Source organism: Balaenoptera acutorostrata, chromosome 11, assembly GCF_949987535.1.
Source record: "Balaenoptera acutorostrata chromosome 11, mBalAcu1.1, whole genome shotgun sequence".
NCBI classification, from domain to species: domain Eukaryota; kingdom Metazoa; phylum Chordata; class Mammalia; order Artiodactyla; family Balaenopteridae; genus Balaenoptera; species Balaenoptera acutorostrata.
Genome location: NC_080074.1, coordinates 89,772,814 through 89,916,992, shown reverse-complemented (window position 1 = coordinate 89,916,992; position 144,179 = coordinate 89,772,814). Strand labels below are relative to the sequence as shown.

At 36.6% G+C, this 144,179-nt stretch overlaps 2 protein-coding genes across 7 annotated transcripts in view; both read left to right on the top strand.

Moving 5' to 3' along the window:
• Nucleotides 1–31,374, top strand: part of PDE3A (phosphodiesterase 3A) — a 300,529-nt gene extending 269,155 nt beyond the window's left edge. The window contains exons 7-16 of the mRNA XM_007198637.2: nt 565–650; nt 3,609–3,763; nt 5,151–5,288; nt 11,111–11,222; nt 17,484–17,597; nt 17,734–17,933; nt 19,750–19,953; nt 20,653–20,808; nt 21,915–22,164; nt 27,242–31,374. Of these exons, the coding sequence (XP_007198699.2) occupies nt 565–650; nt 3,609–3,763; nt 5,151–5,288; nt 11,111–11,222; nt 17,484–17,597; nt 17,734–17,933; nt 19,750–19,953; nt 20,653–20,808; nt 21,915–22,164; nt 27,242–27,483 (1,657 nt within the window). The 3' untranslated portion in view covers nt 27,484–31,374. The remainder of the gene's footprint in view (nt 1–564; nt 651–3,608; nt 3,764–5,150; nt 5,289–11,110; nt 11,223–17,483; nt 17,598–17,733; nt 17,934–19,749; nt 19,954–20,652; nt 20,809–21,914; nt 22,165–27,241) is intronic.
• Nucleotides 31,375–86,702: 55,328 nt separating this feature from the next.
• On the top strand, nt 86,703–143,724 carry SLCO1C1 (solute carrier organic anion transporter family member 1C1). 6 transcript variants are annotated; one of them, XM_057556806.1, is made up of 15 exons: nt 86,703–86,937; nt 96,761–96,909; nt 98,041–98,182; nt 109,123–109,255; nt 113,862–113,986; nt 117,324–117,470; nt 119,033–119,131; nt 120,994–121,239; nt 122,254–122,418; nt 127,746–127,941; nt 131,235–131,400; nt 133,652–133,836; nt 135,403–135,467; nt 141,090–141,204; nt 142,735–143,724. In XM_057556806.1, exons 2-15 carry the CDS (start codon nt 96,781–96,783, stop codon nt 142,955–142,957), a joined length of 2,136 nt encoding a protein of 711 aa, XP_057412789.1. In that variant the 5' UTR covers nt 86,703–86,937; nt 96,761–96,780; the 3' UTR covers nt 142,958–143,724. The 6 variants fall into 6 exon arrangements, with proteins under 6 accessions (XP_057412789.1, XP_007194878.2, XP_057412790.1 ...); XM_007194816.2 differs by having other exon boundaries at nt 141,087–141,204; XM_057556807.1 differs by having other exon boundaries at nt 141,087–141,251; nt 142,735–142,834.
• The last annotated feature ends 455 nt before the right edge of the window (nt 143,725–144,179 follow it).

Below are 144,179 nucleotides of genomic sequence, written 5' to 3'. Positions count from 1 at the left end.
AAAAAATAATTTTTATTTTGTGGCAAAAATAAAATTAATCTACCATTATTCTATTTTCATGTATGCAATCTATTCTTAAAGGGCTCTTTGGACATAAAATCTCATAACCCATAGAAATAAATCTAATAATGAGGCTTTTAAGCAGACACAAAGGGATTCCATTGGGAAAGATATATTTTGATCAAATACACATCGGCACCTCCAAAGTCACTACTGTAAATAGGTAGCAGACTATTCCAGGATTCTCTAAATAATGTAAAAAAGAAAAATTGCCAGTAGTTTCACCTCAGGTATGGTCTAGACCATGGAGGAGCATGAGAGTTGAACAGAGTTTTTGATCCTTTGTATTGACACAGCACTCTCTCCTCCCCCCACACACACAAAAAAGCATCCTACATATCAACATCCATGTATAAAACAAAATGATTTCTTTCCATCAAATGAATAAGTAGAATGTAGAAATATTTGATTATCATTACATATCTAAACGTATGTGCACATGGTGTGTGTCTATGATTTTCTGAAAAGAAAGGACCTACTTACAGCTGTTCCATTATTTCTCAGCTGTGGCAGACCATATTCCCAAGGGACTCCTGCTGATGGGCCCCTGGAGAGAAGTGGGGCAGCCATTCGGACACCCAGCAGAACCGGTAATTCTTTATTGGATTCTGTTCCTCAAAGTGGAAATTGCTTTACTTGATTTTTTTTTCTGATCAAAAAGTTAACCTATGTTTTTGATTTTTTAGATTACAAATTTAAAAAGACAATGAAGGAAATCAAAATCGTCCATAATCCTACTACCTAGAGTTAATCATAGGTTAAATTTTGATGCAAAGCTGTCCAAAATGTTTCTATACACCTATACACAAATGAATATATTTTTGAAATGAGAGGCCATTTTATATAATGTATAGAACTCTACAGAAATGTTATTTTATCTTGGACATTGGAGGGTCATCTATTTTAGGGTACTCTGTGGAGATCTCCATTGCACACCCTGAGAAATGACCCTGCTTAGATCACTGTGAACTTAGGGAAGAAAACATACTTTTTCCTTGAGGCAGTATTACAGAGAGGTTCAGAAAAATAGTCATTGGAGCCTGGTTTATATCTTGATTCAACTTCTGACTCACCTGTAATCTCTGTGTCTCGGTTCCTTCATCTGTAGAATGGAGATAAAGACGGTACCTACCAAACAGGATTATTGTGAGAATTAAATTACTAAAGCACATAAAGCACTTATTATAGTATCGGGGTCACTGTAAGTAGTGTTTGCTGCCATAATTACTGTAATAATTATTATTTTATTTTTATTGATGCAATCCTAGGGACTTGCTAACAAAACCAAGTTTGCTGAAAGTTTGCAAGGTAGAAAAAAATGGCTTTCATGAACTTTAGACTTTAGGATAATAGAGTGACTTAAGAATGTTTCTTAATTATCTGCTCCAGCATTTCTTGACAGATACTCAATAAATATTGATTATTTGCCCACGAGAATGGTGTGCTGTGGCAATGGACAAAGGTCCAGGGACATAGACAAGGAAAAATCAAAAAGAGAGTTCTGTGTTCTGAGAGTTATCTGATATTGTAGAGTTATCTGATATTGTAGGCTCTCTGAAGTGAGAATATTCCCTTCTCTATGTCCCTCATCTCTCACTCCATTGAGGCTGATAGAATAAGGGGAGTATTTCCTTATCACCTTTGGTCTCCTGCAGAGCTATGGCCTTTGAGTGTGCTTCTTCATTTTTCTGCAAATTCTGGGATTGAAACTTGTCAGTTACACTTTCAGACTGTGTCTGATTCTAACCTAGAAAGCTGTTGCGTGAGAAAGATGGGAGAAAGATGGGTCCTTGGAAATGTCCTACAAAATACTCCTGATTGGAATAGGCTACATAACAAAAGCCATTATTCACCAGCGACATGAGGACATATGACAAACCTAGACTATCCAAAGCAATCTTGAAGAAGGAGAACAAAGTTAGAGGATATATGTCTCCTGACTTCAAGACTTAAACCACAGTAATGGAGAAAGTGTAGTGCTGGCATAAGGATTGGCAAATAGAATCAAATGGAATAGAGTAGAAAGCCCCACATTAGACCCACACCTATACAGTCATTGAACTTTCAACAAAGATCCAATTTTCCAATCTAGTAGGGCTGGAAAAAAATGAATCTCACTCCCTACTTCACACCATATGAAACATTATTCTGAGATAGAGCACAGACCTAACTGTAAAAGCTACAGCAATAAAGCTTCTGAAAAAAAACACAGGCAGATATCTTTGTGATTTAGGGAAAGGCAAAGATTTTGCAGGCCATGGAAAGCAATAAACAGGAGAGAAAAAAAAACTAGGCTTCATCAGGAGTATAGGAACTCAAGTTAGACTTCATGAGTTCAATTCTGGTGACAGAATTTACCAGCTGTATGCTCCTGGGCAATTTACTTAGCCTTTCTGTGCCTCAGTTTCCTATCTGCAGAGTGAGGATAATAGTAACACAATAAAGCCTGCCTCATAGGATTGTTAAGAGGATTCAATGTGTTAGTACAAATAAAGTGCTTTCCGTAGTATCTGGCACATAGCAAGCACTCCATAAACTTCATTCAGGCACTTTATTCAGTTAAGAGAAGCTTCCTGAGGTCTTTACCCCAGAAGCATGTTCTTCAGACACTTGATATTACCTGACTGATCCTTTGGTTAGCACAGTTTAGTGCTGACTGCAGTGGAAGATACGTGGAGAGGGGCAGAGACGGAAGAAAGCACAGATCCCTAGGAATTGAGATTGGATACATAGGACCTGCCATGCTCTTTAGCACATGCTATGGCTGGTATGTTCTACAGACCACTTTGTTCTTGGGTGTCAACTCAATTTCTCCCACCCATGTGCCCATTCTAGAGGTAAGGTTCTAGTCAGCTACTAGGTGGTTTAATGTGTTGGGGCATGGATAAAGGAAAAAGAAATATAAAGTCATAGGATTTTATATGATACACATGAAGTCATTTACAAAACAGAAGCAGACTCACAGATATAGAAAACAAACTTATGGTTACCAAAGGGGGAACCATAAGTTACCAAAGCTGGGAGGGATAAATTAGGAGTTTGGGATTAGCAGATATAAACTACTATATATAAGATGGATAAACAACAAGGTTCTACTGTATAGCACAGGGAACTATATTCAATATCCTGTAATAAACCATAATGGAAAAGAATTTGGAAAAGAATATGTCTACACGTCTAACCAAATCACTTTGCTGTACACCAGAAACGAACACAGCATTGTAAATCAACCATACTTCAATTAAAAAAAAGGTGTAACTTGAAAGTCATAGGATTTTTAAAAGGTCAGAACTACTGATCTGAGCATTCTTATTGAGGAATTATTGAATGTCCTATAAATCACAGATCATAACTCCATCTATTTTACTGCGTTTAAAAAATGTGTGCTTTTTCCCACCCTATAATCCTATATTCCTGGTGTGTAAGCTCATGAAAGCAGTATTTCCATAAACACTATATCTACCATGTGCATTTTAGGAATATTCGCTTAAATGGGACCCCTTTTTCCTTCGCAAGTTTCATAATAGGCTGTTCTCTTTTAATTGCAGATGACACCACTCAAGTTACCTCTGATTATGAAACCAATAACAATAGTGATAGCAGTGATATTGTACAGAACGAAGATGAGACTGAGTGCCCCAGCGAGCCTCTAAGGAAGACATCAGCTTGCAGCACCTACACTCCCGAGGCCATGATATTCCTGGTAGCCCCCCATCACTTAACTCATTCATTTACTTGAGAAATTGGTTTCTATGACAGGAATTGGCTTAGAAATAGATCCCTGAATCATTAGGTTTGAAGATCTGTGTCACTTGGGTTATACATGTATTATAGCCCTCCCTATATGTATCAACGTAATTTTTCTCTATCCAAGTCTTACTGGTATCTTAACGGTCCTATTATTTAGTGATTAAAAACAGAAGTATTCATCTCCACAACTGATTGCAGATATTTCCTAACCCAATCTAAAAATGTAACTATGCATAGGAAAATGAATTATTTCAATCAGTGAAATAATATTTTATAAATATCAAGCAATCAAAATGAAATATATTAGTTATCGTAGGGCTTCCGTTGGTTCTTCTCTAGTACCTCCTTGATTTAGAAAGTGAGCCAATATTTATTTTCCTTGTTAAATTAAACCAGGTTTACATTGACACTTGCTACCCATTAAAACATCTTTTAATGATGACGTATTTTGTGTGTTTAAAAAGATCCACTTAAAGAGGATAAAAGCATACATTTGAGTCTGGCTAGTTTGGGGGAGGCAGCAATGGTAGAAATTAGTTGACTGTCATGTGATTATCAATTGCTGCTCTTATCATTTTTCTTTTACCTGATTTACCATTTACACTTTTAAATCAAAGAGATTGTCAGATAAAATAACATATATCTCCTTATCCTCATTATCTTTATTTTCTATTTTTTTGGTAAATAAACTCTTAAGAATGTCTTCATTTGGGACCAGTTATAAAAATGTTTTCTCATATATACGGTGTGTGGTTTTTGGAAACCATGGATCACGTGAATTAAATTAAAATCCCTGAAAATTGTAGTAATTGTAACTCTACAGGATTAATGCTGATTCTGAAGCAGGAATATAAATTGGACCAATCAGAGTAGGGATGATTTACTCCCCCTCCCCACTCGTGTTTCTTTTGAGAGTTCAATATAAGCCAGGAATCCTCATCTCAGAAAAATTTACATAAAAATATAGAGCTAAGTTTGCATACAATTTCAGTGTTCTGAAGTACTTGAATCTTTATTTAAGAACTCCACAGAAGACTAAAAAGCAGTTATGTTAATTTATGAAAGAAACATCTAATTTTTCTATAGCGTGTATGAACCAGGAATAGGCAGGCACTTAATAATGTAAAATTCATGGTCTGAAACAGCATTAAGACCTTTTCTCCTTACCTTGGGGGTCGATGTTTTGTTCATTTTGATTTTTTGTTTTTGAAGATCACTCATTCACCCTAAAGTCATTTATTTCAGGTAACCTCCATTGTTGAACTGAATTTACCACAGAAAGAGCAAATTGCTTTGTAGAAAAACTGCACGCTGTTAAAATATTTTTATCTTCATTACAGGACAAACCAATTCTTGCTCCTGAACCTCTTGTCATGGATAACTTGGACTCAATTATGGAGCAGCTAAATACTTGGAATTTTCCAATTTTTGATTTGGTGGAGAAAATAGGAAGAAAAAGTGGCCGTATTCTTAGTCAGGTAAGAAATGCATTCATACATATGACTTTAAATGTAAAAAAAAAAATTCCTTGTTTGTTTAAATCTCTGTACATACTTAACATCAATGGTGAATATTAGGTGGAGAAAGGAAAGTTCAGTACCCAACATTCTGTAGGTTCCTTGCTGGTGGGATAACAAAAAAAATTAGAACTTCAAGTGAGTAGAATATCATATTCTGCAATTAAAATATTATGTATTTTCTAAGACAAAATGGAGGGGTCAGGGATACACAAGCAAGGTAGAGAAGTGATCTAAATTCATAGAATTCAGCAAAAGAAAAGCTGACCCAAGCCCTCACAAGAAGATAGCTGCCAATTTATAAACACTAATTTATTGTCTGTGATTATTTCCAATGACTATTTTTTTTTAACTTTTGAATAGTATAGTGCTTACGCCTTATCAAAAATAAGATATTATGCAGTAGTATGTTTCCTCCAGTGCTGTGAGAAACACATTAGAGTTCTTTGTATTTTAATATGGAAAACACCTTTAGGTATCACAAGAAATACAGAATACGAACTATTACTGCATAACGAGCCTTTTTTTTCCTTAAGTATTTTTTCCTTAAGCTCAACTACTTTCAAGGTTTCCCAAATAAAGAAACGTTTTGTTTCTCTGAAGGAGAAAGAAAACATACAAAAATTAAGGATTTGAACATGTTTGTTCTCAATAAATAAAACGAAACAAAATGGATTTGCTCTATTATCGAGCCCCTATCAAAACTCTTAATTAATGGGGATGATGGAATAATATTTATCAGCTTATCTTAAAATATTTTAGGTGAGTTCTTATAGATTGAAGAAATATCACAGCAAAGATACTAAAAACTACCAGATTTGTTAATATCAGATTTAGGTGAGAATTCAGGACCCACATTTACTGGAGCCACTAACCCTTCCCTGCAAAACACTAGAAAAGAAATCACTTGTTGGACTGATTTCTACTCCATGCAATGAAGACAGGCTTTCTTCAGACCACGGAGCAATTATGAGTGCAGAACTTTGGGGTGAGGGTTCCTGATCCGTGAAGGTTTGAAGGAAGAAGTTAGAGGGGCCTTTTCACTTGCTCTCCAGTTCCTCAAACATAAAGTGCTAGGCTAGTCTCCAAGAAGAAAAATGTGTCCCTGCCTTAAAGGAACTCCCATTCCAATAGGGAAATTAGATACGTGTCAAAATAATGACTTGCTACCTACAGAAGTAGTATGCTCAAATGACAGATGGCTTGTGAAGCTCAAAATAATTACAGAGTTTCCATAACATGCAGTTGTTGCCTCTACTGGCCTCTGTTCTCACCATGAACACGTTGAGAACCAGAGTAGCAGCCTTTGCACTTTGACTAAGAGATACTACCCCTTTCTTTTTTTTTGCTAAAAACATTTTTTTATTAATGTAACATTGGTTTATGATATTATACAAGTTTCACGTGCACATTGTATTGCTTCTTCGGTAGGTCCTACCATGTGCTCACCACCAAAAATGTAGCTTCCATCTGTCACCGTAGTTGACCCCCTTTACCTTTTTGCCCTCTCCCATCACTACTCTGTTCTCAATGTCTACATGTTTGTTTTTTTGTGGTTTGCTCATTAATTTTGTTTGTCTGTGATATTCCACATATAAGTAAAATCATTTTATGGTATTTGTCTTTCTCTTTCTGACTTAATTTCACTTGGCAAAATATCCTCAAGGTCCATGCATGTTTTTGAAAATTAATAGTCCCATTCTTCTTCTCTTTCTTTCTCCTCAATGCTGACCAGCATCTTTTATGCTCGCTGATCTTGAGGGCATGTTTAAGGGTAGCTGTTTTATCCGGTCCACCTCTGCCTCATGCCTTGGGGCTTTTCCAGGGAGGTTTTGTATCCTACTCTCTGAAACTCATTGCATACCAGAACTCTGAGGGAGTGATTTTACCTGTAAATATGCCTGTAATGGTGCCACAAGAAGATGTGGCAGTGGGTCAGGAAGTCTTCTTTCTCTTCTACTGGAGAGTGTGTTCCCTGGGATGGAGAGAAAAATCTCACATTGTTTTGTATTTGATATATGTGTCACAGACTTCCCACAACTCTACAACTTAATCTTCAGAGTAACTTGGATGCAGGTATTTCTTTAAATCTCTAGTTGATAGAAGAAGAAACTGAGACTTAAAATATACTGTTCATCTAAAGTCAGACTGGACACAGGATTTGATATATCTGTATATCGGAAGTCCAGGCTTTTCACCTTCATTTGAAATCCTTTTCAGCCCCTCATAAAATTCATTTATTTATTATATTTTCAAACTCTCAGAATGGAGAGTCTGAGAAGGTAGAAAGTGGTTATTATAGCAGTTGGTTTTACAGCACAAGTGACTGTACCAAATAACATTGCAGGTACCTAACCCCCTTGGAGTTCTGTGAACGGGGGTGGTGGGGCAGGAGGGTGCAACTTAACCAGTTTTGCCACAAAATGTTTTCTAAAAGTTGTGAATACAAGTAGACAATAGAAAGATTAGATATAATTAACAATTCGATTTTTGTATCTTTTTTTCCAGTTATCTTTCAAAACTAAATACAAAACTGTATGGTCCTTACTGTGTCACTGTATATTTTTCCAAAATACAAAACACTGAACTTTGAGAAAAGACAACTTTATTTGCCTTGCTGTGGGTTTTTTTCCCTTTTTTTTTTTTTTTTTTTTTTGGTTTTTTTCCCTTTGATTTGAGTTTATAAGCACAAAAAACATGAAATTTTCACTGTGTAAAGGCATATTTTTTTGCACTTTAGTGAGACTTTAGGACAGCTGAAATGAATTAACTTGAACATTCCAAGAAATCACCTTTTGGCTGAGACTACACAGAAAAAGTCTCACTTCAAAAGACTTTTAAAGAGACATATGTGCAATGGAAATGATTTCTCAGCCTTAACATACTGCCTACCTTTTTGATGATTATCATGTTTATTTTAACAAATTTAAAAGGACATCATTCAGATTTTGGAAGAGTATTTACCTTTTTTGGTTACCAGTATTTACCCAGTTAACAGTGACTTTTCTTTATTCACGAGTTTGGATCATTGGCCGTTGATTTTTAACAGCTTCTTGGTGAAAATTCTCCTATTTTAAAATCATACTCTAAAATATCTTGTCTTAATTTTTCAATTCATCTTTCAAATGTTTTAAGAGAATAATAGGAAATTTTAGTCATTTGCAATCCTAACAGTATTGCTTTTCAAATAATGGTGGTAGGATTTGGAGCAGTTAAGAGCACACTGCTTGAATTCTGGTCTGATAATGTGTCAACTGTGTGATCTTCTACAAGTCATTCAACTTCTTTGTGCCTTAGTGTCTTCTGCTTTCAAATGTTAGTAATTAACTGTATCTATTGCATAAGATGCTATTTGGATTAATTAATATAAATAATATATGTAAACTACTTAGAGCAGGCATCACACATATTAAATGCCATATATATATACACACACATATATATGTCAACAGTTGCAGCTGCTGTTATTGTTATAAATAATTTTTATTGAAGTAACATGCATAGTTAAATCCACTGGGTATTTATAAACAAGAACTCAAATATAGTTTAAAGCAATAGTATGGAGAAAATAACTAAAAGAAGAACTAGCTTGAAATATGACAGAAACCACAAACTTAACTTTCTGTTACATTTTTAAAGAGAGGAGGTGGAGATTTTATGTAACACAGAAAAAGGGGAAAAATTAAATATACTTGCCATTCAGAGTGAAAAAAGCACGTATAATATACGCACTCTGTTCCCAATGCGCAGCCACTGTGCTCCTTTTAAAACGTAAGTTAAATAAGGACACTTCCCTGCTCCAATGTCTTCAAAGCCTCCGTACTTCACTCAGTGTAAAAGTCCTCATAATGATCAATCTGGCTGTCGAACAGCAAGATTGCAACCCACACAGTACCGCTCTGCAGTTACTAACTTAAATTTTACTCCTGTCCTCGTTCACTCTGTTTTAGCCATGTTGGCGTTCTTGCTGTTTCTTGAGTATAGCAAACATACCTTGGGGCTTTTGCTCTGTCTTTTTCCTCTGCTTAGAAAACTCTTTCCTGGGACTTCCCTGCTGGCGCAGTGATTAAGAATCCGCCTGCCAATGCAGGGGACATGGGTTCAATCCCTGGTGCAGGAAGATCCCACATGCTGTGGAGCAACTAAGCCCGTGAGCCACAACTACTGAACCTGTGTGCCACAACTACTGAGCCCGTGTGCCTAGTGTTCCACAAGAAGAGAAGCCACCACAATGAGAAGCCTGCACACCACAACGAAGAGTAGCCCCCTCTCGCCACAACTAGAGAAAGCCCACACGCAACAACGAAGACCCAATGCAGCCATAAATCAATAAATCAATAAATCAATTTATAAAAAAAAAAGAAAACTCTTTCCTCAGATATCCCTGTACCTCACTCTGCATCTCCTTCAATTATTTGCTCAAAGTCACCTGAATGTGCCTCTTCTAACCACCATATTTAAAACAGCAATTGCCATGTCCTCCCTTGCACTCCGAACCTCCATCCCTGCTTCCCTTTTTCTCTTTTCATGTAACATCACTTTCAGTCATAGTATATACCTTACTAATTACGTCTATGGTTCACTGCCCTACCCTGCTAGACCATAAGCTCTTTTAAGGAAAACTTCTTTGTTTTGTTCATCTATATATATGCCTTGTAGATGGAAAATTGTCTTAAACAGAGTAGGCACTCAATAGACATATGCTGAATGAATAAATCACTTTTTTAGTTATATATACCTGTGTATATATGTACACAAATACATACATAATATATGTAACTGATGAACATTAAATATCTAATTTAAAAATATTAGTGAATTTGAACAGATTTAAAGTCAATAACAAAAAATAGAAAAGTAACTGTGAAGTATTATATCAAAGATTAAGAAGAAATATTTCAAGAGAATTTTAAGAAGGAATGCAAATAACAAAAAGGATGAATAATTCTTTCTTAGAGTCTCCTGAATTATAACGAGTACTGTGCCTTTGTGACATAAAGTGAGGCCACTTTAAATGGTGCTGTACTCCATTCTGCCATGTGAATAACCGTTTCTCTCCCCATTACCTTCTTCTGTGCCTTTTTCATGTTTTTCTTTTTCCCTCATTTGCATATCAAATATGCCAGTTACATCCAGAGCTATTTACTTGATTTGAGTCTCTAGAGCTATGAAAGTAATTGGAAGGAGAATAGGTATTCAAAGGAGAAAGAAGACAATTGAGGAAAAATAGTTTAAACATTTTTATTCATACTGGATTAGAACAAATCTTTCTTCTCTATGTATTTCAACCAAGGCAACCTTTTCTCTCTCATAATTCTGTCCTCTTATTCTTCACTAAGGCACAACTCTGAATCCTTTATCCTCTAGAAAGCTTTTTCTTTTTTAATTTATAAGATTAGTCTGAATTAAAGCTTTCTCTCATTCTTTATTTAGCACTTATATATTATACAATTAGCAGTTTACTGAGTATTATTCTCTTATTACTGATATCACATGCAATTTAGTACCTTGATATGTTTCTATAGTGTATACTGGATTTTTTGGTTGGCTGTTTCTTGGGTTTTATGTCTCTACCTTTAAAAATAGATTATATACCCCTTATCAGGAACTACAAGGGCTAGGACATGGAGGCCTTCAATATCTATTTATTGTTGCCAGTAAGTGTCTGTATGGGCAGTACATTAATATGGTTGATGGAATGTATACTTTTTTCCCCATTTTTCTCTTTATGTCTAATGCACGTTGAGGGATGTTTTGTAAGGCTTTGTCTTTTTCTTTCACAGGTATCATACAGACTTTTTGAAGACATGGGCCTCTTTGAAGCTTTTAAAATTCCAGTTAGGGAATTTATGAATTATTTTCATGCTTTGGAGATTGGCTACAGGGAAATTCCTTGTAAGTATAAGAATTCATACTTTTAAAATCCATTGAATTTGTTATGGGTAATGGGGTATTGAATTATTAGCTACTAGCACAGAATTACGAATTGAAAATACCCTGGATGGCCACATGGTATAGTGATTAGGAGATAACAGTTTATGTTAGAATTCTGGTCCCTTTACAGATCAGCTGTTGGAGACCCTGGGTCTTACTTAATCTCAATGTGCCTCATTTCTTAATCTGTAAAATGGGGATCATAATGGCTGCTTCATAGGATTGTTATGAGGATAAAATGATGTAATAATTCTAAAGGGGTTATAATAGTACCTTGCCCATAGTAACTCCAATTTAATTGTGTGCTAAATAAATAATTAAATGTTAAATTTATTGCTCATTTTATAATATACCTCCCTCACTGGGTGAATTCTCAACCTTTATTCTGGCATCCACAGAGTTAAATCACTAACTATTAAAGTTTTTCAGTATAAGATAAACCTGGCTGGGAGTAGAGGGGCAGGAGGATGATGGTCTAATTAATAAAATAGGAGAGACATCTGGAAGTGGTTGTAGAGAAATTACTAGGAACATTTTAAAAATCAAGATAAATGTGAAGACCAAAGGAAAGGACACAACCAAGGGTTCAAACTTCTGAACTTTGAATATTGTGAGAATAAGTTTGTCATTTGTTATCATGAGGAATTGGAACACAGAAGAGATATTAAATTTTCAATATGTAGCATTTCAGATTATCATCAGAACATGTAAGTAGCATTGTCCTACATGCTACAAAATAAATGAACTGGAGAAAATGTCTGTAAATCCAATAAAAAATGTACCGAAATCATGTAGCTCTTTTAGGAAATAAATGCACAGAAAGAAAACTAGTCAAAATAGTATCAATATATTGGCTGGAGTGTGTGTTACTTAAATTGTGTTTTAACCTTTAAGTTTAAAATTTGCTTTTATATACCTTGGACTTTAGAATCCCATGTCTGTTTGTAGTTGCAAGGAGCTGAAGTTAAATAAAAATTATACGGAGACTAGAACACAAGTGTTTTCAGAAAGGGGTAGGGTAGTGCATTAACCAAGTGATCCATTATTAAGATGTTGGTTTTCAAAATGCCATCCACATGCTACATTAAGATGAAAATGCACAGTTGATGTTGTGTGATAGGAATGAGTTATGAATGAGGAGTTAGAAATGAGGAATGAGTTATTGAATCTACAAATTGTGTGATAGAAAAGGAGAATGAAGAATTAAATCTACAAGTGAGATTTGTTGGAGAATATGGAACCAAATGCAGACAAAATAGGACAGCGGGAGTAGAGAGAGGAACTTAAGAGCGCTGGGTGCTGTGGGAAAGTCTGGCCGATGGGGCCATGGAAGTGGGGAAAGAAATATGAAAAAGGGGTAGTTTGAAAGGATTTCAAGATAAGCCTTGCTTTCTTAATACCACATTCCCAGGGCCCACCCTGGTTGGATGCCAGGGATTGACCTAAGTGTTAGTGATTTCTCAAAGGTTAAGGAATTGCATAAATAAGCTTTTACAAGAAAGGAAGCCACTGCAAACACTAAAGAACAGCTAGTATCAGAATAAATTTACAAATTAATATTATATTTCCAAATATATTTTAGTGATATAATCAGCTATCGCCAAGTTCCATTGAGTTCAAATTGATATAACTACTAACTTTTCTCTAGATAGTATACCATTAACTCAGAGAGAAAGTTGACCAGTATTTATTTAAGTGTAAAAAGAAGTTTTCAGGTTCCAAGTTTTATTATTCATTTTTATATTGTCTTATTACATATTATATGTTACAAGTAAACAGATATTTTTCCTGAAATATCAGGTTCTTCATTCCAGGTGAAAATAATTGTTATAATAACTTTACTTGTTCTGTTAGAAGTCCCAGACACCTCCCATAAAGAGAATTTATTTATATCTTCTCAGAGAAAAGTTTTAACTTAATTGATGATCACTTTTAAATAATAATACCTTGCATGTTGTAGGGTTGTAAATTTAGACTAGTATGGACATTTATTAAGAGCTTTGTTTATCATTATTTGAAATTAGCATGTGCAAAAATTTGTGGTATGTCTACTAATTTAACATCTACTCCTAGAGAACTATATTTCTAATATCTCTGTATAAACCCACACAACTAAATCAAAAAAGCCAAAGGGTAACCAAAATGGGGTTAGATTAGCTTTACTATGATAGTGAGCTAAAATATTAGAAACTAAATTTTTATTACAGTTCCAAGTACACCTTTAACAGTTTCCAAGAGAAGAGGGAAGGTATGGAAGCTTTTAAGTTTGTACCCAGAACCCTTACTAAAATTTGAAAAATCTATTAGTAGATTTTAAATGAGATAGATTAGATAGATAGATAGATAAATAGATAATTTCATGGAGCAGCAGGGGGTAAAATTATAAATATAGACAACTCACTGATAGAAATGTGATACCAAAAATATATTTGTTCAAAAAAGATTAGGATAAATTATAGTTTATATTCAATCACACAGAGAGAAAATAATGTTTGATATTGTTTGTAGTCCCTTTCAGTTGGGCATTTTTGGCTAGTAAAGGTGATAAATTGTTAGGTCATATTCATTCATGGATTCAAAGTTACTCTTAAGAGAGCATTTTCTATTTACAAAGACTTTCATCTCTAAAATATATTCTTCCTAGCACCTCTCATTCTCATTAGTCAAGTTTGAGAAGTGGAGATAATGCTTCAGAAATACCTACGATCATGTACTATTTATTTATTTTTTTTGAATTTTTACATTTTATTTAATTTTTTCTTTATACAGCAGGTTCTTATTAGTTATCCATTTTATACATATTAGTGTATGTATGTCAGTCCCAGTCTCCCAGTTCACCCCACCACCATGTACCATTTAATGGCAGCCATGAGAATCGTCTCACTCAACTTAGTTTAGTTCAGTTCGATTAAGCTATATGTGATGTGCCCACCAGTTTTAAAGCTAGATACTGAGTTGACGTGGAACAAGCTAGAAGGGCAGAACTATCACAGTGTTAGCTACATTCCAAAGAAAAAAAATATTTCAAGTCTCATTTCTGTTCTTTAGTATTAATACTTTCCCTCACCCTTTGGTGAATAGGAGCATAGAGAATTTTCAATGGAAAATCTATAAATTTAGGTCTAAAAAATCTATACGTTTTACATACAACCCCAGCCTTCCATACCAGCTCGCTTCAACCCGCTGCTTGAGGTATAAGGAAAAACTGAGAAAACAAGTGTATCAAGACAGCAGAGGGGAATGGGCAGGCTCTGGGAAAGCATAGGGCGGGTGATGTGTTAGTGCATGCACGTGTGTTTATGTGTTGTCAAAAAGGCAGGGGAGGTTGCCTGGTGGGCGAGAGAATTATTAAGGGATTTGTCCAAAATGCAGAGATGAAGGAAGAGGATGAGAATAATAATGATAAAATAAGAAGAGCTCTGATATCATTCCTTAGCCCTGTCAGTTGCCTTCCAGGGCCAGAAAAAGAAGAGCATTCTGAGCATATTCGTATGTCCTACACAAACTTGTCAATCCCCTGTGTTGACCTAGCTAGCATCTTTCCTGGGTGTCTTTGCTCCCGAGCTGGTCCCCAGAGAATTAACGGCAAGAGCAACAGTGATACCAGCACTTGACACAGTATTTGCCCATAGTACGTGCAAAGTAAATATTTGTTTAACAAACATGTTAATGACTACTTAAAGGCAGATGGTTTTTCCATCCTGCTTAAGTGATAGTGACAACTTAATTCTTTTAGAGCTATACCTGCCAAACTATATCTCTATCTATCTATCTATAAATATATATATGTATTTAAATGGAGTTAGGCTTCGTTAGCTATTGTTTTATTTAGTACTTTTGAACCTATACTCAAAAGTAAAAGGAGGAATTTTTCTTTCCTGTATACTGTCTTTACCTAGTTTTTAAATCAAGATTATACTAATCTCTAAAAAACAAAAAATGTATAAAGAAAAAAGTTTTTTAAGACGATACTAGACTTATAAAATGTGTTTGGCCGCTTTCTTCTTTGTACATTTTCAGCACTAAATCATTTCGATTGTTCATTGAAAGTTTATAAAACTTACCTATCAAACCTTCTGGACCTGGACCTTGGGGTGAGGAACAGGGCAGGAAGCAGGATAACTCAAGAGCAACAAGTTCACCTGTACATGGTATTGTCTATTTCTCACCCCAAAGAGGCTCGGCCAGCACCCTGATACTGACACCCACCCACCCTTGTAATACTGGGCACAAGCGCACGTTTCCCTGACTTGCAATGGTAATGGTAATTACATCCACACAGTAATCTTCCCAGCTTGCCACAAGGGAAAAGAACTTAACCCAGAAGCTCCCTCCCAACATAGCCCCAGACACTCTCTGACCAGGCTGCATATTCTTCCTCTACTACCAGGTCATCACTGCCTTCTCCCTCCCCCAGGGCTTAGCATAGTTTTTATTTTAGCTCTTCAATTCTATTCTTACAAACCCAGCATTGATTTTGAAAGAAAACAGGTCATCTGTGCTAATCTGTCATCTTGTTTTAAGAGCAATCATGTATTTTATGTGAATGATACTTACATCAATCTCAAGCTTACTATATACCAGCCACTTTAAAATAGGTTCCCTTCTGTAATTCTCACAACTGGACTATGAAATAGGCACTACTATTGTCTCCCTATTTTTAAGATAAGGAAATGAGACTTAAATTTTAAGTCACTCACTCAGTAACACGGGTAATAAATGTCAGAGCACAGATCTGTCGTAGATCGAGAAACTTCTACCGTGATCAACTTCGTACATGGCACAGGTATAGACATAAAATGTAATCGTCTTAAATCACTTGAGGTAGTCCATATACAGAAATAGAGACTCCAATTTGAATAAAATTGTTCTTTGGAAACTAGGTAATATCCGTATTCACCTCTGGCAATGACTGTGAACAGGTTTTGCTGTTGACCCCTTGGAAGCCTAGGAGGTCTGCTTCTCAAAGTTCTTCTGAAGACATCCTCTAAAGACCTCATAGCCCCTCAATGAGTTCCTGGAGTGTTCACCCAAGATTTAGCTTAAAGACTGACTCCTAATAGTTGCCACAAATGTAGGAACATAGGCATCATATCCCTACGTTCTCCTGTGTGCCACCAACACCACAGATGTCATAGTTTCTTCATTCTTCCCCGACCAGGGAACAGGTGTTTCTCTCAAACTCCCACCATCGTTCTGCTTGTTCTGTTTTTGCTTCTCATCTGTTGAGTATTATTCAGAGATGTAATCTATTACATTAGAGAAGGAAATTGTATCATGGTTGGTCATTAGGAATAAAATGTGTAAAGATAGCATATTTAAGATAAAGCATACCAATCAATGAAGTATTTTGAAAGGCCAGAGAAACAAGAGAAAAACATGGGAAAATTGCACAGAGAAAGAAGGTGAGCCAAGAGCACAGTGGGCCTTTGGTCATGGTTCCCTAGAAGCTGGACTGCACATGTAGAAACAGGAACCCCTTCCCATGGTAATGACATTATAACTAGGAGATTTGGTTCCCCCTTAGCTTTTACTCTTCGGAATGGCTCAACTCCCTATGCTATTATACAAAGAGGTTTTAATTTTTTCTCTTTAGGTATTTCCTAGGACTTTATTCCCAAGTTAGAATTTCTAGATCAGAGAACATTATCGGTTTTGATTTTGCTTTTGCTTTGTGGATCTAGTATACATATAAAAGATGTGTTATTCATTTTATTACAGTGTTTTACATTTGATACAGAAGAAAAATACTATGTTCAGTTCACAAATTATATTTGGATGCTATTTATCAGAGATGAAATACTGGGTGGTATAGACCATTGGTCTGATCTAGGTTAAGTATATCATGGGTCTTTTATTCCAGTCCTCTGTGTAGTTTTACACAGGAACATGTGAATAAGAACAAGGGTAAACATCACAGTGGATTCAGAGAGTGAGTTTCCTACATACGTTAGGTTTCTGGTGGACTCTAGACAGATTTTTTTCATTTCAGACATCTGCATGTGTAATGAATGTTATTTCTGGACGTTTTTCTTGTTACTCTGGATGTTACCGAGGAATGGAAGAGTAATCACAGAGTATTTGTCCTAGAATATTTGGCTGTCTTTCACTGGGGTATTAAAATGAGAGGACTAAACTCTTTATCCAGTAGGTGGCACTCTTGGTCCTCGGACCCACCCCAGCGTTCACAGATGAATGACTGTTCCTTTGCATTGGTTACAGACCATAACAGAATCCATGCCACCGATGTCTTACACGCTGTTTGGTATCTCACGACACAACCTATTCCCGGCCTCTCAACTGTGATTAATGATCACGGATCAGCAAGCGATTCAGGTACGTATGAAGTCCCTCTGTGCTCCCTTGTAACTTACGGGAACAGAAGAGTGGTTTTTTAAAAAGGAAATCAAGACAGATGATATCAGTTTCATACTTTCTTAAAAGCTCTATTATCTTCATTGTCTCTTCTCAGATTCTGACAGTGGGTTTACACATGGACATATGGGATATGTATTCTCAAAAATGTGTAGTGTGCCAGATGATAAATACGGATGTTTGTCTGGAAATATCCCTGCCTTGGAGTTGATGGCCCTGTATGTGGCTGCAGCCATGCATGATTTTGACCACCCGGGAAGGACTAATGCTTTCCTGGTTGCAACTAGTGCCCCTCAGGTAAATCTGTCCATTTTGATCAGGGGAAATAATTCAATTTTGAGATTTCTCTGAAGAAAATTAATTTTATAAATTTGACTTTCACTTTAGCTCATATTCACTTGGTGCCTGTTTATAATTAGCCCTGAGATAAAATTCTTAGAGACCATGCTCATTTTGAAAAGATATCATGGTTTGTTCTAAGTCATCAATGGTGCATATGCAACTTTATCACCCATGGGGATCGCCTTCTCAATTTTCTTAGGAAGAAAAACCGCTTGAATTCATGTTAATGAACTTCCCCAACAAAGAAAATCTGACCTATACAAAAGTTTCTTTCTGAAAAGATTAGAGAACCAAATCTTTCTTGGTTCTCTAATTTAAGAATTAAAGGTTTCTTTCTTTGGATATAAATTTAAGACTATTAAGAATGTAAGGCTCCTTTGGATATAAATCCAATTCCTTTGAGATATATTCATTATAACAATTACTATTCTTATGGCATTTTTATTGGTTAGGAAGAATTAAAAATCAATTTATTTCATTCACTTAAGGGAAATTTTTTACCTGAACATAGTACTCCAAAAACAGTAACTTTAAAGAAGTTCATCTTGGCATGTACTTAAATTTAAGTCCAATATTAATCACTAAGTATTTAGGCATCTCCATCTATATAATTAAACTTAATAAGCTTCTCCTTGATTTAATCAGCTGGACCCATGTTACTAAAGATCCCAAGATCTTGTTTTTCTTTCTAGAGGATCTAGAGGCCAATCTGGTCCAGTACTCTTTTTTTTTTTTGTCACGTTTGCTTTTTGTCTTTTTCCCCATTCTCATCCATTTCCACACCCTCTCTTATAGACTAGTCTAGAATTTTCTTCCAATCTATCTGTATACAATACAAATATCCTGATTTTTTTTCTCACTGCTTACTTTAATTTCTTTCACTGTGCCATTCATACACCAGAGTATATTTTCCCTAAAGATAAGCAAATCCTTTTGCCAACACCATATACCATTCAATTTTCCTACACATGCATGCATTTTCACTTGCCTCACTTGGTATCTCACAACACAACCTATTCCCAGCCTCTCAACTGTGATTAATGATTACGGATCAGCAAGCAATGATAAATTAATATTTATTAATATTCATAAAATATCAATTTTCATGTCCTTGGTCTTTCTTTTTTGTCCTTATACCCTTTTCCCCCTCCATCGTCAATCTACCACACTAGTCTCCAAGCATTTTTTAGGCAACTTCCTTTTCCTTTGCAGCTTCCCTCAGCATTATTAGAGAATTCCAAACAAGTAGATATTTACTATATACTTTCAATTAGTAGACAGGGGGTGATATTTCCTATGGCTGATTGTGGGGTAAGAATCTTTTGAATTATGGGCTTCTCAGGCATTCCATTCCTCTGTATTAGTTATACGTATTTAACTAAAAGGAAGTCACTCTTATTCTAGATGTGGGAAGTAACTGAGTTACTTCTTAGGAATATTAGTATATTTGCACATTTTAATGGTTAAATTCCTGTGCCCTGCAAAATAATAATAATAATCTGATAAACGCTAACTCTAAGCCCTTCAATTGCAAGAATTTGAAATAAAGTTTCAAGGAAATGAACTTTATCTTACAAAAAAGGAAATTTAACCAAGAAAAGTAAACAGTCAATGTACAGCAATAAGTGATTCTTAATAACTAGCTGTCACAAGATTACATTCCTGTGTTCCATGATAAAAGCGGATTCCAAAAGCTTTGCATATTCTCATTTATTTTTGTTTTTGTTTTTTAATTTAAAAAGTTGAACTCTTCACTCTCGTCTTTGCCTAGGCGGTGCTCTATAATGATCGTTCAGTTTTGGAGAATCATCATGCAGCTGCTGCGTGGAATCTTTTCATGTCCCGGCCGGAATATAACTTCTTAGTTAACCTTGACCATGTGGAATTTAAGCATTTCCGTTTCCTTGTCATTGAAGCAATTTTGGCCACTGACCTGAAGAAACACTTTGACTTCGTAGCCAAATTTAATGCCAAGGTAACTAGATTTGTACCAGTCTTCATTTTCTGACCACATTGAAAGAAGTCATGGAATCAAAGTGTTGAACAAAACTCATTCATTGCTGTCACCTCATATATGTCAAATGTGAAAATGAGAGGCAATGAAATGTTGTTTAACCAGAAGTGGATATTTAGGCATTGCTCCCAACCTGGAAACCTGATACGTTGAGGTGCTGTCTGTATAGATTATACTGTGCACTGCAGAGAAATAATAGAATTCTAACTATCATTGTGTTTTTGTTTGATTTAATTTGCTCTCATCTCTGTGGAATGCTAACAGAAATTACCTGGCAGTAGTAAAGGTCAAAAACCTGAAGCAGAATTTCATACATCAAATATAAATGCCCAAATGTTAACTCAAAATTTCTTATTATTTGTAGCCACATTATTTTAATAGTAATTTAAAACCTATGTTAATATTAAATAGCATTTCTTTTCAATTCCATAATTAATAATTATCCATCATTTGTTATTTTACTTTTTTTGGTGAGCTATTTTACTATTAATTTATGCAAGCCAATAACATTATTTGAAACAGCTGAGATGTTTCTCATTACTTGGCATTCTAATCTCCACATGGTAGGAAGACAGACAAGCAATATTCTGTTGTTTATTCTCCTGTTCAACTTTTGCTTTCATTGAGTCAGAACCCATTTTAACTTTGTCTCTCAAACAGGTGAATGATGAAGCTGGAATAGATTGGACCAATGAAAATGATCGTCTACTGGTTTGTCAAATGTGTATAAAGTTGGCTGATATCAATGGGCCAGCTAAGTTTAAAGAGCTCCATCTTCAGTGGACAGAGGGTATTGTCAATGAATTTTATGAACAGGTAACTAACTTAACTATTTCTCTTAATCCATATTGAGGCTGCTCATAAATTCCCTAAAGCTTCCAAAAGCTGTAAAAGCATGATCAGTCTATTTCATATTCATGCTACCATCAGAAAAGGCACTGGCCAATTTTAATCAGAGGATTAAAAAATGACAAAAATTGGACTAAACTGTAAAGCATAAAAACCCTAAGATAAAGTTAGTTATTTGCAAGTATTAAGTAATAAATCACCTTTCCCTGGACATTTTTAAAGAAAGAAAGAACTTTTTTGAGCATTATAGATAGGACTTATATATAAAATAAATGTTTGTGCTTTCTAGAAAATAATGTATTGCCTTTCCTCAGAATAAATTCATAATCAATCCTGAAATATTGAATATAGAAAAAATGTAAAGGAAAGAGAAAATCCAGTTATAATAATTCCACTACATAGGCATAACCATTGTTGATATTTTGGTATAATTCCTTCATTAATGTTGCTAGATAACTTATGGTTTACAATCTGATATTTTTTTTCCAGAAATGAATAAGTTCAAAGTAAACACTTATACAGTAGTGCTGTTAAACATAAATAAATAAGAATATCAGAAACTATATAATCACAGAAGACATAATTCAACCCAAAGCCAAGTTAAGGTAGCAACTTTAATTGAGGAATAAATTACTTTAAAATTTCTGGCAGCCAAGGCAAAAAAAAAGGAAAACATGATAGATTATCTATTTGTTGGATATTTATATCCAGCATTGCCTTTTAAGATGCATTTATATTCTAACTTATACTCTAATATAAGGAACAATGACTAGTGATAAGAAAGGTCATCCACTTAGACATTAAACCATTTCTTGTATTTCCCCTTGATCAAAAACCAAACCCTCAAGATTACCGCAGTGGTAAATGGCAACAAAGCAGTCCGATAGGAATCTTAGTAATGTGGGGGAAATCTCTTAGCAGTCCAGGAAAGAAAAAGAGTTCACACATATGCCTGGGTTCTTGCATATTTGCAAATTTTAGATGCCAAGGGAATGGTGACTTTATTTGTATTTTACACTTTCCTTGTCGTTTGCCTTTCTAGTTAACTGTTCCTGCTACATTCCTATTTCTAGGGTGATGAAGAGGCCAGCCTCGGGTTACCAATAAGCCCTTTCATGGACCGTTCTGCTCCTCAGTTGGCCAACCTTCAGGAATCCTTCATCTCGCACATCGTGGGTCCTCTCTGCAACTCCTATGATTCAGCAGGACTGATGCCAGGGAAATGGGTGGAAGACAGTGATGAGTCAGGAGACACCGATGACCCAGAAGAGGAGGAGGAAGCACCAAACGAAGAGGAAACCTGTAAAAATAGTGAATCTCCAAGTAAGTTATAGAATCTCTCTCGAATGTGCTTCTCCTAGGATTGTTTTCTTACTTAGGTTCACAATAAATTTGATGCTCCTCGTGAATTTCATAGCTGAGTCCAAATATCACCTGCTGCAGTGATTATGGATACTCCCCCTTCCCCAATGTCATGATAATGGGAATTACAGGCTGCGGAGTCTATTATAATACCATGTTCATAAAGAGGTATGTTCTCTGTTATGAAGTAAGACAATTAAGTAATCAAAGCCTATTTTTCAGAGTATCTGAATGATTTAGGAATCTCAGGTACTATCTAGACCAGCCATAGGCTTTTCCTGGCTTGCTTCCGGGGAGGTGCTAAAGTGGTAAGAGGTAGTAGTCACTCATTCATTCATCAAGTATTTATTAAGCACCTACTCTGTGCCAGGCATTCTTCTAGGTTCTAAAGACAGAGCCATGAACAAATCAGACAAAAAAAAAAAAAAAAAATCGATCAATCCTTGCCCTTTTAGACTTATATTCCAGTGGGGTCAGCAGACACTAAGAAAGACAAATCAGTAAATCTGTAATATGTTAGGTACTGATAAATGCTAGAGTATAAAAATAAAAATGAAAAATAAGAAGGATATGAAATATTGTGCAGAAAGATTAAAATCTTAGATAAGATAGCCACGGATGGTCTAAATAAGAGATTTTTTTTTTTTTTTAACCTGAAAGAAGCAAGGGAAGGAGGGATCCGTGGAAATAGATGTGGACAAAGCATTTCAAGGAGAGGGGAAAGCAAACCGTGGAAAGGTCCTGACGTGGACACTGGCTGCGTGTTCAAGGAGCATCGGGAGAGCTGGGAGGCTGAAGCAGAGGAAGGGGGGTGGGGAGCGGGGACCGAGGTGATGGAGGGTCAGAAGGTAGGGCTCTGCAGGTCACAGTATGGAGTCTGGCTTTTACTCTGAGTAAGATGGGAAGCCATCATCAGAGGTTTTGAGCAGAAGACTTAGTTGATTCAACTTATGTTTTAACTGGATTGCTTCAGCTGCTGCATTGAGAATATTCTCGAGTTTGGGGTAAGAGCAAGGGTGTAAGCAGGGCAGTGTGTTAAGAGGCTGTTGAAATTATCCAAGTGAGAGATGACTGTGGCTTTGGACCAGGTTAGTGGCAATAGTGACAGTGAGAAGTGGTCACATCTCGTCATTGATTTGGAGTGCATCATGTAGCCGTTCTAATCTGTTCAACTTACTTAAGTGTCTATAAAATCAAGATTATTTTTCTTCATGTCTTGAGATATTCTCCACTGTTTCTCCTGCCATAGGGAGGAGGCCCTAATAGCATAATTAGGAAAACCAATAACCCTTACAGTAATATTGCACAAATACTGTTCCTATGTTCATGGGAGTATAGTATGTGGTTTCTATCCACCTTCATAAAGGAAGTTCAGTCTTGATATTTTTCAAGGCCCTTACCAAAAATATTACCAATGAAAGACATTATGATCATTTTTTCTTTCTTTTTTTTTTTTTTTTTTTTTAGCACAGTCAGGGAAATGCATGACAGTTCATTTGGCCATCTAGGTAAAAAGATATTCTACCTTGTGTATTAACCTATTTTGCCCTCATATAAGTGCCCTGTCATAAGCTCACATAAGCAGAGATAAAGAACTCATTATTAACCATAGACTGGTGAGACGGGGCAAGTTTGGCTTTAGGTCAGACTTTTGCTTAAGGTCTAACCCATATATTAACTTTTATACAGAATGGGAGGAAAATCAAAAGTTTGTTTTCCTTCAATATTCTATTATCAAAGTAATTTTATTTTATTCCTCTGATGCTTATCAAAAGATGTCTATTAAAAATTTTGTGCTGATCTTGGGATTCAGAGGTAGGAGCCAAGACAGGATTCATGGATTATTTATTCATTTTCTCATTTAATAAACATGCATGAATTTTATATTTTTACTTCTTTTTCATTCAAAGAGCCAGGTAATTTGCTGTCTGACTACGGACTGGACAGTTCTTCCACTGAATGTTATTGGAAAGCGTGGTCAGCTTAGCCTCTGGAAAAGCTTTGTTCCCGTGGGCCCTACTTGATTGCTATTTGAACTCAAATACATTGAAGCAACACATACATAATCTAGGCATCAAGAATTGAAGAACCTAGGTTAGGAGATTTAACAGGCTCAACTCGTCAGCATTGGCTTTAGCAGCAAATACAACAAACAACCAAATATTCGATTTGTCTCTGTTCTGTAGGGTTGGGTGGCCATACTGACTCTGAGATTCTGATGTGTTACTCTACTGACCTTCCCATTTTTAATCAAGCTCACTAAAGCAGGAATGAGAATTCTGTGGATTCTGTTTACTAATGGCTTCTAAAAGTCAACTGGTCACCTTTATGTTAAAATTTAAAACATCATCAACAATGATTTGATAACCATAGCTTTTGAAAAATTATATTTGAACTATCCCTTTATAGCCAAGAAAATGATAAATATTGGGCAGTGTTAGTATCTAGTAAAAATTGGCCACATGGAATAATAGAATTCTAGAAATGGAAGGGGAATCAGTGATCATCCAGTTCAGCTGCCTCATTTTACAAAAGTCAAAACTGAGGCTCAGAAGTTTGACAACCCAAGGTGTAGATGGATTCTGCAGAACCAGAAAGGAAACCCAGGTCTCCTCGTTTTAACTCCATTGTTATTGACTCAGTAATTTTAATTTCAGGATTCATATTGACTGAGATGGTTAACTTGATTTAACCAGAAACTTAGATTTCAGAAAAAATGTAAATTAAATATGCACTGATAATTTCAGCAATTTGCAAAACTTGGAGATCTCTCAGGAAACACAGAATAAAATATTTCAATATGGTATCCTGGGTAAAGAAGGCTTTTTTCCCCACCTCATAATTAAATTTGAAAGATTCCTACAGCAAACTAAGAGGTTTCTAATGAAGTACTAAGCTGCATTTAGAGTTTGAGCAATGAAAGGATCTTTGTTCTCATTTCAAAAGGTTCCAGTGCTGAACAATTTGGCTCTCAATACAGGCATGTTTTAGACCACCTGCAGACTAATCTACGCAAATTTATTTGGTACAAACTTTCTTCTACGTCACCTTATTCAGTTTAATTCCAGAGAGATTTATTGCTAATGTTTAGCAGCATTAATAAGAGAACAGCTGCTCTCATGGGGGCTGCCCTGAAAGGAAAAAGAGAAAAGTTGAGCTTTTGTTAGCTTCTTCCCTGTGAATGCACTACCGTGAATGTGTATAACTTTTGGATGGAATAATCACTTTGAGCAATAGAGCATGTGCTATGACTGAGTCAAGTCCATCCTTCACCCAGTGATCATCTGTAACTCTCCTGACTCAAAGGATTAGGTTAAAAAGTATATTAACATGTGAAGATTTCTCAATTGAACTTAACTACAATAAAAACAATGTAGAAATAGACAAGGAGATAGCTTTGATAGAAAAGTCATTTTAAAGGTTTGCTCTTAAAAATTGAATGGATTAATATATTTTATTGATTTCTATAGAAAGAATTCAGATTTTTTTTTCCAATTTTATTTTATGTATATATTGCCCTTGTTAAGAATCTTATAATTGAAGAAATTGGTGTTATGCTCCAGGGCCCCATGGCTTCTGCCTGTACACATGCCCCTCACATACCTAGAATGCTGCCAGCCCCTCCTTCACCCAGTATATTTAATTCTCATAATTTACATCTCAGCTCAAGTGTCATGTCCTTTGGGAAAAGTCTTATCTACTCCCTCACAGGTTGAATACCTGATGTTGCCATACTTTGATGTGTCAGAGAGAAATTGCACTGCATACTTGTTAAAAATGGTAAGGAAGACTTTCTTCAAGACTATTGCAATAGGAGAGAGACATTGGACTCAACTCCATTGAAAACAAAGGCAGGAGAGTTTTTACACATTGGGATGAGCTAAGGAAAAAGTACTGAGGACCTTAAAGGGGAGTTGGTCAATGTGATTAGGCCATTTTTGTTTGCTAATTGGTGCTTATTGAAGTTGTTAGGCTCCTTCCTACCCACGGAGATCGGTGATAGGGACCCTATCTATCTTTCTTAATAATTGCATTTCAAAGGGCTGGCTCCCAGGTCCTTGAGAAAGATGATGTTTCCTGGGTTGTCAAACTGGCTAGAGGCTGGGAGAAGATTTATCTACATTACCAAGGGGCAGAGAAAGAATTTGCAATTACAAGTTTTAGATCAGGGTCATAGAGTCTGGAAGAAACCTATCTAAAGTTTAGTGACGATGAGGGGAACATCATGTTCAACATACGCCTCAAGTCTGCTCATCTAATGTGCCCTTTCTCAGTACATCTTGCCACTCAGCTGTTCACATCAGAAAGCTCAGGGTTGTCTTTGATTCCTCCCTTCTTTTTTCCTTACATGTAATCAGTTGCCAAGTCCTGTTGATGATACCTCACAAATGTATCTCACATTTATCTACTCATCTTCGTCTCCATTGTCCCATCCTAGTCCAAAGCACCATCATCATGCCGCATCCTCGCAGCTAAGTCATTTCCCTCTCTTTCTGCCACCTTTCAAAGACTTTGTACAACTCAGTGTAATTGTCCTTACTTGTTTACTCTCTATTTTCCCACTAGAGTCAAAGCTCCCTGCTAGAGGAGTTTGAAATTAATTTTTTAGTCCACAGGAAACAGAACAGTACTATCAAAACTGTCTTTTTTAAAAAAACAATATTGTAGACTTTTGTGAGTTGAATTGGTTGACAAAGCAGAGGAACACGTAACAAGGAATTATTCCAATAATCTAGGTGGAAAATCTTGAGAGTCTGAATGGAGTGAGAGTAATAACTCCAAGACACAAACAAAAACCTTGTATTGGAAGTTACGTTACCAGATATTAAATACCGTTCACGGTACGTCTCAATGATATGTTAATGGTTCATGCCATCTTCCTCTTATTTATTTCCCCACTCTCAAAAATGATTATTACAATATACACATCAAGTGATAGATATATGTATCCATTTGGTACTTGACCCCTATGAATAAGGGGAAAAGACTGTCATGTACTCAACACACAAATAAGTAGTCTAATTTGGTGTTTTCTCAGGAAAGAAAACTTTCAAAAGGAGAAAAGTCTACTGCCAAATAACTCAGCATCTTCTGCAGAACCACAAGATGTGGAAGAAAGTCATTGAGGAGGAAGAGCGGTTGGTGGGCACAGGGGATCAGTCCCTGGACCAGTCCCCCCATCAGCATCCCTCAGAACAGATCCAGGCCATCAAGGAAGAAGATGAAGAAAAGGGGAAGCCGAGAGGAGAGGAGACCCCAACCCCAAAGCCAAACCAGTGACAATGGATAGAATGAGCTATGTTTCCAAACAGAGTGACTTGTCACAGACTCTTTTCAAGCCAGCACAACACTTAGACACAACACTGTAGAAATATAAGATGGGCAAACGGCTATGGCATTTTGGGATTCTTTGCATTTCATGTGTTTATTTTTACAGTGAGGTACATGGTTTAAAAAACTCTCACTCAGAGAAGCTTTCACAGTATAACAACAACACCAGCTTCTAAGGATTTTCTTAAAGGAAGAGGTATATATGTGTGTGTGTATATAAGCTCTCACATAGATCCATGTAAAACATATTCACAGACACACACGCAGACACACCGAAAAGCCAGGATTCCTGGCTCCACGATTTAGTAACATTCATGTTAAGATATATAGTGGTCACTGTGATATAATAAATCATAAAGGAAAAACTAAAGGAAAACAAATCCCAAAGGAGATGGTGCAGCTTTAGCCGGGAAGCAGTGTAGCAAATGTAGGTTACGACTAAGAAGCTTTTGCTCTTAGTACTGAGGGATGAAAGTTCCAGAGCATTGTTTGAATTCTTATACATCCTGCCAACATTGTGTGTGTGTGTGTGTGTGTGTGTGTGTGTGTGTGTGTGTGTGTGTGTATGAGAGACAGAGAGAGAGATGGAAAGGATGCTCATGTGTATGTACATTTGTGTGTATGTAAAGAGAGATTTTTGTGGTTTTAGTTGGTCATAGCATTGCTGCAGCAGACGACTCAGCACATGTGAACAAACAGGATGAAGTTCGCTCTGGAGAGTCTTTAAGAGGCAGCCATCCCAAACACCTGCCTCTACTTGGCTTCAGTAAAAGTCCCTCTGCAGAAGGAGGGGATTGGCAGGCTGGGGGACAGGGCCACGGGCCTGTGCATCCCTTTGAGGCTCTCTGTCACCAGCCTTAAACCGGGAAGACTGAGGCATTTTCCAGTCTAGTCGCTGAATGAATGTATAGGAGCTGTTTGTCTGTATGTCTGTCTGTCACTCACCTAAAATCAAATCACCATGGAAGGGGATGGCATTCTTTAAACAGAAACACCTCAGAAGGAGCTGAAGTCAGGTCTTTTCATCAGCTTACAGTTCTAAAAGGTTGCCAGAGAAGGCCTGGGAAATGGCTCTTAACGGGGATCACCCATGTCTTAATTTGCTGCAAAATGTGCAGTAGAAAAAGAAAAAAAAGAAAGGAAGGTAAACAGAAACCCACTCTGGGATAGACAGTGAGAGGTGAAGGGGAACATTTCAACCTAGGGTTTGGTGTCTGTTGACATAGTGAAAGCCTGATTCTTGGCAACTGGTGAAGATTGGCTTTTGGGTGGCAAAGGTCGCACGGACAACCCTGTTGTACTGTTGCATGCACGGTGTGATGGAGCGGCTTCTAGCTGTAATCTGGCCCGTTGTCATGTTTCTTTTGGCAGGGAAGACTCGAGGGATTTGGGGAGACTGGGCCTATCATTGACAGTCTTTTTTTTTTTTTTTTTTTGGTTTGTTTATCTACACTTGTTTATGCTGTGAGCCAAACCTCTATTTAAAAAGTTGATACTCACTTTCAATATTTTATTTCATATTATTATATTTGTCATGAATAGTTATCTTGATGTAAATATAAAGATTTGTTTTTGTTTCTGTAGATAGTCAACTCTTTTTTTTTTTTTTTAAAGGGAAAAGGGAAACATTTTTATAAAGTTCTATTTTAATCACCATTTTTATACATTGTAGCTCTCTCTCCAAGCCCAGTAAGAGATGGATGGTTCATCTGTATGGAGGTCTGTGAACACCCACTCATCTACCTGTTCTAATTTAAATGATAATCTGATACAGTTATTTTATGCCAATTAAATGAGGATGGTGCAAAGAATGTTTTTTCACTAGCAACTCCGGCTAACTTTTGGGTAACTTCTGGATCCACATCTACCAAGCGAAAGACTTTCTTAAACAATGAGGAATGTTTATAATTGGTGTACCTTTCTTCCCAATACTTTTTGCTTCTAACATTTCCTTTGATACTATATCCTGGCTCATCATCTAAACAACCTTAGCTTCAAGTAAATCTTGCTTGTGATTTCTACTTTTTATTTCCTCTCAAATCATAGAAAAGAGTGTTTACATTAAAAATGCCTTCATTTCTCATAAATGGATATTCTTCCCTTCCAAAGCAATGATTGATTATACAATAATCCATGGCATTTTTTAAATAAGGCAAAGATAATACAATCCAAAATAAACATAGTTTCAAGGCAAATTTCCCAAAAAGTAGGAAAATATGAAAAGGATCAAATAGATGCAGATTCTACCTAAATAATGAGAATAATTTTTTTTTTTGAGTTAACATCAGGTCTTCATTATTTAGGACTTACTGAGTTGTTTTCCATTTTTTTAGTATTGCCTGTGTGTCTCTATGTTTGCAAAACTTACTGTGAGTCAAATACATTTCCCCAGTGAATTTATTTTCCTTCCATGGTAAATAACAGAAGGGGGGGAAAAAAAGCATTTATACTCACATACCTCTTGTATCTAATTACTTAACAGAACTAATCTTTCCCCCTGCTCCAAATGCCATATGTCTCTAAAATAAATATAAATCCAGAAAAAATCTAGGTATGGAGCAAGTTAAATGGCGACAGAGTAGTTATACATTCATAAGCGTATATTGGTGGCTTCCTCAACGCTCCATGACCCCAAGTAGGGGCCCGCCTGGCTGCCAGAGTAGAGGTCTAAGCACACTACCTGGTTTTTGTTTTGTTCTGTTTTCAAGTACATGAAATAATCATGGCCATAAGAACCTCTTCATTCCAGAATTGTGCTCACGAGTCTAGGCAGATTAATCATTTTTTTTCTTCAAAGAAAGATAAATTGGCAGTGTGTTAAAGCTAAAGTCAGTTCAAGAAAAGGAATGGTGATTCTTCAAGTGCTTGACTTTCATACACACCCAGTACATCCCACAGGATGCCGAGGGACATGAAAAGATATTTTCTGCTAGTGATGGGCTCCCCGTCCTTGGTGACAGCAATATTACTGTGTTCACTTCCAACTCCGGAGCTTGCTTCTTGTGGTGCCAGTGTATTTGTTGCAATTTACTACATTTTTTTATGAGCCTAATTATAGGTGCCATTAGATAAACTCAGGTCTTTCAAATGAAGGAATGTCTAGCCCATTTAGGGAAAAGAATTGTATGGACAGCCATGAAACTAATGGTAGGAAAAGTTGGAATTTGGTGGCCTTGATGCTAGTGGTTGCTTTCTGTTAAGGAAAAGACCAGGTATACTAAGAATGTCATCGATGTCATTTCCAGCATGCTGATAGAATGTCTTTCTGGTTATCGATCTAAGCCAACCTTGAGAATATTGCTTCCTTGGTGAAAACACCACTTTAGCATATTTTAAAACTATAAGTTATTTTTGTCATTTATATAAGACCTGGTTTTGCTCTTAGTCAAAGATGAAGACAGTAGCTCTGTACAAGGATTTATCTACATCGGTCTTCATCTGAGAAGTGAAGGAATTTCCTCATATTATGTTTAAGAAAATATCCACTTTCTAAACACAGAACACGAAATTATGTCTGTTCCGTTTTGATGGAATTCCAGAACAAATCCTAACCATTGCAATCTCAGTAAAACTAAAGACAATGGATGGTATGTCAAGCGGACTTCATATTACAGGTATAATACGTATTGCAATTTCCTCACACCCCTGCCTCTCTTGATTTGCAATGTCCTGATGTCCCCTGTCACTTTCCCAGAGGACTTTCTTTGAAGGTAAAAGCTGTGCAAAAGGCATGAGACTCAGGCCTATTTTTTGTTTAAATGATGGAAAAACATAAATTATTTTCTAAGTAATAAAGATATGAAAATTATCATTGTAAATAAAGTCTAAAGTTTGAAACGACTGCTTTACAAAAGTGAACTATTTGTGTGGTGAACAACTCCTAACTAATGAGAAGTAAAGAATCAAAATATCATTTCTGTTCTGCTTTAGGAGGTATTTTTGGTGCTTCCATATCAGCATGGGGATCTCCACTGTCCCTGTCATTTAGTTTTTCTAAAATAATAGTGAAAACCACAGTAAGGGTCTTACTGTCCTTCTCTTCCATCCTAAGTCTGATTCCCACTTAATACTTTTCCTGGTTTATATGCAATTTTGGAAATAAACTGCCTTTTCAAACGGGCAGAAGGCTCCAGTAAAACAGAGTTCTGTAAACTTTCATAATCTACAGTAAATCAAATTCTCCATATAATTATCAGCTAATGGGTGTGGAAAAAATCAACAAATTTTCAATTGCTAATAGCTCAACTCCAGGTATTCAAGCACTAAAATATCTATATACTCTGGAACCAAACTGAGTTCCTTTCATTTGCCCTCTCTCCTATCAAGCAGCAAAATACTTTATAACCAGCTCTAAGTCATTCATTTCTCTTGTGATTTCTCTATGAAGTAAAACTATGACCTTGCTGATACTGTCTGTCAGTCCATTTTTCTAATCTGTCCAACAAAATGGAACTTGAAGATTAGGAGACCAATTCACCATTTTAGGTGAAGAGCGTTCCAGAATTAAACTATGCTTAGCATTTCTAATCAGAGGGAAATGTACCAGTTTTAGGTACTATGATCTTTATGTTCACACTATAAAATCATTCTAATAGCAAGTTAACAAGAGTGACAAAAAATAATTGAGCATTTTGTTGCTAAATATGTTTGAAGATACAAAACTGAAGATTAAGCCATTATTTAGTTGGTGGAACTCAATATCCGGATTCAAAAATACTGATCTGGTATAGATTGTTTTAGTACAGGTAAGACTATAAACTATATGGAATGGTGTATAGATGGAAAACAAAACTGGCTTTTGGCATGTGCTTAAGGCTCTTATGAATCCAAATTCCCCATCTAAAGGCAGCTAGTTTTTCTCCATATCATACTTTTAAGGTTGATTACATTGACAGGCATTGGTATCATAGATTTCTGCTTCCTTGAGGAGTTGTGGAGCAAAGAAAAAAAGGCAAGCCTGCTTCTTATTGATAAGAAATACTGAACATGTTCATGTTCAGACAGATTTCCTCATTGTTTTACACCAAGAAGCGATTCTTTAATCATGCAAAAAATTCAAACAAAAATGCTTCAAAAAGAATAATATTAAATCATCATATGTAAGTACTACCAAGAATATTAAATTTGATTATTTGAAGCAAAGCTGTTAACATTTTTTAATCAATTGAAACCCACAAAATGATGTTTCGTGGTATAGAGATGCTAAACATTTTGATATAATCAGAACTATTATGTAACAGAAAACTGGAAAAAGTTATATTTAATTATTTATCTAATTCTCTGCATGCCTCAGGGAGGAAAATATTTTATGAAGAGTCCAATAGTACATGAAATAAAAATAAATTTAGTCCCCATAATTTAATTAGATTTAGGGTATAAATTATAGTCTGAATTATCCCAAGAAAGAGGAATGACAAATCCAGCAATTTGTCATGGTTTAGGTTGTTTTAAGATAAATGGTTTACTATTGAAGATTATATTTTACTAAATTCTAACACAGTTAGGAACCCAAATACTTACCTTCATTACTAAGAAAAATTAAGTCTTATTAATCTTGACTTTCACAAAGGAAGCACTGACCGATCAATAAACCCCATGCACTACATTCGTCTGCCAAGACTGATCAAATGGTAGGTTGGAATTTGAAATTCACAAATAGAAAAGTAATTTTAAAAATGTTTTTAAAGCTTAAATGCTTTAAATTTTCTGTGTCAGTAGAAATACCTATCTCAAGTGAAACAGACACTATAGCAGGGAATTCTTTCCTCTTTAAAACAAAACAAAAAGAAAACAAAGTCAAACTTACAGGAGAAAAGTATGACTTATCTCCAATTTTCCTTCTCTAACTCAAAATTAGTAAAGGAAAAATCATCACAAATTCTCTTCTGCTATAATAAGGAGAAAGATGCCTTTCACCTCAAGTTTTAACTCACCACACCTAGTTTCATTGTGCAGCCCATGGTACTAAAAAGCAAAAAAAAAAAAAAAAAAAAAAAAAAGAAAAGAAAAAAAAAGCAGAGCTGTGGATTGGGAGTGAACACTACATAAAACTTAAAGGATCATCCCAGGACACCTCTTCATCTTTCCTGTGGCAAACCAATTTAGTTCTCAGTTACTCTGGAGTAAAGGGACTTAATGGATCCATATTCAATCTTGACTTCCTTTATTACAATCAGCACTTACACATTTTGGAATGTGAACTATCCCCTAGCGCTTGGAAACTGCTGCTTGAATACTTTTTGAAGGGAAAGATTTTTTTTTTATTCTAGTAATTTTACTTTCTATATACTAGCAAATTATTCAGGTGGTTTAATGTGAAATTAAACGTAATTGTTTAAAGATGTTTTCTTTGTGTATATCAGCTGTTGGTTGATAGAATTTCCCTCACTTTTCTTTTAAAAATTAACTGATTATTTTTATGACTCAAAAACCCATATTATACCAGATATTTCATTTTAGCTATGTATAAGCATAATCCAGTACTATAGTATTGCTATCTTTAAATAACAACCCTGACATATCTATATATCACCTGTCAGTGTGTTTCAATGGCTTGACTTTAAGTATAAATTTGTTCATTAGTTTTAAAAAAAAAAAAATCACTATTTAATACTCTGTAAAACATGTGCATAGGATTTTTGCCATATTATATTTGCTTAAATGGTGGGGTTTTTTTCCATTTGTGAATATCAGTTCATTTCCTAATACACTCTCACAGAAGAACACATACCATTTTTGTTTCAACAAGAACAGTTTGTTAGTTGACAGGCACTGGAAATAAATATCACTGAATCCAACTACCCCCTGATTTTCTTCCTACAGATTTTTTATCATACGAATCACAAAATGAAAATTGGTGCTTTTATAGATATTCTGAAACTCTCAATGCAAAATAATGAAAACGAGACTCTCCCTGGCTTTCTATAATAATATTAGGATATGCAACTGAAAGAACTTTAATTTGAATTCAGAGTGTTTGAGGTTTTGGCTGGTTTGGTTAATTTGATTTGGTTTTTGGTGTTAAAATGTGTTCTGATTCCTGATGGGGCAGTTGTTCTGATCAGTCATTACCTCCTCCTGACAAAAACTTTCATTGGAAAGTTCAAATTAGCATGTCCCAAATATTTGTCTCTGTATTATTTGTAAACCAGAGAGTATTGGATTAATTTAGTATTCCTATAAAGCAATATTTTCAAATAACTGCCAACCAAAGTAACAGCGTAAGGGATGTCATTTGTACATGGTAATTTTTAACAATGTAATTCTCATCACTCTCAACAAACCTGAATATGTTTGTTAATAACTTTCCGAATTTATCAACTTTTAGAAACAAAAGAGTGAGGCGTTGGACTTAAGTGATCATTTCGCAGTTGAAATCAATCTTGTCCTCTCACCTGTATCTTGCACTTAATATATGTAGCAATACTTTGTATCATCCTATCACAAGTATTTGTTGTGACTCAGTTAGTGGCTGATAAATGTTTTGTATAAAGTAGAATCTGTACAGAAAAAGTATTAGATAAATTGTATTTATTTTTATTATTTTTTAGCTTAGACAATATAATGATGCTCATTTTTGGCCAGAATTACTGGAAGTGCCTCTTGGTTTTATATACATATATATATATATATATATACACACATATATATATATATAAATGTTATAGTAAATATATACTCAAAGTTATTAGAATTGTGTCACAGATGATCAACGTGGATGTTACAATGTGAAGACAATGTATAATATAAATATAATTCTGTGGTATCATGTTTGATGTAGTCATTTGTACAACCCAAGTCCTCCATCCACTTTTGAAGGCATCCTTTCTTCTCATACCCAAATGCAGTAGCCTGTACCCAGCCTACACTGTAATGACACATCCATTGGCCCTCCTACAATTTCCAAGGACTCCTGGATACTTCTATTCCCATGGTCACATCCCTCTCCCTATCTCTGATGAATTCTTAGCTGCATTAATCTTCATCTAACTTTCTGCAGCTAAGCTGTGCCCTTTCTCTAATAGAATAGTTAGCACCAAAACCAAGATAACCAGATTTCTAATAGTCAGCTTCAGGGTCCTGTGAAATACACAGTGCTGCCATTTATACTATGAATGCTACAATTTATCCTATCAAGATTGTCTATGAATGCCCAATATACAGGATATTTGGTTGTACAGACTCAGAATTGTTTTTGGTCTGCATATATAAAAAGCTTTACAAAATTTTGAATGGTTTGAAAACACTCAAATACAGTTCTCTGAAACAAACAAAAGCAAAATGCAATTTCTACCCAAAGTTCCCAAGGAGTCAATTCTTCAGTCTACACACATTGATTTCCCGATTACCTATGAAACAAAATTCTAATGTCTAAGCCTGTTATATTCAAAGTTCCCTTCACTCTGGCTTCAAACCATGTCCCCATCAAAGGAACCAGCCATTAATCATTTATATTTCTATATCTTAGGCAAATCAAATTAGTAGGGGATTTTCACACTCTGTATAAATACATTTTCTTTCTCCCTTTTTGCGTACACAAATTCTTCCAACTACACGCAGCACAACAGGGCAAGATTGACTATGTCTTTTTGAGTTCTGGATTCTATCCCTCTCCCAGGGCTTTCCTCTTATGGTGATGCTCTGGTCCTCAGTGGAAGGGAGACCATAACTAGGTCCAGTCTGAACTTTCATCTCCTTCCTGTGTTTAGGTACTGTCAAAATGGCCTTAGGTAAGGAAAAGTTAATTTACATGATGGGGTAAGAGAGGTGATGATTGGTAAGTTCTAATGGAGCCTGAGATCCAGGCCAGAGGAAAGGGATGGCCAAGTCCATTGTCTGAAATAGCCTCAGAGATCAGATTAGTGTGTCCTTGGTCACACTAATCCATACTTGGTCCAACTCTACAGATCACCCCTTCACCCACTGAACCACATGAGGTGGAGCTTAGGAAATGAGTACCACACCCTGACCAATGAAAAGAAAAAATGTAATCAGTTCTTAAATGATTAGAAAACTTCCTGCCTGTTTGGATAGTTTTAAGCAACAGTCTTGCTTCTTTTAGTCCTGGAACCACTCCATGTCCAGATCATTCTTTCTTACATCATTGCTGGCTTAAGAGAGGAAACCCAGGTCCACTTCTGCGGAAATCTGACAGATGTGAAGAGTTGTTGAGTGGCCCGTGCTGTCTGGGATCCTCTGGGATACTGGGACCAGACAGAACTGGATGGGGGAGGGGCGTATTGCTTCATACTTTGTAGTTATACTCAGGAAATGGGATTGTTCCTTCCTCCACAGTCAAATTGACTGGCTTTTCCCCACCAGGTGCCAAAGGTGAATTCATGGAAGGCTTGGGCTCTGGTCTTCAGGAACTTCAAAGCAGATAAAGATTATGCATTAGTTTTCTATTTCTGCCAGAATAAGTTACCACAAACTTGGTAACTTAAAACAAGACAAATTTATTAGCTTGCAACTCTTGTCAGTCAGAAGTCCAGATGGGCTTGGCTGGACTCTGCTTTGGGTCTCTCACAAGACTGAAATCAAGTGTTTGCCAGCCTGGCCTCTTTTCTGAAGTCTCTAGAATCATTCAGCTTGTTGGCAGAATACAGTTCCTTCCAATTGCAGAGCTAACGTCCCATTCCTTTGCTGACTGTCCTCTGGGAACCTCTCTCAGCTTCCTAAGGTCACCTCAGTCCTCCAGGCATTTCTCCTCTCACCAAGCCCCCACCCCATCTTCAAACCAGCGATGGCGTGTGATTCATTCTTACACCCTGAGACTTTCTAACTTCAGCTGCTGCTGCATCCTTTCTGTCTCCAGCTTTTGAAAGTTCTCTGCTTTTAAGGACTTATGTGATTATACTGGACCCAAATGATCCAAGATTCTCTCCCTATATTAAGGTCTTTAACATGAATTACATCTGAAAAGTCTCTTTTGCCATGTAATTTAACATATTTACAGTTTCTTGGGGATTAGGGGGTAGACAACTTTGGTGGCTATAATTTAATCTTCCACAAATCATGAAACGAATGAGGAACATAGTAAAGATAATGAAGGCATATGGACTACACAGCTGTTCCACATCAAGAAAGCTCATGTCCATAATGAAACAGGCAGGTCAGTTTTAAAAGTCAGCAGGGGCAATGGGGAAAGCAGGAAAGGCCCAGTCTTGAGAATGTTGGAACAGCCTATTGAAAATAAGCTATTGGGCGCTCCAATCAAGATGGTGGGATAGAAGGGCCTGGAGCTGACCTCCTCACACAAATACATCAAAAATACATCTACATGTGGGACAATTCTCACAGAATACCTACTGAAGGCTGGCAGAAGATCTCAGATGCCTAAAAGTGCAAGAAAGATCTCCACGTAACTGGGTAGGATGAAAGGGGAAAAAAAAGGAAGCAGGACCTGCACCCCTGGAAGGGAGCTGTGAAAGAGGAAGGGTTCCTGCACTCTTAGAAGCCCCCTCACAGGTGTGGAGATCAGCTGGGAAAGAAAGGGAGCTTCACAGGCTAGGAGGAGAACACATCAACTGGTTTGTGGCAGGCAGAACAGAGAGACACCTGCACAGACAGTCCGTGTCACCACCCTGCACTCCCAAGCCAGTGCATCCACTGGTGTGGGCAGGGGCTGGATGCTGAAACTCAGGCCTTAGAGGACAGACCCAGGGACAGAACTGGGGTTGGCTGTGCAGAGACAGCCTGAAGGGGCTAGAGTGTAGCACCACCGCAACCAGGGGGTGTACACAGAAGAAGTCTGAGCCTGCCATAGAAGCTAAGCGCCATTGTTAAGGAGTGTGCAAAGGGAGGGGTAGGGCCCAGCATTGCAGTCTAACTCTTTGCATCCTCATAGTGGGCATGGTGCCGCCACTGAAACCCCATTATTAATGCACACGCATGCAAAAGGAAGGGCAGGGCCTGCCGCAGCAGCCTCTTTTGCCAAGCACTCTCATCTGGCTCAGCACCACTTCTACGAGTTCTGAGAGTGCACAAGCGCCAGTGGGTTGACCACATGCAGAGGCAGGGCTGAAATCAGAGCTGATCACCAGGGGCCAAGCAACTGAGGAAGCAGGGCTGAAATCTCAGCCCTCTCCCTGTGGCTGTGAGATATGTGGATTTATGCCACCATCAATGGCTTTGTAAACTCAGCACCTGCAGGACATCCAAGTGAACAATGGGTGCTCCCTGGCTGGGATGGGTCTGACCTTAGAAGCTGTGGGCTTTGTGGGTATGTGCACATGGAGGCTGGGCTGGGCCAGGGTCTAGGCTGCCTCCATTGCTCCCACAGCAGGTCCAGGTGCATGACTACTGTGGTCCTGGTAGCTGACTTCAGTGGATCTGAGCCTATGAATGTATGCTGGTGGCTGTGTGGAAAAAATGATGCAGGGATATTAGGGCCGATTGTCAGCCTTCCCATGGTTGAGGCGGGGCTGAAGGTGGTGCCCCAAACAGTAAACTTTGTGAGCCCACACAACGGGTGAAAGCGAGACACCACAGAGCTCATATCCTGCTGGACAGCTCTGGTGGAGGGATACTCAGTGGCTCCTCTCCCAGTGGGAGTGTTCCAACATCCCGCCTACCTCACACCGCAGTTCAGAAATGGATCTGGAGACTTCTACTCCAGCAACTAAGGAGGAGACCTGCCCTCAAAAGGGCTGTGACAACTACAGAGCAAAGAGACGTTCTTGCGCAACAGCCAGTGCAGGCTCTGATCACAACACAAGTCACACCCCCTATCAGGAGGATAATGGCCAGCACACATGGAGGAGAGAGGTGGAAGGCATCCGCACTAAAAACAGCCCTTGCACCAAAAATATTAAACACACACAGTCTACACAGGGATGCTTCCACATAAAAATAGCCCTCCAAGAACACAGTAGATAATTTTTTTCTCCTAAATATATAGAGTAAGAGAAATATAAGTAAAATGAAGAAGCAGAGAAACCACTCCAAATTTAAAGATCAAGTGAATTCCCCTGAAAGAACAAACAATAAAATAGAACACTTCAGTCTAATAGACACCAGGTTCAAAAAAGAGATAATGAAAATACTGAAGGAATTAAGAAAGGATATCGATTAAAATGCAGATTACTGTAAATAGGAACTAGAAACTATAAAGAGAGGCCAAGAAAAATTAGAAAATTCATTTACTGAGATGAAAGCTCAGCTAAAGGTAATAAAAAGCAGACTGAATAAGGCAGAAAAATGAATAAGTGATCTGGAAGATAGAATAATGGAAATCACCCAAGAAGAACAGCAGACAGAAAGCCAAATGGAAAAAATGAAAGCAATATAAGAGACCTATGGGATAATATAAAGCATGCCAATCTGAGCATAATAGGGGTTCCCAAAGGACAAGAAAGAGAAAAGGGGATCAAAAATGTATTTAAAGAAATTATTGCTGAAACAAAATCTAAAGAAGGAAAGAGATATCCAGGTACAGGAAGCACAGAGGGTCCCAAACAAGATGAACCCAAACAGACCTACACCAAGACATATTATAATTAAAATGGCAAAAGTTAAAGACAAAGTGAGGATTCAAAGGCAGCAAGAGAAAAACAAAGAGTTAATTACGAGTGAACCGCTATAAGGCTATCAGCTGATTCCTCTACAGAAACATTGCAGGCTAGAAGGGAGTAGCAAGATATATTCAAAGTTCTGAAAGGGAAAAATTTGCAACCCAGGATATTCTACCCAACAATATTATCACTTAGATAGAAAGAGAGATAAAGAGTTACTCAGACAAGCAAAAACTAAAAGAATACAGCAATACTAAACTTATCCTAATAGAAATATTGAAAGGACTTTTCTAAATAGAAAAGAAGCAAAAATCTATAGGAATGAGTAATGACAATTGGGAAGTAAATCATCTAAATAAGCGAGTATACAGGGCCCTGAACCAAGATGGCGGAGTAGAAGGACGTGTTCTCACTCCCTCTTGTGAGAACACCAGAATCACAACTAGCTGCTGGACATTCATTGACAGGAAGACACTGCAACTCACCAAAAAAGATACCCCACATCCAAAGACAAAGGAGAAGCCACAATGAGATGGTAGGAGTGGTGCAATCACAGTAAAATCAAATCCCATAACTGCTGGGTGGGTGACTCACAGACTGGAGAACACTTGTACCACAGAAGTCCACCAACTGGAGTGAAGGTTCTGAGCCCCACGTCAGGCCTCCCAACCTGGGGGTCTGGCAACAGGAGGAGCAATTCCTAGAGAATCAGACTTTGAAGGCTAGCGGGATTCGATTGCAGGACTTCGACAGGACTGGGGGAAACAGAGACTCCACTCTTGGAGGGCACACACAAAGTAGTGTGCGCATTGGGACCCAAGGGAAGGAGCAGTGACCCCGGGGGAGACTGAACCAGACCTACATGCTAGTGTTGGAGGGTCTCCTGCAGAGGTGGGGGGTGGCTGTGGCTCACCATGGGGACAGGGATGCTGGCAGCGGAGGTTCTGGGAAGTACTCCTTGGCATGAGCCATCCCAGAGTCTGCAATTAGTGCCATCAAAGAGCCTAGGTAGGCTCCAGTGTTGGGTTACCTCAGGCCAAACAACCAACAGGGAGGGAACCCAGCCCCACCCATCAGCAGTCAAGCAGAATAAAGTTTTACTGAGCTCTGCCCGGCAGGGAAACAGTCAGCTCTACACTCCACCAGTCCCTCCCATCAGGAAACTTGCACAAGCCTCTTAGATAGCCTCATCCACCAGAGGGCAGACAGCAGAAGCAAGAAGAACTACAATCCTGCAGCCTGTGGAACAAAAACCACATTCACAGAAAGATAGACAAGATGAAAAGGCAGAGGGCTATGTACCAGATGAAGGAACAAGATAACACCCCAGAAAAACAACTAAATGAAGTGGAGATAGGCAACCTTCCAGAAAAAGAATTCAGAATAATGACAGTGAAGATGATCCAGGATCTCAGAAAAAGAATGGAGGCAAAGATTGAGAAGATGCAAGAAATGATTAACAAAGACCTAGAAGAATTAAAGAACAAACAAACAAAAATGAACAATACAATAACTGAAATGAAAACCACACTAGAAGGAATCTAGGAATAGCAGAATAACTGAGGCAGAAGAACGGATAAGTGACCTGGAAGACAGAATGGTGGAATTCACTGCTGCAGAACAGAATAAAGAAAAAAGAATGAAAAGAAATGAAGACAGCCTAAGAGACCTCTGGGACAACATTAAACGCAACAACATTCGCATTATAGGGGTCCCAGAAGGAGAAGAGAGAGAGAAAGGACCAGAGAAAATATTTGAAGAGATTATAGTCGAAAACTTCCCTAACATGGGAAAGGAAATAGCCATCCAAGTCCAGGAAGCGCAGAGAGTCCCATACAGGATAAACCCAAGGAGAAACACACCGAGACACATGGTAATCAAATGGGCAAAAATTAAAGACAAAGAAATATTATTGAAAGCAGCAAGGGAAAAACGACAAATAATATACAAGGAAACTCCCATAAGGGTAACAGCTGATTTCTCAGTAGAAACTCTACAAGCCAGAAGGGAGTGGCATGATATACTTAAAGTGATGAAAGGGAAGAACCTACAATCAAGATTACTCTACCTGGCAAGTATCTCATTCAGATTCAATGGAGAAATCAAAATCTTTACAGACAAGCAAAAGCTAAAAGAATTCAGCACCACAAAACCAGCTCTACAACAAATGCTAAAGGAATTTCTCTAAGTGGGAAACACAAGAGAAGAAAAGGACCTACAAAAACAAACCCAAAACAATTAAGAAAATGGTCACAGGAACATACATATTGATATTAACCTTAAACGTGAATGGATTAAATGCTCCAACCAAAAGACACAGGCTTGGTGAATGGATACAAAAACAAGACGCATATATACGCTGTCTACAACACAGCCACTTCAGACCTAGGGACACACACAGACTGAAAGACAGGTGATGGAAAAAGATATTCCATGCAAATGGAAATCAAAAGAAAGCTGGAGTAGCAATACTCATATCAGATAAAATAGACTTTAAAATAAAGAATGTTACAAGAGACAAGGAAGGACACTACATAATGATCAAGGGATCAATCCAAGAAGGTATAACAATTATAAATATATACGCACCCAACATAGGAGCAGCTCAATACATAAGGCAACTGCTAAAAGCTATAAAAGAGGAAATCGACAGTAACACAATAATAGTGGGGGACTTCAACACCTCAAACCAATGGACAGATCGTCCAAAATGAAAATAAATAAGGAAACAAGCTTTAAATGACACAATAGACCAGATAGATTTAATTGATATTTATAGGACATTCCATCCAAAAAGAGTAGATTACACTTTCTTCTCAAGTGCGCACGGAATATTCTGCAGGATACAGATCACATATTGGGTCACAAATCAAGCCTCAGTAAATTTAAGAAAATTGAAATCATATCAAGCATCTTTTGTGACTACAACGCTATGAGATTAGAAAAGAATTACAGGGAAAAAAACGTAAAAAACACAAACACATGGAGGCTAAACAATACGTTACTAAATAACCCAGAGATCACTAAAGAAATCAAAGAGGAAATCAAAAAATACCTAGAGACAAATGACAACAAAAACAAGACGATCCAAAACCTATGGGATGCAGCAAAAGCAGTTCTAAGAGGGAAGTTTATAGCAATACAATCGTACCTCAAGAAACAAGAAAAATCTCAAATAAACAATCTAACCTTACACCTAAAGGAACTAGAGAAAGAAGAACAAACAAAACCCAAAGTTAGCAGAAGGAAAGATATCATAAAGATAAGAGCAGATATAAATGAAATAGAAACAAAGAAAACAATAGCAGAGATCAATAAAACTAAAAGCTGGTTCTTTGAGAACATAAACAAAATTGATAAACCATTATTCAGACTTATCAAGAAAAAGAGGGAGAGGACTCAAATCAATAAAATTAGAAATGAAAAAGGAGAAGTTACAACAGACACCGCAGAAATACAAAGCACCCTAAGAGACTACTACAAGCAACTCTATGCCAATAAAATGGACAACCTGGAAGAAATGGACAAATTCTTAGAAAGGTATAACCTTCCAAGACTGAATCAGGAAGAAACAGAAAACATGAACAGACCAATCACAAGTAATGAAATTGAAACTGTGATTAAAAATCTTCCAACAAACAAAAGTCCAGGACCAGATGGCTTCACAGGTGAATTCTATCAAACATTTAGAGAAGAGCTAACACACATCCTTCTCAAACTCTTCCAAAATACTGCAGAGGAAGGAACACTCCCAAACTCATTCTATAAGGCCACCATCACCCTGATACCAAAACCAGACAGAGATACTACAAGAAAAGAAAATTACAGACCAATATCACTGATGAATATAGATGCAAAAATCCTCAAAAAGTACTAGCAAACAGAATCCAACAACATATTAAAAGGATCATACACCATGATCAAGTGGGGTTTATCCCAGGGATGCAAGGATTCTTCAATATACGCAAATCAATCAATGTGATACACCGTATTAACAAATTGAAGAAGAAAAACCATATGATCATCTCAATAGATGCAGAAAAAGCTTTTGACAAAATTCAACACTCATTTATGATTTATGATAAAAACTCTCCAGAAAGTGGGCATAGAGGGAACCTACCTCAACATAATAAAGGCCATATACGACAAACCCACAGCAAACATCATTCTCAATGGAGAAAAACTGAAAGCATTTCCTCTAAGATCAGGTACAAGACAAAGATGTCCACTCTCACCACTATTATTCGACATAGTTTTGGAAGTTTTAGCCACAGCAATCAGAGAAGAAAAAGAAATAAAAGGAATACAAATTGGAAAAGAAGAAGTAAAACTGTCACTGTTTGCAGATGACATGACACTATACATAGAGAATCCTAAAGATGCCACCAGAAAACTACTAGAGCTAATCAATGAATTTGGTAAAGTGGCAGGATACAAAAGTAATGCACAGAAATCTCTTGCATTCCTATACACTAATGATGAAAAATCTGGAAGAGAAATTAAGGAAACACTCCCATTTACCATTGCAACAAAAAGAATAAAATACCTAGGAATAAACCTACCTACAGAGACAAAAGACCTGTATGCAGAAAACTATAAGACACTGTTGAAAGAAATTAAAGATGATACCAACAGATGGAGAGATATACCATGTTCTTGGATTGGAAGAGTCAATATTGTGAAAATGACTATACTACCCAAAGCAATCTACAGATTCAATGCAATCCCTACCAAATTACCAATGGCATTTTTTACGGAACTAGAACAAAAATTCTTAAAATTTGTATGGAGACACAAAAGACCCCGAATAGCCAAAGCAGTCTTGAGGGAAGAAAACGGAGCTGGAGGAATCAGACTCCCTGACTTCAGACTATACTACAAAGCTACAGTAATCAAGACAATATGGTACTGGCACAAAAACAGAAACATAGATCAATGGAACAAGATAGAAAGCCCAGAGATAAACCCACACACCTATGGTCAACTAATCTATGACAAAGGAGGCAAAGATATACAATGGAGAAAAGACAGTCTCTTCAATAAGTGGTGCTGGGAAAACTGGACAGCTACATGTAAAAGAATGAAATTAGAACACTCCCTAACACCATACACAAAAATAAACTCAAAATGGATTAGAGACCTAAATGTAAGACTGGACACTATAAAACTCTTAGAGGAAAGCACAGGAAGAACACTCTTTGACATAAATCACAGCAAGATCTTTTTTGATCCACTTCCTAGAGTAATGGAAGTAAAAACAAAAATAAACGAAAGGGACCTAATGAAACTTCAAAGCTTTTGCACAGCAAAGGAAACCATAAAGAAGACAAAAAGACAACCCTCAGAATGGGAGAAAATATTTGCAAATGAAGCAACTGTCAAAAGATTAATCTCCAAAATATATAAACAGCTCATTCAGCTCAATATTAAAAAAACAAACAACCCAATCCAAAAATGGGCAGAAGACCTAAATAGACATTTCTCCAAAGAAGACATACAGACGGCCACGAAGCACATGAAAAGATGCTCAACATCACTAATTATTAGAGAAATGCAAATCAAAACTACAATGAGGTATCACCTCACTCCTGTTAGAATGGGCATCATCAGAAAATCTACAAACAACAAATGCTGGAGAGGGTGTGGAGAAAAGGGAACCCTCTTGCACTGTTGGTGGGAATGTAAATTGATACAGCCACTATGGAGAACAATATGGAGGTTCCTTAAAAAACTAAAAATAGAATTACCATATGACCCAGCAATCCCACTACTGGGCATATACCCAGAGAAAACCGTAATTCAAAAAGACACGTGCACCCGAATGTTCATTGCAGCACTATTTACAATAGCCAGGTCATGGAAGCAACCTAAATGCCCATCAACAGACGAATGGATAAAGAAGTTGTGGTACATATATACGATGGAATATTATTCAGCCATAAAAAGGAACGAAATTGAGTCATTTGTTGAGAAGTGGATGGATCTAGAGACTGTCATACAGAGTGAAGTAAGTCAGAAAGAGAAAAACAAATATCGTATGTTAATGCATGTATGTGGAACGTAGAAAAATGGTACAGATGAGCCAGTTTGCAGGGCAGAAGTTGAGACACAGATGTAGAGAATGGACATATGGACACCAAGGGGGGAAAACTGCGATGAGGTGGGGATGGTGATGTGCTGAATTGGGCGATTGGGATTGACATGTATACACTGATGTGTATAAAACTGATGCCTAATAAGAACCTGCAGTATAAAAAAACAAACAAAACAACTAATACTAAACTTTCATTGGGTTATTTGTATGGAAATATGTTAATATAAATGTTTCAGACATTACATGAAATTTCTAAAAATCTTATATTTGTATTTGTATGGAAATATGTATGGAAATATGTTAATATAAATGTTTCAGACAGTACATGAAATTTCTAAAAATCTTATATTTGTATTTGTATGGAAATATGTATGGAAATATGTTAATATAAATGTTTCAGACATTACATGAAATTTCTAAAAATCTTATATTTGTATTTGTATGGAAATATGTATGGAAATATGTTAATATAAATGTTTCAGACATTACATGAAATTTCTAAAAATCTTATATTTGTATTTGTATGGAAATATGTATGGAGATATGTTAATATAAATGTTTCAGACATTACATGAAATTTCTAAAAATCTTATATTTGTATTTGTATGGAAATATGTATGGAAATATGTTAATATAAATGTTTCAGACATTACATGAAATTTCTAAAAATCTTATATTTGTATTTGTATGGAAATATGTATGGAAATATGTTAATATAAATGTTTCAGACATTACATGAAATTTCTAAAAATCTTATATTTGTATTTGTATGGAAATATGTATGGAAATATGTTAATATAAATGTTTCAGACATTACAGGAAACGTCTAAAAATCTTATATGTTCTGGTATAATGTTATAAGTAATAATCCTAGTTATTACTTTAAAATGTATATCTCAGAAATAACTAATTTTCTTGTCAACTGCATTATTATGAACTTTCATCAAATCTTTAACCATGGTCATTTTTAAGTCTTTTGTCATTTACAGACAGTTCTGGGTGTACTCTGATGATTTTGCAAATATGTTCCTATAAAAGAGTTTCATCTTCAAGAAATTCATGGAAAAGACTCTGACAAGTACAGGTTTCTGGTAACTGACTGTACTGCTGAACTGAATGAATAAGCATTTTCAGAACTCTAATGAAAAACTGATGAACTCATAAAAGTGCTAACAAAAGATCAAGATGAAAAAAAAGAAATTAATTACATGGGACTGAGTGAACTGATGAGGATGAGTATAATTTTTGTGACTTTCTGTCTGAATTAAAAAAAAAAAATTCCACAAGGACTCAGAGGAAAGGAATATACAAATCAATTTTCACTGGAAAGTAAAGGAGCTGTTACAGTGGAGGATTACTGGACTGAATGTCAATGTTATGACATAGTATAAGTGTGTTTCATGTTTGGTAATTGCAATCATTGTTGCTTTTGTTGTGGTCATCCATGTACAATGCTTGGTGTCAGTCTATCTATCTCTTGTAAAAATAAAATACAGTGTGTGTGTGTGGAAAAAAAAAATAAAAAAAATAAAATATCCTCTTCACCAATATCTTGATTAAAAAAAAAAAAAAAAAAAAAAAAAAAAGAAACTTCAAAGCTTTTGCACAGCAAAGGAAACCATAAAGAAGACAAAAAGACAACCCTCAGAATGGGAGAAAATATTTGCAAATGAAGCAACTGTCAAAGGATTAATCTCCAAAATATATAAACAGCTCATTCAGCTCAATATTAAAAAAACAAACAACCCAATCCAAAAATGGGCAGAAGACCTAAATAGACATTTCTCCAAAGAAGACATACAGATGGCCAAGAAGCACATGAAAAGCTGCTCAACATCACTAATTATTAGAGAAATGCAAATCAAAACTACAATGAGGTATCACCTCACACCAGTTAGAATGGGCATCATCAGAAAATCTACAAACAACAAATGATGGAGAGGGTGTAGAGATAACGGAACCCTCTTTCACTATTGGTGGGGATGTTAACTGATACAGCCACTATGGAGAACAGTATGGAGGTCCCTTAAAAACCTCAAATACAATTACCATATGACCCAGCAATCCCACTACTGGGCATATACCCAGAGAAAACCATAATTCAAAAAGACATATGCACCCCAATGTTCATTGCAGCACTATTTACAATAGCCAGGTCATGGAAGCAACCTAAATGCCCATCGACAGACGAATGGGTAAAGAGGATGTTGTACATATATACAATGGAATATTACTCAGCCATAAAAAGGAGCAAAATTGGGTCATTTGTAGAGACGTGGATGGACATTGAGACTGTCATACAGAGTGAAGTAAGTCAGAAAAGGAAAAAGAAATATTGTATATTAACGCATATATGTGGAATCTAGAAAAATGGTACAGATGAACCAGTTTGCAGGGCAAAAATAGAGACACAGGTGTAGAGAACAAATGAATGGACAGCACGGCAGGAAAGCAGCAGGGGGTGGTGGGATGAATTGGGAGACTGGAATTGCCATATATACACTAATATGTTTAAAATAGATAACTAATAAGAACCTGCTGTATATAAAATTAAATAAAGACAGAGTGCCAGATTGGATAAAAAAACAAGAGCCTACAATATGCTGCCTACAAGAGACCAACTTTAGGGCAAAGGACACATATAGATAGAAAGTGATGGTATGAAAAATGATATTTCATGCAAATGGAAATGACAAGAAAGTGGCTCACAATATTCATATCAGACAAAGTAGACTTTAAAACAAAGGCCATAAAGAAAGATAAAGGACACTATATAATGATAAAAGGATCAATACAAGAAGAGGATATTACACCCATCAACATATATGCACCCAATATAGGAGCCCCCAAATACATAAAACAACAGATATAAAGGGAGAAATTGAAGGGAATACAATAATAGTAGGAGACTTTAACATCCTACTCACATTAATGGACAGATCTCCTAGACCGAATATCAATAAGGCAACAGAGATCCTAAATGATACAATAGGACAGTTAGACTTAACTGACATTTTCAGGACATTACATCCAAAAAAACCAGAATAAACATTCTTTTCAAGTGCACATGGAACACTCTCCAGGACTGACCACACACTGGGGCACAAAATAAGCCTTAACAAATTTAAGAGTATAGAAATTATTTCAAGCACCTTTTCTGACCACAATGGCATGAAACTAGAAGGCAGCCACAGAAAAAGGAACGAGAAAAACATGAATACATGGAGAGTAAACAATATGCTACTAAAAAAAACAGTGGGTCAATGATGAAATCAAAGAGGAAATTAAAACATACCTTGAGACAAATGAAATGAGAATACAACCATACAAAATCTATGGGATGCATCAAAAGCAGTTCTTAGAGGGAAGTTCATAACAATACAGGCCTTCCTCAAAAAAAAAAAAAAAAAGAAAAGAAAAAGAAAAACCTCAAATAAACAACCTAATCTACTACCTAAAAGAATTAGAAAAAGAAGAACAAGCAAAACCTAGTCAGCAGAAGGAAGGAAATAATAAAGATCAGAGAGGAAATAAATAGTATAGAGATAAACAATAGAAAAAAGTCAATAAAACCAAGAACTGGTTCTTTGAAAGTGTAAACAAAACTGAAAAACCTCTGGCCAGGCTCACCAAGAAGAAAAGAGAGAGGAACCAAATAAACAAAATAAGAAATGAAAAAGGAGAAACGATAGTGTGGAAATACAAGAAACCTTAAGAGAATACTATGAACAATTATATGCCAACAAATTCAACAACTTAGAAGAAATGGACAAGTTTCTAGAAACATACGGTCCACCAAAACTGAATCGAGAAGAAATAGAAAATTTGAACAAACTGATCACTAGAAATGAAATAGAATCTGGAATGAAAACACTCCCTACAAAAAAAGTCCAGGACTTTTGGTTTCACAGGTGAATTCTACAAAACATACAAAGAAGAACTTATACCGATTCTTCTCAAACTCTTCCAAAAGACTGAAGCAGAGGGAGCACTCCAAAAGACATTCTATGAAGCCACCATCACCCTGATACTAAAACCAGACAAAGATACCACACAAAAAAAAGAAAATTACAGGCCAATATCTTTGATGAATATAGATGCAAATATTCTCAACAAAATATTAGCAAACCAAATCCAACAACACATGAAAAAGATCATACACGATGACCAAGCTGGATTCATCCCAGGGTCAGAAAGATGGTTCAACATACACAAATCAATCAATGTGATACACCAAAACAACAAAAGAAAAAACCACATGATCATCTCAGTAGATGCAGAAAAAGGATTTTATACAATTCAACCTCCCTTCATGATAAAAACTCTTCCCAAAGTGGGTATTGAGGGAACATATCTCAATATAATAAAAGCTATTTATGACAAACCCACAGCCAATGTAGTACTCAACAGTGAAAGGCTGAAAGCCTTCTTACTAAAATCAGGAACAAGGCAATGATGTCCACTCTCACCACTTCTATTCAACATAGAATTGACAGTCCTAGCCAGACCAATCAGACTAGAAAAAATAAAAATTATCCAAATTGGAAGAGAAAAGATAAAATTGTCATTATATGAAGATGACATGATATTATATATAGAAAACCCTAAAGACTCCACACAAATACTGCTAGAACTGATAAATGAATTCAGCAAGGTAGCAGGATACAAGATTAACATACAGAAATAGGTTGCATTTCTTTATACTAACAATGAAATAACAGAAAGGGAGTATAAAAAAATTCCTTTTAAGATCACATCAAAAACAATAAAATACTCAGGAATACACCTGACCAAGGAGATGAAAGACTTATATGCTGAGAACTATAAAACATTAATAAAGGAAATTGATGTTGATTCAAAGAAATGGAAAGATATCCCATGCTCTTGGACTGGAAGAATTAATATTGTTAAAATGGCCATTCTACCCAAAGCAATGTACACATTTAATGTGATCCCTATCAACTTTTTCACAACACTAGAACAAATAATCCAAAAATTTACATGGAACCATAAAAGATCCAGAATTACCAAAGCAATCCTAAGGAAAAAGAACAAGGCAGGAGGCATAACCCTCCCAAACTTTAGACAATACTACAAAGCTGAAGTAATCAAAACAGTGTGGTATTGGCACAAAAACAGGCATACAGATCAATGGATCAGAAAAGAGGCTCCAGAAATAAACCCACACACTTACAGTCAATTAATCTTCAACAAAGCAGGCAAGAATATACAATGGAGAAAAGACAGTCTCTTCAGCAAGTGGTGCTGGGAAAGTTGGACAGCTTCATGTAAATCAATAAAGTTAGAACACACCCTCACACCATACACAAAAATAAACTCAAAATGGCTTAAAGACTTAAATAATAAGGCATGATACCATGAAAGTCCTAGAAGAGAAGAATATAGGCAAAACATTCTCTGACATAAACCATACCAATGTTTTCTTAGGTCAGTCTCCCAAGGCAAGAGAAATAAAAACAAAAATAAACAAATGGGACCAAATTAAACTCAAAAGTTTTGCACAGCAAAGGAGACCATAAGCAAAATGAAAAGACAACCAGAATGGGAGAAAATATTTGCAAATGATGTGACTGACAAGGGCTGAATCTCCAAAATACAAACAGCACATACAACTCAACAACAATAAAACAAACAACCCAATCAAAAAATAGTCAGAAGAACTTAATAGACATTTCTCCAAAGAAGACATACAGATGGGCAGTAAGCACATGAAAAGATGCTCAACATCACTAATTATTAGAGAAATGCAAATCAAAACTACAATGAGGTGCCACCTCACAGGGGTCCAAATGGCCATCATTAAAATGTCTACAAATAACAAATGCTGGAGAGGGTGTGGAGAAACAGGAACCCTCCTACACTGTTGGTGGGAATGTAAATTGGTACAGCCACTATGGAACGATATGGAGGTTCCTCAAAAAACTAAAAACAGAGTTGCCTATGATCTGGCAACCCCACTCCTGTGCATATATCCAGACAAAGCTATAATTTAAAAATAAACATGCACCCCTATGTTCACAGCAGCACTATTCACAGTAGCCAAGACATGGAAACAACCTAAATGCCCATCGACAGAGGAATGGATAAAGAAGATGTGGTACATATATACAATGGAATATTACTCAGCCATAAAAAAATAATGAAATAATGCCATTTGCAGCAACATAGTTGGACCTAGAGATTATCATACCAAGTAAAGTAAGTCAGAAAGAAAAAGACAAATACCACATGACATCACTTATATGTGGAATCTAAAATATGATTCAAACGAAGTGATCTATGAAACAGAAACAGACTCACAGACGTAAGGAAGAAACGTCGTTGCCAAGGGGATGGGCATAGGGGGAGGGATGGATTGGGAGTTTGGGATTAGCAGATGCAAACTATTATATATAGAATTGATAAACAACAGGGTCCTACTATATAGCACAGGGAACTATATTCAATATCCTATGATAAACCATAATGGAAAAGAATGTGGAAAAGAATGTATACATATATGTATAACTGAATCATTTTGCTGTACAGTACAAATTAACACAACATTGTAAATCAATTATACTTCAAGAAAATAAATTTTTAAAAAGAAAGAAAATAAGCTGTTGGGATGTGGTATGATATAATGCAGTATATGCTCTTGACCATCTAACAGTATATGTTGCTGTTTAGCCTATAGCCAGAATACATAGGTATTTGAATTAAAGAGTGGAAGCAGGAATTATCTCATTATTATACCTAATAACCAACTTATTTTTCTCCCCATGTCTTAAAATTTTGGTTTTTCTTGTTGAGAGGAAGTAGTTTCCAAATGTGGGATACTCTGACCAGAGGACATGATATTTCCATTACCTGGAATTGATGCTACCACATGGCCATTTTGTTCTCTCACTGAGTCAACAGGAGAGGAACTGATTGATCCCAATTTATTAAATTGAAATAAGATTTCTGCTACAAAGTAGTGGCAAGGTTGTATTTGGAGCCCAGAGGATTCTCCATGGAGCCTTTTAGTACTTCTGTGTCAAACAGTAAATGTAGTAGAAAACTAGAGCAACCCAATAAAGGCAGGACCATGAAGAACACTGACCCTTCAGGACTGAAGTTTGGGGTCATATCATTAGCAAAAATCCTCACATAGCTGTCTGATTATATGATATATGACATGTATCCATCATTATGGTATCAGATAGAGCATTTTCACTATCTTAAAAATAATCTGTGCTCTGCCTATTCATCCTTCCCCTCCACCCCTAACCCTTAGCAACCACTAATCTTTTTACTGTCATCATATTTTGTACTTATCCAGAATGTCATATAGTGAGAATAATATAGTATGCAGCCTTTTTGAATTGGTTTCTTTCACTTAGTAATATGCATTTAAAATTCATCTATGTCTTTTTAACACTAAATAATATTTCACTGTCTGGATGGACAACAGTTTACCCATTTTCCTACTGAAGAACATCATGATTGCTTCCAAGTTTTGGCAATTATGAATAAAGCTACTATAAACATCTGTGTGCAGGTTTTGAGTGGACATAAGTTTTTCAACTCCTTTGGGTAAATACCAAGAAGTGTGATTGCTGGGTCATATGGGATGAGTACCTTTAGTTTTATAAGAAATCATCAAACTCTCTTCCAAAGTGTCTGTACCATTTTGCATTCCTACCAGCAATGAATGTGAGTCCCTGTGCCTCCACATCCTTGTCAACATTTGTTGTTGTCAGTGTTCTGGATTTGGGCCATTCTAATAAGTGTGTAGTGGTATATTATTGTCATTTTAACTTGCATTTCCCTGATGATAAATGATGTGGAGCATCTTTTCATATGCTTATTTGCCATCCATATATCTTCTTTGGTGAGGTGTCTGTTAAGGTCTTTGGCCCATTTTTAAATCAGGCCCATCTCCTTTTTCCCTTGCACCTTTTGGATGGGAAAAAAATGAGTTGTTTGTCCTACTGAGATTCTCCATTTTGGATTTTGCTGATTGTATTTTCATAGTGTAATTCAACATGTTATTCTCTTCCCTGTATTTCTTATGAAGTGGTATTTAGATCTAAACCAACACTTGATAAGATTAGTTTTGCTTGGAATTAGGGAGGAGGGCTCTTTCAAAGGTGATATTTCAAGTTTCTAACTTTCGTAAAGATGTTCAAAATAGCTGCTTCTTTTTTGCAATATTATTCATCATTTATGACCATTCATTAATTCCTTAGGGTTTGAAAATTATCATTCTCTCATCCCCCTTTTTTGTTTATTATTTGGAATGCTTCTATAGAGAGATTTGTCTTTATACTTTAATAATTCTAATAAACATATTGAATAGGAAAGGCAGGATCAATGCAATTTTCCCCCTAAGTACCAGTTTTAAATGTATTAAAGTGGTGCCTTACAAGCATCCAAAGTTGACCATGGGACTTTTTTGTAGTGTTGTTATGAATTCATTAATTTAAACATCCTATATAATTCAACTCTTACAGTTATTATCTTACTGATACTCAAATTTTCCTATATTTGACTAGCAGGAGCTTGTTCACATTGGCTCCTGAGTCCTTTGGGCACAATCTAGTCTCCAAGGTCGCCTTGCTTTTCAGTATGACAAGCTATTCTGGGCCCATCTTATGTCCCCAGACTTAGTAACAGTCACATATCAAAAAGCCATGGTTCCTTTTTTTGGTGGTATTTATAGACACCAATTCAGTGCTAGTTGTACTTATTGCTACTTGGTTAATCATTGCTTAAAGATATTTTCTGTCCAGAGCTACGATATATAAATAATTCAGACTGAAAACTCCTAACTGAAATTTAGGGCTATAAAGTTTTTCTTAACTTCATTTATCTTATATTATACATGGTACTTTAAGCCATGAGGCTGCATGAGGTTACTAAGGGGGTAAATGTAGATAGAGCAGAGAAGATATTTCAAGGACTGAACTGTGTAGTACCCCAGCAGTGAAGACTAAGAGGAAAGGACCACTGAGGCAGGAGGAAAACTAAGGGAGTGTGGTGTTCTGAAAACCATGTGAAGAAAATGGATCAAAGAGAAGGGCGCAATCAATGGTATACAATTCTGCTAATTGATCAATTAAACTGAGGTCTGGAAATTGATCACTGGATTTATTCATGTGAAGCATTTGATGTTATTGATGAAAGTAGTTGTGGTGGAATAGTGGAAGTAAAAAAACTAATTTGAGTTGGTGGGAAAAGAATTAGAGAAGAGGAATTAAATGAGGAGTATAGATGAAGGCTTGGTCTTAGAAACATGGACCATCCATAGGAACAGAAGGGAAGACAGATAATATGCATACAAATATAGGTGGAGAGTAAATGTGGTGAGGCAGGTTGCAATATTTCTCTCCTGATTTTTTTCTGTTTCATCAGTGACTTCCCTAGTCAAGGTCAGCTGACAATGAAAGTTGGGAAAGAAATATTGAAAGTTTGAGAAGAGAAGTCATTCAGGAAAGAAAGTGATTGGGTTATTAAAAGGTATTATGTTTGGAGGTGGGATCAAGGTGGTAGCATAAGAGGACATGGAGCTCATCTCCCCCCACGAACACATTAAAAATACATCACATGTGGAACAATTCTCACTGAAAACTAACTGGAAACTGGCAGAAGGACTCCTGTACCAACAAGATTGTAAGAAAGATACGTAATTGGATAGGAAGGGAAGAAAAGCAATCAGGTCAGGACCTGTGCCCCTGGGAGGGAACTCAGATAAAAAAGGAGATTACATAGGCAGACACCCACCCTGGGGAGTGAGTAGATAGAGCCACAGATTGGGCACCACAGTGCTGGGATTCTACACGAGGGAGATAAGTCCCCTTGGCTGGCTGGAGGACCACTGAGACAAGCAGAAGGGCTGTGTAATGTCTGGACTAAGCTCATGAAGAGCACGTGCACGCTGGCTAGCCCACACGGCAGAGACAGTTCTGCTCTAGTGGCGGCTGGGTTTCCCACAGTCACCTTGCCTCGTGCCCCAACCTGAGCCAAGTAAACGTTCTGGCTCTGCTCACTTTACATCGCAGGGTTGCATTTGTATCTGGGGTCATCAAGCCCAAGGAAAAGACATCACAGGGTGGCATTGGATCTGGGGTGGTCAGGCCCAGGGAAAAGAGTTGACTGTGGGACACAGCACCTACCCAGGGTGGAACCCGGGGGAATTGGGTGGTGGCTATTGTTGGTGCTTACTCTGCATCACCCCAGAAGCAGTCCAGATCTCTGGTTGCAGCTGCTCCACCACACTGACCATTTTAACAGGGAACTAGAAAATATAAAAAAGACCCAATAAGAAATAAAGAATTCAATAGATGAAATATAAAACACACTAGAAGGGTGATTGGATCAAGATGGCAGAGGAATAGGATATGGAGCTCACCTTCTCCCACAAATACATCAAAAATACTTCTACATGTGTAATGATTCTCACAGAACATCTAATGAATGCTGGCAGAAGATCTCAGACTTCCAAAAGGACAAGAAAATCTCCACGTAACTGGGTAGGACAAGAGGAAAAAAAAAAGAGAGAGAGAGAGAGAGAAAGAAATCAGGATGGGACCTGTGCCCCTGGAAGGAAGCTGTGAAAGAGGAAAGGTTTCCACATACTGGGAAGTCCCATCACTGGTGGGGAGATCAGCTAGGCAGAGGGGGAGTTTCAGAGCCTCAGAGGAGAGCACAAAAAGCAGATGTGGAGGGTAAATTATAGAGAAACCTGCACAGATGGTCGGTGCCACTGCCCAGCACTCCCCAGCCTGAGATGCTCATCTGCTGGAGTGGGCAGGGGCTGGGTGCTGAGATTCAGGCTTCAGAGGTCAGACGCTGGGGAGAGGACTGGGGTTGGCTGTGTGGAGACAGCCTGAGGGGGCTAGGGTGTGGTGCACCACAACCAAGGGAATATGGGAAGAAGCCTGGGCCTGTCAGGGAGGCAAGGTGCCATTGTTGGGAGCAAGCAAGGAGAGGGGCGGGATCATCATAGGAGATTCTTTCTCCATGTGTGTTCTCAGGTGGCAGGGCACTTCCTACATGAACTCCAGGGGTGAACACAAGCTGCCACTGCCTTCTCGGACTCCAGAGGCAGGCAGGGACAGCTGCCACTGCCAAGGGTCCCACAACCAGGCACAGTCACTGCTGCTAACTTCCTAGGAGTGTGCATTGTCTGCTGCTCCCATTGCCACAGGTCCCACGACTGGGCACCAACCACTGCCCCCAGCTCTCTGAAAGCACACAGGGCCTAATGCTGCCACCACTGCCGAGGGTCCCATGACCAGGTGCTAACTGCTCCCCCTGCCTTCCTGAGAACATGCATGGGCCACGCACCTACGCTGAGCAAAGAGACTGCAAGCATCCAAGCCAAAAACAGCTCTCACGCCAAAAAAATATTAAACCCACACAAGCTATGCAGGAACAATCCTGTGTATAAATAGCCTTCTAAGACTACAGCAGATAATCGTTTCTCCTAAACTCACAGAGTAAGAGAAATATAAGCAAAATGATGAAGCAGAGGATCATTCCCAGTTAAAAAACCAAGAGTATTCCCACGAAGGAATAAACGATGAAACAGACCGCTTCAGTCTAGTAGACACCAAGTTCTAAAAGGAGGTAATGAAAATACAGAAGGAATTAAGAAAGGCTATGGACAGAAATGCAGATTACTGGAAAAAGAAAACAGAAATTATAAGGAGGAGCCAAGAAAAATTAGAAAGTTCATTTGCCAAGTTGAAAGCTGAGCTAAAGGCAATGAACAGCAGAATGAATAATGCAGAAGTAGGAATAAGTTATCTGGAAGACAGAATAATGGAAATTACCCAATCAAAACAGCAGACAGAAAGCCAAATGAAAAAAATGAAAACAATATAAGAGACCTATGGGATTATATAAAGCATGTCAATCTGAGCATAATAGGAATTCCAGAAGAACAAGAAAGAGAAAAGGGGATCAAAAATGTATTTAAAGAAATTATTGCTGAGAACTTCCCAAACCTAAAGAAGGAAACAGATAACCAGGTACAGGAAGCACAATGGGTTCCAAACAAGAAGAACCCAAACAGACTTATATATTATAATTAAAATAGCAAAAGTTAAGGACAAAGGGAGGATTCAAAGGCAGCAAGAGAAAACAAATACTTAATTACCATTGAACCCCTATAAGGCTATCAGCTGATTCCTCTACAGAAACGTTGCAGGCCAGAAGGGAGTAGCATGATATATTCAAAATTCTGAAAGGGAAAAATTTGCAACCTAGGATATTCTACCCAGCAAGATTATCATTTAGAATAGAAAGAGAGAGAAAGAATTTCTCAGACAAGCAAAAACTAAAAGAATACAGCAATACTAAACCCATCCTAAAAGAAGCATTGAAAGGACTTCTCTAAATAGAAAAGAAGCACAAATCTATAGGAAAGAGTAAATGACAATTGGAAAATAAATCAGCCAGGATACAGATCAAAAAGAAGAAAAAAAAAACTATTTGTGAAAGTGATGATAAACAAAAGGAACAGCAAAAGGATAAACATGAGGATGTAAAAAAGGATACCAAAACCATAAAATGTGGGGAAGGAGAGGAAGAAAATGTAGTCTTTTTCTTTTAAGAATGTGTTTCAGCCTATATGATTATCAGTCTAAAGCAAGTAGATATAATAAGGAGTTAACGTACTTGAAAAACAGTGCAACCACAAATTAAAAACATACAACAGATTCACAAAAACCAAAAAGAGAAAGCACAAGCATAAAATAAAAGGAAATCATCAAACCACCAGAAGAAAAATAAAACAAAGAAGAAACATAGAATCAACTGGAAAATAAGGTTTAAAATGGCAATAAATACATATGTATCTCATGGACATATATACACTACCAATGTAAAATAGATAGCTAGTGGGAAACAGCTGCATAGCACAGGGAGATCAGCTCGGTGCTTTGTGACCGCCTGGGGGGGTGGGATGGGGAGGATGGGAGGGAGGGAGATGCGGGAGGGAGGAGATATAGGAACGTGTGTATATGTGTAGCTGATTCACTTTGTTATAAAGCAGAAACTAACACACCATTGTGAAGCAATTATACTTCAATAAAGATGTTTAAAAAAAATACAGGGCTTCCCTGGTGGCGCAGTGGTTGAGAATCTGCCTGCCAATGCAGGGGACATGGGTTCGAGCCCTGGTCTGGGAAGATCCCACATGCCGCGGAGCAGCTGGGCCCGTGAGCCACAATTGCTGAGCCTGCGCGTCTGGAGCCTGTGCTCCGCAACAAGGGAGGCCGCGATAGTGAGAGGCCCGCGCACCGCGATGAAGAGTGGCCCCCACTTGCCACAACTAGAGAAAGCCCTCGCACAGAAACGAAGACCCAACACAGCCATAAATAAATAAATAAATAAAATTAAAAAAAAAAAACAACATATGTATCAATAATTACCTTAAATGTCAATGGACTGAATGCTCCAATCAAAAGATACAGACTGGCAGGCTGGATTAAAAAAAGCAAGCGCCTACAATATGCTGCCTACAAGAAACCCACCTTTGGGCAAATGACACACATAGATTGAAAGTGAGGGGATAGAAAAAGATATTTCATGCAAACAGAAATGACAAGAAAGCGGGAGTTGCAATACTCGTATCAGACAAAATAGACTTTGAAGCAAAGGCCATAAGGAAAGATAAAGAAGGACACTGTATAATGATAAAAGGATCAATACAAGAAGAGGATATTATACCTATCAACATATATGCACCCAATATAGGAGCACCCAAATACATAAAACAAATACTAAAAGATATAAAGGAATAAAATGACAGTAGGAGACTTTAACACCCCACTCGCATCAATGGACAGATCTTCTAGACAGAAAATCAATGAGGCAACAGAGATCCTAAATCATACAATAGAACAGTTAGACTTAACTTATATTTTCAGGACATTACATGTAAAAAACAAAAAACAAAACAAAACAAAAAAACAGAATACATATTCTTTTCTGGTACACATGGAACATTCTCTAGGACTGGCCACATACTAGACCACAAAACTAACCTCAACAAATTTAAGAGTACAGAAATTATTTCAAGCACCTTCTCTGACCATAATGTCATGAAACTAGAAATCAACCACAGGAAAAGAGATGAGAAAAAAATGATTACATGGAGACTAAACAACATGCTACTAACAAAACCAACAAGGGAATCAAAGATCAAATTAAAACATACCTTGAGACAAACAACACTGAAAACACAACCATACAAAATCTATGGTATGCAGCAAAAGCAGTTCTTAGAGGGAAGTTCATAACAATACAGGCTTTCCTCAAAAAAAAAAAAAAAAACAAGAAAAATCTCAAATAAACAACCTAACCTACCACCTAAAAGAATTAGAAAAAGAACAAACAGTACCTAAAATCAACAGAAGGTAGGAGCTAATAAAGATCAGGGAGGAAATAAATACAATAGAGATTTTTTTAAAAAATTGATAAAACCAAGAGCTGGTTTTTTGAAAGGGTAAACAAAATTGACAAACTTCTAGCCAGGCTTACCAAGAAGAAAAGAAAGAGGGCCCAAATAAACAAAATAAGAAATGAAAAAGGAGAAATCTCAACAGATACTGCAGAAATAAAAAACCATAAGAGAATACTATGAACAATTATATGCCAACAAATTTGACAACCTAGAAGAAATGGACAATTTTCTAGAAACATACCACCCACCAAAATTGAATCAAGGAGAAATAGATTATTTGACCAGACTGATCACTAGAAGTGAAACAGAATCTGGAAAAAAAAAAAACACCAAACAACAACAAAAATAAAACCCCAGAAACTCCCTACAAACAAAATCCAAGACTATATGGCTTCACAAGTGAATTCTACCAAACATGAAAAGAAGAACCTATACTGATTCTTCTCAAACTCTTCCAAAAGATTGAAGAGGAGGGAGCACTCCAAAGGACATTCTATGAAGCCACCATCAACCTGATACCAAAACCAGACCAAGATACCACCAAAAAAGAAAATTACAGGCCAATATCTTTGATAAATATAGATGCAAAAATTCTCAACAAAATATTAGCAAACCGAATCCAACAACACATAAAAAAGATCACACATGACGATCAAGTGGGATTCATCCCAAGTTCACAAGGGTGGTTCAACATATGCAAATCAATCAATGTAATACACTGCATTCACAAAAGAAAGGTAAAAAACCACATGATCATCTCAATAGATTTAGCATTTGACAAGATTCAACATCTATTCATGAAAGAAACTCTTACCAAAGTGGGTATAGAGGGAACATATCTCAACATAATAAAAGCCATATATAATAAACCCACAGTCATAATACTTAACAGTGAAAAGCTGAAAGCCTTCCTGCTACAATGTGGAAAAAGACAAGGATGCCCACTCTCATCACTTCTATTCAACATAGTACTAGCCACAGCAACCAGACAAGAAAAAGAAATAAAGTGTATCCAAATTGGAAGGGAAGAGTTAAAACTGTCACTATATGCAGATAACCATAATACTATATAAAGGAAACCCTAAGGACTCCACACAAAATCTACTAGATCTAATAAATGAACTCAGCAAAGTAGCAGGATACAAGATTAACATTCAGAAATCGATTGCATTTCTTTAAGCGTACAATGAAATATCAGAAAGGGAATGTAAAAAAAAAAAAAAATTTTTAAAATTGCACCAAAAAAAAAAAAAAAAGCAAAAAACAATCTAGGAATAAACCTGACCAAGAAGGTGAAACATTAATAAAACTATAAAACATTAATAAAGGAAATATTAGAACTATAAAACATTAATAAGGAAATTAAAGAGGATTCAAAGAAATGGAAAGATATCCCATGTTCTTGGATTGAAAGAATTAATACTGTTAAAATGGCAATACTACCCAAAGCAATCTACAGATTTAATGTGATCCCTATCAAATTACCCATGATATTTTTCAAAGAACTAGAAGAAATAATCCAAAAATTTATAAGGAACCATAAAAGATCCAGAATTGCCAAGGCAATCTGAGGAAAAAAACAAAGCAGGAGGCATGACTCTCCCAAGACCTCAGAAAATACTACAAAGCTACAGTAATCAAAACAGTATGGAACTGGTACAAAAGCAGACATATGGATTAATGGAACAGAACAGAAAGCCCAGAAATAAACCCACACACCTACAGTCAATCTTTGACAATGGAGGCAAGAATATAAAATGGGAATAAGACAGTCTGTTCAGCAAGTGGTGCTGGGAAAGTTGGACAGTTGCATATAAATCAATGAAGTTAGAACACACCCTGACACAATGCACAAAAAATAAAGTAAAAATTGCTTAAACACTTAAACATAAGACATGATACTGTAAAACTTACAAGAGAGCATAGGCAAAACATTTTCTGACATAAGTCTTACCAATGTTTGCTTAGGTCAGTCTCCCAAGGCAGGAGAAATAAAAGCAGAAATAAACAAATGGAACCTAATCAAACTTACAAGCTTTTGTGCAGCAAAGGAAACCATAAACAAAATGAAAAGGCAAAGTACAGACTGGGAGAAAATATTTGCAAATGATGCGACCAACAAGGGCTTAATCTCTAAAACATACAGCAGCACATAAAACTCAACAACAAAAAAACAAAAAAAACCAATAAAAAAATGGGCAGAAGAACTTAATAGACATTTCTCGAAAGAAGACATACAGATGGCCAGCAGGCACATGAAAAGCTGCTCAACATCACTAATTATTAGAGAAATGCAAATCAAAACTACAATGAGGTACCACCTCACATGGGTCCGAATGGCCATCATTAAAAAGTCTACAAATAACAAATGCTGGAGAGGGTGTGGAGAAATGGGAACCTTCCTACACTCTTGGTGGGAATGTAAGTTGATTCAGCCACTATGGAAAACAGTATTGAGGTTTGCCAGAAAACTAAAAGTAGAACTACCATATGATCCAGCAATCCCATTCCTGGCATATACATGGACAAAACTCTAATTCAAAAAGATACATGCACCCCCATGTTCATAGTAGCACTATTCACAATAGCCAAGATATGGAAACAATCTAAATGCCCATTGACAGATGAATGGATAAAGAAGATGTGGTACATATATACAATGGGATATTACTCAGTCACAAAAAAGAATAAAACAATGCCATCTGCAGCAACATAAATAGACCTAGAGATTATCATACTAAGTGAAGTAAGTCAGAAAGAGAAAGACAAATAGCCTATGATATCACTTATATGTGGAATCTAACTAAAACATGGCACAAATGAACCTATCTACAAAACGGAAACAGACTCACAGATATAGGGAACAGACCTGTGGTTGCCAAGGGGGAGGAGAGGAGGGAGAGGGATGTACTGGGAGTTTGGGGTTAGTAGATAGAAATTATTGCATTTAGAATGGATAAACAAGGTCCTACTATACAGCACAGGCAAATATATCCAATCTCCTGGGATAAACCATAATAGAAAAGAATATAAGAAAAGAATGTACCAAGACATATGTGTAAAACTGAGTCACTTTGCTGTATGGCAGAAATTAGCACAACATTGTAAATCAACTATACTTCAATAAAAAAGAAAGAAAGAAAGAAAGAAAGAAAGAAAGAAAGAAAGAAAGAAAGAAAGAAAGAAAGAAAGAAAGAAAGAAATGGGCAGAGGCCCCAAATAGGCATTTTTCAAAGAAGACATACAGATGGCCAACAGGCATAGGAAAAAATGCTCAACATCATTAACCATCAGAGAAATGCAAATCAAAACCACAATGAGATATCACCTCACACCTGTCTGAATGGCCATCATCAAAAGGAGAAGAAATAACAAGTGTTGGCAAGGATGTGAAGAAAAGGGAGCTCTCATGCACTGTTCATGAGACTGTAAACTGGTGCAGCCACTATGGAAAACAATATGGAGTTTACTCAAAAAATTAACAATTGAACTACCATATAGTCCTGAAATTCCACCCCCTGGGTATTTATCTGAAGAAAATGAAAATATATATGGACCCCGATATTCACAGCAGCATTATTTACAATAGCCAAGATATGGAAGCGACCTAAGTGCCCATCAACAGATGAATGGATACAAATAAACACACACACACACACACACACACACACACACACTGGAATATTAGTCAACCATAGAAAAAGAATGAAACCTTGCCATTTGCAACAACATGGATGGACCTGGATGGTATTATGCTAAGTGAAGTTAAGTCAGACAGAGAAAGATAAATACTGTATGTTCTCACTTATATGTGAAACCTATAAAACAAAACAAATGAAAAAATGTAACAAAACAGAAACAGACTCACAGGTAAATAGAACAAAGTAGTGGTTGCCAGAGGGAGAAGGGTGAAGGGAATTAAGAGGTACAAACTAGCAGTTATAAGATAAATAAGTCCCAGGGATGTAATGTACATCATAGGGAATACAGTCAATGTTTTATAATAACTTTGTGTGTAATGTACAAAAATATCGAATCACTATGTTGTATACCTGAAACTAATACTGCAAGTCAACTATACTTTAATAAAAAAATTTTTAATTAACATTAAAAAAACACACTAGAAGGAATGAATAGCAGACTAAGTGATGCAAAAGAACACATAAGTGATCTGGAAGATAGAATAATGGAAATCATCCAAACAGAACAGCAAAAAAAATTCTTTTAATGGAAGAAAGTTAAGAGATCTATGGGATAATATTAAGTTTACAAATATCGGCATTGTAGAGGTCCCAGAAGGAGAAGGGGGGAGGGATCGAAAGTGTATTTGAAAAACAAATATCTGGGTACAGGAAGCACAGAGGGTCCAAAATATTATGTCCCCCAAACAGACCCACATCAAGACATATCATAATTAAAATGGCAAAAGTTAAAGATAAAAAGAGTATTCTAAAGGTGACAAGAGAAAAACAGAGTCGTATACAAGGGAATTCCCATAAGCTATCAGTCCATTTCTCTGTAGAAACATTGCAGGCCAGAAGGGAGTAACATGATATATTCAAAGTGCTAAAAGGGAAAAACCTGAAACGTAGGATACCCTACACAGCAAGATTATCATTTAGAATAGAAGGAGAGATAAAGGACTTCTCAGACAAGCAAAGATTAAAAGAGTTCATCAATACTAAACCTACCCTAAAAGACATATTAAGGGGTCTTCTCTAAGTGAAAAAGAAGAAAGAATCTATAGAAAAGGGAAAATCCCAATAGGAGAGCAAATATATAGTAAGGACTGAGGATCAACCACTTAAATAAGCCAGTATGAAGAGTAAGACAAAAAATTGTAAAACAATTGTAATTACAATAAACAATTAATGGATAAACATGAAGATGTAAAATATAACATCAAAAACACATTATGAGGTGGTGGGGACTAAAAACTGTAGATCTTTAGAATGTGCTTGAACTTGACTACCAGTTTAAAACAAATAGATATAGTTATAGGTCAAAATATATGAACCCCATGGTAACCACAAATCAAAAACCTATAACAGATACACAAAAACTGGAAAGAAAGGAACAGAAGCATACAACTAAAGAAAATCATCAAACCACAAGAGAAGAAACAAAAAGAAGAAAAAATGAACAGAGAAGAACTACAAAAACAACTGGAAAACACGTAATAACATGACAATAAGTACATAACTATCAATAATTACCTTAAATGTCAATGGACTAAAAGCTACAATCAAAAGACATAGGGTGGCTGATTGGATAAAACAAAACAAAATGAAAAACAAACAAACAAACAAAAACACAAGAACTATCTATACACTGCCTACAAGAGATTCACTTCAGAGCTAAAGATACACACTGAAAGTGAGGGTATGGAAAAGATATTCCATGCAAATGGAAATGACAAGAAAGTGGGAATAGCAATACTCATGTCAGACAAAATAGTCATTAAAACAAAAGCTATAACAAAAGACAAAGAAGGGTGTTATATACTGATAAAGAGATCAGTACAAAAGAGGATATTACACTTGTTAACACACGTTCACCCAACACAGGAACACCTAAATATATGATGAAAATACTAGCTTGGAGGGCCTTATGCTGAGTGAAATACGTCAGATAAAGAAAGACAAATGCTGTATGATATCACCTGTATGTGGAATCTAAAAAGTAGAACTAGTGAATATAGCAAAAAAGAAGCAGATTCACACATGTAGAGAACAAACTAGTAGTTACCAGTGTGAAAGTGGGGGTGGCAATATAGGAATGTGGGAGTGGGAGGTACAAATTATTGGGTGTAAGATAGGCTCAAGGATGTACTGTACAAAACAGGGACTACAACAAATATTTTTTGATAACTTTAAATAAAAAGTAACATTTAAAATTTCTATAAGAAAAGTTTTTAATTAAAAAATCATAAAGTTTAAAAATCACATGATCATCTCAACAGACGAAGAAACAGCATTTGACAAAATTCAGCACCCATTTATGATAAAAGCTCCCATTGAAGTGGGTATAGAGGGAACATATCTCAATAGACTAAAGGCCATTTATTACAAACCAACAGCTAACATCATACTGAACAGTGAAAAACTGAAAGTCTTTCCTCTAAAATTAGGAACCAGACAAGAATGCCCAGTCTTGCCATGTCTGTTTAACATAGATCTGTTTACCATAGTATTGGAAGTCCTACCACAACAATCAGACAAGAAAAAGAAATGTCATCCAAAATAGAATGGAAGTAGTAAAACTGTCACTTTTGGCATATGACATGATATTTTATATAGAAAACACTTAAATCTCCACCCCAAAACTATTAGAACTAAGAAATGAATTCAGTAAAGTTGCAGGATACAAGATGAATATACAGAAATCTGTTGCTTTTCTATACACTAATAATGAACTATCAGAAAAAGTAAAAAAAAAGCCCATTTAAAACTGCATCAAAATGAGTAAAATACCTAGAAATAAACTTAACCAAGGAAGTGAAAGACCTCTACTCTGAAAACTATAGAATACTGGCGAAGGAAATTGAAGATGATACAAAGAAATGGAAAGATATCCTGTGCTCTTGGCTTGGAAGAATTAATACTGTTAAAATTTCCATACTATCCAAAGCAACCTACACATTTAATGCAATTCTATTTTAAAAAACAATGGCATTTTTCACAAAACTAGAACAAATCATCCGAAAATTCATATGGAACCACAAAAGATCCCGATTTGCCAAAGCAATCTTGAGAAAAAAGAATAAAACTGGAGAGATCACCCTCCCAGACATCAAAATATACTACAGAGTTACAATCAAATTAGCATGGTACTACCACAAAAAAAGACACATAGATCAATGGAACAGAATAGAGAGCATAAAAATAAACCCACATGCCTAAGATTAATTAATCTATGACAAAGGAGGCAAGAATATACAATGGAGGGAAAACAGTCTCTTCAAAACCTCGTGCTGGGAAAACTGGACAGCTACATGTGAAAAAGTGAGATTAGAACATTTCCCCACACCATACAAAAAAATAAACTCAAGATGAATTAAAGACTTAACCATAAGAACAGAAACCATAATACTCCTAGAAGAGAACATAGGCAGAACACGCTTTGACATAAATTGTAGCAATCTTTTTTTGGATCTGTCTCCTTAGGCAACGGAAACAAAAGAAAAGAAAAAAAAGAAAAAGCAAGTGGGACTTAATTAAACTTAAAAACGTTTGTACAGCAAAGGAAACCATCAACAAAATGAAAAGACAACACCTACAGAATGGGAGAAACTATTTACAAGTGATATGGCTGACAAGGGGTTAATATCTGAAATGTATAAACAGCTCATACAACTCAATATCAAAAAAAAAAAACCGCCAAACAACTCAATCAAAAAATGGGCAGAAGACCTGAATAGATATTTTCCCAAAGAAGACATACAGATGGCTAATAAGCACATGAAAAGATGCTCAATATCACTATTTATTAGAGAAATGCAAAACAACAATGTGATATCACCTCACACTGATCAGAATGGCTATCATCAAAAAGTTTACAAATAGAGATTGGAGACTAGATGGTGAAGTAGAAGGACCTTGAGCTCACTTCCTTTTACAAGCACACCAAAATCACAACTAACTGCTGAACAGTCATTGATTAAAAAAAAAAATGGAACCTACCAAAAAAGATATTCTACATCCAAAGGCATAAAGAAGAAACCACAATGAGACCATGGCGGGGGGCGGGGGGCACACTCATGATATAATCAAATCCATCCCCCCTCCCCAGGTGGGTGACCCACAAACTGGAGAATTATTATTGGGTGAGCCAAAAAGTGTCTTTGGTTTTTTTAAGTAAAAATAAAAGACACATTTTTTATTTTCACCAAGACCTTTATTGAACAATGTATTCACCTTTTTGTTCCACTACCTTCTGCCATTTTTCAGGCAACTTCATAATTCCATCTTCCCAAAACTTTTTATCTTTTTGAGAAAAGAACTGTTCCAGGTGCCTTTTACAGTCTTCCAGGGAATTGAAATTTTTTCCATTAAGAGTATTTTGTGAAGACTGAAATAAATGGAAATCCAAGGATGCAATGTCTGGTGAATACAGTGGATGAATCAGCACTTCCCAGCCAAGCTGGAACAGTTTTTGCCTGGTCATCAAAGAAACATGCGGTCTTGCATTATCCTGATGGAAGATTGTACATTTCCTCTTGACTATTTCTGGACGCTTTTTGTTAAGTACCACTTTCAGTTGGTCTAATTGGGACCAGTACTTGTTGGAATTAATTGTTTGGTTTTCCGGAAGTAGCTCATAATAGAGGACTCCCTTCCAATCCCACCATATACACAACATCAACTTCTTTGGATGAAGACTGGCCTTTGGTGTGGTTGGTCATGTTTCATTTTGCTTGCCGCATGATCTCTTCCATTCCCATTGTCGTACAGTATCCACTTTTCATAGCCCTTCACAATTTGGTTTAAAAACGGAGCATTTCATTACGTTTCAGTAGAGAACTGCATGCGGAAATATGGTCAAGAAGGTTTTTTTTGCTTAACTTATGTGGAACCCAAACATAAAAGCGATTCATATAACCACACTGGTGTAAATGATTTTCAATACTTGATTTGGATATTTTGATTATATTGGCTATCTCCCACGAGGTATAATGTTGATCGTTCTCAATTATTGTTTTGATTTGATCACTATCAACTTCAATTGGTCTACCAGATCATGGAGCAACATCCAGCAAGAAATCCCCGGCACGAAACTTCGCAAACCACTTTGGACAAGTTCGATCTTCTCCATACACTGCACATATCTTTTTGTGTGTTTCAGTTACGTTTTACCCTTCTTAAAATAATAAAGCATAGTATGCCAAAAATGTTGCTTTTTTTCTTCTATATTCAATATTAAAATGGCTACACAAAAATTCACCAATTTTGATAAGTCTTTTTTTAAATGCATGCTGGTATGACAGCTGTCACATACAATCTAAAAAAATTGTTTCAAATGAAGTTAAAGACAACTAAGTGCTACTAAATCCATCTTATGGAAAAGACTGAATGAACCTTTTGGCCTACACGATACATCCCAGAAGTTCTTCTACAGAGGTGAGAGTTCTGAGCCTTACATCAGGCTCCATAGTCTGGGGGTCTGGCATTGGGAGGAGGTACTCCCAGAGCATTTGGCTTTGAAGGCCAGTGGGGCTTGATTGCAGGGACTCCACAGGACTCGAGGAAACAGAGACTCCACTCTTGGAGGGTGCACACAAGGTCTCACACACACTGAGACCTAGAGCAAAAGCAGTGACTTTATAGGAGCTGGGCCAGACCTACATGCTGGTCTTGGACGGTCTCTTGGGAAGGAGTGGGGCAGCTGTGACTCATCCTGGGGACATGGACACTGGTGGCGGAGGTACAGGGGAATGTTCATCTGCATGGACTCTCACTGGGGGCTGATATCTTGCTTGGGTCATTAGCACCAAGACTTGGCCCCACCCAACAGCCTGTAGGCTCCAGTGTTGAGAGGCCAAACAACCATCAGTGTGGGAACATAGTACAACCCATCAGCACACAAGCTGCCTAAAGACTTCTTGAACCCACGGCTGCCTCTAGACATGCCTCTTGACCCGGCCCTGCCCACCAGAGGGTCAAGACCCAGTTCCACACAATAGTGGGCAAACACAGGCCCCTCCCACCAGGAAGCTTGCATATGGCTCTAGAACAGCCTTACCCACTAGGGCGGCAGAAACAGAAGCAAGAAAACTATGATCAAGCAGCCTGCAGAACTGAGTCTGCAAACACAAGTCAGAACCTACCCTGGGACCAGCTGGTCCCTGGCCCTTGAGTGATGAGAGGGGAGTGTAATTCTGTGGTATATAGGACATCCCCTACAGAAGACCACTTCTCCAAGGTCGAGAAAATGACTAACCTACCACATACATAAAAATACAAATAGAAATTTAGACAAAATGAAATGGCAGAGGGATAAGTTCCAGAAAAGGAACAAGATAGAACAACTAAATGAAGTGGAGATAGGCAGTATTCCCAAGAAAGAGTTCAGAGAGTAATGAACATAAAGAGGATTCAAGAACTCTGGAAAACAATGGATGCACAGAGCAAGAAATTACAAGAAATCTTTAACAAAGAGTTAGAAAATATAAAGAACAACCAAACAGAGTTGAACAATACAATAGCTGAAATGAAAAATACACTAGAAGGAATAAATAGCAGAATAAATGAGGCAAAAGAATGTATCAGTGAGCTGGAAGATGGATTGGTGGAAATCACTACTGCAGAACAGAAGAAAGAAAAAAGAATGAAAAGAAATGTGGACAGTTTAAGAGACCTCTGGGACAACATCAAACACACTAACATTTGCATAATAGGGGCCCAGAAGGAGAAGAGAGAGAAAAGGGCCTGAGAAAATATTTGAAGAGATAATAGCCCCAAATCTCCCTAACATGGGAAAGGGAAGAGTCACCCATATCAAGGAAGTGCAGAGTCCCATATAGGATTAACCCAAAGAGGAACATGTCAAGACACAGAGTAATCAAGTTGACAAAAATTAAAGGTAAAGAGAAAATATTAAAAGCAACAAGGGAAGAGCAACAAATAACATACAAGGGAACTCCCATAAGGCTATCTGCTGCTTTTTCAGCAGAAACTCTGCAGGCCAGGAGGGAGTGGCACAATATATTTAAAGTGATGAAAAGGAAAAACCTACAACCAAGAATGCTCTGCCCAGCAAGGCATGCATTCAGATTTGATGGAGAAATCAAAAGCTTTACAGATAAGCAAAAGCTTAAAGATTTCAACCACCAAACCAGCTTTACAAAAAATGCTAAAGGAACTTCTCTAGGAGGAAAAGAAAAGGCCACAACTAGAAACAAGAATATTACAAAATAGGAAAGCTCACCAGTAAAGGCAAACATACAGTAAAGGTAGGAAATCATCCACACAAAACTAATAGGAAGATTAAAACACAAAAATAATGAAATCATCTGTATGCTCAATAAGCAGTTAAGGGATATGCAAAACAATTAGATGTAAAATATGATAGCAAAATCAGTTATTGTGAGAAGAGGAGAGTACTAATGTAAGATATTTAAAATGCATTTGAAATTAAAAGATCAGCAACTTCAAACAATAATGTGTGTATACATATACATATACATATATATATGGACTGCTATACAAAAACCTCATGGTAACAGCAAACCAAAAATCTAAAATAGATATACACACAAAAAAGAAAAAGGAATACAAACACAACACTAAAGATAGTCATCAAATCACAAGAAATGAGAACAAAAGAGGAAAGGAAATAAAAGACCTACAGAAACAAATCCAAAACAATTTAAAAAATGGGAATAAAAACATACATATTGATAATAACCTTAAACAGATTAAATGCTCCAACCAAAAGACATAGATTGAATGGATAAACAAAAAAGTTCCTACTGTATAGGGAACTATAGTCAATAGCCTGTGATAAAACATAATGGAAAAGAATATAAAAAAGAATATATATATGTAACTGAATCACTTTGCTGTACAGCAAAAACTAACATAACACTGTAAATCAACTATACTTCAATTTTAAATTTTTTTCTTAAATAAAATAAAATAAAAACCCCCCAAGGGAGAAAAAAAGACAGACTGGCTGAATGGATACAAAAACAAGACCCATATATATGCTGTTGACAAGGACTCACTTCATATCTAGGGACATGTACAGACTGAAAGTGAGGGGATGGAAAAAGGTATTCCATGCAAATGGAAATCAAAAGAAAGCTGGAGTAGCAATACTCATAGGACACACAATATAGACTTTAAAATAAAGACTGTGAATAGTGAAAGACTGGGATTAACCAAGATGGCGGAGTAGAAGGACGTGCACTCACTCCCTCTTGCGAGAGCTCCAGAATCACAACTGGCTGCTGGACAATCATTGACAGGAAGACCCTGGACTTCACCAAGGAGGATACCCCATGTCCAAGGACAGAGGAGAAGCCACAGTGAGACGGTAGGAGGGGCGCAATCAGAGTAAAATCAAATCCCATAACTGCTGGGTGGGTGACTCACAGACTGGCGAACACTTATACCACAGAAGTCCACCCACTGGAGTGAAGGTTCTGAGCCCCACGTCAGGCTTCCCAACCTGGGGGTCCGGCAACGGGAGGAGGAATTCCTAGAGAATCAGACTTTGAAGTCTAGTGGGAATTGATTGCAGGACTGTGACAGGACTGGGGGAAACAGAGACCCCACTCTTGGAGGGCACACACAAAGTAATGTGTGCATCGGGACCCAGGGGAAGGAGCAGTGACCCTGGGGGAGACTGAACCAGACGTACCTGCTGGTGTTGGGGGGTCTCCTGCCGAGGCAAGTGGTGGCTCTGTTTCACCGTGGGGATAAGGACACTGGCAGCAGAGGTCCTGGGAAGTTCTCCTTGGCGTGAGCCCTCCCAGAGTCTGCCATTAACCCCACCAAAGAGCACGGGTAGGCTCCAGTGTTGGGTTGCCTCAGGCAAAACAACCAACAGGGAGGGAACCCAGCCCCACCCATCAACAGTCAAGTGGATTAAGGTTTTACTGAGCTCTGACCGCCACAGCAACAGGGAGGGAACCCAGCCCCACCCATCAACAGTCAAGAGGATTAAGGTTTTACTGAGCTCTGACCGCCACAGCAACAGTCAGCTCTACCCACCACCAGAGCCTCCCATCAAGCCTCTTAGATAGCCTCAACCACCAGAGGGCAGACAACAGAAGCAAGAAAAACTACAATCCTGCAGCCTGTGGTCCAAAAACCACAGTTACAGAAAGACAGAGAAGATGAAAAGGCAGAGGGCTATGTACCAGATGAAGGAACAAGAAAAAACCCCAGAAAAACAACTAAATGAAGTGGAGATAGGCAACCTTCCAGAAAAAGAATTCAGAATAATGATAGTGAAGATGATCCAGGACCTCAGAATAAGAATGGAGGCAAAGATTGAGAAGATGCAAGAAATGATTAACAAAGACCTAGAAGAATTAAAGAACAAACAAACAGAGATGACCAATACAATAACTGAAATGAAAACTACACTAGAAGGAATCAATAGCAGAATAACTGAGGCAGAAGAACGGATAAGTGACCTGGAAGACAGAATGGTGGAATTCACTGCTGCGGAACAGACTAAAGAAAAAAGAATGAAAAGAAATGAAGACAGCCTAAGAGACCTCTGGGACAACATTAAACGCAACAACATTCGCATTATAGGGGTCCCAGAAGGAGAAGAGAGAGAGAAAGGACCAGAGAAAATATTTGAAGAGATTATAGTCGAAAACTTCCCTAACATGGGAAAGGAAATAGCCACCCAAGTCCAGGAAGCGCAGAGAGTCCCATACAGAATAAACCCAAGGAGAAACACGCCGAGACACATAGTAATCAAAGTGGCAAAAATTAAAGACAAAGAAAAATTACTGAAAGCAGCAAGGGAAAAACGACAAATAACATACAAGGGAACTCCCATAAGGTTAACAGCTGATTTCTCAGCAGAAACTCTGCAAGCCAGAAGGGAGTGGCATGATATACTTAAAGTGATGAAAGGGAAGAACCTACAACCAAGATTACTCTACCCGGCAAGGATCTCATTCAGATTCGATGGAGAAATCAAAAGCTTTACAGACAAGCAAAAGCAAAGAGAATTCAGCACCACCAAACCAGCTCTACAACAAATGCTAAAGGAACTTCTCTAAGTGGGAAACACAAGAGAAGAAAAGGACCTACAAAAACAAACCCAAAACAATTAAGAAAATGGTCATAGGAACATACATATCGATAATTACCTTAAATGTGAATGGATTAAATGCCCCAACCAAAAGACATAGACTGGCTGAATGGATACAAAAACAAGACCCATATATATGCTGTCTACAAGAGACCCACTTCAGACCTAGGGACACATACAGACTGAAAGTGAGGGGATGGAAAAAGATATTCCATGCAAATGGAAATCAAAAGAAAGCTGGAGTAGCTATACTCATATCAGATAAAATAGACTTTAAAATAAAGAATGTTACAAGAGACAAGGAAGGACACTACATAATGATCCAGGGATCAATCCAAGAAGAAGATATAACAATTATAAATATATATGCACCCAACATAGGAGCACCTCAATACATAAGGCAACTGCTAACAGCTATAAAAGAGGAAATCGACAGTAACACAATAATAGTGGGGGACTTTAACACCTCACTTACACCAATGGACAGATCATCCAAAATGAAAATAAATAAGGAAACACAAGCTTTAAATGACACAATAGACCAGATAGATTTAATTGATATATATAGGACATTCCATCCAAAAACGGCAGATTACACGTTCTTCTCAAGTGCGCACGGAACATTCTCCAGGATAGATCACATCTTGGGTCACAAATCAAGCCTCAGTAAATTTAAGAAAATTGAAATCATATCAAGCATCTTTTCTGACCACAACGCTATGAGATTAGAAATGAATTACAGGGAAAAAAACGTAAAAAAGACAAACACATGGAGGCTAAACAATACGTTACTAAATAACCAAGAGATCACTGAAGAAATCAAACAGGAAATAAAAAAATACCTAGAGACAAATGACAATGAAAACACGACAACCCAAAACCTATGGGATGCAGCAAAAGCGGTTCTAAGAGGGAAGTTTATAGCTATACAAGCCTACCTAAAGAAACAAGAAAAATCTCAAGTAAACAATCTAACCTTACACCTAAAGAAACTAGAGAAAGAAGAACAAACAAAACCCAAAGTTAGCAGAAGGAAAGAAATCATAAAGATCAGAGCAGAAATAAATGAAATAGAAACAAAGAAAACAATAGCAAAGATCAATAAAACTAAAAGTTGGTTCTTTGAGAAGATAAACAAAATTGATAAGCCATTAGCCAGACTCATCAAGAAAAAGAGGGAGAGGACTCAAATCAATAAAATCAGAAACGAAAAAGGAGAAGTTACAACAGACACCGCAGAAATACAAAACATCCTAAGAGACTACTACAAGCAACTTTATGCCAATAAAATGGACAACCTGGAAGAAATGGACAAATTCTTAGAAAGGTATAAACTTCCAAGACTGAATAAGGAAGAAACAGAAAATATCAACAGACCAATCACAAGTAATGAAATTGAAACTGTGATTAAAAATCTTCCAACAAACAAAAGTCCAGGACCAGATGGCTTCACAGGTGAATTCTATCAAACATTTAGAGAAGAGCTAACACCCATCCTTCTCAAACTCTTCCAAAAAATTGCAGAAGAAGGAACACTCCCAAACTCATTCTATGAGGCCACCATCACCCTGATACCAAAACCAGACAAAGACACTACAAAAAAAGAAAATTACAGACCAATATCACTGATGAATACAGATGCAAAAATCCTCAACAAAATACTAGCAAACAGAATCCAACAACACATTAAAAGGATCATACACCACGATCAAGTGGGATTTATCCCAGGGATGCAAGGATTCTTCAATATACGCAAATCAATCAATGTGATACACCATATTAACAAATTGAAGAAGAAAAACCATATGATCATCTCAATAGATGCAGAAAAAGCTTTTGACAAAATTGAACACCCATTTCTGATAAAAACTCTCCAGAAAGTGGGCATAGAGGGAACCTACCTCAACATAATAAAGGCCATATATGACAAACCCACAGCAAACATCATTCTCAATGGTGAAAAACTGAAAGCATTTCCTCTAAGATCAGGAACGAGACAAGGATGTCCACTCTCACCACTATTATTCAACATAGTTCTGGAAGTCCTAGCCACGGCAATCAGAGAAGAAAAAGAAATAAAAGGAATACAAATTGGAAAAGAAGAAGTAAAACTGTCACTGTTTGCGGATGACATGATACTATACATAGAGAATCCTAAAACTGCCACCAGAAAACTGCTAGAGCTAATTAATGAATATGGTAAAGTTGCAGGTTACAAAATTAATGCACAGAAATCTCTTGCATTCCTATACACTAATGATGAAAAATCTGAAAGAGAAATTATGGAAACCCTCCCATTTACCATTGCAACAAAAAAAATAAAATACCTAGGAATAAACCTACCTAGGGAGACAAAAGACCTGTATGCAGAAAACTATAAGACACTGATGAAAGAAATTAAAGATGATTCAAATAGATGGAGAGATATACCATGTTCTTGGATTGGAAGAATCAACATTGTGAAAATGAGTATACTACCCAAAGCAATCTACAGATTCAATGCAATCCCTATCAAATTACCAATGGCATTTTTTACGGAGCTAGAACAAATCATCTTAAAATTTGTATGGAGACACAAAAGACCCCGAATAGCCAAAGCAGTCTTGAGGCAAAAAAATGGAGCTGGAGGAATCAGACTCCCTGACTTCAGACTATACTACAAAGCTACAGTAATCAAGACAATATGGTACTGGCACAAAAACAGAAACATAGATCAATGGAACAAGATAGAAAGCCCAGAGATTAACCCACGCACCTATGGTCAACTAATCTATGACAAAGGAGGCAAAGATATACAATGGAGAAAAGACAGTCTCTTCAATAAGTGGTGCTGGGAAAACTGGACAGCTACATGTAAAAGAATGAAATTAGAATACTCCCTAACACCATACACAAAAATAAACTCAAAATGGATTAGAGACCTAAATATAAGACTGGACACTATAAAACTCTTAGAGGAAAACATAGGAAGAACACTCTTTGACATAAATCACAGCAAGATCTTTTTTGATCCACCTCCTAGAGTAATGGAAATAAAAACAAAAATAAACAAGTGGGACCTAATGAAACTACAAAGCTTTTGCACAGCAAAGGAAACCATAAACAAGACAAAAAGACAACCCTCAGAATGGGAGAAAATATTTGCAAATGAATCAACTGACAAAGGATTAATCTCCAAAATATATAAACAGCTCATTCAGCTCAATATCAAAGAAACAAACACCCCAATCCAAAAATGGGCAGAAGACCTAAATAGACATTTCTCCAAAGAAGACATACAGACGGCCACGAAGCACATGAAAAGATGCTCAACATCACTAATTATTAGAGAAATGCAAATCAAAACTACAATGAGGTATCACCTCACTCCTGTTAGAATGGGCATCATCAGAAAATCTACAAACAACAAATGCTGGAGAGGGTGTGGAGAAAAGGGAACCCTCTTGCACTGTTGGTGGGAATGTAAATTGATACAGCCACTATGGAGAACAATATGGAGGTTCCTTAAAAAACTAAAAATAGAATTACCATATGACCCAGCAATCCCACTACTGGGCATATACCCAGAGAAAACCATAATTCAAAAGGACACATGCACCCGAATGTTCATTGCAGCACTATTTACAATAGCCAGGTCATGGAAGCAACCTAAATGCCCATCAACAGACGAATGGATAAAGAAGTTGTGGTACATATATACAATGGAATATTACTCAGCCATAAAAAGGAACGAAATTGAGTCATTTGTTGAGACGTGGATGGATCTAGAGACTGTCATACAGAGTGAAGTAAGTCAGAAAGAGAAAAACAAATATCGTATATTAATGCATGTATGTGGAACCTAGAAAAATGGTACAGATGAGCCAGTTTGCAGGGCAGAAGTTGAGACACAGATGTAGAGAATGGACATATGGACACCAAGGGGGGAAAACTGCGGTGAGGTGGGGATGGTGGTGTGCTGAATTGGGCGATTGGGATTGACATGTATACACTGATGTGTATAAAACTGATGCCTAATAAGAACCTGCAGTATAAAAAAACAAACAAAACAACTAATACTAAACTTTCATTGGGTTATTTGTATGGAAATATGTTAATATAAATGTTTCAGACATTACATGAAATTTCTAAAAATGTTATATTTGTATTTGTATGGAAACATGTATGGAAATATGTTAATATAAATGTTTCAGACATTACATGAAATTTCTAAAAATCTTATATTTGTATTTGTATGGAAATATGTATGGAAATATGTTAATATAAATGTTTCAGACATTACAGGAAACTTCTAAAAATCTTATATGTTCTGGTATAAGGTTATAAGTAATAATCCTAGTTATTACTTTAAAATGTATATCTCAGAAATAACTAATTTTCTTGTCAACTGCATTATTATGAACTTTCATCAAATCTTTAACCATGGTCATTTTTAAGTCTTCTGTCATTTACAGACAGTTCTGGGTGTACTCTGATGATTTTGCAAGTATGTTCCTATAAAAGGGTTTCATCTTCAAGAAATTCATGGAAAAGACTCTGACAAGTACAGGTTTCTGGTAACTGACTGTACTGCTGAACTGAATGAATAAGCATTTTCAGAACTCTAATGAAAAACTGATGAACTCATAAAAGTGCTAACAAAAGATCAAGATGAAAAAAAAAATTAATTACATGGGACTGAGTGAACTGATGAGGATGAGTATAATTTTTGTGACTTTCTGTCTGAATTAAAAAAAAAAAAAATCCCACAAGGACTCAGAGGCAAAGAATATACAAATCAATTTTCACTGCAAAGTAAAGGAGCTGTTACAGTGGAGGATTACTGGACTGAATGTCAATATTATGACATAGTATGAGTGTGTTTCATGTTTGGTAATTGCAATCATTGTTGCTTTTGTTGTGGTCATCCATGTATAATGCTTGGTGTCAGTCTATTTATCTCTTGTAAAAATAAAATACAGTGTGTGTGTGTGGAAAAAAAAATAAATAAATAAATAAAATAAAGACTGTGACAAGAGACAAAGAAGGACACTATATAATGATCAAGAGCTCAATCCAAGAAGAAGATATAACAATTGTAAATATATACGTACCCAACACAGGAGCACTTCAATATATAAGGCAAACGTTAATAGACATAAAAGGAGAAATTGACAGTAACACAATAACAGTGGGGAACTTTAACACCTCACTTTTATCAATGGACAGATCATTCAGACAGAAAATCAATAAGGAAACACAGGCCTTAAATGACCATTAGACCAGATGTACTTAATTGATATTTATAGAGCATTCAATCTGAAAGCAGCAGAATACACATTCTTTTCATGTGCATGTGGAACATTCTCTAGGATAGATTACATGCTGGGCCACAAAGTAAGCTCTGGCAAATTTAAGAAAACTGAAGTTATATCAAGCATCTTTTCCTTCCAGAATGCTATGAGGCTAGAAATCAACTACAAGAAAAAAAACTGCAAAAAAAAAAACAAACAAACACGTGGAGGCTAAACAATATATGCTACTAAACAAAGGATCACTGAAGAAACCAAACAGGAAATTTAAAAAAAAAAACCTAGAGACAAATGAAAATGAAAACACAATGATCCAAAACCTATGGGATGCAGCAAAAGCAGTTCTAAGAGGGAAGCTTATAGCAATACAAGATTGCCACAGGAAACAAAAAATCCAAATAAGCAACCTAATCTTACACCTAAAGCAACTAGAGAAAGAAGAACAAACCAAACCCAAAGTCAGTAGAAGGAAAGAAATCATAAAGATGAAAGAAGAAATAAATGAAATAGAGACTAATAAAATAATAGAAAAGATCAATGAAACTAAAAGCTTGTTCTTTGAAAAGATAAATGAAATTGATAAACTTTTAGCCAGATTCACCAAGAAAAAAACGGAGAGGGCCCAAAACACTAAATTCAGAAAAGAAAAATGAGAATTTAAAACCAACACCAAAGAAATACAAAGGACCATAATACATAGACCATAAGACTACTACAAGCAAATATACACCAATAAAATGGACAACCTAGAAGAAATGGAAAATTCTTAGAAAGGTATAATCTCCCAAGACTGAACCAGGAAGAAACACAAAATACAAACAGACCAATTACAAGCACTGAAATTGAATCTGTGATTTAAAAACTCCCAAAAAACAAAAGTCTAGGATCAGAAGGTTTATAGGTAAATTCTACCAAACATGTATAGAAGAGTAACACTTATTATTCTGAAACTACTCCAAAAAACTGCAAAGGAAGGAAAATTTCTGAACTCATTCTATGAGGCCACCATCACCCTGATACCAAAACCATACAAAAAATACCACAAAAAAAGAAAATTACAGGCCAATATCACTGATGAAGTAGATGCAAAATTCCTCAAAAAAATACTAGCAAACCAAATCCAACAATACATTAAACAGATCATATGCCATGATCAAGTGGGATCATATGCCATGATAATATGCAAGGATTCTTCAATATCTGCAATCAATCAATGTGATACACCACATTAACAAACTGGAGAATAAAAACCATATGATCATCTCAATGGATGAAGAAAAAGCGTTTCAAAAAATCAATATCCATTTATGATAAAAACTCTTCAGAAAGTTGGCATAGAGGGAACATACCTCAAAAGGCCATAAATGACAAAAACACAGCCAACGTCATACTCAACAGTGTAAAGCTGAAAGCATTTACTCTAAGATCAGGAACAAGACAGGGATGTCCACTCTCACCACTTTTATTCAACACTGTTTTGCAAGTCCTAGCCATAGCAATCGTAGAAGAAGAAAGAAAAGGAATAGACATTGGAAAAGAACAAGTATAACAGTCACCATTTGCAGATGACATAATACTCTACATAGAAAATCCTAAAGTCACCACAAGAAAACTACTAAAGCTCATCAATGAATTTGGTAAATTTGCAGGATAAAAATTAATGCACAGAAATCTCTTGCATTCCTATACACTAACAACAAAAGATCAGAAAGAGAAATTAAGGAAACAATCCCATTTACCATCAAAATAAAAAGAATAAAATAACTAGGAATAAGCCTACCTAAGGAGGCAAAAGACCTGTACTCTGTAAACTGTAAGACACTGATGAAAGAAATTGAAGATGAAAAACAAATGCTTGAGAGGGTTTGGAGAAAAGGGAACCTTCCTACACTGTTGGTGGGAGTGTAAATCGGGGAAGCCACTATGGAAAACAGTATGTATGTCTCAAAAAACTAAAAATAGAGTTAGCATATGATACAGCAATCCCACTCCTGGGCATATATCCAGACAAAATTATAATTTGAAAAGATACATGCACCCTTATGTTCATAGCAACACTATTTACAATAGCCAAGACATGGAAACAACCTAAATGTCCATCGACATGAATGGATAAAAATGTGGTACATATATAGAGTGGAATACTACTCAGCCATAAAAAAGAACAAAATAATGCCATTTGCAGCAGCATGGATGGGCCCAGAGATCATCATACTAAGTGAAGTAAGTCAGAAAGAGAAAGACAAATACCGTATAATATCACTTACACGTGGAATCTAAAATATGACACAAATGTACTTATCTATGAAACAGACTCACAGACATAGAGAACAGACGTGTGGTTGCCAAAGGGAGGGGGGGACATGGGGGAGGGATGGAATGGGAGTTTGGGATTTGCAGATGTAATCTATTATGCATAGAATGGATAAACAACAAGATCCTATATAGATCCTGTGTGTATAGCACAGGAAACTATATTCAATATCCTGTGATAAACCATAATGGAAAAGAATGTGAAAAATAATATATATATATAAAACTGAATCACTTTGCTGTACAGCAGAAATTTTTTTGTTGTTAGAATTAATATAATGATTGTTTATATGCCCATAAAGTACCTGATACCTAGGTAAGCACTTGATGAATTTTAAATCTCTTCTCTCTTAGGGTTTCCAAAAGGGAAGGGAGCAGGGAGGGATAAATTCAGAGTTTGGGATTAACAGATACACACTACTACATATTAATATAAAATAGATAAACAACAGGATTTACTGTATAACACAGGGAACTATATTCAATATCTTATAATAACCTATAATGGAAAAGAATCTGAAAAAGAAAATATATGTGTATACAAATAACTGACTCACTCTGCTGTACACCTGAAACCAATACAACACTGTAAGTCAACTGTACCCCAACGAAAAATGTCTTCTCTCTTTTAAGTGGCACTATGTGGTAATTACAGAAAGTGCTTAAGAAGGGAAAGGTTTGTGTGTAATGAAGTAGTGAGAAAAGATTTTGCAAAGATATGGGACTTTAAGAAGGGAAAGATGAGCTCAATATCAATGCACTTTTTAAATAGATCTTTAAAATAAGTGAGGATCCCAGTTGCTAGACATTGACACTCTCTCAATGTGTCAATGTAGCTTTGTGAAGGAAAAAGGCAGGTCTGGAGAGTGTAGTGTAGAGCCTAAAAGCCTGTGCTTTGAATCTACAGATTCAATTCAATCCCTACCAAATTACCAATGGTATTTTTTACAAAACTAGAACAAAAAATTTTAAATTTGTATGGAAACACAAAAGACCCCAAATAGCCAAAGCAATCTTGATAAAAAGAAAAATGGAGCTGGAGGAATCAGGCGCCCTGACTTCAGACTATACTACAAAGCTACAGTCATCAGAACAGTATGGTACTGGCACAAAAACAGATATAAAGATCAATGGAACAGGATAGGAAGTCCAGAAGTAAACCCATGCACCTATGGTCAATTAATCTATGATGAAGGAGACAAGAATATACAATGGAGAAAAGATAGTCTCTTCAACAGGTGGTGCTGGAAAACTGGACAGCTACATATAAAAGAATAAAGTTAGAACATTCTCTAATACGACACACAAAAATAAACTCAAAATAGAATAAAGACCTAAGTGTAAGACCAGATACTATAAAACTCCTAGAGGAAAACAGGCAGAATGCTCTTTGACATAAAGCACAGCAATATCTTTTTGGATCCATCTTCTAGAGTAATGTCAATAAAAACAAAAATAAACAAATGGCACCTAATTAAACTTAAAATCTTTTTGCACAGCAAAGGAAACCATAAACAAAATGAAAAGGCAACCCACAGAATGGGAGAAAATGTTTGCAAACAATGAGACCAACGAGAGATTAATTTCCAAAATGTACGAAGAGCTCATACAGCTCAATATCAAAAAAACCAAACAACCCAATTAAAAAATGTGTAGAAGATGTAAACAGTCTCCAAAGAACACATACAGATGGACAACAGACACATGAAAGAATGCTCAACATCACTAATTATTAGAGAAATGCAATCAAGACTACAATGAGGTATCACCTCATACCAGTCAGAATGGTCATCTCCAAAAAGTCTACAAATAACAAATGCTGGAGAGGGTGTGGAGAAAAAGGAACCCTCCTACATCCTTGGTGGGAATGTAAATTCGTATAGCCACTGTGGAGAACAGTATGTGGGTTCGTTAAAAAACTAAAAATGGAGTTACCATATGATCCAGTGATCCCACTCCTGGGCATATATCCAGACAAAACTATAATTAGAAAAGATACGTGCACCCCTATGTTCATAGCAGCACTATTTACAATAGCCAAGACATGGAAACAACCTAAATGTCCATCAACAGATGAATGGATAAAGATGTGGTACATATGTACAATGGAATACTACTCAGCCATAAAAAAAGAACAAAATAATGTCATTTGCAGCAATATGGGGGGACCTAGAGATTATACTAAGTGAAGTAAGTCAGACAGAGAAAGACAAATATTATATGATATCACTTATATGTGGAATCTAAAAAATAGTCCAAGTAAACTTATTTACAAAATGAAACAGACACACAGGCATAGGAAACAAACTTATGGTTACCAAAGGGGGAAGGGGGGAGGGATAAACTGGGAATATGGGATTAATAGATACACACTACCATATATAAAATAAACAATAAGGATTTACTGTACAGCACAGGGAACTATATTCAATATATTTTAATAAACTATAATGGAAAGAATCCAAAAAGTATGTGTCTGTGTATATATATGTGTATATGTGTATATATATATATATATATATATACACATATACACACACACACACACACATATAGTTATAGTTATTTGGTTATGTATATAACCAAATAACTATACATATAACCAAATAACTATGCTTCAATAAAAATAAATAAATAAAGTGATTGTGTGATCCTTACCTCAGATAAGGAAGCAAATGAGAATGAGTGCTATGGGTTGAATTGTATCCCCCCAAAAGCATATACTGAAATTCTAGGCCCCTATATCAATGGATGCACCCTTATTTGGAACCAAAGACTTTGCAGTTGTAATCAAGTTAAGATGAGGTTCTTACAGTAGACCCTAATTCAATATGACTGGTTTCCTTTTAAGAACAGGAGAAGACAGACACACACAAGGAGAAGATGACCATGTGGCAATGGAGGCAGAGACTGAAGTGATGAACCTATAAGCCAAGGAATGCCAACAATTGGCAGCAAACGCCAGAAGACAGAATAGCCAAGGAAGGATTCTCTGCAGGTTTCACAGGGAGCACAGCTCTGCAAACACTTTGATTTTGGACTTCTCCCCTCCAGAACTGATAATAAAGTTCTGTTGTTTTAAGCCAGCCAGTTTGTGGTACTTTGTTACACAACCCTAGAAAACTCATTCATTCATGGTTAACTCATTTACGGTTGATTTTACACCACAGAGTGGTGGCAGAGTTGAGTGACTGTGACAGAGATTGGCCTTCAAAACCTAAACTATTCATTATTTGACCTTTTACGGGAAGTTTGCTGAACCCTGGTCTATAGTATAAAAGTAGGATATAATCCACTGCAAGGCTGTTTATGAGAAACTCTGAATATCATGTATAAAATAAGTATGATGTGCATTCAAAATAGAAACATGAGCCGTGGACTGAAGAGGTCAGAAAAGGAATCATGATAGAGAGTGAATTTGAGCAAGTTAGGAATAGACCAAATTACACTCTCGGGGTAAAATTGCATTTCGTGTTGAGAAAAAGTAGGCCTTTTGTGCTTTTTGGCTGGTAAACAGTGTCTCCCCTTCAATGCACCAATGGCCACCTGTCAGACACATCGAAAAGTCTAAGACCTGTTATGATGTTTGCTCACTATTTCTGATGGCAAAGGTTGGCTGTTGGCTAAAATAAAGTATTTGGTCTTTTAGACTCCAGATACACAGTTGCTTCACTAAAAGATTTCTTATTTCTTTATTTTCCTTGTATGTTTCTTTTTTCTTTTATAGTAAAATGTCTTATAATAATATTTGACTATTAATTAATGATCCTGACCATTATGTGAACTGAAATTATATGTGTAATGATGATAACTTTGTCATTTAGTACTTTGTTATTTGAAATGTATGTTTGAGTACATAATATAATTCTTAAACCACCTTGTGAATGTGTTTTTTTTTTTTTTAATAAAAATTCTCCTCACCAAGGAAGAAGTTGAGAATGTAAAGTGACCAGGCCATAGTCACAGCCATGTAAGAAAATGGTGGACCTTGGATGATTCTGGAAGCAAATTCATTTATTAGTATAAACCACATGCAAGCTAGTACTGCTCAAAATCCTCTCAAATGGTAGTCTCGAAAAAAGAATTTAATTGAATTGTAGAATGTCTTAGTGCAAGGAGTTCTCTTTTCTTAGAATTTATGTAGAATGAACAACTGAATGCCAAAATTTCAATGTTTTTCTTTCTTTTTCTACTTTTAAGATTCACAGAAATTGTGGGTGTGAGCAACTGATCATGTCTCTTTGAGAATTAACCATTTCTGGAAAGAACTCTGCAGAGCCTTGGTCCTCACCAGATCTGTGGTCCCGGCAGATTCTAGAAAGAATCCCAACGGGAAAAGAAACCATACAGAGATTTTAGTCCATGAGCTTTTTTTTTTTTTTTAAAGAATTCCGGTGATGTCCTCAAGGAGCGGCTGGCTTAAAAACTTCTTGGAAGGAGAAGGAGAGATCTTTGTTACAAACTTCCGTCCCTCCTCCTGCTTCTGTTCCCTTACCCTCTGCCCCCTGCAGAGTTGTGTTTTCTGGGAATCAGCAAGTAAGATCACAAGTGGTCTTTTCTTTCTTCACTCTCTCCCATAAAGAAAGCTTTATCACGTGCGGCCTTAAACTTGCAGCAAATTGCAAAGAAATGGCTCAAAGGCATCAGCTCTTTCTGTGCCCTGGGAGCTGAGATGCACGTCAGTGGCTTTGCCAGCGTGGCCTGTTCCCTGCAGACTGCCAGAGAAAAGAGGCCAGGAGGAAAGAGAAAACAGAAGAGATTGGCCACGAGTGAGACCATGCCCTACATCTTTTCTTTCCGCTGATCTGCTCTGTGTCCAACCAGGCTCTCCCCACCTGACAAAACTGCTCAAAGCTGCTGTAGGATCCACCTGCTTCCTCTTTCAGTCTGTGGAGTGTGGTCCAGCCTCTTGCTGGGCACACTGAGAGGAACTGGCTGCGTGATCTCCACCTCCAGGTAAGATCTGGTTCTCTGCTTTCGTATTTTGTGATGATCACATCAGAGTCTCACAGGAGAGAAGTCAAAGAACCCTTATGTTCTGCACTGCACGTGTCTTATCCATAACACTTCTCATGAAACTTGTAGGGGCCCTTGTAAGGATGGTGGAAATGGGAGAGGATACTGGTTAAAGAAGTCAGATAAACTCAGATCTGGGTTCAAATTGTGATTCTGATGCTTGTTTGATGGGTTGTTTTGTACAAGTCACTTAACTGCTCTGAGTCATATGATTGTCTATAAAATGAGAATTATAATGCCAACCTTGTTGAGTTGTTTTAAGGATTAGCACAAAGTATATAAATCACCTGGTACATAAACAGTACTTACTAAATCTGCATCTGACACAATTACTTGCAGTGAGGCGATCAGCTTCCTACCAACACATACTCCTTAGAAAGCACCATGAGGTTATTTTCCCTCCTGAAGGGAGAGATCCTGGGGTCCACAAGACAAGCTAGTGCAGAGGTTTTCCTCATGTGAGATGACCAAGACAAGACAGTGATGGGAGTCACTGCCTTTCTGACTTTGTCTTTGGGGTCCGTGGAGGCTGAGTGCTGGATGGAGTCTGTTACAGGATCAGGGCATGGAGGTCATGCTATTTGCACGATCCAACGACAACCTTCCTAGTGCACCTGTACTCTTTAAAGACTGGAGGACTGCCTTCCAAACCCCTGTGAACAGAGAATTCCATTTTTTGGAACTGAAGTGAAGAGAAACTGGCTGATTTTTCTCTGGCCTCCAGAGTAAGTAAAACTCCAACCCAGGGTGTTGGAGGAAAACTTTGTGGAAATCTGTTCAAGTGGTGGGAGAACAAGTAAGGATTTGACAAATGCACATCCTGCTAAATAACTGCGTTCACTCTACTTCTGCAATTGTTAATGGCGGGGGGGGGGGGGGTGGAGAGAGAGAGCGCCCGCAAGCCCGGAGGCTCTCTCCATTCATGTCACTGAGCGTCGCCTTTCCCCTTCTTTTCACAGATGGATGAATAGCTCAGTGCTCAAAAACGTAGCCTAGCCTCCTTGAAACATACTATACTTGAGAGGATATGCAAATTAGCCATCAAGATGAAACTGTATTTTCAGTAGAACAATGTAGTGTCAGTATTTTAATCTGGATGTTATTTTGCCCTAACACAACATCAGCTAGGTGTTCTCTTGTTTTTATTATCACTTCTGGATTCGAGTTAGAATGATTTTTGTGACAATACCTGTAAATATAAGAAGACATTGTGTTTTGATGTCCCAAGCTTTTAATATTATTTTCAACATTTTTTCCCTCTTTAGCATTAGTATTCTAGATATGACCCTTTGAATTTTTAAAGATATTTTTAGTATAACTGATAGTGTATTTTATTTTATTTTTAATAGTGTTGCATTTATTAAAGAACACTCATCAATAGACACATATTTTTATTTTCTTTTTCAATTCAGAGAGGGTCCTTAAGGAACTCTGGATTTTCTTAATCCACTCTTCCTACTGCAGCCAAAGAGAGATTTTTTTTTTAAACCTATTTATTTTATTTAATTTTTTAAAACATCTTTATTGAAGTATAATTGCTTTACAATGGTGTGTTAGTTTCTGCTGTATAACAAAGTGAATCAGCTATATGTATATGTATATCTCCATATCCCCTCCCTCTTGCGTCTCCCTCCCACCCTCCCTATCCCACCCCTCTAGGAGGTCACAAAGCATCGAGCTGATCTCCCTGTGCTATGTGGCTGCTTCCCACTAGCTATCTATTTTACGTTTGGTAGTGTATATATGTCCATGCCACTCTTTCACTTCATCCTAGCTTACCTAACCCCCTCCCCGTGTCCTCAAGTCCATTCTCTACATCTGCGAATTTGTTCCTGCCCTGCCCCTAGGTTCTTCAGAACCTGTTTTTTTTTTTTTTTTTAGATTCCATATATATGTGTTAGCATATGGTATTTGTTTTTCTTTTTCTGACTTACTTCACTCTGTATGACAGTCTCCAGGTCCATCCACCTTGCTACAAATGACTCAATTTCATTTCTTTTTATGGCTGAGTAATATTCCAATGTATATATGTGCCACATCTTTTTAACCCATTCATCTGTTGATGGACACTTGGGCTGCTTCCATGTCCTGGCTACTGTAAATAGAGCTGCAGTGAACACTGTGGTACATGACTCTTTTGGAATTATGGTTTTCTCAGGGTATATGCCCAGAAGTGGGATTGCTGGGTCATATGGTAGTTCTATTTTTAGTTTTTTAAGGAACCTCCATACTGTTCTCCATAGTGGCTGTATCAATTTACATTCCCACCAACAGTGCAAGAGTGTTCCCTTTTCTCCACACCCTCTCCAACATTTATTGTTTGTAGATTTTTTGATGATGGCCATTCTGACTGGTGTGAGGTGATACCTCATTGTAGTTTTGATTTGCATTTCTCTAATGATTAGTGATGTTGAGCAGCCTTTCATGTGTTTGTTGGCAATCCGTATATCTTCTTTGGAGAAATGTCTATTTAGGTCTTCTGCCCAGCTTTGGATTGGGTTTTTTGTTTTTTTGATATTGAGCTGCATGAGCTGCTTGTATATTTTGGAGATTAATCCTTTCTCAGTTGCTGCATTTGCAAATATTTTCTCCCATTCTGAGGGTTGTCTTTTCATCTTGTTTATGGTTTCCTTTGCTGTGCGGAAGCTTTTAAGTTTCATTAGGTCCCATTTGCTTATTTTTGTTTTTATTTCCATTTCTCAAGGAGGTGGGTCAAAAAGGATCTTGCTGTGATTTATGTCATCGAGTGTTCTGCCTACGTTTTCCTCTAAGAGTTTGATAGTGTCTGGCCTTACATTTAGGTGTTTAATCCATTTTGAGTTTTTGTGTGTGGTGTTAGGGAGTGTTCTAATTTCATTCTTTTACATGTAGTTGCCCACTTTTCATAGCACCACTTATTGAAGAGGCTGTCTTTTCTCCATTGTATGTTCTTGCCTCCTTTATCAAAGATGAGGTGGCCATATGTGCATGGGTTATCTCTGGGCTTTCTATCCTGTTCCATTGATCTATATTTCTGTTTCTGTGCCAGTACCATACTGTCTTGATTACAGTAACTTTGTAGTATAGTCTGAAGTCAGGGAGCCTGATTCCACCAGCTCCGTTTTTCTTTCTCAAGATTGCTTTGGCTATTCGGGGTCTTTTGTGTTTCCATACAAATTGTGAAATCTTTTGTTCTAGTTCTGTGAAAAATGCCATTGGTAGTTTGATAGGGATTGCACTGAATCTGTAGTTTGCTTTGGGTAGTATAGTCATTTTCACAATGTTGATTCTTCCACTCCACGAACATGGTGTATCTCTCCATTTGTTTGTATCATCTTTAATTTCTTTCATCAGTGTCTTATAGTTTTCTGCGTACAGGTCTTTTCTCTCCTTAGGTGGGTTTATTCCTAGGTATTTTATTCTTTTTGTTGCAATGGTAAATGGGAGTGTTTCCTTAATTTCTCTTTCAGATTGTTCATCATTAGTATACAGGAATGCAAGAGATTTCTGTGCATTAATTTTGTATCCTGCTACTTTACCAAATTCATTGATTAGTCCTAGTAGTTTTCTGGTAGCATCCTTAGGATTCTCTATGTATAGCATCATGTCATCTGCAAACAGTGACAGCTTTACTTCTTCTTTTCCAGTGTGGACTCCTTTTACTTCTTTTTCTTCTTTGATTGCTGTGGCTAAAACTTCCAAAACTATGTTGAATAATAGTGGTGAGAGTGAGCAACCTTGTCTTATTCCTGAACTTAGTGGAAATGGTTTCAATATTTCACCATTGAGAACGATGTTGGCTGTGGGTTTGTCATATATGGCCTTTATTATGTTGAGGTAAGTTCCCTCTATGCCTATTTTCTGGAGGGTTTTTATCATAAATGGATGTTGAATTTTGTCAAAAGCTTTTTCTGCATCTATTGAGATTATCATATGGTTTTTATCCTTCAATTTGTTACTATGGTGTATCACATTGATTGATTTGCATATATTGAAGAGTCCTTGCATTCCTGGGATAAACCCCACTTGATCATGGTGTATGATCCTTTTAATGTGCTGTTGGATTCTGTTTGCTAGTATTTTGTTGAGGATTTTTGCATCTATGTTCATCAGTGATATTGGCCTATAGTTTTCTTTGTGACATCTTTATCTGGTTTTGGTCTCAGGGTGATGGTAGCCTCTTAGAATGAGTTTGGGAGTATTCCTCCCTCTGCTATATTTTGGAAGAGTTTGAGAAGGCTGAGAATGTCTTCAATTCTTTTCATTCTTTTTTCTTTATTCTGCTCTGCAGTAGTTATTTCCACTGTTTTATCTTCCAGGTCACTTACCTGTTCTTCTGCCTCAGTTATTCTGCTATTGATTCCTTCTAGAGAAGTTTTAATTTCATTTATTATGTTGTTCATCATTGTTTGCTCTTTAGTTCTTCTAGGTCCTTGTTAAATGTTTCTTGTATTTTCTCCATTCTATTTTCAAGATTTTGGATATCTTTACTATCATTACTCTGAATTCTTTTTCAGGTAGACTGCCTATTTCCTCTTCATTTGTTTGGTCTGGTGGGCTTCTACCTTGCTCCTTCATCTGCTGTGTGTTTCTCTGTCTTCTCATTTTGCTTAACTTACTGTGTTTGGGGTCTCCTTTTCGCAGGCTGCAGGTTCATATTTCCCATTGTTTTTGGTGTCTGCCCCTAGTGGCTAAGGTTGGTTCAGTGGGTTGTGTCGGCTTCCTGGTGGAGGGAACTGGTGGGACTGTGTTCTGGTGGATGAGGCTGGATCTTGTCTTTCTGGTGGGCAGGACCACGTCCGGTGGTGTGTTTTGGGGTGTCTGTGAACTTATTATGATTTTAGGCATCCTGTCTGCTAATGGGTGGGGTTGTGTTTCTGTCTTGCTAGTTTTTGGCATGGGGTGTCCAGCACTGGAGCTTGCTGGTTGTTGAGTGGAGCTGGGTCTTATAATTGAGATGGAGATCTCTAGGAGAGATCTTGCTGATTGATATTACATGGGGCCAGGAGGTCTCTGGTGGACCAATGTCCTGAACTCAGCTCTCCCACCTCAGAGGCTCAGGCCTGACACCTGGCCAGAGCACCAAGACCCTGTCAGCCACACGACTCAGAAGAAAAGGGAGAAAAAAGAAAAAGAATGAAAGAAAAAAAATAATAAAATAAAATATATAAAGTTATTAAAATAAAAAAGTAAAAAAGTAATTAAAAAGAGGAATAGAGCAACCAAATCAACAAACAAATCTACCAATGATAATAAGCTCTAAATACTAAACTAAGATAAACATAAAACCAGAAACAAATTAGATGCAGAAAGCAAACCCCAAGTCTACAGTTGCTCCCAAAGTCCACCGTCAATTTTGCGATGATTTGTTGTCTATTCAGATATTCCACAGATGCAGGGTACATCAAGTTGTTTGTGGAGCTTTAATCCACTGCTTCTGAGGCTGCTGGGAGAGATTTCCCTTTCTCTTCTTTGTTCGCACAGCTCCTGGGGTTCAGCTTTGGATTTGGCCCCGCCTCCGCATGTAAGTCACCTGAGGGCGTCTGTTCTCCACCCAGACAGGACAGGGTTAAAGGAGCAGCTGCTTAGGGGGCTCTGGCTCACTCAGGGCGGGGGGTGGGGGAGTGGGGAGGGGTACTGAATACGGGGTGAGTCTGCGGTGGCAGAGGCCGGCGTGACGTTGCGACAGCATAAGGCGTGTCATGTGTTCTCCTGGGGAAGTTGTCCCTGGATCACGGGACCCTGGCAATGGCGGGCTGCACAGGCTCCCGGGAGGGGAGGTGTGGAGAGTGACCTGTGCTCGCACACAGGCTTCTTGGTGGCTGCAGTGGCAGCCTTAGCCTCTCGTGCCCGTCTCTGTGGTCCGTGCTGATAGCCGCGGCTCGTGCCCATCTCTGGAGCTCGTTTAGGCCGTGCTCTGAATCCCCTCTCCTCACGCACCCTGAAACAATGGTCTCTTGCCTCTTTGGCAGGTCCAGACATTTTCCCAGACTCCCTCCTGGCTAGCTGTGGCACACTAGCCCCCTTCAGGCTGTGTTCACGAAGCCAACCCCAGTCCTCTCCCTGGTGTCTGACCTCCGAAGCCCGAGCCTCAGCTCCCAGCCCCCACCAGCCTTCGTGGGTGAGCAGACAAGCCTCTCGGGCTGGTGAGCGCTGGTTGGCACTGATCCTCCATGTGGGAATCTCTCCACTTTGCCCTCTGCACCCGTTGCTGCGCTTTCCTTGGTGGCTCCGAAGCTTCCCCCCCACCCACCCCGTCTCCACCAGTAAAGGGCCTTCCTAGTGTGTGGAAGCTTTTCCTCCTTCACAGCTCCCTCCCACTGGTGCAGGTCCCATCCCTATTCTTTTGTCTCTGTTTTTTCTTTTTTCTCCTTGCCCTACCCAGGTATGCGGGGAGTTTCTTGCCTTTTGGGAAGTCTGAGGTCTTCTGCAAGCATTCAGTAGGTGTTCTGTAGGAGTTGTTCCACATGTAGATGTACTTTTGATGTATCTGTAGGGAGGAAGGTGATCTCCACGTCTTACTCCTCTGCCATCTTGAAGGTCCCCTCCCTGATAGTGTATTTTATTATTAAACAATTTATTTGCATTTTCTGTTCACTGGGTTTAATATTATGACTGAACAGAAATAATATATCTGAATTCCTAAAACAGTAGGCCAGTTTGTATTACATAGTTTAATTTGTGGAAAAGAATTGCGTTTTACACTATATATTTGATGTTATTTATTTTGTATTTTAAAAATCTTTCTGGTATGTATTTCTTGCTTCGTGATATTTCTATATCTTTTATATTTAAAATATTTTTTCGTATAAGAAATGTACATTCATTATAGAAAAATTAGAAAATATGCATACACAAAACATTTTAAAAAAATCGTCTGCAGTGTCACCAGCCAGAAATAATGTGTTAACCTATTCTTTATAAACTTTCTTAAGCTTTGCTTCTATGTATACACACCTGTGAATGTATGTGTGTTTCTATTATAAAATAGAGTGTTATATATATATTGCTTTGAAGTCTTGTATTTTTAAAATCAACTCTGTAATAAAAATAGTTCTATATGACTATATTTACTTCTTTACACTAATTTCTAATGGTTTCAAAGATTTCATTGTGTGAGTATACCATAATTTGTTGGACATTTAGGTCTTTCTGTTGTTTTGATTTATTTTAAATTTTTTATAAGCAATGAGCCTCTCCAGGATTTTAATTAAAGGTACTCAGTATTTTTGCAGTAAAGAGACATAGTCAATCCATTGCTTCCCAAATACCCTTTCACTGTTCTGGCAAAATATTTTTCTGAAAACCTAGTGGATATAGGAAGTTGGCTGTTGGTATCAATATCTATATACTGAATTTCTTAGATTTTTTTTTTTTGAGTCATGAATGGCTGTTGACTTTTATCACCTGATGTATTGCATCTACTGAAATTTTATTATTTTTCATTTTGAATTTCTTCTAGCTTTATTGAAATGTGACTGACAATAAAAATTGTATATATTTAAGGTATACAATGTGATGTTTTGATATACATATGTAACATTTTGAATTTTTTTTTAAATTTATTTATTTTGTTTATTTTTGGCTGCATTGGGTCCTCACTGCTGTGCACTGGCTCTCTCCAGTTGCAGCAAGCAGGGGCCACTCCTCGCCGTGGTGCATGGGTCTCTCACCGCAGTGGCCTCTCCCGTTGCAGAGCATGGGCTCCAGAGCGCAGGCTCAGCAGCTGTGGCACATGGGCCCAGCCGCTCTGTGGCATGTGGGATCCTCCCGGACCAGGGCCTGAACCCACGTCCCCTGCATTGGCAGGCGGATTCCCAACCACTGCACCACCAGGGAAGCCCCAACATTTTGAATTTTTAATGTGATGATTTAGGTGAACAAACTTCCTAATTAATCAATTGTTATATTTTTTAAAAATCTTAATTATAGAATTTTAATTAATTTGTATTTGCTAGTATTTTATTTAGGATTTTAGCATCTCTAGGTTGGCTCTGCAGTTTTCCTTTTTGTGTTGTCTTAATGAGATTTTGTTATCAAGATAATTCTGGCTTGGTCAAATGAATGGAGACTATTAGCATCTGTTTCCATTATCTGCTATTTTTCCTTGAAGGGTATTCCTTGATAAAGCACTCCAGTTACATCATCTATCCTTACTATTTTTATTTAGGGAATAGTTTTAGAGTATTTTTGTTAATGTCTTCCTTAGCTATGTTTCTCTCCTGGTTTGTATAAATACAGGTAATTTATATTTGCTAGAAAGTTATCCATTTTGTCAAGACTTTATAGTTATTTCTATATATTTTGCATAATTTTTATTTTGTATTCTCCTAAACATCTGTGTTTAGATCTTACTAATACTGTATTCCTGTATCTTTGTCTTTTGCTCTTGTTTAGAATTCTCTGCTCTTTGTTTAGCTTTTTGGCTTTAAAATTTTTTCTGTTTTCCTCACTTTCCTTTGTCCATTTTTAAAAAGTAAATTTATGCATGTTTATGAAATTGAATAATCTAAAAGTCTAATAACAAGTTTAAAAACAAAAAACAAAACAGGTCCTTGCCCTACGCTTCTCAACCCATTTCTCACTCCCTCCACTTTTAAATTTTTCAGGTCTTTCTTCTGATATTTAGCTCCATATTTCAAAATAAATTGTGTATACTGCTATTTCTTGATTTTTCAGTTTGAGACATTATCTATGAATTCAAACTATGAAAGATGAGGTTGAGTAAACACAGAACATGCATTATATAAAGTCAAGATAATAAACACACAGACAGAATAACTCTAAACTTCTACCACAGTACATTAAGTTTTACCCTGATGTTATTCTTTCAGTTAGTGTGATGGGAATACAGAAGATCTCTATAAATGTACAAATGTATCATCTAGAAACATTAGGGTGATCCAGAAGTTATTTTACTTTTAAATCCCTTCACTTAGATTACTTTATCAGGCAGGCACTGAGCTATATGGAATCCTAAAGAAGTGGGTGCATAGGATATGTAAATATTGATATGAACAAAAAGAAAATAGGTTCAGATTATGTGAACTTGTCCAGGGCTTGGTAAGGACAAGGGAAGGTGGGAAATTAAACATAGGAAGGAAGGCATCTTTCTTACTTTAAGGCAGGCCAAAGACTACTTTTGGCTGAATGAAATATAAGCCTGAGGCATAAATCATGCTGCTTCCCTACTTGTCAAGCTAAAATGATACACAGATTGGTCTTTTTTTTTTTTTTTTTTTTGCCTTATTTTAAGCCTTACTTTGGATGCTACAAATGTATAAGAATCACAGTGTGATATAGGCATCTACCAGGGGCATCAATCTTTTCTATTCATTCTGCTAAGATAATAGATTTAAAGGCTTTAAAGACTTAATTCTAATGAATCAATATTCAAATGGCTGAATTCCTCTTCTTCCTTTCCTGCTTGCTTCTAGTTTAAGCTGGCAAGACCACAAAGTTAGCAAAATTCTTCCTCGTTATTTATTCCAAAGGCAACATTGAAATTTATTCTTTGCTATAATGAGGCTTAAACTGGAGGGATTGAGAAAGAATGCTGGCTACAGAGTCCCAAGAGCAGGATTGCTTAATCAGATATCCTGGTCGATTTTAATTGAAAAACTTTGCCAACTTACTGTGGTAAAATGAGGGAACTTCACATCAAGTTATGTCTACAGAATTGTGATCTATTGTGAAATAAAAACATTATCTAATCAACTGCATGGGTTTGAATTAATTTTTTTTTTTTTTTTTTTTACTTTAAAAATCAACTTTGACGGATCAGAGTCAAGGAATGTTTTCATAATGGACACTTCATCCAAAGAAAATATCCAGTTATTCAGCAAAAATTCAATGCAACCTGTTGGGAGGCCTTCCTTTAAAACAGAATATCCCTCCTCAGAGGAGAAACAACCCTGCTGTGGTGAACTAAAGGTAACAAACAATTAAATGATAAACAACCATAAGTGCTTAACTAAAGAGGTCAGAGAATTTGCTGGAGTCCATGCTCTCAGTTCTTGATCCAGTTATTTTCTACACACTATAGCTAGAAGGGAGAAATTTTTTCCACTTTAAAAAGTGATCTTAGATGCAATTTATGAAAACCACACTTGGCTGGGCAGTGAAAGCAATCTTTGCCTGACTATGTAGGTTAAATTACTAAATATTACTTTCCTGGCTCACTTGAATGCCCCTCCGAAACAGAAAGGAGAGAGGTAATGATATTTATTAAATATCTACCATGTACCAGATGTTATGCTATGCACAGTTGTAACATTTAATCTATGAAACATCCATATTATTCCCATCCTATAAATGAAAAATTTGACTTTCCTGGCCACACAGTAAGGGACAGGGTTCCCTTTTAAATGGTGCTCAACGTGACTCCAAGTTCCTATACTTTCCTTGCATCAAATATTCACTCAACAAATACATATGTGTTTTTTTTTTTTTTTTCATATAATCTGCCTTATGGATACTACATCACAGACCCAGGTCTAGCAAAACACACAAGCCAGATATCAAAAAAAAATTTTTTTTTCATTGAATAAGAATTTGAGTATGAATTTAACTTGAATATGAACTTAAACACAAAGAACAGTAGTTCTACTTTTTCAGTCTGTTATGTTCCCTGCTAGGACATTAACCATTGCTGTGAAATACACAGTAATGAGTATTAGACTTGTGATAAGATGTTAAGTATTTGGTTTATGGTTTTTGTTTTATTTTCTTACCTTTCAATGGCTCCTTCCTCTCTCTGCTTCCCCATGCAATGAATCTTCTTTTCAAAGCCAAGACACCTTTGAATGTCCTTTGGGGGAGAGGGGGAGAAAACGGGAAAAAAAGGAGTTCAACATACATTATGAATGAAAATCTATTTGAATTTTGAGAACTCTACATGAGCTTGAGGTGGGAAGAAGCCTATTACTTTGCTTGAATGAAATCTTCAATGGTAACAGGCTTGTTACCTGGTTCGTGGTTTGTGTTTTTGTCTCTCTGTTTAGTAAATTTCCAGTCATGCGTCAGGCTGGAGTTAGACTAAGTGTGACCTGTCATATTTTTCAGGTGTTCTTGGGTGCCCTGTCTTTTGTTTACTTTGCCAAAGCACTGGCAGAAGGCTACCTGAAGAGTACCATCACTCAGATAGAGAGAAGGTTTGATATCCCTTCTTCACTGGTGGGAGTTATTGATGGTAGTTTTGAAATTGGTAGGTATTGCAGATGCCTGACTTTACTTTTAAGTACAAGGTGTCTAGGCATGACTAAATGACATCCTCACTGCATTCTGTTGTCTGCCAAGATCAGACTCTATCTGTAAAATCTTATTCGGACAGAATTTGCCATGGCCTTGTGCTACAGTACAGGCAATTTGTTCTAGCCCAGCAAACAGCAATTAACTGCCTGCCCCAGGTGTTCACTATTATATGACTCACACAAGTTTTCAATCAGAGTGAGACTTTTCTAGGAGAGAGTGTGAGATGCCGCTGGTATTTTGAGTTAAAAGTATGTAGGAAATGTCCTTACAAAAGAGTTATACATCCTGGAAGCCCTGTGATTCAAAATTTGGAAGAATCCAAAGAAGCTCTAGAAAAATATCCTGTAATGATTTAAGAAGAAGTTAAACTATAAAAGGGGTTTTTCTGCCCAGTGGCCTAGAAAGAAGATAAAGGGATTCTATTAACAAGAACACTAGAGCAAAGCAGGCAATAAAAATTCTACTCTCTGGGGTCTTTGGTTAGCCATTGACTGTACACTTTGAATTTGAAAAGACCAAGTGATTTTCGTCACTGTTTTGGAAGTACTTTAAAGAGTGTAATCCCACTTAGCTTCCTGAGTTGATAAACTAAGGGGCTTTGATTCCTTCTTGAAGTAAACAAAATTAATAGCCTCTGTGGTCCTTTCTGCCTGTTGAGACTCAAATATATGCTATAGTAAAATCTCTAATGGCTCCAGGTTCACCTTCACTTAAACCTTCAGAAGAGTGAAGGAATATATCTCAACTCTTCAACAATTACTTTTTTAGCTCTGTTGGGCTGCACCCGCAGGCCAGCAAGCCCTGTGCTTGTCCAGCTTCAACACCGAAGAAAGAACTCAGAGTTAGCACAGAAACATCAATGGTTTAACGGATAGGGGGAACTTACACGTCTGAAGCAAGGTCCTGGAGCAACAGGCCACCGTGTACGGCTGAGGGCAGGCAGGACATGGCGGCAGTCTTCGCTCCCAGGGAGGAGGGGGAGATTACCAGTTATAGGGGGAATTGACTTCAGGTTGGCTCATTGGTTACCAGGGAAACCAGTAGGTGGCACGCCCCCTCACTACCGCTTTGACAAGCTATCCTAGTGGAGATGTTCTGATCTAAATTTAGAACAATCACCAGCTGAAGGGGCAAGTATACAGGAAGGTCGGTAGTGTGAGTAGGGTGTAGATGAAGCAGGCACTGATTGAGCAGGGAATGTACAGAGAGCAAAAGAAGAGCCATCTTGGGTGGCCTGAAGATACAAGTTCATACTGTATATATCAGTTCTTACTCTAAATATCAGAGAAAGAATTAAAAGAGTGAATAGGTAACCTTTTACCTTCAGGCTTTTGCTTCCCAAATCCATCTTTCATCACCCTACCAGAAAAAGATTTCTTGGTTCAGTGTTAGTCAAACATTAATGTTCACGCAAATGACTGGACAATTGTGTTAAAATGCATAGACTGATTCTGTAGGAAGGGAAATAAGATCCTGCGTATCTAACAAGCGCCAATACCATGTTGATGCTATTCATCAATGGACTGCACTTTGTGTAACAAGTTTCTAAAACACCTGATCATATCATTACCTTGTGTAAAGTAATTAGAGAGGCCTGGATAGTTGATTTATTCCTTGATGACTGCCCTGCCTACAACCCTAAATGGAATGAAAGTCCATGGAGAGTCAAGGTAAGGGTAACACTGCATCAGGAGAAGAAACAAGTATGAAGAGGAAGCTGGGTGCAGATCAAAAGAATAAATCAGACTTACAGAAAGAAGAAGAAATGAGCAGATAGAAAATTACATATGAAGTGATTCATTGATTATTGCTCACTCTAGATTATAGTATAAAAACATTTTGTAGCTGAAGAGACTTGGGAAGAATCTGGTCCAAATTTTTCTTAGATTCCCAGACCCCAATGCAAAACTTGAGAGGATCTATATTTAATAGAGAGTACTAATGTTGCACAGGAAGTAAAAAAGGGCCCTGAGTCTAAATTCATATTAATTCTTCCAGACCATTCTAAGGATGGAAATTGTTTATTGGATTAGATGCAATAAAAGTTCTCTGACTTCCATTGCAAAACTTTACCCCAAACATCACAGGTTTGCTCTAGTTATTTGCAATCCCTAGTTTTCCAGAAAAGCGGGTTTCCTGACCATAATTTTAATTTACTCCTTTTGCCTCTCTTCACATTCCTTCCTTCCAGAGTTCTGGACCCATTCCCACACTCTGTCTCTAGCTTTAAATTCTTCTATTTTTTTGCAGAACAATTTCATTTATCCTTTGACATCAATTGGCATCATCATCTAACATCTGCCTACTGGACACTCAATTTCTTCCCAAGTAAAGTATTTTCTTGTAACAAGGACTCTTTCTCCAAAAATGACAGAGAGTTTCCAAGAAAATAAAATGTTTTCTTATCAAGACCTACTAATATTTGCAGATATTCATTCTTTGTTTCAAATATTTTTCCATGTATTTTCTTCTAAATATTTAGAACTTTTGCTTTTTACATTTTAGTATTTAGTCAACTTGACATAGATGTTTTCAGATACACTGTTTTTTAAGGCAGTTTGGGGTTCACAGCAAAAGTGAGTAGAAGGTACAAAGATTTCCCATAAACCCCCTGTCCCCACACATGCACGGCCTCCCCCATTATCAACATCCCCCACCAGAGTGGTACATTCATTACAGTTGATGACCTACAGTGATACCTCATTATCATCCACAGTCCAGAGTTGACGTTAAGGCTCACTCTTGGTGTTGTATACTCTGTGAGATTGAACAAATGTATAATGACATGTATCCACTATTATAGTATCATACAGAGCACTTTTAATGCCCTAAAAATCCTCTGTGCTCTGCCTATTTATCCATCCCTACCCCCTACCCCTTGGCAACCACTGATCTTTTTACTGTCTCCATAGTTTTGCCTGCTTCAGAATGTTATATAGTTGGAATCATACAGTATGTAGACTTTTCAGATTGGCTTCTTTCACATGGCAATAAGCATTTAAGGTTCTTCCATGTCTTTTCATGACTGGATAACTCATTTCTTTTTAGCACTGAATAATAATCTATTTCTGAATGGACCTTAGTTTATTTATCTATTCATCAAGTGAAGAACTTCTTGATTGCTTCCAAGTTTTGGCAATTATAAAGAAAGCTACTATAAACATCTGTGTGTGCAGATTTTTGTGGTGACATAAATTTTCAAGTCTTTTGGGTAAATACCAAGGAGCATAGTTGCTGGGTCTTATGGGAAGAATATGTTTAGTTTTGTAAGGTACCACCAAATTGTCTTCCAAAGTGGCTGTACCATTTGGAATGAGAGTTCAACAATAAATGAGAGTTCTTGTTTCTCCACACCCTCAGCAGCATTTAATGTTTTGGATTTTGACCATTCTAATAGATATGTAGTGGTGTTTCATTGTTTCTTAATTTGCAGTTTCCTGATGACATACGATGCTGAACATCTTTTTGTGTGTTCATTTGCCATCTGTGTATCTTCTTTGGTGATCTGTCCATCGAGGTATTTGGTCCATGTTTTAAACAGGTTGTTTGTATTCTTATTGTTGGGTTTTAAGAGTTCTTTGTGTATTTTGGATAACAGTCCTTTATCTGATATGGTTTTTGCAAATATTTTCTCTTGGTATGTGGTTTGTCTTTTAAGTCTCTTAATATCATCTTTCATAGAGCAGAAATTTTTAATTTTAATAAAGTCCAGCTTATCAATTTTTTCTTTCATGGATTGGGCTTTTGGTGTTGCATCTAAAACGTCATCACCAAACCCACGGTCTTCTAGGTTTTCTCTTATGTTATCTTCTAGAAGTTTTATAGTTTTGCATTTTACATTTAGGTCTGTGATCCATTTTGAGTTTATTTTTGTGAAGACTGTAAAGTCTGTGTCTAGATTCAGTTTTTTTGTTTTCTTTTTTTTGCATGTGGATGTCAAGTTCTTCCAGCACCATTTATTGAAAAGACTATCTTTGCTCTATTGTATTGCCTTTATTCCTTTCTCAAAGACCAGTTAACTGTATTTATGTAGTCTGTTTCTGGGCTATCTATTCTGTTCCATGTATCTATTTATCTATTCTTTCACCAGTGTCACACTGTCTTGATTACTGTGGCTTTAGAGTATGTCTTGAAATTGGGTAGTGTCAGTCTTCCAACTTTGTTTTTCTGCAATATCTTGTTGGTTATTCTGGGTATTTTATTTGTCCATAAAAACTTTAGAATCAGTTTGTCACTATCCACAAATAACTTGCTGTGATTTTGTTTAAGATTGTATTGAATGCATAGATCAAGTAGGAAAGAAATGACATCTTAACAGTACTGAGTCTTCCTATCCATGAACATAGGATATCTCTCCATTTATTGAGTTATTTGATTTCTTTAGTCAGAGTTTTACAGTTCTCTTCATATAGATCTTGTACATATTTTGTTAAATTTGTACTTATTTCATTTTAGGGGGTGCTAATGTAAATGGTATTATGTTTTTAAATTCCTGTTTTTCACTGCTGACATATAGGAAAGTGATTGACTTCTGTGTATTAGCCCTGTATCTTGCAACCCTGCTATAATCATGTATTAGTTCCAGGAGTTCTTTTGTTAATTCTTTCAGATTTTCTACAAAGATGATCATGTCTTATGGGAACAAAGCTAGTTTTATTTCTTCCTTCCAAGTCTGTATACCTTTATTTCCTTTTCTTGTCCTATTGCATTAAGTAGGACTCCCCGTACAATATTGAAAAACAATGGTGAGAGGAGATAGCCTTGCCATGTGCCTGATCTTAGTGGAAAAGCTTTGAATTTCTTACCATTAAGTATGATATTAGCTGTATTTTTTGGTAGTTTTGTTTTTTTTTAATCAAGTTGAGGACATTCCTCCCTCTTCCAAGTTTATGGAGGTTCTTTTTTTTTTTTCTCTTTTAATCATGATTGGTTGTAGAGTTTTGTCAAATGCTTTTTCTGCATATATTGATATGATCATGTGATTTTTCTTCTTTAGCCTGTTGATATGATGTATTACATTAATTGATTTTCTAATGCTGAACCAGCCCTGCATACCTGGGATAAATCCCGCTTGGTCTTAATGTACAATTATTTCTACATATTGTTGGATTTGATTTGCTAATATGTTGTTGAGGATTTTTGCACCTATGTTCAGGAGAGATATTAGTTTGTTGTTTTCTTTTCTTGTAATGCCTTTTCTGGTTTTTGTATTAGGGTGATGTTGCACTTGTAGAATTAGGAAGTGTTCCCTCTCTATCTTCTGAAAGAGACTGTAGAGAATTACTATAATTTCTTCATTAACTGTTTGGAAAAATTCACCAGTGAATCTACATGGACCTGGTACTTTCTGTTTTGGAAGGATATTAATTATTGGTTCAATTTCTTTAATAGATATAGGTACAGATTATCTATATCTCCCTATGTGAGTGTTGGCAGATTGTGTCTTTCAATTTGAATTCCTCCCTCCCATCCTTTGTATCACTGTTATTATTCATTTTATTTCACTTATACATAAGCAAACATGCGTACATAAGACTACATCATTGAACACATTTTTGATATTATTATTTTGAACAAACTGTTATCTGCTAGATCAATTAAGAGTAAGAAAAATAAGTTTTAAATTTACCATCACTTATTTCTTCTCTGATGCTCATCCTTTCTTTATGTGGATCTGAGTTTCTGAATTTTATTATTATTTTTTTCTCTGAAGAGCTTCTTTTAACATTTCATGAAAGGCAGGTCTACTGGAAACACATTTCCTCAACATTTGTCTGTCTGAGAAAGTATTTCTTCTTTGCTTTTGAAGGATAACTTAACAGGGTACAGAACTTTAGGTTGGTGGGGTTTTTTTCTCTCAACACTTCAAAAATTTTTTCTATACTCTTTTCTTGTTTGCATGGTTTCTGAAGAGAAATAAGATGTAATTCTTATTTTCCTCCTCTATAAGTAAGGTGAGCTTTTTTAAAGAAATTATCTCTTATATTTGATTTTCTGTAGTTTGAAAATGATATGTCTAGTTTAGATTTTTTGGCATTTATCCTGCTCATTGTTCTCTTAGGTTCCTGGATCTGTGGTTTGGTGTGTGATATTAATTTGGTAGAAATTCTCAGTCGTTATTATTTTAAATATTTCTTCTATTCCTTTGACTCTTGCTTCTCTTTCTGGAATTCCCATTACCTGTATGTTACACCTTTTATAGTTCCACGTCCTTGGATATTCTGTTCTGTTTTGTTTTTTTTTTTTTTCTTCAGTCTTTTTTTCTCTTTGCTTTTAAGTTTTGGTGTTTTCTATTGATATATCCTCAAGCTCAGAGATTCTTTCCTCAACTGTGTCCAGTCTACCAACAAGCCTATCAAAGGCATTCTTTATTTCTGTTACCATGTTTTTGTTCTCTAGCTTTTTTTTTTTTTTGGATCTTTCTCAGAATTTCCATCTCTCTGATTTACATTACCCATTTGTTCTTGCATGCTCTTTAGTTTTTCCGTTAGAGCTCTTGGCATCTTAATCATAGTTGTCTTAAATTTCTAGTCGGGCAACTCCAAAATCTCTGTCATGTCTGGTTCTGATTCTTGCTGTCTCTTCAAAAAGTTTTTCTTTTTACTTTCAGTATGTCTTATAATTTTTCCCTTCATAGCCAGAAATGATGTACTGGGTAAAAGGAACTGCTATAAATAGGCCTTTAGTAATATGATGGTATTGTGTGAGGGAGAGGAAGTATTCTATAGTCCTATGGGTCTCAGGCTCTTAGTGAGCCTATGCCTCTGGACTGTGAACTTCAGATGTGCTTCTCAGTCCCCCTATCCCTCACTGATGGGACAGGATAGCTAGAACAGCTGAAGTTGGGTATTTCCCTTCCCCCAGGTCAGTTGGGCTCTGATAATGCCCCAGCAGGTTAGACTCTGGTTACTAGTTTCCCCTAAAAGCAGACTTTCTTAAGAAAAACAGAGTGCTCTGGTGTATTTCAAAATGGTTCCCTTTCCCCTCCCCATGCTGCAAGCACAAAAGTTTTATTCTCCAATATTCACTGTGAGAACCTAATTGAGCTCCTGAAGTAAAACTCACAAGAGACTGTGTGCCCTCAATCACTGGGTCCCTCTGGAGTTTTTATCTCTCAGAATTGCTGATGCTGAGCCTCCTGTCACTTATAGTTCAGGTTTTTCTTACCATAACACTGGTTCCCAAGGAGATTTATTGCTGTGGATTTCTATTCCAGCTGGCCACAATTCTCTGCATTTGCCTATTGGTCTCTCCAATTTTGGGGACAGCAGTCTGCCCTATGACCCCATCTTTCTGACAGATCTAAGAAGAGTTGTTGATTTTTCAACTTCTTACTTGGTGTTAGGATGAAGTGGATACTTCTAGCTTCTTACATGCTGGACCAGAAAAGGCATATCCTTAAAATACAATTTTTTAAAATACAAGGTCAGGTTGCAATCTCTTTATATTATTATAATGAATTGTCCAGTCAGCACTAATTCAATATATACTTAACCCAGTTATTTGCAATACCCTCTTTATCATATATTAACTTATCACTTAGGTGTAAATCTTTCCATAAGATTTCTGTTGATCCCTGACTCAATACAAGACTGTCTTCTTGATTATAGTTTTATAATTAGTTCTGTTACTAGGTAGGAAAATTTCCAACTTTTCCATCAAATTTTTTCTTGGCTCTACTTGGAATAGTTTCCTGAAACATCCAATTTTGGTTTGACTGAAATTGCATAGAATTTATAGATCAAATCAGATAACTGAAATTTTATGTTAGTGAGTCTTTCCATCCAAGAACATGGTATATATCTCAATTTACTTAGGCCTCTTTTATATAGCTTTCAGTATTCTATTTATAATCTATACATATACTAATTATCTTTTGTTAGATTTATTCCTACATATTTAAAGTTTTTGTTGCTATTGTGAAAAGAATTTTTGTTACATTTCTTATTTAGTAATTCCTGTAATACTCTAAGAGTAGTAACATCTAATGTTATACATATACAGCAGTCTTGCTGAATTTATGTTAATTTTAATTGATTGTCTATAGATGCTGTAGATTTTCCTGAATAATCATACTGTCTGAAACAGAAGACAACTGTATATCATTCTTTCCAATTATTAGATTTGTTATTTCTTGTTCTTGCCTTATTGCATTGGGCTCAGCACTATGCCCAATAGAAGTAGTGACAGTGGGCATCCTTCTCTTGTATCTTAACTTAATGAAAATACTTTTAAAATTTCACCATTAAACAATATCTGTGCTGTGCAGTTTTGATAGATACAGTGTAAAAGTTAATTTGCTCAGATTTTTTATTATAAATGGTTAATTATATTAATGTTTTACATCTCTCAAGATAACCATGGAATTTTTCCTCTTCCATTATTTAATATAGAGCTTTAATTAACAGATTTGTTTCTTATTTGGTGGTACCCTTGCACTCCTAGAATAAACTGCATTTGGTCTCTTCTTTCATTGTCCTTGTCTAGTTTGAATTGCAAGGGTATATTGGTCTTAAAGCATGAGTTGGGTAGCTTTCTTTTCTGTTATCTGAAGTACTGTGTGTGGGTGTGGGGAGAGAAAGAGAGAGAAAAAGAGGAAGAGAGAAAGAGAGAAAATCTAGTACTTGAAAATTTGATAAAATGTATTTGTAAACCTCTCTGGACCTGTTGTCTTTTTCAGAAGTTTTTTTTTTTTTTTTTCTTATTTATTTATTTATTTATTTATTTATTTTTGGCTGTGTTGGGTCTTCGGTTCGTGCGAGGGCTTTCTCCAGTTGCGGCAAGCGGGGGCCACTCTTCATCGCGGTGCGGGGACCGCTCTTCATCGCGGTGCGCGGGCCTTTCTCTATCGCGGCCCCTCCCGTCGCGGGGCACAGGCTCCAGACGCGCAGGCTCAGCAATTGTGGCTCACGGGCCCAGCTGCTCCGTGGCATGTGGGATCTTCCCAGACCAGGGCTCGAACCCGTGTCCCCTGCATTAGCAGGCAGATTCTCAACCACTGCGCCACCAGGGAAGCCCTCTTTTTCAGAAGTTAGTGGTAGTAGATGTGAAAGAATATTGATATCCAACTTGATTTTTTAAAGATTAGACATCACTATTTATTTTCTAAGTATATCTTCTGAGAACTCAGAAAAGATACTAAATAAAGGAAGCAAAAACTTCTATAGACTTCACAGAAGCTCAAATGGTATTATGTAGTGTTTGGCATACCCACTAATGTAACATAGAAACAGCCTGTAAACATGAGTCCTTTATTGTGACATGTTGGTGGTATGGGAGTTGGGGAGGGAGATAATGGTGGTAGTGGTGGGGACACATTACCTATAAACTGAAAGTCAACTTTCACTTTAGTTTGGTTTATTTACTGTGACACATTAGCAAAACTATAGACATAATTATCAATATGGTACAAAATTTCTTCTACTAAATACTTAAATGTCAAACGAGAAATTTCATACTCAAGTTTTTTTGATATGAAAATTCAAAAGAGCTTAATTCTTCCTGGAGCCATAAAGCCTGGAGCCACTGTAGACTAGAGCAAGGTTTTTTCACTATTGTTATTGCCCTCAAGGCTATAAAAATTGCTGCTCTTTTTGCACTTGACTAAAGCTGGCAATGTGAATAAACAGTAGTACATTAGATGATTGCTTACAGATGTAAGGAAACTACTCTTTCTGGAAAATTGAAAACATTGAGAACATCAAAGCAAGGCCACCCAACAGCCATCACAATCAATCGCTGGAGAATTGCTAAGTTTTACTTTATCTAACACCACAGTCCTTAAAAACTAAATATTCCCAATGCAAATAGCTAAAACTTTAAAGCCCCTTGAAATCTAAGACCCTAAGCAATGTTTGTCAAAGCGTATTCCAGGAACCATCTCCATCAACACATTTGAACTAGTATTAAAAATGCAGATTTCTTGGCCTGCATCCCCCTCCCCCATCCATGAAATCAGAAACTGTTTAGAGCTGTCAAGATTCTGCATTTTTAACGTTTCTGTTTCCCCCACCACTCCTTTCCAGTAATTTTTGTGCACAGCAAGGCATTAGAAAATCTTCCTTAAAGGATGTTTAATCAGTTAACACCATCATCAACTAAAAGTAATTTATCACATCCTTCACTAGAGATATTTTAGAAAGGCTTAAGCCCCACCTTCAAAAAAATGTATTCTTTAATTATATTTTTAAAAAAGAGATGGGTATAATTTATGGAGACTTTCTATTTTATAAAATTTGTATTATGAGCATACATTGAGTTTATCTAATTGATGTATTTCTGAAGTTATGTGGAGTAATTTTTATATGTATTTTGAATCATATTTTTATAAAAAGTATATAAATATGCATTTCATAATTTGATTTCATTTAAAGTGAGGTAGAGTTGTGTTTGTTTTTTCTTTTGGGAATATCAGCTAAAGCAATACTATATGATGTATGTTTCAAGAGCGAATGGGAAACCAATAGAAGTTTTAATAGAAAATGTGAACAAATGAAGAAAGAGTAATAAAGTTTACTTCAAAATCACCAAGGAAAATTTAAGAGAACAACTAAAGGAAGCCTTCTACAATTTGATTTATTGATAGAACACTTTAAATGGACAAATAATTAAGGTGGATGAAAACAAGGTAGAAGGGTTGTTTATAAAAATATCAATATTTTGATAAAAGGATGAGATGATTGAAATAATGAATCTGAAGATAGTTCAACAGTCATCTCAGATTAAAGGAAAGAAAGACAAATGATGGGGAAGATAGTGGGAGATGGTTTAGTCAAAACAAAACATTGCCAAACCTGCTATAGACGTTCATTCATTTAGTTATAGTCATTTAGTTATGCTGATGACTTTTTCTAAGTTGTCTAACTTATGAACATTTTATTCTTTTCCCCAAAGGAAATCTCTTAGTTATAACATTTGTTAGCTACTTTGGAGCCAAACTTCACAGGCCAAAAATAATTGGAGCAGGGTGCCTAATCATGGGCGTTGGAACATTGCTCATTGCAATGCCTCAGTTCTTCATGGAGCAGTAAGTCTAAAGCAAACATCTTTTTCTTGCCTTAACAAACAACTGTATGATGATTACAATTAATTATTTAAATTTAAGAAAATAACTCCTGTCTTAAACCATGATAATTTATATCTTATTTTTATTACACCCACTTTGGGCAAAATTTCAAAATACTTACAATTTTACTTATGATTTAATAATCTGTAAAAAATTTTTTCAATATACTACTATGTATTTATGTCAACAAAATTTAAAGGGAAATTTTCACGATTATGCCTTCTTTCAAATGCTTTAACTTAGGTGTGGAGGCAAAATATATAAGTAAAGAGAAAGTAATAAATTATGTGGTAAATGTCAAATGAGTATCAAAGGGGTAATAAATGAATGTTACAGACAGTATGCTGGATCATGGTACAATTGACTGGCAGATCATTGACTTAGGGATACATGACCAACTGAAATAACTATACGATGTTCAAATATTATCTCATAGAACTTTCTCAGTAGAAGTGGGGTGCTTGTATTCTTTAACCCTGAAGTTTACTGTTGATACTTTTGTTAGTAATTTGTTAGTTCTTGAATACAACTTTAGTATTTCCAAAGATTTTGTCGTATCATTTCACCTTTACAACAACCTGTGAGGCAGGAGAGCATATTTTATCTTTTTTTAATTTTAGAGCTAAGGACCATAACCTAGAGAGTCTGGTGACCTTCTCGGGGTTAGGTGTCTTCTAATTATAGAACTGGATTCTTAAAACCAGCATTATATATATCAAGTAATTCTTTGATGACTGTCCACTCTAGACCATCATACCATGACATTTTAGATCTGGAGAGACTTAGAAATGATCTGGTCCAAACTTTTTCTTGGATTCCCAGGTCACTTATATAAATATAATTTGATTTTGACTTCTGTGTCCAATCTGTAAAGATAGTTCACAGAATCCTCTGTGTGGGATCTTTCCTATCTATTTGGGTGGTTTCTCTGGCCCCTTTGTCTTTACATGAAGAGGGGTCTGTGGCTTCAAGACTTCTGCCTACTCTTTGGACACCTATCTGGCCTCCTTTCCACAGGGCAGAAGTTTCCTTAGATCACTGAGGTTATGCAAAGGTGTTATATGTGGGCAGTGGGTAAGGAGGAGACAAAGGAGAAGGCTGAGGAAAAGGGTCTCCAATCCACCTAACTCCTGATTGATTCATAGCTGTGTTATCTGTTCTAGTCATTGAACTTCCATGCAACAGTTCGCTCAGAGTGGGGGAAAAGAGTTCCACTACTAAAAATATTAAAATTTGAAAGTAGGTTCAGAGGCTAGATAAATCCTGGACCCTTGACCTAACTCATTCTGCAGCGCATCAGTAGCTCTTCTATATGACCTTGGGCATGTCATCTAACCTTCCTAGGCCTCAGTTTATAATACCTTAAAATAGGTATTATAGGTATTAAAAATAATAGTTAGCTTCTAATGTTGTTGCAAATATTAAATGGAATGACACAGGTAAAATGCTTACCAAGTTTCCTGACATAACTAGGAGCTGTGTCATTCTTGTTGTGCATTGTTTTCAACCCTCCTCAGATAATTAAGCCAGCTGGTTTTAACCAGAGACAGCAATGATTTGTCTCAAAGGTGTTGCATTGAGATTAATAATAGTGTTACTTCAAGTTGATGACAAATATAACATACTAATACAAGAAAACCAGAAAGAGAAGTATAGCTAAGAGAAGCCAGACAGGCTAGTGCTGACAAAGGGTGCCAAACAAACACAGATTCTTATCAACCACCTTTTATATGTTGAAAGATATATTTGTTCATTTATTATTTAGTGTCTGCCATTTGCCTGATATTGTGCCAGGTAATGGGGAAAAAACAAAATGAAATAAAACAAAAATACCCCCATACACAGTTCTTTCCTTCATGAAGTTTGCTGTCTACTGAGGATTACTACAATAACTTCTTTCCAACCTTTCACAGCATTAGTCACTAATTGGGTACTTGTCCAAAATGTAACTTTGGTTCTGTCACCGAGGAGTGTACTCTGCCTAGCAGACGTACCCTCAATGTGCAACTAGACATAATATTAATTATAGATACCAATTATTGAGGGACTACCCCCAACAGACTGTGTTCAGCCTTATGTGTGTTAGTTCATCTAACTCATGAATTTTTTTAACATCTTTATTGGAGTATAATTGCTTTACAATGGTGTGTTAGTTTCTGCTTTATAACAAAGTGGATCAGTTATACATATATATATGTCCCCATCTCTCTTCCCTCTTGCGTCTCCCTCCCTCCCACCCTCCCTATCCCACCCCTCTAGGTGGTCACAAAGCACTGAGCTGATCTCCCTGTGCTATGCGGCTGCTTCCCACTAGCTATCTATTTTACACATCTAACTCATGAATTTAATAAATATGTTTGATCATTGTTCTAGGTAATGGGGATAGAATAGTGACAAAAATCTCTGCTCTTACGGATCTTACTAGGAAGAGATAGATAATAAATAAACAGACAAATAATGAGATATGCCAGAAATGTTAAGTGCTACAGAGAAAATTAACCCAGGGAGACACATAAGTGTGTGCACAGCGTTGCAGTGTAAAGTAGGGTTTTCAGGGGATGGCTCACCGAGATGGTGACCTTTGTGAAGGGCTGAAAGAGATGAGGAGAGAGCCATACAGACATCTGGAGAAGAAGATTCCAGGCTAAATGAACAGTGAATGGGACATTCCTGCAGGAGGAGGGAGTCAGGCATGTGGTCTCCTGCAGGGATGAGCAACGGGAAAGTGTGAGGGGGTACAGAGGAGACGTCAAGGTTGTTTCTCAAACTCTGATGGACATTGGAATCACCGGAGGCTCTTGGTAAAATGTAGATTCTGATTCAGTAGCTCTGGGGTTGGGGTTGAGATTCAGCTGATGCTGCTGGTCTGCAGACCACACCTCGGGTAGTAAGGACACAGATCATTGCAAAGACTTCACCTCCTCAGAAAGGGATGGGAAGACAGAGGAGAGTTTTGAGCAGAATGGCACAATCTGACATATTTTTAAAGGGACACAGTGACTACAGATTGGGAAAATAACTCAGGAAGGGCAAATGTGAAAGCAGAGAGACTATTTAGGAGGCTACTGTAGAACTTCACGCATCAAGATTGTGTCAGTCGGGGTTGGAAGCTAGGTCAGAACTAATATCCCTGATTTAAAATCATTTATACCATTGGTCCCCTGTTCAATCATTTGTCTCATCCAATAGAGCCTAAATAGGCACAGACCGTATCTATAGTCCTCATTTTACAACTAAGAAAACCGAAATCTGGAAAGGTTAATTGATTTTTCTCAGTGTCATATATAGTAATTAGTGACAAAGGCGGCACTTACATAAAATTCTATTTATTCAAAATCTAAATAATTATGTGTGCAGTGGTTGCCTTTTGATAGATTAAACTGAAAGCTCAAGTAATTAAAAATTTTCAAAATACTACATAATTGCTATTGACAGTCATCTTAAAGAGTCTTTAGGCATTATAATAGTCTCTGGTTTCTCTGGAATTATATTAAAGAAAGAAAATTATATTTACCATGATTTTAATACTAAATGCTCTCCTCTGTAGCTAGAAATTACAAAAGTTATCCTCATTAAGTGGTTCTTAACCAATTTTGGTCAAGGACCCATTTTGATAAAAGTGACAAAAACTATGAACCTCTTCCCTTAAATACTCACATACATACAAAAATGTTCTTACTTTTCTAGTGGGGTTCATAGACCCATTGAGGTGTATGTTATGCAACACTGATAATAAGGTAACCAATTTATCAATCTGAATATGTTAATAACTCAATACATCTTGTCCCTATCATGCTGAATAGGTTTTTACTACTGATATTTCAAACATCACTATGATTATTAGCCTTTAGTCACATAGTGCCTGAACAAAATGAGAATCAAGGTGATGTGATGTCCTTTTATCAGGTACCTCTACTCTGAAGGGTGCATGTAGAGCAAAGAAATTGGCCCCTAAAGGATAATTTGAGAGGGAGTATGGCACTGTGGGGCCGTAGATAGAATGATCGCAGCCCTACCATTCGGCACTGGCTCTTCAATCCAGCTGCTATGGTAACCTTATAAACAGAGGAAAGGGTGAAATTAGAAATAACTTAGAGCCAGATTAATAAACTGAAGAGGAAAAGGATACCGTCTGGAAAAATGGTTCAAAAAGCCCATGTATCATTATCAGTTCTCTAGAAACCACATTTCAGGTGTTCTACTACATTTACAACTCTAAGTACAGTGTGCCAATGGCCATGGATGTTAAATTATTGCTTTTAGAGATAATCATGATTTTACGGAGTGTTGGATATTTTTTCACCAATCGAGTAGGTGATTACAGTCATTATTTTATATTAAAATGAGCCTCTCTAAATCATTCTTTTATTTTCTTTCATGACACTGGGTAATTGGTTCAGATATGGTGTAATATCTGTGAACTAAATGCTGGTTTGGTTTAGTGATTCAGATTCTGCGAGAGCTGTAAACTCAACCAGGTCCCCTAATGAGTCAAGTAGTACACATATAATATTTTTAGCATGATGTTAAATGAGCTCGTAGTAAAGAAAATGCTTTTTTTATACAGGTACAGATATGAAAGGTATTCTCCTTTCTCCAATTCCACTTTCAGCATCTCTCCATGTTTCCTGGGGTCAAACAGTCCATTACCAATCTCAGTTATGGAAAAATCACAATCCAAAATAAATAATGGTAAGATGATTGCTTTTTACTTGACTAAACAAGCTCTTTTTAAAGATGTTATAGGTGCTTTAATATGAACAAAAAGTACCTATGTGATTTTTTGCTGTCAAAAGCTTTACTACTTAAGTTGAGATATTATAGTGCCATAAAAATTCCTAGAATATAAAGCAGAGATGAGATCCTAAGAAAATATTCAGATAATCAAATATTATGGAAGGATGGGGCATTAATTGCTGGTGACTGAGCAAAACTTCCAGTGGTTCCAAACAAGGCAAGCTGTGAAACAGGGTAAAACTAGTTTAGCATGTAAAAATCTCAGCCCATTGCTCAGATATAAAAGAAATATATTTTTCCTCCAAACTCAACTTGATTTCTGTGTTCAGCCCCTTTTCATCAGAATGGCAAAAACATAATCTCAAGTCAATTTGTCCCTAACCTCTACCCATGTTCCCAGGGGTTGCTTACATTCCAGGGAGCTTTACATTATAGTAAAGGAGAAAGTTATGGGAGGGGATGTCTTGGTGTTATCAGTAGTCCTGTCAACGTAAATATCTAAAATCCCTCTGGCCACAGTGTTTGTTCATACATGTCATCTTGGGGTCATCTTATGTCCATGTTCGTGTCCTTTTTAGCACAGTGGCTCTCTCGGTTGCAAAAGTGACCATCATGGAAACATGGAAATAATTCTACTTTCCACACAAGAGAGGATTTGGGGAATTTCGTTAGCATATCCGGAGTTCCACATGGCTGACCCGTACTGCAAAGCAAGGCTATGTGTGGACCCCCCTTGGGAGCATGGGAACAATCTCTTCTGCGTTACTCTAGGCATTGGAAACCCTGTGAAGAGGCAGGGGCAGGGGTGCCTAGCTATACTGTGCAGTCATCTCATCTTCGGGATCTTGCTACCTCCCTGAGTTCTTCCTGGCCACAGTGGCACAGGTTCTCTTCACTCATGGAGTCCATGAATCTACCCACAGGTGTCTGCCATGTCTCTGGGATGCTGAACTGGAAGGTGCTCAAATCCTCTCTCCACAGCCTTTTAGCATAAATATGCTCAATACCTCCTCCCCGCCACCCTCATCTTACTCGCTACCCCTAGGCTGGGGAATCCATTTCTACAGAGGCAGCGTGGAAGTCCTTCTTTATATACTTGCTACTCATCTAAATCTTTTATCTACACCATAAAACCTTTTCACTCCCCTAACAGCCTCATTAATGCTTTCTTCTGAGATGTCCTTTTCCTGGTCAATGAACCTGAGAAGTCTGGCTGTTTGAATGAAGGGAAGGGCCAAAAGATTAAAAGAAATATTGAAATACGAGGGGTGAAAATGGGGTGATCATAAACATGTCACCAAATTTACCCTGTCATCCTATATGAAAAGAAAGCATTCCAGAAGAAAAAGCAAATGTGAACGAAGGTAATAGATAAATTCAGGAGGGCATATAAAAATCAATGGATGAGAACAGAGGGCTTGTTTATATAAGAATATAATGGATAGTAAGTTTAATTCAGGTCCATATAAAGAGGCAAGGAGATGAGCTAAAGAATTTGGACTTTCACCTGTACACAATGTACAGTCACTGAAGATATTTTATTTTGTTCTTGGTTTTGACAGTCAGGGGAGAGACATGGTATCAATGACAATACAACTAATTAGGAAATATTTAAGCCTTTAATGTTAAAAAGAGGGATATAGGGTTTAGGGTGGGGAATGAAAATTTTTTAATGTAAAGAGACCAGTTATTAGGCAGGTACAGAGTATAAGACTCACAACTCGATCCTTTTCTTTCCTTTAGATGAGATCCTGCTCCCTTAAAGTCATAGATTTACGCGGATGTTAGACATAGCGGACACAAGGCTTATCCTAAAGGGGTTAGTGGGGTAAATAGAGGTCTCTTCTCAAAAATGCTTTGTGCACAAACCCCATTTCACCCAAATACTCTAGAGCAGAGCTCTCCACAGGAACTTCTGTGATGATGGAAATGTTCTGTATCTATACTGTCCAGTACAATAGCTGTTAGTTGCACAAGACTATTGAGTACTTGAAATATAGCCAGTGTGACTGAGAAATGGAATTTTAATTTCATGTAATTTTTATTAATTTAAATTTCAATAGCCACATGTGGCTTGTAGCCACTGTACTGGAAAGCACAAAGCTAAGGTGTCTACACTTATCTACAAGACTCCTCTACCAACAAGCATAGAACCCCACAAATGTCATGGCTGGAACTGACATTGGAATCAATTTTTAAAAAGGAGTCCCCGTTATATTTTGGGAAGTGGAATAGAAATCCAGAGAAGATAAATGAAAAATCCCTGGTCACTTGGCTACATTTCTAGAAGAGGTAGAATCAGAACTAAAAGCAACACGACTACATAGTAATCTTTTCTGTCACAGAGTCTGACTCATCTATACAAAAGCGTTCATCCCAGTTCTTCATAACCCATACTTTACCTTCAAAAATTACTTTCAAGGTTACTAGAGGAGAAGATATCTCCTGCCTCATAGGATTATTAGGAGAATTCAATTTGAAAATGTCTGCAAACCACTTAGCCCAGTGCCTTGCAGAAAGGGAGCATCCAGAAGTGGTGATTTTTAGAGATGGTTAATATTATTGCTTTTATTAAAGTCACCAAACTCTGCAAAGTATATTTAATTTATTATATGGGAGTAATTATTCTACTTCACATGTTCATATTAAGACATGACTTTTATGAAAGCATTTTTAAATTGTTAGCTTTGGATTTCCCTCTAAAAATACTGTCAAAAGGTTCTTTTTGTTGGAATAGTTATACAACTAAGGTATATAAGGTTTTAAATTTTTATATGAATTTGTTTCTGAAACGTGAGCCCTTAACATGGCCATTCACTATCAAACAGTTATAACTGTAGGCAATGCTGTTCAAATTTGAAGTATCACCCATATAAAATTTTGAATTTCAGATAAAACTTGTTCAGCAATAAAATTACAAGTGACTTCTGTTGCAAAATAGAAAAGTTTGAAGGTTAAGGTGAGAAAAGCCTTCTTCAAATTTTTGTATTTTGTCCCAGACAGGATATTGAATGTTATTGGAGTGTAGGAATTCAAAGAATTCATTCTAAATATGAAATAAAAAGAAAGAAAATAAGAAATAAGGGGACAGGAACAAGAAACAATAGATTTCCTTGGTCTCTGGGGGATTTACACTGCCTAAAATATCTTGCTCAAACTCCTATCAACTTAGATTTATGGCAAATTTCACTTCTGCATTCTAATGCAACTTTAGGACAACTTGTAGATATGCAGAATAAATGTTTAACTTCGATAGTGATCGAATTTCAACCTCATTTGCTTTCCTTTCAAGAATGTGAAATTGATGCCAGCTCCTCCATGTGGGCTTATGTCTTCCTGGGGAACCTTCTTCGTGGCATTGGAGAAACTCCCATTCAGCCTCTGGGCATCGCCTACCTTGATGATTTTGCTAATGAGGACAATGCGGCTTTCTATATTGGTAATGCCCACCTCATTCATCTTCTTGGGATACAGGGTACCTGGTTTTCTCAGCTTCATTCTCAACTAAATAGGGTGTGGAAGGTTTTACACTTCATATCGAACTCCTTTATTCAGTTCACATTTTTCTGAAGTCCACACTGAGGATTTGGATAGCGAAGAAACTTCAGTTAGAAGGACCTATTGCATTAGGGAAAGAATATCAGATTAAAAGAAAATATCTGTGAGCTCAACTGCTGTGATATATGACTTGTGCAAGTATCTTCATGGATACAGAAGAAGGACAAGAGCAAGGCCTGAGCCAACCGTATGTCTGGACAGACCCCAGCAGATAAACCAGCAGCTAAAATCACAATACCCAAAAGATAGCAAACTCCAAAGGTAAACGAATGGAAGCAGCATTTATGGAGTGCCTCTTATGTCTCGGAAGCTAAATTTGTTCTGTTTCATGCATTAGTCTTGATTTTGGGGGTTCTGACCTTTTGAGAGTCTCACCCTCAGAGACAGAAGGACAAGATTTAAATTCATTGAGGGGGCTGTAGGTAGGTCCATGGTATAGTTCTGCCCTGGCTACTCACACAGAACTCCAGAGGTCTCTGATGATATCCAAGCATGCTGTAGTTAAAAACAGGGCACCAGTTCTAATGGAAAACTGCAGCATAGATTAGGACCTAGAATTGGAACAGAAGCTCCATGGCACATGCTAGGCAATTACTTTGGGGACCAGAGGAAAGATTGCGACCAAGAGATGCACACAGGTGTCAGGGTGTTCCTGTCCGGTCCAGGAGCTCAGAGCTTGCTCACTCTCCTTTGCCCTCTCTTCTATTCTGAAAAGGATCTGGTAACTGCTATTTATTCCTCCAGTTAATTTAAATCACTCTCCCAGGGATATGTGCATAAGCTCAGTGATGAAACGAAAGGCAGATGGGAGATATTTTGCAAGGAAGACCAATCTTCCTGGTTACTAGAAATGGTGTCATTTGGGAGATCTGCTCCCCCTACCTGTGAAAGCTGCCCAGGTGCGTCCTGAGCGTTCCAGAGGACACCTCTCCCCTCTCCCAAGTCTAGCTCCTTTGCTGGCTGCATAGTTACTGCACTTGCAGATGGTCCCACCAGAAGCTCTGAATGCAAGCACATTTCATTAACGTGGAAGAAATCAATTTTAATGTCAAAACAAGTTTTATGCTTAACTGACCATAAAAGGTTTTTGAAAGATTGTCAAAATAGTATAATTCTGATTTTTATCACTAGGGGGAATCTAATCCTAGGGAGGAAAATTTGCTCCATTTGGGGAAATTAACTTCTTCAGAGTCTTAGTGTTATTTTCTTACTAAGAGATAATTAATGCCTTAAAAATGTTCATTCTTCTTCCAACACTGAGGAGGACTTAGTTCCGATTCAATGAGGTTGAAAAATTGACAAATCAAGCACACTTAAGGGAAGAGTTGAGGAAACATTTTCAGTGACTAACCGGATCTTATGCACATCTCTTGTTTAAAAATTAATTTACAAGAGCAAAGAAATTGCATTTTTTTTTTTTTTTTTTTTTTTTTTTTGGTGCAGGGTGTGTGCAGACGGTTGCAATTATAGGACCAATCTTTGGCTTCCTGTTAGGCTCATTATGTGCCAAACTGTATGTTGACGTTGGCTTTGTAAATCTAGGTAAGGGAGTTTATTTCTATTTATTCATTTACTTTGTTTAGTTACTGTAATTTTTTAATAGGAATAGTACAGAAAATATCAAATTGCCTTTTTATAAAATGACAGGATGGTAGTCTTTCATAAAATGGAAATAATCCATGGAAAACTTATTCCTGATACAATCATCACACATGATTGTATGTGTATGGAATATGAAAAATAGGTGGTGATTAGAACCGGATGACCCATAGTTTGTTATTCGGATGTATCAGTTTCCACTTCTGGTTTCCCAGTTCAAAGGCATTCCAGCTTAGTTAAGACTAACAGCTGTGACTACTTGTTGGCTCTTGTTGGTTTCAGGTGAATCAACATTTACTGCAGTCACATCAATTGATAACATATTTCTGGACTTGTCAGAAAGGCCAAAGATTGAAAGTCTTCTGGCAACTAAAATTTCCTTAGTTAATGTACAAGTCTTTTTTAGTAGAAGGCATATTCTAGTGAGACTAAATTTCCTTCTGGGCGAATGCTTGTGGAGGAAATAAATGGAGGCCTCATCTTTCCATAGTTATTAATTTGTTTCTTTCCTTATATAAGATGTAGTCCCTTGACATAGATAAAATTCATCTGGTTTTTTTAAAGACACCCTAGAAGGCAGTTAAAAAACAAGAAAACAAGTTTCATTTTTATAAATTCTGGAATTGCATTGTCATTAGTGTGTATTATAAATGATTACTGTGTGTCAAAAAAGAATGCAAAACTCTTGGGCTAGTTGTCCTATTTTAATCAAATAAACTGGAATATGCATTCCAAAAATTTTATATATTCATTTATTCATTATTACTACCAAATTTATTTCACATCTACTCTATCTCAAGTGATGTTCTACCACAGTGAACAAAATATGGGGCTGGCCAAAAAGTTCGCTCGGCTTTTTCTGTGCGAAGTTATGGAAAAACCAGAGCGAACTTTTTGGCCAACCCAATAGTTGCGTTCCTTTACTTCATGAAGTTTAAAATCTGGTCGTGGAGACTGATATAGATAAGAAAGTGTTGGTGTGATGAGTGGTACAGAGAAATATTGTGAAAGGGAAGAAATGCACATGCAGTGGTAAACTAGTTAAAACACTGTAGTGAGTATAACGTAGTACCAATTGAGCCTAGTTGTCAAAGGATTCTCATAGAATGTTGTAGAGGTAGAGTATAATAATATGTTTCATAGGTTCTTATATAGAAAAAAAAACTTGATTTGGTTAAAAAACTTTGTCAATGCTTACCTTTGTCAAATAAGAAATATTATCAAAAATAAAATTTTATGATGATTAGATATTGATGTTTTAATTACATATACAAATCTTGCTTTGAACCTAGAATAGCTCTGAAGTATTCTCAATCATCATTTAATAAATAACATTCTGAGTGGCTCAGACTAGATTTGGGCCAGAGGGCATAGGGCATAACTTTTTCTTCCAGTAAAGTCTTAGACAAACATTCAATATGTAAATCAGATGAAAGTGGTACTCATGTGGGGTAGCTGGCAGAAGGTTTTAAGCCCTCATAATTCTTTCTCACATGTTGATTTTTTCCTGTCATGGGTCCAGACAGAAGCCCAGAGCAGAGTGAGACCCCTTCCAGTATGTAGACTCTATACTTTTAATCAAAGAAACAAAAGGAGAAATATTCATGCTCTGAAAACACCCTCTTTCCTTCAAAAAGCAAGATAACAATAATGTTCAGATTAGAAAAGGTTATCATGTATGAATTATTAGGTATTTTTATGATGTGATAGAGGTAACGTTTGGATTTTTTTTTTTTTAAAAAGAGGACTCTTCAACACACTATCTTTGCTGTATATGCTCTTTGGCCACCCTCCCTCTTTTTCAGATCATATAACCATCACCCCAAAGGATCCACAATGGGTGGGTGCCTGGTGGCTTGGTTATCTAATAGCAGGAAGCATAAGTCTTCTGGCAGCTGTGCCTTTCTGGTATTTACCAAAGAGTCTACCAAGACCCCGGCATAGAGAGGATTCCAATTCCTCCTCTGAGAAATCTAAGTTTATTATGGATGATCACACGGACTACCAAACACCTCTTGGAGAAAAAGCAAAAATCATGGAAATGGCAAGAGGTGAGCCAGATTCTCCTTGATTTTGAAACACTTTCCATTTTCCTGTTGAAACTTTATAGGCGATCTATAAATAATACCCCTCTCTCCACTTCATGTGTTCAGAAAAAACAGAAACTGTACAGGAAGCAGAAATGAAGATTATTAAAAAGTCAGCTTTATTACTGGAAAACTGATTGAAGAACTTGACCCAAAGTCTTGGTAACCTTCTTTGCTGCTGTCCCCACCTTTACACCTCCTCAGTGTAGACGTTGCAACTGCCCCTCCCTGGGAGGGTTGTTTCACATTCACCTGGGTGGACGGAAAAGAGTGAATCTTCAGGGCTTGTGGCCTTTTAACAGATGACATCCACCCACTTGAAAATGTGCACCAGTGCACGTGTCCCACTAGTGATCAAAGGAGTGAGTGTAGCATGGGGCCAAAGGTCAGACGTGTTCTAGTGAATTCCCCCCACGTGGAAATGGGTGGCTATGAGAAAGATTGGTCCCCCTCAACTGGCCCAGCAATACTGACATTTATAGAAAATCTTCACATTTCTGTTTGGCTGCGTAAAAGAAGAAGGGAGAATACCAAAGCTCATTTCTAACAATAATTAACTGGAGATAACTTTCATATTCCCTTCTCTGCACCCATGACCCAAGTTGGAAGGAGAGAGACCAGAAAACTCAAGTTCTTAATGTCCTGTCCATGACTCCCAGCTCAGTGGTGAGGGACTATTCTTATCCCTCGTGTCTTCTACCCACATCAGAGGAATCTGTTCCTGACTGACACTCTAATTTATAATTTAGATTTTATGCCTGTAGAAGTGAGTGCCTATGTCTGGATCTGAGCCTGGCCGGAACTCAGCCTTGACTTGTGCCAATGGCTTAATATCTAGAGTGCGTGTGTGTACCATGCTATAAATGTTCCTCAGAACCATGACAATGACACTCAGCCTCTAAGCCCTGATGCCATGGCTGTATCTTCTGCCAAGTGTGACACTGTCTTTAATTACTCCATGCTATTTTTGTCTCACAGATTTTCTGCCATCACTGAAGAGTCTTTTTGGAAATCCAGTGTACTTCTTATATTTGTGTGCAAGCACCGTTCAGTTCAATTCCTTATTTGGCATGGTCACTTATAAACCAAAGTACATTGAGCAACAGTATGGGCAATCATCCTCTAAGGCCAACTTTGTTATTGGTATGCTTCTCTGTCCTTCCTGCTTTCCAATAGGCAATATCAGCTGTGTCTTGTTAATCCTTAGTAACTTTAGAGAAATTGTTCCAATATTTAGACTGAAGGTAATTTATGGCATTTCAAAAAGTAAGCGAAAAAATCTAGCAGAGTAAAATATTTAGTCTGTGGTACGACTTTGTAGCAAAAATTGTTTAGAACTATGTGTGAATGACCACGAGAATACCACATAGACCAAATATGCATCTTATTAGGAGATTGTTAGTACTGGATATTTGTCTTTCAAGTGTAGCTGAAACCTCATAACAGTGGCCATTTTACCTGAACAGTTTCTAGGACTACAAAAGGTAAGTATTCAGACAGGTTAAAAGGTGTGCATTGCAAAGCAAAGTTTGTGTTTGCTCAGAGTTGAAAGACTTCTCTGATTCCTGGCATTTGGGTTATTTAAAAGGACTGTGTTTCTAGCACAGCAGGACAGCCAATAAGAGACATATTCAAGGGCAAAAAAAAAAAAAAAAATGAGAAGATGAATGAAGAAGAACCAGAACCTCCAAATATAAAACCACCATCCTATAAGCAATTGGATACTTTAAAACCTGGATTAGCTCCTTTAGTCCACAAAGGTGTTATTTAATGCTACTGTTTCAAAGTATAAAACATATTCTATTCCTTTGGACATGTTCCTTTATGATAGGAGACTCCAATGGCTTAAAATCATTTCTTCTTCATAAAATATTTTAAAACTTGCTCTATTCATCTATCTCTGAAAGAGATCAGGGTGGGGGTGTGTGTGAGGAAACAGCTGAGCATATTTTGGGATGTATAAATTTCTTATAATAATCCTGGATAATGGGCACTTAGCAGATGCAATTCTAATTGACTCTTTGAACTGCTGTCCTTCCCCTAAATTCTAAATGTGAAGGCTATAATCATTGTTGAATTTTACTTTCAACATTAATTGATTCAAATTAATTTAATTTTATTATTTAATGGTTGACCTGAAGAAATATTGATATTTTAGGGCTTTTTTTTAAACCCCACACCCCATCCATGCCAATCAAAGCTTTGTACTGACTTTAAGAAGACTAGAAGAGGAATGAAATTTTGACATTCTTTTTATTTTAACATTTCTTTTGTGTTTAGAGACATAACTTATAAGCAACAGTTAGGTCTACAGACCTTAAATGTATAGCTCAGCAGGATAAATGTTTACATGTATATATCTGTGTGGTGATCATTATCTAGAACACGTAGCACAATTCAGTTCCCCAGAAGGCTCCCTCAAAACTTCTTCTACCCAATGTTCTTCTCCAAGTTAATAACTATTCTGAACTCCAGCATTATTGATCAGTCTTGCCTGTTTTTGAACTTTATATAAATGGAATAAGTTATGTACTCTTCTGTATCTAGCTTTTTTCAATGGAAGTGAAATCTACAAGATTCATTCATGTTATTGCATGTAGTGGTGGTTTGTTCTTCTCATTGTTGTGTAATATCCCATTACATAAATATACCACAGTTTGTTTGTTTTCTTTTTTTTTTTTTTCTTTTTGTTTGTTTTCTTGTTGATGGACATTCGGGTTGTTTACTGCTTTGGGCTATCATAAGTAACACTGCGTGAACAGTCCACACGTATTTTGGTAGGCAGATTCACTCATTTGTCTTGGCTATATCCTGGAGTAGAACTGCTGGATCATAGGGAATATGTTTCGATCTGGCAGATATTGCCAAAACATTTCAAAAAAGAGTCGTGCAAATGCTTACTCCCATTAGAAGTGTAAGAATGCTCCAATTGCTCCATATCCTTCTAATGTTTGGTATTGTCAGTCTTTTTCATTGTAACCATTCTTATGGGGTGTGATGGTATCTTATTGTGACTTAATTTGCATTTATCTGTTGACTAACTATGTTGAGCATTTTTTCCCAGGCTTTTGGCCATTTCGTTATCTTTTGTTAATTCTGTTTGAGTCGTTTGCCCATTTTAATTGGATTGTCAATCTTTTTCTTATTGGTTTGTAGGCGTACTGTATTTTTTCTTGATACAAGTTCTTTATTGAATATATGTTTTGCAAACATTTTCTCATAGACTTCAATTTGCCTTTTCACTCTTCTTAATTTTAATCATGTCCAATTTTAATCTTTTCCTCTTTCATTAGTGCCATTTTGAGCCTGTTTTAAGAAATCTTTGTCAAACCCCAAGGTTATGAAAATGTTTTCTTAATATTGTTCCTAGTAGATTGTTTTAACTTTTACATTTAGGTTATAATCCATTTCAAAGTATTTTTTTCAAAGTATTTTCACATCATACAAAGTATTTTTGTGTTATGTGAAGGAGGTCAAGATTCATTTATCAAAATGAAGAGACCATCTTCTCCCCATGAATTGTAGTGAAGAACATACCTTTAAGTATATGTTTATTTCTTATTATTCAACATGTACATAACACTTAGAGATTTGGGGGCCTTTGATTTTGCTCCCAAAATGATGAATAAGAATGATGAATAAGTTCTTTAAAATTTTCTAGTTGAAAAGTTCATTTCATAAAGGAAAATTAAGGGCCTTTGCGGGGGGAAGTTACTTAGAAAAGAAATGAAATTACATGTAATCTCATTCCTTTATTAAGTAGATAATAAATGAAATATGTTTTGCCTGTAAAATTATCTTTAAGAGTAATTAGCACAGATGAAAGAATGTGGGATTCTGAGAGATTCAATGGCCTGCCCAATATCATGCATATGTATCTTACATACATACATACATACATGATATAGCCAGGAATAAAATTATTTCCCCTGAGCTTCTGAGTTGTATTTCCTCACTGGGCATAATTATTTTTGGAAAACTGTCAGGAAGAATCTGATTAATAATTACCTTTTGAATTGTGGCTGATTGATTTCTTTTAATCCATGACCCCACTCTGTATACTGAAATGGACTCTGAGATCCGAACAAACTCATCATCAGAATTTTTTGAGCCATCTATCAAAGGTTGCCTGGAACTCTAATTCCTCATAGTTTCTGGCATATCTATAGATAATTCAAGTACTTTTGTGAGAGCTAAGTAAAAATGTTTAGTAATTCCACGTCATTATTACTAGGATACTTTCCTGAGTGCATTGTAATTTTACATTATTAAGTATGGGATACAGCAGAATAAGGGAAGTAGGTAAATTATTCAACATCCCTAACACTTGTTTTGATTTTCTGTAGAATGGTGAAAAGAAATGCATCACTGGGTTAAAATAAAGATGAAAAAAGACATATAAAATGGATTGTAAATGCACATAGCTCTCATTCAACAAATATGTTTTCTCCCTTTCTTCGCTTTTCTTTCCTACCCCTCTCTCTTTTCTCCTTCAGCTTTTTTCTTTGGATTATGGGAGAATGACCCTTTCTGTAATAAAATATGGGAAAGGCACAGAAAAGACACATTTCCCTTCTACTCTCAGAGAAAGCATTTGATATGACATGGAGGAAAGAATAAACAGAAATTTCCCTAAAGTGTTCAAGGGCCGACTGATCCAATGAAAATTTATTTTACTGTACATGTTTTTATATGTTGGTCACATTCTTTCTAAAGTTTAGAAATAGCATTTTCTTGTGTTAATTAACTTTGCAAATAAAACGAAAGAAAAATAAACAACAGAAATTTTTCAAAGTCAGGGACTAGAAAGTATGAGATTAAATTTTTTTTTTTTTTTTAAGGGTATGGGCTTTTAAGAAATTTCCATTCCAATTTCTACTGAAAGAAATTTGATTAGACAGCTGAACCTTTCATTTAGGCTTTTCCTATCACTATGAAGTCATGATCTTTCCTTTTCCTTCTTAATACACAGATTGCAATTATTTATTTTTGCTTAATTTCTTGAAATTTTTTGATTAAATAAGATAGGAAGTAGTTGACAAGATACATCAACACTGACTATCATTGACAATGATTATCATTCTCAATTTTTGGAGATGTTACACAGACAAATAAGGAAAAATTAAGAGAATTGTTTGTGAAAATATGATCATAAGAGAAAGCATTATTATTTTTGTGGCTAAGCTAGCATAGGAAATTTAGAATTATATTATGATCTGTTCTAGAATCAAGTAAAGTTACATTAAAAATCTGTGAGGTGATGGAAAACTATCTTAATTTGTGAAGGGAAAAAAACCCTCTTATTATGCCCAAGAAGGATGGCTAATTTTACTTCTTTGTCTGCACCCAACTGGTTATATGAATATGTAAATTTTTCTTGCATTTCTTTCTCTCTGTAAAATAAAAATCTTAATACTTATTTCTTCTAACATTAGAGTAATATTGTGAGGGTCCATGATATAACCAGGACTTTTACTTCACTGGGAAAAAAGCTTTAAAAACATCCTAAAGTACTATTATTACTATAACTCATTACTGTTTCATCCTAATGGCTAAGGTTTTCATGCACCTGGGAAATCAAAGTTTCCAGCTTATATCGTAATTCTGCTGAGCATCTCGAAACAGTTTACACAGTCCTCATAACTCTTGTTTGGGATAGTAACAAAGAATAGGGTCTTTAACTTGAACAAGTGTGCTGAAATATTAATAGTAATTAATAATACTAAAATATATAATAATAAACTAGCTTGTAGCTTTCCTGATATTTGGATAAACATAAATATTAAATTCAAGAGAAATCATATAAAATAAACTGAAACAAATTGTAGTTGCTAGGATAAATTACAGCTAATATTTCCAGTTGGAATATTTAGATGATAAACATTTAATTGGGCTGGCCAAAAAGTTTGTTCGGTTACTGAATACGTTGTTCAATAAAGTTCTTGGTGAAAATGAAAAATGTCTTATTTTTACTTTAAACTGAATGAACTTTTTGACCAACACAGTAAGAGCAACACATTTTACGGTGTGAGTGGAAAAAGTGTGCAATGAAGAAATCAATGTGTTATTTCTACCTCATTAAATGACTCAAAAATACCTAAGATGAAAGAAAAGAAGCTTTGGGAGGCAAGAAGCACATCTCATATGCTGTTCAGGAACTTCGCCATCACGCTGGCCCTTCATGGACAGCTTATAGATCCTAGGGAACTTGAAAGGGAGAATCACGTTGACAGTATATTTGAAATGTGCTACTAATCTTTTTTGAAATCATGTTATAATTTAGTCATCTTGAAATAGGAGAGTAACGATTAACTAATTATTAAATATTTCTATATTTCTATAACTTAAATTAACCAAGTAGTTAATAATAAGTCAGAAACTATTGTATAATTTTGTATAATCCCTTAGAACGTTTGTGTGAGTGTACTCATAGTTCTTTTAGAGATTCACAAAATTTTCTTTTTCCTCAGGGCTCATCAATATACCTGCAGTGGCCTTTGGAATATTCTCTGGGGGGATAGTCATGAAAAAATTCAGAATCAGTGTGTGTGGAGCTGCAAAGCTCTACTTGGGATCATCTGTCCTTGGGTACCTCCTATTCCTTTCCCTTTTTGCGCTGGGCTGTGAAAATTCTGATGTGGCAGGACTAACAGTCTCCTACCAAGGGTATGTTCACTCATTAAGTAATCTGAGGAGATTGCCTTGTTTAATCAAGTTATTGATAGAGTTTCAAAATAATTTAATTTTTAAGCATTGTAACTAAGAAAAGAAGTTAATGTTTTATTATGGGATAGTGGATATTATGGAATAGTGGACAATGCTTATGACATGTAAGCTGTTATTGTCAACAAAATCTGTCATTTCCTTTGAATTTGAATGTGTTAGAGAAATATAAAGAATGCTAAATCCACATCTTACTTTAGGGCAGCAACCTGATAGTGGAAAATACAGACCTTGAATTTTGCCTCTGCCCATTCTTAGTGAAGTGACATTGTATGAGTTATTTAACGTAGCCTCAATTTTTGCATTTTAAAAATAGAAATAATAACTGCCTTTTAAGGTTTTGTAAGGTGAGATGATACACATGAAAGTGATTAGTACTTACCTGGCACAAGATAGATGTCCCACTCATGGAAACAACTGTATTTTTTTTCTTTGAACACCTAGATAACTGGAATGGTCTCTGTGCCATGCTTTATAGTCTCTGTTACTCAAATCAAGGGAAATTTCAGGAGAAAATGGCTATCCCTCAAGCCAGTGACCCACATTCCAGCTCTCTTTAGCTCTTTGCAGCTGATCACAAGAATATTTACTGATATTTTCAGACTTATGCCATCCTGCCTGGGGTGGGTGATTAGTTTCCAGAGTCTAAAGGCTGGGTTTTAAAACTACTTCACCCTTCCCCTTCAAGAGTCCTTGCTATCACTCTACCCTGAACCTGAGTTCCCAGAGGCAGTTCTCTTCATCCTTCCATCTATCTATACATTATTTGTTTAAAAAAAAAATTATTGAGCTGCTACTAGTTGCCAGGCCAGCCTCCCTGATTGTATCTGCCTGACTGCCTAAAATTCCGCCTGTGGTTCAAAGGCCAACACTCCTGACATTATGTTCTGTTTTCTGATGGTTCAGTTGCTTCTTGCTCGCTGCTTGCTCTCCAGCTTCCTTCCACATTTATCTATCTGTCTTGTGTTCATGTTCCATCATCTTCATTATTCTGGTTTCCCCTGCTGTTAAGTGAACATCAATTATACTTTTGCCATCTAAAATGTTCAGGAAAATTAATGAATGCAAAGTTCATATATCGTTGCTTCTAGGAGTTATCACAGCAACAGTTAGACTTAATGGAGTATAGTGTTGCCTTGGTAACAGTGAGCAATGTAGATTAAGAATGTTAGTTGTATCTGCAAGAAGATTCTGGAGTGAGTAGAAGCCCTGTGCCATCTTTTACTATCCCTAAGATTTTCATGGTGGATGGACAGTGGTAAAGTACTTTATATTTTGCAATTTAGAAAACACCTTAGTTTTATTATCTCACTTCTACCTTCAGATGCCCTTATGAAGTTTTTTTACCCTCGTTTAAAGGGAACTGAGATTAGAAAGGTCAAGTAACTTCCTCAAAGTATAATGTTGTTTCTATGACATTATGCTATCTTTAAGCAAAAGCAAATATGTAAGTAGACAACAGAAAAATTTTGAGATTTACATTAAAAGTATACTCAAGGGGCTTCCCTGGTGGCACAGTGGTTGAGAATCTGCCTGCTAGTGCAGGGGACACGGGTTCGAGCCCTAGGCTGGGAGGATCCCACATGCTGCGGAGCAACTAGGCCCGTGAGCCACAACTACTGAGCCTGCGCGTCTGGAGCCTGTGCTCTGCAACAAGAGAGGCCACGATAGTGAGAGGCCCGCGCACCGCAATGAAGAGTGGCCCCCGCTTGCCGCAACTAGAGACAGCCCTAGCACAGAAATGAAGACCCAACAAAGCAATCAATCAATCAATCAATCAATCTTTAAAAAAAAAAAGTATACTCAAATGATAATAAAAGATTAAATATTTTTAAACAAAACAATTATTCATTGAGTACTAGCCACTGAAAGCAGTTCACCTCAAAAGACTATAACTATATTGCAATAATGCTATCATTGTTTAAAACTCCTCTTTTGAAATTGCTTTCCATGTCTTTTTAGAATATTCTCAACAGTGGCAAAGATTTAACCTTTAAGAGCAGCTTTGTTATTGGAAGGAGCCAAAGAAAAGGCAACATCACTGGGGAAATCTCTCCCCTCCCAACATGGCTATTTTGAAAGAAAAATCTCATTTGAGCATAAACATTCTGGCATATTTGATAAAACTCATAATTAAAAATTTAAATAACTCTACTGTCAACACATCTTACATAAAACATATATGCAATTAATTTCTGCTTCAAGATTGCCCTAAGTGATAAATTTAATGTACCTTCAGTAATATAAAAGAATTGGCTTTATAAAATAAACGTGCTCTCCAGGGGTTATCCAGAGTTTCTTTGTTCCACAAGGCTGTTTTGATTCTGGACATTACAGGAACACTATAGATAAGCTTTAGATATGATAGTGGAAGAAATTTTTCTTCTGCAATGATGAGAATAAGTCTGATGCAAGATAAAAATGCAGAATCCAGAGGCCTGGAAGGGTTCTAATTCTGGGTTTGTCACTAACAAACGTGAATTTGAGCAAATTATCTGCCTACTTTGGACCTGACTTTCCTGATTTGCCCAATGAGAAGTTGGCCTAGATCACACCCACAGTTCTTTCAGCTCTAACCTTCTAAAATCTCAGTCCTACAGTGTCCATAGTGGCCTGATTCTAGGCTTTCAAAGACACATTTATACTTTCAGATACTACAACACAGTCTCAGTTAAAACTTAATGCCTTAGAAAAGAGAATAAGATGACATATTCCTGGATGACTTCTTAGAAGGCCTAGTTAAATACCCTTTCATTCTGCTAGAAGACAGCTCAAAGGTCTTTTGTTTTTACATTTGAAGTGACAAAATCCATAGTAGTTCTATGAGATGGAATATTATATAAGTTTGTTATTATATTGATATATAATAAGAGTAATGTCATAAATTGCTCTTAAGGTTTACTTTACTTTTCTATCTTGTTAGTCATTTTCATACATCACTGCATAGAAAAATATTAGAAGATTCTAGAGTCAGTAGATGTTAGTAAAAGCCATCAGCCAAGGACTGGATATCATGTGAAGTTGTAAACCTAGAAAGATAACTTTCAAGAGAAAGCTATTTAATAGTGGATTCACATTTAATGATCAGAAGCTGGCATTTCTGATGACAATTGTGTTCCCCCAAAGCAAACGTTGTTGGCAGTGCCATTTATATCACCCAAGAACATTGATTTTTGAAAGTATTAGGGTGCTGCCTACTAAGAGGTAATATTTTATACCATTACATTTCTTTTCAGAACCAAACCTGTCTCTTATCATGAACGAGCTCTCTTTTCAGATTGCAACTCAAGATGCAAATGTTCAGAGACAAAATGGGAACCCATGTGTGGTGCAAACGGAATTACATATGCATCGGCTTGTCTTGCTGGTTGTCAAACCTCCACCGGGAGTGGAAAGACTACTGTAAGACATCTTCTCTAAAGTGTGTGCCCACAGGCCTGCGACAATGCTTAACTATACAATCCTATGGGGGCTCAGGGACCAACCTAGGAGCAGACCACACTGGTCGAATCCCTGGCTTTGACTCTGCCCTTGTTCTTCTGTGTGGAGACAGGAAATATAAGCATCGCTAGTAGAACTAGAGTTGTTGGAAGAATTAGCGTCAGAATTACAATCATGAAATAGGCTGGAGGAACTTTGTAATTATATAATCTACTTCTCTCATTTTGCTTATAAGGAATGTTAGCTTCAAATGAGAAAGTCTCAGTCACAAGATCATATAATAACATCTGCATTGGGATCCATCTCTCCTGACCCTTGGTCCTTGCAGGATTTAGAGGACAGGGCAAATAGAGGCCAGTATTAGGAAGTCTAGCCCAAAAGGTCTAGACCCAGGGGTCAGGGATCCAATTGTGAGGAGGTTGATGGTTCTAGGACAGCTCTGCCCGAGATATCAAGCCAATGTGCGTAATGATTAAAAGAGTAGGTGCCTGGAATGGATGGTTCCTGTAGGGTGTAAGAGGAAGATGAGGTTGGAACTATAGGTAGGAAACCAGTTGTGCAGAGTACTATGTACTTCAATCATTAATAGACTCATCCCTTTAATCACACCTTTACATCCCTGTCCCAAACAGGGGCTCTTCCTTACACTCGTTGTGTATATGGCACGGTGATTGGATGGCTTTATGCTTGTGGCTGATGAAATCTGCCTGTATTTGACAGCCCTAGAGGGCTGAAAATTAAACCACACATATATTTACGTATTTTTATCAACTACATAAGAGTGCTTAGGCAAACACTTCTGTAGACAAATTCATCCTTGTTGATTTTCTCTCTGTTTATTGTTACTTTTGACATTTTATTCAGAGCAGAAAGGATTGGTCTCTAGCAACAGTGATATAAGACCACCCACCCATCTGAAATCTGAGTTTTCACCTTCCCTTCCTTTTCTTCCTTCTTTCCTTTCCTCCCACTAAGCCCGATCTTTGGCCACTACTCTTTGGCCCAAACTGCTTGAAGGTTTTTCTTTCCTTTTTCTCTTTTACTTTGGATTTACTTTTTTTTTTTAATTGATGTACAGTTATTTACAATGTTGTGTTCATTACTGCTGTATAGCAAGGTGATTCAGTTATATATATATATACACTCTTTTTTTAAAAAATATTCTTTTCCTTTATTGTTTATCATAAGATATTGAATATAGTTCTCTGTGCTATACAGTAGGACCTTGTTGTTTATCCATTCTATATTATAATAGCTTATATGTGCTAACCCCAACCTCCCACTCCATCCCTCCCCTAAACCCTTCCCCCTTGGCAACCACCAGTCTGTTCTCTATGTCCGTGATTCTATTTCTGCTTCATAGATAGGTTCATTTGTGTCATATTTTGGTTCCACATATAAGTGATATCATATGGCATTTCTCTTTCTCTTTCTGACTTACTTCACTTAATATGATAATCTCTAGTTGCACTGGAAGATTTTTCTTAACCAGAGTTTCCATTTATTGAAAACACTGCATGCCAGAGACCTGAAGTGTGTGTGCTGGCCATGTAACTCCCTAGAAGAATTGCCCAGCAGAGAAAATAGGAAGGCCGTGAGGCCTAGGTAGACTCACCATGTTTGAGGGTTGGCCAAGGCCCCATAGGCACCCATGTGTGTGGCTGAATTAGAGGGAGAGGAGGAAGATCATTCGGCGATGAGATCAGAGTGGGATTCAGGAGCTGCATCATGGATAGTGTGGAAGCCACTATGAGGATTTGGGATTTTATCCAAGTACAATGAGAAGTCATTGGAAGGTTGAGAATAGTGATGCAATCTGACTGCTATTTTTAAAGGCTCACTTGGGTTATTGTGGAAAAGAGAGTAGAAACATATTGAGCATTGAGAGACCACTGCGATAATCAAAGCAAGAAAAATGGTGGCTTAGACTTAGAAGTGGTAGAGAAGAACATAAGGTACTGTTGGATTTGGTGGGATTTGCTTGGAGATGGTTCTATATGTTCAATAGTTTGTAGACCATCTGCTCTTTGGATAATGAAATGTTGTCTCTCTAGATTTTGCTTTGCTTGATATATTCTAACACAGAAAAATAAAAATTTCCCCATTGTTTATGTAATAAATGTATACTATAAATTCTTTTAAAATAAATACTTGTCTTTAATTTTATACACAAGTTACCTCAATAATTGGATTTTTCCCTATTGTGTTACAGATATTTAATAACTGCACCTGTGTGGGAATTGCCACCTCAAAATCAGGAAATTCCTCAGGCATGGTGGGCAGATGTCAAAAAGATAACGGATGTCCCAAAATGTTTCTGTATTTCCTTGTAATTTCAGTCATCACGTCCTATACTTTGTCTCTAGGCGGGATACCTGGATACATATTGCTTCTGAGGTGAACACTGATTCTCCCTGCCCCAATTTTAATATGACATACTGTGATCATCTACAGCAGTGATTTCAAACTCTGCTCTGTGGAATCATTATGATTCCTTACAGCTCTCTTAGGAAACTTGTTCTACTTTTATGCTTTTCCCACTTTAGGTTTTTATATAGATAATGTGGTTGAATAGAAGTTTTTCTATTATAATTTATGCTTGAACATTTTTTATTGGCTCTCCTATCCTAGATCTCGATAAAATATATAAGTAAATTCATATTTTAAAATATTAGTTTTGTAACAAGTATTTTCAGTGATAAAATTTTCCTCCTCATTGAATTAGTGTTGCAAGTAGTACTGTTAAACAACTGATCGAAATCACCTAAAGATATTACAAATTTCGATAAAATTGTTAAATATGAAAAGTCAAATTTTATTGTAAATCAATCTTTTATGAGATGGATTAGGTGATTTTGAAATTAATTCATATATCAAAGGATGAATATTAAGTTTTTCTAAAATGAAACTAATCAAAATATTGTTTATAGCTTTAATTTCCCACAACTTATATTATAGAAATTGATTAGGAAAGATCTACAGAAGATAGGATCTAACATCCACAAATCTGTTTTTGTAAAAGGGTTTAAGGAGAACATGAGATATTGATGCTTTCAAATGGAAACATGGGTTTGATGGGAAAGCACTGCCCCAGAATTCTCAGACCAGGATCATTCTTCATGGGTACCTATTTCTCCAACATTTGCTTACCTTGTGCCAAGTAGTCACCTGGGCCAAGTGAATAAACAGGCCAATAGAGGAAGAATTTTCCTCACCACCAGTCCCTCAAATGAACCACACTTTATTTTGATGTCAGAAGGAAATGTCATTTGCTTCAAGGAGAAGAGTTGTAATGTTTGACTCTTTTAAAGCAGAGACTAAATATTATACACATGAAGAACTTACTACCATGATTAACACTCAGTAGTTATTATATATCCTCATGATTATTACATTTAAAATCTATACGCCAATCCATCAGTTAAAGTTATACAGTCACATTAAGGATGGTCTTGTTATTTTAGATACTCTTGTACTTGACTGGTAAATTCAGGCCCCCACTATTTAGCAAAAACACTAAGCATGTCACAATGATTCTGATTCAACTTGAGTCAATAGGGTCCTGTGCTTTTAGACCAAAACCCACAAAAACTAGTTATAGGTTATTAATCCTTTACTGTGCCTCAAATTCTTATAATTTCTTAGAATTTTTTTCCCTGTGAGTCCTTGTTATTTTACTGATTAAATTTGATTTTACTTTACCCAACGCCATTTGAATATGTCATGTAAGAGTGATTTACCTTTTAGAAATATTAACTATAAATTCCTCGATACACTGCATATAATGGAACAAGGTTTTTACATAATTTGCTTTCCCTATGCTAGAATACTAGTGGGTTCTCCATAAACGCTACTTGAATCCTAACATCATTTCATGTGTGTTCAGTAGATTATCACTGACATTACTATTTGCTTTAATGTACTATTATATTTTTTGTCATAATGCTTTTGTTGATTTTTTAGGTGCATTAAGCCACAACTTAAGTCTTTTGCCCTGGGTATCTACACCTTAGCAGTAAGAGTTCTTGGTAAGTATAATCTATGCTTTAATTATGGTAGCCATTACAAGTGTATTTTGAATAATTTTCTAAATATTTTACAGAATTATGTCACATAACTAAATGATGTCAGTAGTAGATTCCTGTTCTTTTAATCTTCTTCTTTCCTTCATATCTTTCTTCCCTTCCTCTTTTCATTGACTACTGTCTTCCTTTTTTTCAGAAATATTGAGAACCAATGCTATACCCATGATAAAGTGATCTTATAAGAGTAATGACATTTTTTTTTTTTTTTTTACTTCTTTCCGGATAGTCTACTGATGACCCCAGAAGGTTGATTATTTTTTTCCCCTTTATTTATTTATTTATTTATTTATGGCTGTGTTGTGTCTTCGTTTCTGTGCGAGGGCTTTCTCTAGTTGCGGCAAGTGGGGGCCACTCTTCATCGCGGTGCGCAGGCCTCTCTTGTTGCGGAGCACAGGCTCCAGACGCGCAGGCTCAGTAATTGTGGCTCACGGGCCTAGTTGCTCTGCGGCATGTGGGATCTTCCCAGACCAGGGCTCGAACCCGTGTCCCCTGCATTGGCAGGCAGATTCTCAACCACTGCGCCACCAGGGAAGCCCCAGAGTAATGACATTTTTAAACAATCTTGTCTCTTCTAGCATGGGTCTAGTGTCAAAAAATCCATTGCTGTTATAAAAGAGCCCTCTGAGAGGAAAGCAAAAATTTAATCAGTAAGAAAAACTGAAGTCTAAATATAATTTTTTAAGTTATTAGATGGAAGGAATTCTTTTGAGCTACTCTCAATGCTAGGATATATCATTGGCAGAAAGATCATTCAAACAATCAAAGCAGTGTGGATTTGAATTCACAATTTGTTAAATGTAATACGAATGGTTTCTTCTGACTACCAGATTTTTCAATATTCATTAGTTAAAACCCATAAAAAACAGAGTGATTAAGTTAGATAGGTTTTTGTCCTTAAAGAGTTTATATTCTAAAGAAGATAGTAAAAACCACTGTAAATGTTCCTCTGTAACTTGACAGAGAGGAACTACCTGGAAGAAAAACAAGTTCAGAGCTTTAAATAAATGTGGTTTACATAAATCTTGACATAAAAATGGATATATGTGAAGATAGAATATAATCCTGATAAAATTGGGAAAACAAGAAAAATGGAGGTTTATGCCATCATGGCTGGCTCTAATTCTACAATATAAAAACAGAGATTATCTAGAAAAAAGGCTATTGAGCCTAAAGTACATCCCTGGCTGTAATAAGTCTATCTACCACCCTTTGAGAACATAGATATAACCTACAGTGTGAAAAAGATCTCAAGTAAAAGAAATAATTCATAAAGTTGATTCCATAAAAATGAAAATATAATCAACACTGTATGAGACCATTTATATGTGGAATCTAAAAAATACAGCAACCTAGTGAATATAACCCAAAAAAAGCAGACTCACAGATATAGAGAACAAACTAGTGGTTACCAGTGGTTGTGGGGCAATATAGGGGTGAGGGAGTGGTAGATACAAACTACCGGGTATAAGATAGGCTCAAGGATATATTATACAACATGGGGAACATAGCCAATATTTTATAAATGGAAAGTAACCTTCAAAATTGTATAAAAAATAAAAAATATATATACTTGAAAATGACAAAAATATCATAAAGCAAATGACAAACTACATACAATTTTTTTCAATTTATATAACAGACAGGTGGCTAATATCCCTATTATAAGGAGAACACCTAAGTCCTGAGAACAAAAAGATCAACACTCTAAGAGAAAATGGGGTAAAAGATATAAACAACCATTTCATGGAAAAATAAGTATAAATACCTCTTAATATATAAAAAGATAGTCAAGGACCCTCATAATAAGAGGAGTACAAATTAAAACTACACTGATACTAATTCTTACTTATCAGATAGGCAAATTACCAAATGTTGTTTGTCATGTATTACAATACAAATAGAAAATCGATACATTTATACACTGCTGGTGTGAAAATTATACTATTTCTGGAGAGGGATATTTGGCAATAACTAACAAAATTACATATAGACTTATCTTTTGACCTAGCAATCCCACTTCTAGGAATTGATGTCAAAAATGTGCTCGCAAAAGTATGAAGTAAGTCTAATCTTATGGATGTTCAATCACTGTGGCATTAGTTATAATAGTAAAAGACTACAAGCAGTCTAAATGTACATCAGTATGAGACTGGTTAAATAAACTATAATAAACCCACATAATGGAATACTATGCAGCTGTATGGGCAAATGGGGAAAATCTCTCTCTAATGTTACCAAGTATATTAGTCAGTACTGGCTGTCATAACAAAACATCCTGGACTGAGGGGCTTAAACAACAGGAAGTTATTTTCTCATAGTTCTGAAAGCTGTAAAGTCCAAGATCAATGTGCCAATAGGGTTGGTATCTGGTGAGACCTCTCTTCCTGATTTGCAGATGGCCATTTTCCCACAGTTCATTCCCTGGATCTTTTCTCAGTGCACAGAGAGAGAGAGAGAGAGACTTTTGGTGTCTCTTCCTCTTCTTATAAGGACACCATTCCTATCAGATTGGGGCCCCACCCTTATGACCTCATTTAACCTTAATTATCTTCTTAATTACTTTTTCCACATACAATCACATTGTGGGTTAGGGCTACAACATATGAATTTTGGAGGGACACAATTCATATCAGGTGATCTCCAGGATATGCTTTTAAGCGAAAGAAAGCAAAATGTGGAACAATGTATATAGTATGATGCATTTGGTGTAAGTATAGAAAGGTGGAAATATTATACACACACACAGAGGTATTTGCTCTTGTTAACAAAAAGAAACAATGGAAGCATAAACTAAAAACTAATACTAATTTTTAAAAAACTTTACCTGTTAGGGAAGAAAGGAAAAAGGGGAGAGAGAACAGGATGGAAATGAGACTTTGTAAATGTAACTGTTGTATAATTTGAAAGCATGCAAAAATTTTATATAATTTAAAATAATTAAATTAACAGAACCAAAGAAATTCTTAAAACAAACCAAAACTAACTCTATATTATATGGGTGACATAACCATACAGAAAAAAAACTTTAAACTACATGGAAAGTAGAATTATTACCAAATCCCCATTGCTTCAGTACATTTTATGGTCTTGTCATTAATACTAACTTTGGCATTGTTATGTTAAAACTATTGTATATTTTAAGATTAAAGTAAATAAGATATTATGTTAATATCATTAGGAATCAATATTTTCAGCATAATAGAAAAGTGATAAAAGCATAAAATAAAAAATTTAAGTAAAACTCATTCTTAATTTAAACTTAAAATGTTAATATGAACTTATATAGCTTCATTTTAAAATAATGTGTATCTTATAACTCTGTCTCCTGAAAAATCTAGAATCTATTTAACCCAGGAGAAACGAGCACCCATAGCAATGAATCTGTGCTATCTAAATATCATTCCTCAATAAAGAAACCACAGCACCTTGGAGAACTGACCAAGGTCTAGGGTAGAAAATGCACAAGATGATTGTGGGACAACTTTTGTGCCAGAAAGTGAGAAAGCTATCAAAGGGATATGTCAAAAGGACACAGGACCAATTTGAGGAGCTTGGCCTAAGGTGAGATAATTTGAAAATAAAATATGTAATATAAACAATATTATTATATTAATTAATATATAACATAACTAATCATTATAATATCTGCCGTGTCTTGAAATACATTGAATATATAAAAAGATGTAAATCTGTAATGATACCTAAATAATTTTGGAGAATACTAGGGCACCAATTCATTATTTTTGAAACTGATAAATGGAAAGAATTGAGCATTTATCCTGCCTTCCTTCTATGAACTATATTTCGAAGTAATCAAATAAACAGTCATGAAGGAAAATTCTCTTTTATAGAAAAATCCTAAATAATTTTACACAAGGAATAATATAATTTTTAACGATCTGTTTTGCAACCTCCTCAATATTTGCTGAAAACTATAGGTGAAAATGGATGAAAAACTTCATAATGGAGGGCATAGCCTGAGTCTCAGATCCATTTTAACATTACAAAGAGTGGCAAGTAGACAGCATGTGATTTCTGCCAGAACACACAGAACCACCTGTGCCTTGTTCCTGCCTGAGTCTATGCAGGAGCTAACTACCAGGTTATTGGAAAAATGAAGGATAGGAGAACAAAGTAAATGACGTCGTGAAGAAGCAATCAGTCAAATCTGGACTGTGGCATATTCTATAGGACAAATGTCTTTCTTCAAAAATCATTAGTATGAAAAAAAAAGTTGGGGAAAAAGCTGATATAAAGAGCCATCAACTAAAATTTTTTAAATAGATCTTTATTAGAGTATAATTGCTTCACAATACTGTGTTAGTTTCTGTTGCAGGACAAAGCGAATCAGCCGTATGCATACACATGTGCCCATATCCCCTCCCTTTTGAGCCTCCCTCCCATCCTCCCTATCCCACCCCTCTAGGTCATCTCAAAGCACAGAGCTGATCTCCCTGTGCTATGCTGCTGCTTCCCACCAGCCAACTATTTTACATTCGGTAGTGTACATATGTCCATGCTACTCTCACTTCGCCCCAGCTTCTCCCTCCCAACCCATGTCAAGTCCATTCTTTATGTCTACCTCTTTATTCCTGCCTACCTGGTTTGAATCCTGATTAGAATGAGCCAACTCTAAAACAATGCTTTGAAGACATTCAGAAAAGTTTGAATATGGGTTTTTGATAGGATTAAAGAAATTATAAAATGTGTCATGTGTTAAATGGCAGAGTGATATATTTTTTAAAAATGTCAGAGATGTGTTCTGAAATACATATAAGGAGAATGATGTGATATCTGAGGTATCTCTTAAAATATTAAAAAAAATAGTTTCTGGATGCACGTTGGGTTGTGGGACTGGAGAGAGATAACACAGGAGTGGCAAAATATTGATATTAATAATTGTTAAAGTTAGTGATGGTACATGAGGTTGTATTACATCATCCTCTCTAATTCTGTGAATGTTTGAATTTGCCATTATGAAAATTTTAAAACATACAAAAGATGGCAAGCATTTGAATCTTGAGGAACATCTTCACGTTATTAAGAGCAATGTAAAGTTAGTTATCACCTAAATGTTTTTCAGTGGCAAATAATCTATTTAGATGGACAATGTATATAAAGAGAATTTTTATTTAAGATACCAAATAATCTAAACTGACTGTTAGATATCTTTATCTATGTGATCTTGCTTACAGGATTTTATACAAAATAGGGTCAGTTAGCTCTTTTTTGAATCTGGAATTCTTCTCATCCTGGTACAGAAAGGGAAAGACCCTTGCAAATATTTTCCTTTGTAAATGTACATTTTCCTTACAAAAAGGAAACTTATGCTGTGTCTTTGGAGCTTCTCCTATGACTTCTGTTTCTCAAAATTGTCAGCTCAAAATAATCTTTATACCAGAGGCATATTTTGGGGTGACACATTCTGGTTTTCTACAGATGCCCTGTCATCTCCAAAGCAGTGAATTTTGGACTGACTGTGGTTTCCGAGAATCATTAATTATAAGCTAACCAAAAAGATACGCGTATATTTTTAGTAGCAATTATTTGTTTTTCTCACAGCAGGAATCCCAGCTCCCGTATATTTTGGAGTTTTGATTGATACTTCATGCCTCAAATGGGGATTTAAAAGATGTGGAAGTAGAGGATCCTGCAGATTATATGATTCAAATGCTTTTAGGTACCGTATCAAATTCATTCCCACATCTCACGGCTACCACATCCCAGGTTTGCACAATGCAATTGGCACTAATAATCCTCATGTAGTCTCATTGCTTGTAAGGAAAAGGAGAAGTCTAATCAAGAAGTTTGTTCTGTTTTATAGAATAATTCTATTATTATCTGATTATTTGGCTAGATCTTTCGTTTTCCCCCCATTCTTAATCTTGACTCCCATTTTAAATGAGTAATCATTTTTTAAAAATATGACATAAGATTTCAGAATAGAGTAGAATTTTCAAAGTTTGTGCACACAAGTGAGTTAATTCCCTGAAACTCAGAAGCATTTAAATCTAGGTCACATTTGGGGTTTAATTCTATTCTTTTTCAAACTGAGCCAAACTGTCCCATTTACGTCAGATATAATCCCTCTGGGCAAGAGTTGGATTTGGCTGTAAATCTGTCCGGCTTTTATTGCCAAACTGATGTTCAATTATTCCAGTACTTGAAATGCATAAAAGTAAAAGGTTTTCTCTGTGTGTGTGAGTGTGTATGGGGTTGAGGGCATGGTTTTTTTCACTATGGTATCATTCAGTTCAATTCATCAAACATTTAGTTTCCTTATTGCTTAAAGCAATACTTCAATGGCTTAAAAGCAAGAAGGATTTTTTTTTTTTTCAATTTACAAGCTGAGTATTCTCTAGAGAAATAAACTTGGTGCTGAACTGTGTAAGTTGGAAGCTGGATGTGAATTTAGCCGACCATCTCAAATAAATTTGCTTGACTTAATAGGCTTTGATGTTATGTGAGAAATTTATTTTGGTCTTTGAAAGGGACCTGATCTATGAGGAGAATTGGCACTTTCTTCACATTTACTAAGGCTGTATTTTAGTGCAAAGACAATGTAATTCAAGCAGAGACTATGAGTGCACATACAAGGTAACCAGCATGAATCATTTAACCTGTCCTTTCAAACCTTTGTGTCTTATAATCTAATGTAGAACTAAAGGCTACTCATGGAAGAAATGGATTGAAACCTCTGGTTTGTTCTTAAGTCAGTCTACTCTACTGAGGGCTCTGATTTCCCCTTAATGTTCCTTCTTGCAGTTTTTCCGTAGAAGTGAATTTGGGCAAGCTTCGAGGGAAGGGTAACCACATAATTTATCATGCAAACCTGGATACTTTTGAGAGTGAAAGGGGGCACTATTAAAAACTACACTGGGACAACACTAGCATAATCTGGGACTGTTCTGGGCAAACAGGGATATAGTTACCTGGTCTAAGGAAATAATTTACAGAGAGGATGGGACGGATTATATAATTATCAGTGACTGAAAATGATGGTACTACTAAAATTGCTTTATATTAGCTTACTGCCTTCAATAGTCTGTCAAGTGTTCATAGAAAGGTCTTTTATAGCCACTGAATCTGCATTCTTAAAACCATCCTCATGATAGTTTTATTGATATTGATATTTTTGGATGATATTATTACATTTTATTTAAAGTTGGATAGTTGCAATAATTAAGATGGACATTCTCTCTTCTTCTAGACACATGTATCTGGGACTAACCATGATCCTTGGCACCATGTCCATTTTCCTAAGTACTGCAGTACTTTTCACTTTAAAGAAAAAGTATGTTTCAAAACACAGAAGCTTCAAAACCAAGAGAGAAAGAACAATGGTGTCTACAAGAATCAGGAAGGAAAACTGTACGACGAGTGATCATTTGCTACAACCCAGCTATTGGCCAGGCAAAGAAACGCAGCTTTAGACAAATGATGACTTGAAGCCATGTTTTCCAATTTCTGGAAATTCTGCAAACAAATTTTAATCAAAAGGGTTTTAAATGTGTAAATTCTTTCTCCTTTCAAAAAGATGTCTACTTTGTTTTTGATCCTAAGTATTAGATAATGTACCTGATAATATAATTAATCATGTTACAGAAGGTGTAGATGGTAAAGTTAATCTTAAATATTTTAATTTATAAACAAATTCCTTATATTATTTACTCATTCTGCTTAATTTTGCCTGTTCCCATTGATATATTAGCTGTACTCCTAACAGAACAATTGTCGCTGTAGTTTAATGGCTATGTTTAAAGTAATTTCTAAACTGAGATACTTGCCTAGGATAAGAGAATACTTTAAAAAAATTAAACGACATCTTGGTCTCCTTCAAATACACCTTAATGATGATGTTAGGATGGAGTCAGAACATGTAGAGGAAGATTTCGTTTTAAGCTCCTTCTTTCTTTTGAAATACAATAATTGATATAGAAATGTATATTTGCAAATGATCTTGGAGGATTCGAATTTTGAATTACTAACTCTTCTACCATTACTAACTCTTCTGCATGTATTTTATGTGTGAGATTTTTAAGTGACCATAGTTGTAAAGTAATAAAATTAATATTAATATGCTTTCCTGTCTTTCTATGAATTCAATGGAGTAAAAAATATTGTTAAATACTGCCCATATTTTAATGTATATAAGCAGCTCCAGACTTATGATTGTGATGTGGTCCTAAAATATATTTGAAAGTGAATTTCTGAAAGTCAACAATAAACTTAGATGTTATAACAGGAACACAGAGTGATGGGGTGAGTGATGGTGTGGTCCCTTTTGGTGCTCTTCCTGGCATCTGTCACAAGGCTTCTGGGCAGGGTGTTGCCACTGGTACAGTCTGCCAGATAGCTCTCTGTTTCTCTGTAACTGAAAAAGCCATGCCAGGCATTTCCTGTTCACTGGCTTCCTGGTCCTGCTCTCACTGGAACTAGTAGATTCAGCAGTCCACCATCTTTCATCTTCAGCTCTACCGTGTGTTATGTCTTTCTTCCTCTACCACTGCTGCACCCTAGAAGGGGCCTGACCTTCCCAAGAAAAGCAAACTTAGGTAGATCCACCCCTCCCCTGCAGTGGAATCTTGGAATCATGCCACAATTCTTAGCAGCCTTTAGAACACACAAACAGGGCACTCCCAACAAGGAGTCTCT

Coding starts and splice junctions, on each gene's coding strand:
- SLCO1C1 (XM_007194816.2), top strand. CDS start 96,781: ATGGACACTTCATCCAAAGAAAATATCCAGTTATTCAGCAAAAATTCA. Junction 109,256..113,861: donor CCTCAGTTCTTCATGGAGCA/GTAAGTCTAAAG, acceptor TTTTTTATACAG/GTACAGATATGAAAGGTATT. Junction 117,471..119,032: donor CAATGCGGCTTTCTATATTG/GTAATGCCCACC, acceptor TTTTTGGTGCAG/GGTGTGTGCAGACGGTTGCA.